The sequence below is a fragment of the Arachis ipaensis genome, chromosome B9 (assembly GCF_059453495.1).
Source record: "Arachis ipaensis isolate K30076 ecotype BB chromosome B9, ASM5945349v1, whole genome shotgun sequence".
Classification (NCBI taxonomy): Eukaryota; Viridiplantae; Streptophyta; class Magnoliopsida; order Fabales; family Fabaceae; genus Arachis; species Arachis ipaensis.
The window spans coordinates 128406394-128550572 of NC_142444.1; the positions used below are offsets into that span (position 1 = coordinate 128406394).

Below are 144179 nucleotides of genomic sequence, written 5' to 3' on the forward strand. Positions count from 1 at the left end.
GATTTGGAGGAGAGAAAGATAAGATAATTTGGCAATTTAGGTTGAGCTGTGCGGCGCACGCGACACGGCCGCGTGGGGCACGCGTTCGCGTGAAAGCGCTTCAAGTAAGGTGACGCGATCGCGTCGGTATCGCGGTCGTGTGACCTATATTATACTTCTGGCGCGAGTGCAGCCTCGCTCCAGCACAATCCTCTGTTCAAATTAATTTATTTGCCAAAATTGGGATGACGCGATCGCGTGGGTCACGCGATTGCGTGGGTGTGCGCTAGAAAATGGATGACGCGGCCGCGTCGGCGACGCGGTCGCGTGATAAGGATTGTGCTTCCAGCACCAATCCAGCATCACTCTCGCACAATATTTCGTGGTGCACCCTTTTACGTCAAAAATTCGGGGCACGCGGCAGCGTGGGGTACGCGGTCGCGTGGGAGGCCATGATTCCCATGCGACGCAAACGCGTCAGCGACGCGGTCGCGTGGGTTGATTTGTGCCACTGGCACGCCTCCAGCCACACTCCAGCGTGACTTTCTATTCATTTTTATTTTTCTTTACTCTACCTGTGACGCGGACGCGTCGCTAATGCGATCGCGTCACGTAGCAAAAATTTTTTTTTTAATGCAATATGCAGATGCAAATGCAGTGCTTAATGTGAATGCTATGCATGATTCCAGGTTCAATGAATAAAAATAAACAACACGAAATAAAATTGAAAAAGAACGATCATACCATGGTGGGTTGTCTCCCACCTAGCACTTTTAGTTATAGTCCTTAAGTTGGACATTTGATGAGATTCCTGCTATGGTGGCTTGTGCTTGTACTGATCCAGGAATCCCCACCAATGTTTGTATTTCCAGTAGCCTCTGGGGTCCCAAACTAAGCATGTAAAGCCCTTAAGAAGCTTCAAACAGATTCTTAGGCTCCCGGGGTGACAAATGTCAGAACAGATTCCAGGATCCCAAACTTTACTTTTACACCCGTTTTTGTCTCGATCTGCATTTTTCCAGCCGGGTGAAAGGTGATCTGAATTCTCACTGCAGCGACCAAACAGCTTCCTAGACCCATTCAGTTGAGCTTTATACCAACCTTTGTGTTTAAACTTAAAGCTTCCAACCATGATGAACCCTGCAGGACAATTCTTACCACTGGCCATCTTCCTCTTACTCTTAATGTTACAAAGAGCTCTAAGTTGACCATCCGTCTCCAGTAGCCCATATTCAAGTGGAATTAGAAAACTAAGGGATATGAATTTTACCCACTTGAATGTTGTGAAGGATGATGGCAACTTAGGGGGAGGTATTTTTAATGAAATTGCAAGCTCCACTCCCTTGTACTCTTCTCTGATAATTACCACCTCTTTGCAAGCTTCTTCAATTTCAACCTCTTCCTCTTGGTAGCTTTCTTCCAATTCAATCTTCTCTTCATTGCTTTCCAAGGGCATGGGAGGTTGTGCTTCTTCTTCTTGAATCTCCATCTCTTGATCAACCTCTTCCAAGTCTTCAACTGTGATATGCCTTGGAGGTTGTACACCCTTCTCAACATCAATTTCAAACGTCTTGGAAGGGGGTTCTATGACTGGACTTTCCCATGGAGGTTCTGCATCTCCTAAGTCTTCAACCAACTCTTCTTCTTGAACGATGACAGCTTCTTCTACTTGTTCTAGTATGAATTCATGCTCTGTCTTGTCCACTGGAGCCTCTAGTATCTCCTTCATGCTACGCCTGATGAGCGGATAATTTATACGCTTTTTGGCATTATTTTTAGTATGTTTCTAGTAGAATCTAGTTACTTTTAGGGATGTTTTTATTAGTTTTTATGTTAAATTCACATTTCTGGACTTTACTATGAGTTTGTGTGTTTTTCTGTGATTTCAGATATTTTCTGGCTGAAATTGAGGGACTTGAGCAAAAATCAAATTCAGAGGTTGAAGAAGGACTGCTGATGCTGTTGGATTCTGACCTCCCTGCACTCAAAATGGATTTTCTGGAGCTACAGAACTCAAAATGGCGCGCTTCTAATTGTGTTGGAAATTAGACATCCAGGGCTTTCCAGCAATATATAATAGTTCATACTTTGGCCGAGTTTAGATGACACAAAAGGGCGTTGAACGCCAGTTCTATGCTGCAGTCTGGAGTTAAACGCCAGAAACACGTCACGAACCAGAGTTGAACGCCAGAAACACGTTACAACCTGGCGTTCAACTTCAGAAAGAGCCTCTGCACGTGTAACATTCAAGCTCAGCCCAAGCACATACCAAGCGGGCCCTGGAAGTGGATTTATGCATCAATTACTTACTTCTGTAAACCCTAGTAACTAGTTTAGTATAAATAGGACTTTTTACTATTGTATTAGACATCTTATGATCTTTTGAACCATCTTCGGATCATATTAATCATGTTTGGGGGCTGGCCTTTCGGCCATGCCTGAACCTTTCACTTATGTATTTTTAACGGTAGAGTTCCTACACTCCATAGATTAAGGTGTGGAGCTCTGCTGTTCCTCATGAATTAATGCAAAGTACTACTGTTTTTCTATTCAATTCAACTTATTCCACTTCTAAGATATTCATTCGCACTTCAACATGAATGTGATGAACGTGACAATCATCATTATTCCCCCACGAACGCGTGCCTGACAACCACTTCCGTTCCACCTTAGATTGAATGATTATCTCTTGGATCTCTTAATCAGAATCTTCGTGGTATAAGCTAGATTGATGGAGGCATTCATGAGAATCCGGAAAGTCTAAACCTTGTCTGTGGTATTCCGAGTAGGATTCTGGGATTGAATGACTGTGACGAACTTTAAACTCACGAGTGCTGGGCGTAGTGACAGACGCAAAAGGAGGGTGAATCCTATTCCAGTATGATCGAGAACCTCAGATGATTAGCCGTGCCATGACAGAGCATTTGGACCATTTTCACAAGAGGATGGGATGCAGCCATTGACCACGGTGATGCCTCCAGATGATTAGCCATGCAGTGACAGCGCATCGGACCATTTTCACAGAGAGGATGAAAAGTAGCCATTGACAATGGTGATGTCCTTACATAAAGCCAGCCATGGAAAGGAGTAGGACTGGTTGGATGAAGACAGCAGGAAAGCAGAAGTTCAGAGGGACGAAAGCATCTCTATACGCTTATCTGAAAATCTCACCAACGATATACATAAGTATTTCTATCTTTATTTTCTGTCTATCTATAATTTATTTTCGAAAACTCTATAACTATTTGATATCTACCTGACTGAGATTTACAAGGTGACCATAGCTTGCTTCAAGCCGACAATCTCCGTGGAATCGACCCTTACTCACGTAAGGTTTATTACTTGGATGACCCAGTGCACTTGCTGGTTAGTTGTATCGAAGTTGTGAATGAAAAACGATTTATTAAGACGTGCGTACAGAGTTTTTGGCGTCGTTGCCTGAGATCACAATTTCGTGCACCAAGTTTTTGGCGCCGTTGCCGGGGATTGTTTGAGTTTGGACAACTGACGGTTCATCTTGTTGCTCAGATTAGGTAATTTTCTTCTCGTTTTATTTTCAAAAATTTTTCAAAAATATTTCAAAATTTTCTCACCTGTTTTCGAAAATTATTCTAAATTTTTAAGAATGGATTCTAGAGTTTCTTGAAGCATGCTAAAGCCTGGCTGGCTAAAAAGCCATGTCTAAATTCTTTTGGACTGAGGTTTTGACCTAAAATTGAATGAATTACTCGCATGTTCTTGCTGAAGCTTGGCTGGCCATTGGCCATGTCTAGTGTTTTGGACCGGAGCTTTCACTGAAAGCTTGGCTGGCTAGTAAGCCATGTCTAATTCCTGGACTGAAACTTTAGACTAACATGGCAAGATTCCTGGAATTCATATTAAAAATTTTGGAATCCTTTTTTTTCTTTTTCAAATTAATTTTTGAAAAAAAAACCAAAAAAATTAGAAAATCATAAAAATAAAAAATATTTTGTGTTTCTTATTTGAGTCTTGAGTCAATTTTTAAGTTTGGTGTCAATTGCATATTCATCTTGCATTTTTCAAAAATTCATGCATTCATAGTGTTCTTCATGATCTTCAAGTTGTTCTTGGTAAGTCTTCTTGTTTGATCTTGATGTTTTCTTGTTTTGCATCTTTTCTTGTTTTACATGTGCATTTTTGCATCCATAGAGTCTAAACATGAAAGATTTCTAAGTTTGTTGTCTTGCATGTTTTCTTTGCATCAAAAAATTTTTCAAAAATAAGTTCTTGATGTTCATCTTGATCTTCAAAGTGTTCTTGGTATTCATCTTGACATTCATAGCATTCTTGCATGCATTCATTGTTTTTATCTAAAATTTCCATGCATTGACCATTTTTAGTGTTTTTCTCTCTCATCATAAAAATTCAAAAGTCAAAAAAATATCTTTTCCTTATTTTACTCAAAATTTTCGAAAATATGATTTGATTTAGTCAAAAAATTTTTAAAATCTAGTGTTTCTTATGAATCAAATCAAATTTTCAATTTAAAAATCTTATCTTTTTCAAAAAAAAATCATATCTTTTTCCTTTTTCTCATTATTTTCTAAAATTTTAAAATATTTTTCAAAAATCTTTTTTTCAATTTTATTACATAATTTTCGAAAATAACATTATCAATTAATGTTTTGATTTAAAAATTTCAAGTTTGTTACTTACTTGTTAAGAAAGATTCAAACTTTAAGTTTTAGAATCATATCTTGTGATTTCTTGTGAATCAAGTCATTGATTGTGATTTTAAAAATCAAATCTTTATCAAAACTAATTTCAATCATATCTTTTCAAAAATATATTTTCTTATCTTATCTTTTTCAAAAATTTGATTTTAAAATATCTTTTCCAACTTCTTATCTTCTTATCTTTTCAAAATTAATTTTCAAACCTTTTTCAACTAACTAATTGACTTTTTGTTTGTTTCTTATCTTTTTCAAAACTACCTAACTAACTCTATCTCTCTAATTTTCGAAAATATCTCCCTCTTTTTCAAAATTCTTTTAATTAACTAATTATTTCAAACTTTAATTTTAATTTAATTCTTCTTTTAATTTTCGAAATTCACTAACCATTTTTCAAAAATAATTTTCGAAAATCCTTCTCTCTCATCTCCTTCTATTTATTTATTCATCTACTAACACTTTCTCTCACCCAAATTCGAACCCCTTCTTCTATCTGTGTTCGAATTCCTTTCTTTTTCCTCTTCTTCTACTCACATAAGGGAACCTCTGTACCTGGGCAAAAAGGATCCCTACTATTATTTTTCTGTTTTCTTCTTTTTCATATGAGCAGGAGCAAGGACAAGAACATTCTTGTTGAAGCAGACCCTGAACCTGAAAGGACACTGAAGAGGAAATTAAGAGAAGCTAAAATACAACAATCCAGAAACAACCTTTCAGAAATTTTCGAACAAGAAGAGGAGATGGCAGCCGAAAATAATAATAATGCAAGGAGGATGCTTGGTGACTTTACTGCACCTAATTCCAATTTACATGGAAGAAGCATCTCCATCCCTACCATTGGAGTAAACAACTTTGAGCTGAAACCTTAATTAGTTTCTCTGATGCAGCAGAACTGCAAGTTCCATGGACTTCCATCTGAAGATCCTTTTCAGTTCTTAACTGAATTTTTGCAGATCTGTGATACTGTTAAGACTAATGGAGCAGATCCTGAAGTCTACAGGCTCATGCTTTTCCCTTTTGCTGTAAGAGATAGAGCTAGAGTGTGGTTGGACTCTCAACCCAAAGATAGCCTAAACTCTTGGGATAAGCTGGTCACGGCTTTCTTAGCCAAGTTCTTTCCTCCTCAAAAGCTGAGCAAGCTTAGAGTGGATGTTCAAACCTTCAGACAGAAAGAAGGTGAATCCCTCTATGAAGCTTGGGAGAGATACAAACAACTAACCAAAAAGTGTCCTTCTGACATGCTTTCAGAATGGACCATCCTGGATATATTCTATGATGGTCTGTCTGAATTAGCTAAGATGTCATTGGATACTTCCGCAGGTGGATCCATTCACCTAAAGAAAACACCTGCAGAAGCTCAAGAACTCATTGACATGGTTGCTAATAACCATTTCATGTACACTTCTGAGAGGAATCCTGTGGGTAATGGAATGCCTCAGAAGAAGGGAGTTCTTGAAATTGATACTCTGAATGCCATATTGGCTCAGAATAAAATATTGACTCAACAAGTCAATATGATTTCTCAGAGTCTGAATGGAATGCAAGCTGCATCCAACAGTACTCAAGAGGCAGCTTCTGAAGAAGAAGCTTATGATCCTGAGAACCCTGCAATAGCAGAGGTGAATTACATGGGTGAACCTTATGGAAACACCTATAACCCCTCATGGAGAAATCACCCAAATCTCTCATGGAAGGATCAACAAAAGCCTCAACAAGGCTTCAATAATGGTGAAAGAAACAGGTTTAGCAATAGCAACCCTTTTCCATCATCCACTCAGCAACAGACAGAGAACTCTGAACAAAATACATCTAATTTAGCAAATTTAGTCTCTGATCTATCTAAGGCCACTGTGAGTTTCATGAATGAAACAAGGTCTTCCATTAGAAATTTGGAAGCACAAGTGGGCCAGCTGAGTAAAAGGATCACTGAAATCCCTCCTAGTACTCTCCCAAGCAATACAGAAGAAAATCCAAAAGGAGAGTGCAAGGCCATTGATATAACCATCATGGCCGAATCCAAAGAGGAAGGGGAGGACGTGAATCCCAAGGAGGAAGACCTCCTGGGACGTTCAGTGATCAATAAGGAGTTTCCCTCTGAGGAATCAAAGGACTCTGAGGCTCATCTTGAGACCATAGAGATTTCATTAAACCTCCTTACGCCCTTCATGAGCTCTGATGAGTATTCTTCTTCTGAAGAGAATGAGGATGTTACTGAAGAGCAAGTTGCCAAGTTCCTTGGTGCAATCATGAAGTTGAATGCCAATTTATTTGGTAATGAGACTTGGGGAGATGAACCTCCCCTGTTCACCAATGAACTGAATGCATTGGATCAACTGAGATTGCCTCAGAAGAAACAGGATCCTGGAAAGTTCCTAATACCTTGTACCATAGGCACCATAACCTTTGAGAAGGCTCTATGTGACCTGGGGTCAGGAATAAACCTCATGCCACTCTCTGTAATGGAGAAATTGGGAATCTTTGAGGTACAAGCTGCTAAAATCTCATTAGAGATGGCAGACAATTCCAGAAAACAGGCTTATAGACAAGTAGAGGACATGTTAGTAAAGGTTGAAGGCCTTTACATCCCTGCTGATTTCATAATCCTAGATACTGGAAGGATGAGGATGAATCCATCATCCTTGGAAGACCCTTCCTAGCCACAGCAAGAGCTGTGATTGATGTTAACAGAGGTGAACTAGTCCTTCAATTGAATGAGGACTCCCTTGAGTTTAAAACTCAAGGACATCCTTCTGTAAACATGGAAAAGAGGCACAGTAAGCTTCTCTCAAAACAGAGTCAACCAGAGCCCTCACAGTCAAACTCTAAGTTTGGTGTTGGGAGGCCACAACCAAATTCTAAGTTTGGTGTTGAACTCCCATATCCAAACTCTAAGTTTGGTGTTGGGGAGTCTCAACAATGCTCTGAACATCTATGAGGCTCCATGAGAGCCCACTGTCAAGCTATTGACATTAAAGAAGCACTTGTTGGGAGGCAACCCAATTTTTATTTAATTATATTTTTATTAGTTATATGTCTTCATAGGTTCATGATCATGTGGAGTCACAAAAACAACTGAAAAAATATAAGAGAAATCAAAAACAGCACACCCTGGAGGAGGAGTTCACTGGCGTTTAAACACGAGTAAGGAGCATCTTGCTGGCGTTCAACGCCAGAACAGAGCATGGAGCTGGCGCTGAACGCCAGAAATAAGCATGAAGCTGGCGTTCAACGCCAGAATTGCATGCAAAGGCATTTTACATGCCTAATTGGTGCAGGAATGTAAATCCTTGACACCTCAAGATCTGTGGACCTCACAGGATCATCTCAGGATCTGTAGACCCCACAGGATCCCCACCTTCCTTCCTAATAATCCTAGTTTTTTTTCCACATCTTCTTCTTCATCTATTCTTTCTTCTTTTGCTCGAGGGCGAGCAACATTCTAAGTTTGGTGTGGTAAAAGCATAGCTATTTTTTGCTTTTCCATAACTATTGATGGCACCTAAGGCCAGAGAAACCTCAAAAAAAAAGAGAGAGAGAAAAAGAAGAGAAAAGGGAAGACAAAAGCTTCCATAGCTCAGTGGTAGAACATTTGACTGTAAATCAAGAGATCCCTGAGATACCTCAGGGGATACATTTTTCTCCACATAATTATTGGGAGCAACTGAGGATAGGAATACCAAAAATCACTAGGGAGGAGCAACAAAGACAAGGAAGAGACATAGAAGAGCTCAAAAACATCATTGGTTCCTCAAGAAGGAAACGCCACCATCACTAAGGTGGACTCATTCCTTGCTCTTAAATTTTCTGTTTTTCATTTTCTTTATGTTAAATGCTTATCTATGTTTGTGTCTTATTACATGATCATTAGTATTTAGTAACTATGTCTTAAAGTTATGAATGTCCTATGAATCCATCACCTCTCTTAAATAAAAATGTTTTAATTCAAAAGAACAAGAAGTACATGAGTTTTGAATTTATCCTTGAACTTAATTTAATTATATTGATGTGGTGACAATGCTTCTTGTTTTCTGAATGAATGCTTGAACAGTGCATATGTCTTTTGAAGTTGTTGTTTTAGAATGTTAAATATGTTGGCTCTTGAAAGAATGATGACAAGGAGACATGTTATTTGATAATCTGAAAAATCATAAAAATGATTCTTGAAGCAAGAAAAAGCAGCAAAGAACAAAGCTTGCAGAAAAAAAAAGAAAAAAATATATAGCAAAAAAAAATTAAAAAAAAGAAAAAGAAAAAGCAAGCAGAAAAAGCCAAAAGCTCTTAAAACCAAAAGGCAAGAGCAAAAAGCCAATAACCCTTAAAACCAAAAGGCAAGGATAAATAAAAAGGATCCCAAGGCTTTGAGCATCAGTGGATAGGAGGGCCTAAAGGAATAAAATCCTGGCCTAAGCGGCTAAACCAAGTTGTCCCTAACCATGTGCTTGTGGCGTGAAGGTGTCAAGTGAAAACTTGAGACTAAGCGGTTAAAGTCAAGGTCCAAAGCAAAAAAAAGAGTGTGCTTAAGAACCCTGGACACCTCTAATTGGGAACTTTAGCAAAGCTGAGTCACAATCTGAGAAGGTTCACCCAATTATGTGTTTGTGGCATTTATGTATCCGGTGGTAATACTGAAAAACAAAGTGCTTAGGGCCACGGCCAAGACTCATAAAGTAGCTGTGTTCAAGAATCAACATACTGAACTAGGAGAATCAATAACACTATCTGAACTCTGAGTTCCTATAGATGCCAATCATTCTAAACTTCAATGGATAAAGTGAGATGCCAAAACTATTCAAGAGGCAAAAAGCTACAAGTCCCGCTCATCTGATTGGAGCTATGTTTCATTGATAGTTTGGAATTTATATTATATTCTCTTCTTTTTATCCTATTTGATTTTCAGTTGCTTGGGGACAAGCAACAATTTAAGTTTGCTGTTGTGATGAGCGAATAATTTATACGCTTTTTGGCATTGTTTTTAGTATGTTTTTAGTAGAATCTAGTTACTTTTAGGGATGTTTTTATTAGTTTTTATGTTAAATTCACATTTCTGGACTTTACTATGAGTTTGTATGTTTTTCTGTGATTTCAGGTATTTTCTGGCTGAAATTGAGGGACTTGAGCAAAAATCAGATTCAGAGGTTGAAGAAGGACTGCTGATGCTGTTGGATTCTGACCTCCCTGCACTCAAAGTAAATTTTCTGGAGCTACAGAACTCAAAATGGCGCGCTTTTAATTGCGTTGAAAAGTAGACATCTAGGGCTTTCCAGCAATATATAATAGTTCATACTTTGGCCGAGTTTAGATGACGCAAAAGGGCATTGAACGCCAGTTCTACGCTGCAGTCTGGAGTTAAACGCCAGAAACACGTCACGAACCAGAGTTGAACGCCAGAAACACGTTACAACCTGGCGTTCAACTCCAAAAAGAGCCTATGCACGTGTAACATTCAAGCTCAGCCCTAGCACACACCAAGTGGGCCCCGGAAGTGGATTTATGCATCAATTACTTACTTCTGTAAATCCTAGTAACTAGTTTAGTATAAATAGGACTTTTTACTATTGTATTAGACATCTTATGATCTTTTGAACCATCTTCAGATCATATTGATCACGTTTGGGGGCTGGCCTTTCGGCCATGCCTGAACCTTTCACTTATATATTTTTAACGGTAGAGTTCCTACACTCCATAGATTAAGGTGTGGAGCTCTGCTGTTCCTCATGAATTAATGCAAAGTACTACTGTTTTTCTATTCAATTCAACTTATTCCACTTCTAAGATATTCATTCGCACTTCAACATGAATGTGATGAACGTGACAATCATCATTATTCCCCCACGAACGCATGCCTGACAACCACTTCCGTTCCACCTTAGATTGAATGATTATCTCTTGGATCTCTTAATCAGAATCTTCGTGGTATAAGCTAGATTGATGGCGGCATTCATGAGAATCTGGAAAGTCTAAACCTTGTCTGTGGTATTCCGAGTAGGATTCTGGGATTGAATGACTGTGACAAACTTCAAACTCGCGAGTGCTGGGCGTAGTGACAGACGCAAAAGGAGGGTGAATCCTATTCCAGTATGATCGAGAACCTCAGATGATTAGCCGTGCCGTGACAGAGCATTTGGACCATTTTCACAAGAGGATGGGATGCAGCCATTGACCACGGTGATGCCTCCAGATGATTAGCCATGCAGTGACAGCGCATCGGACCATTTTCACAGAGAGGATGAAAAGTAGCCATTGACAATGGTGATGTCCTTACATAAAGCCAGCCATGGAAAGGAGTAGGACTGATTGGATGAAGACAGCAGGAAAGCAGAAGTTCAGAAGGACGAAAGCATCTCTATACGCTTGTTTGAAATTCTCACCAATGATATACATAAGTATTTCTATCTTTATTTTTTGTCTATCTATTATTTATTTTCGAAAACTTCATAACTATTTGATATCCGCCTGACTGAGATTTACAAGGTGACCATAGCTTGCTTCAAGCCGACAATCTCCATGGGATCGACCCTTACTCACGTAAGGTTTATTACTTGGACGACCCAGTGCACTTGCTGGTTAGTTGTATCAATGTTGTGAATGAAAAACGATTTATTAAGACGTGCGTACAGAGTTTTTGGCGCCGTTGCCTGAGATCACAATTTCGTGCACCAACGCCCTTCATGAAATTTTCCACATGGGGATGTGGTTGGTCCTTGTATATTTGAGCGTCTAGAAACCCATTGGATTACTGCTTGCTCCAGTTGACGAACAGTTGCCTGAAATCGATCCACTGTTTCCTTGAAACGATCCTTTGTCTCTTGATGCACTCGGCTTTCATAAATAGGATCATAGTTCTCTTGGATTGATGGATATGGAGATGGTGAATATTGAAGTGGTGGTTTTTGTGAGTAATTGGGTTGGAATTGGGGTGGTTCTATATATGGTTCATATGGCTCATAAGGTGGTTGGTATGGTGGTTGAGGGTTAGAATCATATGGAGGTGAATGGCGGAAAGGGGCTTGTGAGTTTGGTGGTCCAAAGTTATGTTGAGGAGGGGTTCATAGGCGTATGGTGGTGGTTGTTGATAATCAAAAGAACGCTCACCATAGCCATTGTCTTGATATGCATCACAGAATGGTTGTTGATAGTCCATTGGAGGCAGTTGTTGCCATGAGGGTTGAGTAAATCCTTATGGCTCCTCCCATCTTTGATTCTTCCAACCTTGATGCCTGTTCTCATTATAGTTTCCATTCCTAACAACAACATTGGAATCAAACTTGAAACCAGAGGGGTGAGAATTCATAGTAATTAATAAAAATTAAAAACAAAAATAAATAAACAGGCAAAAGAAATTTTTATTTTTATTTTGAAAAATATTTACAATAACCAATAATAAGGCACACGTTTGCAATTCCTCGGCAACGGCGCCATTTTGACGTCGGGATTTTTGCCAGTAAAGAATTTCATAAAAACAGTCGCCTTGTAGATATAGTATCTAAACCGACAGAAATCCCTTTGTACAAACGTTTTGGTTGTCACAAGTAACAAACCCCTTTGAAATTGATAACCGAGTATTCAAACATCGGGTCGTCTTCTCAAGGAATTGCAGGGAGGTATGTTCTTATTATTGGTTATGAGTTTGTAAATTGGGGAAATTTGGAGTTTGGGCAATGGGCACAGGTATATTTTCAAAGCAATAAAAATAAATGAATAACTGAAAAATAAACTTTGGCAAGGTATGAGAAATTGGAAGTCCAGTCTAGTTATCCTTATCAATGATTATGAAAACTGAATCTTAATTCCACTTAGTTAACCTTTGCTATAACAAGGGAAGGTCAAGTGACTAATTAGTTAGATCTTTGAATCCTAGTTAGTTCCTAAGAAAATATTGGGATTATTGAAGATAAATTCAATTAGCAAGGATAACAATTGTCAATTATGCTGTTGAATTGGATAACTCTGAGTTACTGATTTCTTAACCAAAGCCAAGAGTGTAGAAAGCTAAATTAAAATCATAAATATCTGGAATAGCAGCTGATCAACATTGAATTAGCAAGAAAATTGAGAAGACGATGTCTACCCAACCACACATGAACACAAAGGAGGCAACTGAATTCCTTAAAGAAGAATTTTCATTGTGTTCCCACCCTAAGATAGTTTACAGAGCAGTAAAGGAGGCGAGAGATAAGATTATGGGCAACGAAAGAGAACAATACAATAGGCTCGGGGATTACTGTTGCACCAGGTCCAAGAAGAACAACAAGGACCACACTTATGATAGCACCACCAAGACCAACAGTTACTCAATCCAAGCCATCGGTTCCCATATCAAGTTGTCCATTTAAACCTCTAGGAAAAGCTCCATCCATGACCAATGACACAACTCGGCAAAAACAATCAAAGTTCAGACCAAAGCAGAAACTTTTCAAGCCATCAGCTCCACTTGCCCAAGGTCCAATCCCATCTAACACACAGCATGCAACACAGAGTCAGGATGCTCCACCACCAACTTTACCAAGTGCATCAACATCCAAGACAAAGGAGTGAAGAGTGGTGCCATTATGTTGTTTTGAGATAAATATGTGCTTTTGTAATAGTTTATGGAAAATTTTGGATACAATTTTCCTTTTTTGTTACTTGTTTTTGTGTTACTAGTTTTTTGTCATAGTAAATTTGTTAATATAACCGTATACATTACTAGCAAATTGGTTTTCTTTTTCTTTGTATCGGTTCTAGACTTGGATGTTTAATTTCACAACTTTAATCTCAGCTCTTGAATGTTTATTTATCTGTTGTTTTGCTAACTTTAATTTCATATATACATTGCAACATACAGGCTATTACAGATACAAGGTATTCAAATCATTTATACAAAGGACATATTTCATTTGTCTTGCAAGAAATCACCACATTTATCTTATTCAATCATTGAATAATTACTACACCTTAAAATAAGTACACTCACGATAATGAAAACAACACACATGCACCATCCTATTGGGTTTTCTTTTTCATCTCTAAAGCTACCATCCTCTTCTCCAAACATGTGATCCTGTTTTTCATGTCTTGCTTCTCGTGATGCTCTTCAACATCCTTAATATCCTTCTCTCCCAGATACCTTGTATCAGTGATCCCATCTTGTAATGTGCTCATCAAGCCACAAAAAAAAATTGCAATATGATTGTCTTACCTACAAATCAGTCCACAGAACTCAGAAAAAATCTAGTAGTTGAGGATAAATCCTAATACAAATACAGTTCCACGTAGTTGCTTTACTTACCTTATAAAATGGACACCCCAGAAATAATCTGTTAGGGTTGCTACTCGTCTTCGATATGAACATGATTATATATTCCACAAAAGCACTTTGGTGAGACGCCATCTTTGTCATCTGTTGCGTTAAGACTCAAGCTCGCAGTGAATTGGTCTTGTTTTTCTCCACCTCCACTTCTTCTTAAGCTTGATAATACTCCATCGGATGCCATGGAATGAAATGCTGCCCCCTCTTCATTCACCCATTTCACCCACTTCACCGTTTCTATGCATTCGAAGGATTAGGGCTAATAAATTTGAAAGATTGGGGGTCTTGGTGAAATGGTGTTATTTTGGTGTGGACAGACTAATATGTCCTGTTTTGAAAAGTCACATGCCACGTGTGCTCCCGTAACGGCCAAGTCAGCGCAACAGGAGCCACATCAGACTTTTCTGTCGAGTCCAACGGAGTCACTTCAATGGAAGGGTAAATTTGTCTAGGTTTTAGAGGAGTCAAGGACATGAATCTATTTTCCAATCCTTGGAGACGAAAATATCCACACAAAAAATATTAAGGACCTATTTATCATTTTCTCAACAAAAAGTATTACTCGTCAGCGTCTTAACTAAAGCTAAAATTGTGGCCCGATTACTATGCCCAAATCCTTAACTTGTTTTTTGTACATACCCAAATCCTTATCGTTGTTAAGATCTTATAATATCTTTTACAAAGAAGGCCTCTACTAATGGGAAAAGAGAGTTTGTGGTTTAGGAATCATGACAAAAAAAAAGGCTTTTAGAAGGCTCGTTGAGTAAGGGTTTGTTTCGGTGAACTTCTAAGAAAATATCTTTTTTTGAGTTATCTTTTTTTTAAAAATCTTATGGAGAAGTAAAAGTAATTTTATGTTTAAATATTTCATGCAAAAAGATCTTTTTATCTATCAATTATGTTTGGGTATAATAATATAAAAGTACTTTTTTTGTTTATTTATTACATGAAAAACATCTTTTTTTAAGGAAAAAGAATCTTTTAAAAAAAGATGTAAATTATAACTTCTCAAAAAATATATTTTTTTTTATTTTTCTAGTGTTTCTACTTTTACTATTAAAAATTTTTCAAACACGCTAAAAAATAAAAAAAAAAAGATCTTTTTTCATTAAAAAATCTTATTTTAACAAAATAATGACGTCCAAACAAGCACTAAACCTTAAAAAAAAGAGTTTGTAAAAGACTCGTAAAAGAAAAAAGAACTATCGTTGTCATTAAGAAAAAAAAAATGGATACCCTAAGCCAGCAAATCTTTCACCCACATCAAATGTATACCTTCTTTTTTTATATATAATAAAGGACTGAAAGTGTCTTATTTTATATTTTATTTTTAAAATATTTTAGAAAAAATAAAAATAAATGAATTTTAATTTTTTTTATTTTCACCTCTAGTTTTTATATTTTTTACAAAAATTTAAAAATTAAAAAAATACTTAATAAAATTATAAATAAAATACAAATTAAACACGCCCTAACTTTTTCTATTTCTAATTCTTGGTTGCATATATAACATTCCAACCAAATAGACTCCTCTTTTTGGGGTCAATAAATAGACTCCTATTTTAGTAATTGATGGTTGAACCAAATCCATGGCTACTCACCATGTGAAGAGTCCCAATCCAGTGGTTCCCATTTATCTTTTTTCCTTGGAAGAAGAATCATAAAGCAACACCTTTGAAAAGCTAAGAGACAATGAATGTGATATAATGATACAGACACAGAATAGAAATTAGAACCCTGCTCCATCACGCTGAAAGAGTCAACCACGTGGAAACGTAGACACAACGCCCATTGTTTTCTTACCAGTCTAGCTTGGCCGGCTTGCATTGGCTCGTTTTCCCAATTTTCACATTGAGACTGAATTCAGATCTTTAACTAATGCTACAATTTGATTCGTGGGTGATAAAGTGAAATGTTCTACTCGATTGAGATTGAGATTGAAAGATTCACATTTCAATAATAGGTAGAATCTCTGGGGTTGTATAAATAAATTATAAATAAAAAAAGTTTTATAATTGTTGTACAAGTACAATACAATCATATATAGTAGCAAAGTCTAAAGTTGTTGAAACTTTATATTAGATAGAGGAATGAGAATTTCTTTATTCCACTATCAGTTTATAGGCCAGCCAAGTGAACCTACTTTAATTATTTTTCAAATTATCTTGTATGTGTGTTATAGTATGATTGAATCAATGGTAATAAATAAGTTCATCAAGCTCTTGTACGCTTTTTTAAGCTTATCATGGTTACTTTGTACTATTCAAAAAGTCCAGTATAGTCGAAGAAAAGAACACTAAAGGAGAAACAAAATAACTACAAAATTTCGAACAGAAAAATATCATCAACCACACACAAAAAATACCCTCAGAATTCATAACACCGAACACTACACATACGACCTCCTCAAAATCAAATCCGCCAACTCAAGAATGAGTTGTGATATTTGTAGAACTCTTTAATAATACATTTTTTTATGGTGAATACTTTAATAAAGATGCCTTTGTATGAAAATTATATTTTGAATAGTTAAATAAATTGATATTTTAAATTTAATATATTTGACTAAATTATCTAATAGTTCACAATGTGATCTCTATGTAAATATATTATTATTGAAGTATTTATCTTTTTTATAGGTAACCAATAAAGGTACAACTAACTGTAACAATTAGTAAATTTTTTTTTTTTTGAATTTTTTCTTTGGTGGTAACATAAATTCAAATTATCTTAAGATGTTGGAGTAAATCTAATAAAAAAATTCAAAATCTATAAAAATTATTGTAAAATCATTTTAAAAATTTTAAAATCATTTTAAAAATTCCTAATAAAAAAAGATTTGAAATGTAACAAAAAATATAAAAAATCTAACAAAAACGAGATATCTAAAATATTTTTAAAAGGAGACTACTCTAATAAAGACATTAAAAATGTCTTTTTTTAAAGACGTTTACACATGTCATATTATTATTAGACATTATTATTAAATCGGTTAATAAAAATAAACTAGAACAAAATCGGTTTATTATAGCAACAATAATAAACCCAATTGTCTGCATTATAATTATTAGACTCGATTTGATCCGATCGAATTATACCATTTAAATCGAATATCTTTAAATTTTTTAATAAAAAGATAATTATATTTCTGACTTTTTATTTTTTGGATATTTAAATCCCTAAAAATTTAAAAATACAATTAAATCCCTAAAAAAATTAAGTTTATTATTATTGTTATAAAAAAATCGGTTTTATTTTAATTTGTTAAGAAATTCAAAAATAACCGGTTCATTAATATGTCCAATAATAATTCGATACGTAAATGTCTTTACAAAAAGACATTTTACGCATATTTATGAGAGCATCCCTTTTTAAAATTTTAAAACCTAACAAAACGAGACATCCAACAAAATATCGAAAAAAGAACATCTAAAAATTAAGAAAATAAATATCTAAAATTATTAAAAAAATTATTCAAAATAAAAAAATATATCCAAAACATAAAAAAATAAAATATTTAAAATTATTAAAAAAATCATCCAAAAAAAAAAGAAAAAAAAATCTTGGTGCGTTTAAATGTGGTGTAGCATCACTTCGTTCGCGAGAAAAGGAGGTGCAAAGTGCAAGGATTATGGGAGAAAGGAACAAGACATGTGGCGATTTTGAGAGAGAGGGGCGTGGGGTGCGGCAGCTCTGGAAGAGGGGGCGCGACGTGCGGCGGCTGTGGAAGAAAAGGATAAGGCGTGCAAATGTGGGAAAAAGGAATATAAATTTGTGGAATTATTTTTTTATTGTAGATAGAGTGAGTGAAATTAGATTAATTTTTTAAGTTTTGTTTTATTAATTAAATTTTTTATTAGTTGGTTGCAGTTGACTGAATTACTAGTTAATTCTGTATCTTATTTCTAAAAGTAAATATAATGAGAAGAATCAATAAATATACATGATTATTTTCGAAAAACAAGATTTAAAGCAAATGTACCAAAAAATAATAATCTAGTAGTAAAAAACAATATATGAAAAGAAAAGAACCTCTGTTTTACATTTAACACAGAGCATTTTAGTCTAGTGAGTGGTCCCAAGATAAAGATGAGAGTGACAATACATAGGTATAACCGTATAAGCCTTTCATTGATGCATGAGGTTCAGTTCTCCCTAATTGAATAAGGAAAAATATTTTTAAACGACTGTAACTAATAATTCTTAATTTTATATTTTTTAAAAAGGTAAAATTTAAATAACTATTAATTAATAATTAATATAAAATATATTTTAAAAATATTTATTAATTTATTATTAGCAAAATATTTAGTGATTACTTAACAGAATTGATTGAATAATAACTACATAGTCAACATTAATATGTAGCCAACCATGTAATAACTACCTTAAATAGAATATATTTTCAAAGTTCAAACATAGGGCAATTTTGTCTATTTCGTTACTCCTCCTCCTCCTCCTTCTTTCTTTTTTTTTTTTTTTTACGAAAGATAGGAGACTCGAATGGGAGACTCGAACCCGCAATCTCTTAATTGAGTATGGAGAGTCTATGCCATTTGAGCTATTACTCATTAGCTATTTCGTTCCTTCTTAATACGAAGACGGTATATTTTAATTATTCTACGTGGATGATAAAAATGAACAATTAAATTAAATTATTTATATAAAATATATGTTAAAAATAAATTAAATAATATATATTTATATATTAACACATAATAAATAATTTAATAATTAATTTTTATTATGTACATAATATTTTTGTATACTTTGTTTTAATCAAATATATTATATTTCGCAGCACCTTTTATGAATGTGACAAAATACACAGATATGGAGTAATCTTTATATAGATATATTGACGAACCGTATGCTAACTTTGTTCAGGAAATAAGACAAAATTACACAATTCCCACGTATAGGTAACCAAGAAGACGCAAGTATCAGCAAAAAGAAGACACCGGCGAACAGGAACAGACTTTAGATAAGGGACGATTTCTCATTTTATTAGTTGCTTATTGCTTCAAGAGGATGAAAACAACACAAAACCTACATGACCTCAAGAATTTGATATATATTTACCTATATTATGATAAAGTATAAGGTTATCCTACACGCACTGCAATGACAGCTAGCTGCAGATTAACTTATTACCATTCTTTTTTCTAGCTATTTACAGCCTTATGAAAGAAGAAAAATAAAAGATAAAATATTTGATTCTATATATTTAATAAAGTGCTGGACAATATGATTAGGCTTCTTAATGGTGACAGGTTTGACAGAACAAGAAATTGAAAGTGTATATATATACTTTTTCAAGTCTATATACAAGGTTGAAGGGACCGTAGCATATATATCTATATATATAATTCTGTGAGAGAAATAATAAAAAATTTTGGTAATATATATAATGGGTTGATTTATTGATCTATCGATAGATTAAAAAATAAAAAACACTTCTTAAATTTTCATAACAACAAATTTTTATTCTTATTTTTAAATTTTAATTATTTTTTACTTATTATCAAATTTTTTAAAATATATGATAAAATAACAATTAAATTTTAAATTTCAAATTTTAAATTCTCAATTTTAAATTTTAACAATGTGATACTCCCTAGTTTTAGGGTTGTACTTATAGTTTTTCCACCCATGCTTTTTCTTCATATGTTCATTGATGGATGTCAGTTCAATAGGTTGACAGATGGTTATTATAATTAGATGGAGCATTGTCGGGAGTACCCTGAAAGTTATTGATTTTCGGGTGCTGCACGCCATAGCACGAACAGAATGGCCTCATGTAGTAAAGGTGTGCGAATTAGGAGTCTACAAGGCATTGCTGATTTTTTATACTAATCAGTCAGCAGACGAGGCTCTCACATTTGGCATGAACGGCCTTTTGAAGTTCTTCTATCGAGTTGGGAGATGGAATGAGCATGATCGGAGTGATAAGCGATGATTATGGCTCAAGTGTATCGGTGTTCCTGTACACGTATGGTCTGAGGCTACGTTTCGCTTGATCGGTGAACAATGGGGGGAGGTGGTGGCTTGTGATCCTGCGACTACTTCCTGCTCCTCGTTTAGCGTAGGCCGGGTGTTGATTGATACGTGCATTTATGAGGTTATTCGGGAAAAAGTGTGCATCTCTGTCGGCACGGCTAATTTTGATGTGTTTGTAACTGAGACGGGGAATGGGGAGTGTTCTTCGCCGAATTATGTGATGAATGCTGAAGAGGGAGGTAACCCGGGCCGTTCTGTAGGCGAAGGCTGCGTTCATGGGGGCAATGCAAGGCCTGATGATGGTAGGTGTAGTCATGGGCAGCTGAAGAGGGGGGACGCAGTGGCGGAGCTGATGACGTTGCCGGTGAGGGAGAAAGAACAGATAAAGGGTAAAGGTGTCATTACCCCGGAAGAATTAAATGAGTGGAGTAACAAACATTTGAATTTGAAATTGGGAAGGACTATGTTTCAGGAATCTGCTCCCGATATGACGAAGGTTGTACCTACGGGATCTCTGGAGCAAGAAGTGGCGGAGGATTCGGAGAGAACTGTGTCCTGCGATCTAGTTAGTGGTGCAGGTGTTATGGCTGATATCACTAGTGTAAGGAGGTGTGTGGGTCCGGGTGATAACGCTATTGTTATACATGGATTCATGGCCCAAACTTTATTGACTAAGGCTAAGGATATTGCTTTGGGCCTTAAAAACTGTAGCCCACATGGACAGGAAGGCAAGGGACATGAGATGGACCATGGTTTTGTTTCTTTGGAGCGGGATCTGGGCCGGGTTGGGTCTGGCGAAGGTCATAACCCTGGAAATAGGCTTGATGTTACCACAATTCCTCACGACGGCGCGGACACCACCAACTGCATGAAGAGATCGGCGGTTCGGTCAGGACTCGGGTGGGAGCCAGTCGCTGAGTCCGCTGGCACAGAGGACGGAGGCCGGTCTGGTACCGGGGCGTTGTCCGCTGACGGGGCTGGGATCCCTTCTGGCCGTGTTGCCGACGGGAGGCCGGTTCGAGCGAGGGCGGGGGGCTTGGGTTCTCATGGAATTCCGGTGACAAGGGTAGCTATGGCTGACGAGGATGGTCGGGTAGGTGGCGTTTGTGGGTCGGGGTTAGGCATGGTTGAAGGAAGGCAGTGGAATGTAGGGTCGGGGGTGTGTGGTGCACGAATTGTGAATCACACTTTTCACAACTCGTACCACTAACCAGCAAGTGCACTGGGTCGTCCAAGTAATACCTTACGTGAGTAAGGGTCGAATCCCACAGAGATTGTTGGTTTGAAGCAATCTATTGTTACCTTGCAATTCTTAGTCAGGAAGTCAATTATATTTATCAGTTGAATTTCGAATGAACAAGAGAGCATGGGTTAAAAGTTACTTGTTATGCAGTAGTGGAGAATATGTTGGAGTTTTGGAGATGCTTTGTCTTATGAATCTCTGCTTTCCTCTGTTCTCTGATTCACGCACGCACGTCCTTCTATGGCAAGCTGTGTGTTGGGGCATCACCGTTGTCAATGGTTACATCCCCTCCTCTTGTGAAAATGGTCCAAATGCTCTGTAATAGCACGGCTAATCATCTGAGGTTCCCGATCATGCTGGAATAGGATTCACCCTCCTTTTGCGTCTGTCACTACGCCCAGCACTCGCGAGTTTGAAGCTCGTCACATTCATTCAATCCCTGAATCCTACTCGGAATACCACAGACAAGGTTTAGACTTTTCGGATTCTCATGAATGCCGCCATCAATCTAGCTTATACCGCGGAGATTCTGATTAAGGAATCTAAGAGATATTCATTCAATCTGATGTAGAACGGAGGTGGTTTTCAGACACACGTTCATGGATTGAGGAAGGTGATGAATGTCACTGATCATCACCTTCTCCATAGTTAGGCGCGAATGGATATCTTAGATAGGAACACGCATGTTTGAATAGAAAACAGAAATACTTGCATTAATTCATTGAGACACAGCAGAAATCCTCACCCCCAACAATGGAGTTTAGAGACTCATGCCGTCAAAGACTACAAAGTTTAGATTCAAAATGTCATGAGATACAAAATAAGTCTCTAAAGGTTGTTTAAATACTAAACTAGTAGCCTAGGTTTACAAAAAGTGAGTGGACTATGACAGATGGTGCAGAGATCCACTTCTGGGGCCCACTTGGTGAGCGCTGGGGCTGAGATTTAAACATTTCACATGCATAAGGCTGTTTTTGGCGTTCAACGCCAGGTTTGGATCCATTTCTGGCGTTGAACTCCAACTTTTAATCCTTTTCTGGCGCTGAACGCCAGAATTGAGCAGAGAACTGGCGTTGAATGCCAGTTTACGTCGTCTATCCTTGAGCAAAGTATGGACTATTATATATTTCTGGAAAGCCCTAGATGTCTACTTTCCAACGCAATTGGAAGCGCGCCATTTCGAGTTCTGTAGCTCCAGAAAATCCACCTTGAGTGCAGGGAGGTCAGAATCCAACAGCATCAGCAGTCCTTTTTCAGCCTGAATCAGATTTTTGCTCAGCTACCTCAATTTCAGCCAGAAAAATACCTGAAATTACAGAAAAACACACAACTCATAGTAAAGTCCAGAAATATAAATTTTTCCTAAAAACTAATGAAAATAAACTAAAAACTAACTAAAACATACTGAAAACTATATGAAATTAACCCCAAAAAGCGTATAAAATATCCGCTCATCACAACACCAAACTTAAACTGTTGCTTGTCCTCAAGCAACTAGACAAATAAAATAGAAGACTAATAGGTTGAGAAGCAATAATATCTCAGAGTTTTTGAGTGAAGCTCAGATTCTAATCATATGAGCGGGACTAGTAGCTTTTTGCTTCCGAATAGTTTTGGCATCTCACTTTATCCATTGAAGCTCAGAGTGATTGGCATCTATAAGAACTTAGAATTCAGATAGTGTTATTGATTCTCCTATTTTAGTATGATGATTCTTGAACACAGCTATTTCATGAGTCTTGGCCGTGGCCCTAAGCACTTTGTTTTTCAGTATTACCACCGGATACATAAATGCCACAGACACATAATTGGGTGAACCCTTTGGATTGTGACTCAGCTTTGCTAAAGTCCCCAATTAGAGGTGTCCAGAGTTCTTAAGCACACTCTTCTTTCTGCCTTGGACCTTGACTTTAACCGCTCAGTCTCAAGTTTTCACTTGACACCTTCACGCCACAAGCACATGGTTAGGGACAGCTTGATTTAGCCGCTTAGGCCAGGATTTTATTCCCTTAGGCCCTCCTATCCACTGATGCTCAAAGCCTTGGGATCCTTTTTATTACCCTTGCCTTTTGATTTTAAGGGCTATTGGCTTTTTCTGCTTTTCTTTTTTTTTTTTTTTTGCTGCTTTTTCTTGCTTCAAGAATCATTTTTATGATTTTTCAGATTATCAATAACATGTCTCATGTTCACCATTCTTTCAAGAGCCAACATATTTAACAGTCTTAAACAACAAATTCAAAAGACATATGCACTGTTCAAGCTTTCATTCAGAAGACAGAAAGTATTGTCACCACATGTAACTAATTAGAATTTCTCTTATTAAAACTCGAAATTTTATTGCCTCTTATTCAAAAGATCTACTATTTTATTCATGTTTGTTGACGATGAGAAAAATAAACTATGGCTTAATTGGAGATAAAATCAAAATAGATACTAATTACTACTATATGACTCCTAAGGTGAACTTCTCTAATGACACTATCACAGAGTTAAAGCAGAAATTGGAATTTAACAACCTTTGTTATGGGAAATGGGTGTTCCTCTGATCCGTGGGGTGCTTGATTCTTCAAGAGATAACTTCTGGCGCTTCAATTCCCTTAAGTCACGCCCTTGCTCCTCTTGTTCTTTAAACATATAGGTCAGCATTTGACTGTGTTCCTTCTGTTCTTTTATTATTTGCTCCATAGCTTCCCGTATCTTGGTGACAGATGTCTCAAGATACTCCCAGTATTCAGATTGAGGGATTTCTGGGAGAAATTCCTGTATTTTCTTCTTGGTGGGATCATCCTGGGCTTGTTGTTTTTCCATTGATGCTTTGGTGATTGGTTTCTCAACTGAGATATACTCAGTTATTCCCATCCTTACCATGGCGTCCTTACAGAGCAGAGAAATCACGCTTGGATAAGCCAACCTAGCCTCTTTAGAATTTTTGTTAGCAATTTTGTAGAATTCAGCTGAGATCAGCTGATGAACTTCCACTTCTTTTCCCATCATGATGCAATGGATCATCACTGCTCTTTTAACTGTGACTTCAGAACGGTTGCTAGTAGGCAACAGAGAATGCCCAATGAAGTCCAGCCATCCTCTGGCGACTGGTTTGAGATTCTCTCTCTTGAGTTGATTTGGGACACCCTTTGTGTTGGTGGTCCACCTGGCTCCAGGGATACATATGTCCTCTAGAATCTTATCCAGGCCCTTGTCTGTTCTCATCATTCTCCTGTTGAAGGAGTCTGGATCATCTTTCAGCTGAGGTAGCTTTAAGATCTCTCTGATCTTGTCAGGGATGGTATGAACAATCTTTCCTCTGACCATGGTCCGATATTCATAGAAAGCAGTTCCAGAGAGTTTCTGCTTGTCAGTCTGCCACATATTAGCATAGAACTCCTGGACCATATTCCTTCCCACTTTCGTTTCAGGATTAGCTAGGACTTCCCAGTTCCTGATTCGAATTTGCTCCTGGATCTCCGGATATTCATCTTCTTTCAGATCGAATCTAACTTCCGGGATCACTGATCTCAGACCCATTATTTTGTTATAATGGTCTGAATGTTCTTTAGATAAGAACTTCCCTTGATTCCAAAGTGGTTTTGGAACGCTCTCTTTCTTGCCTCTTGGAGTGGGTTGTTTTCCTTTAGGAGCCATGATCTTAGTGATCGCGGATAAACACACCAAACTTAGAGGTTTGCTTGTCCTCAAGCAAAAGAAAAGAAAGGAGAGGGAAAGAAGGAGAGCTAGGTGCAATTGTTGATGGAAGGAGAGGGAGGCCGAACCCAAATTTAAAGGGAGGGAGGGTGGGTTTTCGAAAAAAGAGATAAAGATATGATAAAAAGATTGATTTGTAAAAGATAAGATAGAAGATATGATAAGAGAGGATATAGTTTAAAATTGAAAAGATATGAAAGATTTTTGAAAAAGATAAATCTAGATTTTGAAAAAGATAATGTGGAGATTTGAAAAAGATATTAGTTGGAGAAAAATTCGATTTGTTTTGAAAATAGGATTTGAAAAGAGTTGGATTGAATTTGCAAAGAGGCTTGGTGCTTATGGATTAAGATACATTTGATATTTTTAAAGTAGGATTTTTAAAAATTAGGGATTTTAAAAATCAGGGTTCTTAACATGTTTATGCAAGAAATCATGAATTGAGGTATGAAAATCAAGATTAGAATGAAAAAATATGAAGAAAAATGAGTTTGCCTCCTCCCTGCCATCCTAGCGTTTGAACGCCCAAACACTGCTTGTTTTGGGCGTTCAACGCCCAAATGTTGATCTCCTGGGCGTTTAACACCCAGTTGTTGCCCTTTTCTGGCGTTGAACGCCAGATTGCTACCCTTACTGACGTTCAGCGCCCATTGGCTGCCCTTTTTGGGCGCTGAACGCCCAAAATAGGCTCTTACTGGCGTTTTCTTGCCAGTGAGCTCTTTTTCTCTGTTTTGTGTGCAGATTCCTTCTGTAACCCTGTGAACTTATGCAATTGATTCTTTACCTTGTCATCAATGAACTCTATATAAACAAATAAAAATAAAAATAGAAATAGGGCAAAATTCTTAGAGGATTGATACCCCATGGCTGGGTTGCCTCCCAGCAAGCGCTTCTTTATTGTCTTTAGCTGGACCTTGCTGAGCTTTTAGTCTAGCTTCAGCATTGAGCACTCTTGCTCAATGTTGCCTTCAAGATAGTGTTTGATTCTCTGTCCATTGACAATGAACCTCTTATCAGAATCAATATCTTGAAGCTCCACATAACCATATGGTGATACACTTGTAATCACGTATGGTCCCCTCCACCGGGATTTCAATTTTCTGGGGAATAGCCTGAGTCTAGAGTTGAACAGAAGAACCTTCTGTCCTGGCTCAAAGATTCTAGATGACAGCTTTCTGTCATGCCACTTTTTTTATTTCTCTTTATAAAGCTTGGCATTTTCGAAAGCTGTGAATCTGAATTCCTCTAGCTCATTTAGCTGGAGCAATCTTTTTTCTCCTGCTAATTTGGCATCAAAGTTTAGGAATCTGGTTGCCCAGTAGGCTTTATGTTCCAGTTCTACGGGCAGGTGACATGCCTTACCATACACAAGTTGGTATGGAGAGGTCCCTATAAGGGTCTTGAATGCTGTTCTGTAAGCCCACAGAGCATCATCCAAGCTCCGTGTCCAATCCTTTCTACGGGTACTTACTGTCCGTTCTAGGATTCTCTTTAATTCTCTGTTAGAGACTTCAGCTTGCCCATTAGTTTGTGGATGATATGGAGTAGCCACCTTATGGCGAATTCCATACCGAACCATGGCAGAGTAAAGCTGTTTATTGCAGAAGTGAGTGCCCCCATCACTGATGAGTACTCTAGGGACACCAAACCTGCTAAAGATATGTTTCTGGAGGAACTTCAGCACTGTTTTAGTATCATTGGTGGGTGTGGCAATGGCCTCAACCCATTTTGATACATAGTCAACTGCCACCAGAATATAAGTGTTTGAGTATGATGGTGGGAAAGGTCCCATGAAGTCAATTCCCCATACGTCAAACAACTCAATTTCCAAGATTCCTTGTTGAGGCATGGCGTAACCATGAGGCAGATTACCAGCTCTTTGGCAACTGTCACAGTTACGTACAAACTCTCGGGAATCTTTATAGAGTGTGGGCCAATAGAAGCCAAATTGGAGGACCTTGGTGGCTGTTCGCTCACCTCCGAAATGGCCTCCATATTGAGATCCATGGCAATGCCACAAGATCCTCTGTGCTTCTTCTCTAGGTACACACCTACGGATTATTCCGTCTGCACATCTCTTAAAGAGATAAGGTTCATCCCACAAGTAGTACTTTGCATCAGTAATTAATTTCTTCTTTTGTATCCTGTTGTACTCCTTAGGTATGAACCTTGCAGCTTTATAGTTTGCAATATCGGCAAACCATGGTGTTTCCTGAATGGCGAATAAATGCTCATCCGGAAAAGTCTCAGAGATCTCAAGAGAGGGGAGGGGCGTCCCTTCTACTGGCTCTATTCGGGACAGATGATCAGCCACTTGGTTCTCTGTCCCTTTTCTGTCTCTTATTTCTATATCAAACTCTTTCAGAAGCAACACCCATCTGATGAGCCTGGGTTTTGAATCCTGCTTTGTGAGTAGATATTTAAGAGCAGCATGATCAGTATACACAATCACTTTTGATCCTACTAAGTATGATCTGAACTTGTCAATGGCGTAAACCACTGCAAGTAATTCTTTTTCTGTGGTTGTGTAATTTTTCTGGGCATCATTTAGAACGCGACTAGCGTAATAAATGACGTGCAGAAGCTTGTCATGCCTCTGTCCCAACACTGCACCAATGGCGTGATCATTGGCATCACACATTAGCTCAAATGGTAATGTCCAGTCTGGTGCAGAAATAACTGGTGTTGTGACCAGCTTAGCTTTCAGCGTTTCAAACGCCTGCAGGCACTCTGTGTCAAACACAAATGGCGTGTCAGCAGCTAGCAGATTGCTTAGAGGTTTTGCGATTTTTGAAAAATTCTTTATAAACCTCCTATAGAATCCTGCATGCCCCAGAAAGCTTCTGATTGCCTTAACATTGGCAGGTGGTGGTAATTTTTCAATTACCTCTATTTTTGCTTGATCTACCTCTATTCCCTTGTTTGAGATTTTATGCCCAAGAACAATCCCTTCAGTCACCATGAAGTGACATTTTTCCCAGTTTAAAACTAGGTTGGTCTCTTGGCATCTTTTCAGAACAAGTTTCAGGTGATCAAGACAGGAGCTGAATGAGTCTCCATATACTGAGAAGTCATCCATGAGGACTTCCAGAAATTTTTCCACCATATCAGAGAAAATAAAGAGCATGCATCTCTGGAAGGTTGCAGGCGCATTACACAGCCCAAATGGCATCCTTCTATAAGCAAACACTCCAGATGGACATGTGAATGCTGTTTTCTCTTGATCCTGAGGATCTACTGCAATCTGGTTATAGCCTGAGTAGCCATCCAAAAAGCAATAATAATCATGACCTGCTAGTCTTTCTAGCATCTGGTCTATGAATGGTAAAGGAAAATGATCCTTTCTGGTGGCTGTATTGAGCCTTCTGTAGTCAATACACATGCGCCACCCTGTAACTGTTCTTGTAGGAACCAGTTCATTTTTTTCATTATGAATCACTGTCATGCCTCCCTTTTTTGGGACGACTTGGACAGGGCTCACGCAGGGGCTATCAGAAATAGGATAAATAATCCCAGCCTCTAGTAATTTGGTGACCTCTTTCTGCACCACTTCCTTCATGGCTGGATTTAGCCGCCTCTGTGGTTGAACCACTGGTTTGGCATTATCCTCCAATAAGATTTTGTGCATGCATCTAGCTGGGCTTATGCCCTTAAGGTCACCTATGGACCACCCAAGAACTGTCTTGTGTGTCCTTAGCACTTGAATAAGTGCTTCCTCTTCCTGTGAATTTAAAGCAGAGCTTATGATCACTGGAAAAGTGTCACCTTCTCCTAGAAATGCATATTTCAAGGATGGTGGTAATGGCTTGAGCTCAGGTTTAGGAGGTTTTTCCTCTTCCAGAAGAGATTTCAGAGGCTCTTTCATGTCCTCTGAATCCTCCAAGTTAGGCTGAACATCTTTAAAGATGTTTTCCAACTCTGATTAGAGACTCTCAGCCATGTTGATCTCTTCTACTAAAGAGTCAATAAGATCAACTTTCATGCAGTCTTTTGATGTGTCAGGATGCTGCATGGCTTTGACAGCGTTCAACTTAAACTCATCATCATTGACTCTCAGGGTTATTTCCCCCTGTTGGACGTCAATGAGGGATCGTCCAGTTGTTAGGAAGGGTCTTCCTAGAATGAGAGTAGCACTCTTGCGCTCCTCCATTTCCAGCACAACAAAGTCAGTGGGAAAGGCGAATGGCCCAACTCTGACAATCATGTCTTCAATCACGCCTGACGGGTATTTAGTGGAGCCATCAGCAAGTTGGAGACATATCTGGGTTGGTTTAACTTCTTCAGTTAAGCCAAGCTTTCTGATAGTGGATGCAGGTATTAGGTTGATGCTTACCCCAAGATCGCATAAAGCTGTCTTGGTGCATTGACCTTCTAATATGCATGGTATCAGAAAACTCCCAGGATCTTTAAGCTTCTCAGGAAAGCTTTTCAGAATGACTGCACTGCATTCTTCAGTAAGGAGAACTCTTTCTGTTTCTCTCCAATCCTTTTTATGACTCAAGATCTCTTTCATGAACTTGGCATAAGAAGGTATTTGCTCAAGTGCTTCTACAAATGGAATCTTTATTTCAAGAGTCCTTAGGTAATCTGCAAAGCGAGCAAATTGCTTATCCTGCTCCTCTTTCCGGAGTTTTTGAGGATAAGGTATCTTGGCTTTATATTCCTCAACCTTAGTTACTGCAGGTTTATTGTCTACAGAAGTGGTTGAAGAAGCCTTCTTAGAGGGGTTGTTATAAGCATTTGTGTGTGTCTGATCCCTCACTGGCAATTGAGTGCCAGAGTTAGAAGCTGGAGTAAAATTGGGCGCCAGCTCCTTGTCTGTTCCTGGCGTCTGAACACCAGAACTGTGCCCATTTTGGGCGTTCAGTGCCAGATCTTGCCCATTTTGGGCGTTGAACGCCAGATCCTTGCCTATTTTTGGCGTTGAACGCCAGTCCTGCCTTGTTTCTGGCGTTGAACGCCAGTCCTGAGCATGGTCTGGGCGTTCAGCGCCAGCCTTCCACCAAATTTCTGGCGTTTTAGTTCCAGAATTACTTTTCCCTGGGCTCTTACTGTCCTCAGGTGAATTTTGGGCGGTTTGCTCATTTCTTAGCTTTTTGCTGCCTTGAGGTGGGGTATTTAATGTTTTTCCACTTCTTAGTTGAACTGCTTGGCATTCTTCTGTTATTTGCCTTGACAGCTGCTGCTTTGTTTGCTTAAACTGTTTGTCCATATGTATATTAGCCATCCTTGTCTCTTGTAGTCTATCTTTGAATTCGGCTAATTGCTTTGTTAGAAAGTCCAATTGTTGATTGAATTCAGCAGCTTGTTTTACAGGACTGAGTTCAGCAGTTGCTGTTTTAACCTCTTCTTTCATGGAAGGGTCACTGCTTAGGTACAGATGCTGATTCCTGGCAACTGTATCAATGAGCTCTTGAGCTTCTTCAATTGTCTTTCTCATGTGGATAGATCCACCAGCTGAGTAATCCAAAGACATCTGAGCTCCTTCTGCAAGCCCATAATAGAAGATGTCTAACTGAACCCACTCTGAAAACATTTCAGAGGGGCATTTTCGTAGCATCTCTCTGTATCTCTCCCAGGCATCATAAAGAGATTCATTATCTCCTTGTTTGAAGCCTTGGATGTCCAGCCTTAGCTGTGTCATCCGTTTTGGGGGAAAGTATTGATTCAGGAATTTTTCTGTTAGCTGTTTCCATGTCCTTATGCTGGCCTTAGGTTGGTTATTCAACCACCTCTTAGCTTGATCTTTTACAGCAAATGGAAATAGTAATAGTCTGTAGACATCCTGATCTATTTCTTTATCATGTACTGTGTCAGCAATCTGTAGAAACTGTGCCAGAAACTCTGTAGGTTCTTCCTGTGGAAGACCAGAATACTGGCAACTTTGCTGCACCATGATAATGAGCTGAGGATTCAACTCAAAGCTACTGACTCCAATGGAGGGTATGCAGATGCTACTCCCATATGAAGCAGTAGAGGGGTTAGAATATGACCCCAAAGTCCTCCTGGACTGTTCATTTCCACTTAGATCCATGATGGAGAAAGGGAAATGATATCAAGTAAAAATTTTATTTTTATTTATTTATTTATTTATTTATTTCGAAAATAAATTAAAATAAAATAAATAAAAATAGGTGAAGATTTTCAAAAAAATGAGGAGAGAGAAAGTGGTAAGGAAGTTTTGAAAAAGATATGATTTGGAAAAGATTTTAAATTTTGAAAAAAAAACTGGATTTTTAAAAATAATTTTCGAAAATTGTTTTAAAATTAGAGAGAAAAGATATTTTTGAATTTAGTGAGGAAAGAGAAAAACAATAAAATAGCACAAGATTTAAAATTTTTAGATCTAATGCTCCTTGTTTTCGAAAATTTTGGAGGGAAAAACACCAAGGAACACCAAACTTAAAAATTTTAAGATCAAGACACAAGGAAAACTCAAGAACACTTTGAAGACTCACAAGAACACAAGAACATGAAGAAGGAACACCAAACTTAAAATTTTTAGAAAACCAAACCAAAATTTTTGAAAATCAAGGGAAATCACAAGAAAACACCAAACTTAAAGTTTGGCACAAAATTCAATAGAGAAAATATTATTTTTGAAAAAGGTTTTAAAAGGAGTGTACCAAACTGCCACGGACTTAGACCAACGCTCTAGCCAATTGGGCAGTAAATGTAACACTTGTTTTGAAGAAGGATATTTTTAACCAAGAACAATAATAAGAGACTCTAAACCAAAAAGAAAAAGTTTCCTAATCTAAGCAAAAAAATAAACCGTCAGTTGTTCAAACACGAACAATCCCCGGCAACGGCGCCAAAAACTTGGTGCACGAATTGTGAATCACACTTTTCACAACTCGTACCACTAACCAGCAAGTGCACTGGGTCGTCCACGTAATACCTTACGTGAGTAAGGGTCGAATCCCACAGAGATTGTTGGTTTGAAGCAATCTATGGTTACCTTGCAATTCTTAGTCAGGAAGTCAATTATATTTATCAGTTGAATTTCGAATGAACAAGAGAGCATGGGTTAAAAGTTACTTGTTATGCAGTAGTGGAGAATATGTTGGAGTTTTGGAGATGCTTTGTCTTCTGAATCTCTGCTTTCCTCTGTTCTCTGATTCACGCACGCACGTCCTTCTATGGCAAGCTGTGTGTTGGGGCATCACCGTTGTCAATGGTTACATCCCCTCCTCTTGTGAAAATGGTCCAAATGCTCTGTCACAGCACGGCTAATCATCTGAGGTTCCCGATCATGCTGGAATAGGATTCACCCTCCTTTTGCGTCTGTCACTACGCCCAGCACTCGCGAGTTTGAAGCTCGTCACAGTCATTCAATCCCTGAATCCTACTCGGAATACCACAGATAAGTTTTAGACTTTCCGGATTCTCATGAATGCCGCCATCAATCTAGCTTATACCGCGGAGATTCTGATTAAGGAATCTAAGAGATATTCATTCAATCTGACGTAGAACGAAGGTGGTTGTCAGACACACGTTCATGGATTGAGGAAGGTGATGAATGTCACTGATCATCACCTTCTCCATAGTTAGGCGTGAATGGATATCTTAGATAGGAACACGCATGTTTGAATAGAAAACAGAAATACTTGCATTAATTCATTGAGACACAGCAGAGCTCCTCACCCCCAACAATGGAGTTTAGAGACTCATGCCATCAAAGAGTACAAAGTTTAGATTCAAAATGTCATGAGATACAAAATAAGTCTCTAAAAGTTGTTTAAATACTAAACTAGTAGCCTAGGTTTACAAAAAGTGAGTGGACTATGACAGATGGTGCAGAGATCCACTTCTGGGGCCCACTTGGTGTGTGCTGGGGCTGAGATTTAAACATTTCACGTGCATAAGGCTGTTTTGGGCGTTCAACGCCAGGTTTGGATCCATTTCTGGCGTTGAATGCCAGTTTATGTCGTCTATCCTTGAACAAAGTATGAACTGTTATATATTGCTGGAAAGCCCTGGATGTCTACTTTCCAACGCAATTAGAAGCGCGCCATTTCGAGTTCTATAGCTCCAGAAAATCCACCTTGAGTACAGGGAGGTCAGAATCCAACAGCATCAGCAGTCATTTTTCAGCCTGAATCAGATTTTTGCTCAGCTCCCTCAATTTCAGCCAGAAAAATACCTAAAATTACAGAAAAATACACAACTCATAGTAAAGTCCAGAAATATGAATTTTTCCTAAAAACTAATGAAAATAAACTAAAAACTAACCAAAACATACTGAAAACTATATAAAATTAACCCCAAAAAGCGTATAAAATATCCGCTCATCAGTGTGGCAGGTTTACATGGGATCGATGGGGGGTTGGAGATAGGGAGCCAGGGACGGGGAGATTGGTTGAGGATTGCTGAATGTGAGAGGGCTGATGAAACGCGACAAACGGGTTGGGTAGGTGGGGATGACCGGGTGGAAGGAGGAAGTGGCAGTGGAACGAAGCTGGGGTTCTTTGCGGAACCAATATGCGATGATTATTGTTTCCAGGACCAAAGTCGTGTACCAACTGCCACAGCTGGCAGTAATCCCATGGCAGGGGAACCTGCCGGTACAATGCAGCAAGCGGTGGAGGGGAATGGTGGGTGTGGGGAAGTGTTAGATGGTACAGGGGAGGAACAAACTGAGGTTGGAAGTGACGCTGGTCTGAAACGTCTGAAATTGAAAGGATGGAAATAGTGCAAGAAAACAGGAAAACATGGGATTTAGCTGTGGAATCTGGAGTCGAGTTATACGATGAGGAAGAGGATATTATGGAAATCCTTAAAGCTCAGAATGAGGAAATAGCAAGGAAGAATAAGCAGGCTAAACAGAAAGAGAAAGCTAGAAGAAGTCGTCCGAAAAATAAGAAAAAGGTGTGTACATCAAGCTTCAAATGAGTTTTGCTTCATGGAATGTTAGGGGGTTGGCGGGGATTGGCAAGTTAAGTATGGTTAAAACCTTTAGAAAGAAGTTCAATTTGCATATGCTTGGGTTGGTAGAGACAAAAAAAGATATGGTAACTAGGTTTGATGTTATGCAGTTGTGGGGTAATGATGGGGCCGGGTGGGAGTTTGTGGAAGTGAAAGGGGCGTCTGGAGGACTGTTGTTGATGTGGGATATGACGATGTTTAAATTAAGTAACTGTTATAAGGGTGGTAGGTGGTTATGTGTAGATGGAGTGATGATAAAGAATAATTTTCGGTGTGCGTTCTGCTTAGTGTATGGTGAGCATGATCGAGAGAGTAAGCTTGTTGTGTGGGAAGAGTTGAGTTTCTTGTCAGGCTTATGTCAAGTCCCTCTCTGTTTTATGGGGGACTTTAATGAGATTGTTCAAGTGGAAGAACGGCGAGGATCTACTTCGTTGCCAAGATCTGCAGTAGAGTTTAAATCTTGGATTAACGATATGGAGCTCATGGACCTAGCTTTACCTGATCGTCAGTTTACTTGGTACAGAGGCCAGTCATGTAGTCGGATCGATAGAGTCCTGGTTAGTCTGGAGTGGTTAGAAGAGTTTCCTAAAACAAGATTACGAGAAGGCCCAAGAGGTTTGTCAGACCATTGTCCAATGATTATGAATGTCACAAGGTTGGGATAGGGGCCGAGACCTTTTCGGAGCCTGGATGCGTGGTTTACTCATGAGAGATTTTTGAGGATGGTAAAGGAGGAGTTGAGGTGCCTAGGGGAGATGCAGTTGATGGACAAGTTGAAGGCTTTGACGCTACCACTGGGCAGGTGGCATAGAAAGCACTTTGGTAATTTGGATAGGAGAATAAATAATTTTGAAGAGGAGATCAGGAAAGTTGATGATTTGGTGAGCAATGGAGTTTATGATGGAACAACGGAGGCTAGAAGAAAGGCACTTGTGAGCGCGTGCAAAGTATGGTATGTCAGGAAGGAAATACATTGGAAGCAGATGTCACGATCCAGGCATGCTAAGGAGATGGATAAAAACACTAGATACTTCCACAACTTAGCCTCGGCTCGGAGAAGGACCAATCGGATTGATGCCTTAAGGATCCATGGACGCTTAGTGTGGAACCCATCTCGAATCAAGATTGCTATACGAGAATTCTATAAGGAGTTATACCATCAGGAGAAATCACCAAATATTGGATTTCGGGAAAGGCTAGTAAGATGAATAAATGGGGACGAGGCAATAGAACTGGAACAGATGCCGAGTGCTAAAGAAATAAAGTCTGCAGTGTGGGACTGTGAGACAACAAAAGCTCCAGGATGCGATGGGTATAACATGAATTTTATCAAGAGGTGTTGGCCAGAAGTTGGGAGGGAATTCACGGATGCAGTGTTGGGGTTCTTCCATTCAGCAGTGCTACCTGCGGGTTCAAATGTCACATGGGTGGCGCTGGCACCAAAATTTGTTGGAGCTACAGAAATAAAGGATCTCCGGCCGATCAGTATGGTGGGTTGTGTCTATAAGGTCATCTCTAAGGTGCTGGTTCGAAGGATGCGGAAAGTGATGCCGGACCTGGTAGGCGAGACTCAGATTGCTTTTGTACAGGGTAGGAAAATTCATGATGGGGCTTTAATTGCTTGTGAAACAGTGCACTGGCTAACGTCAAGGAAAAGAAGCTCAGCGATAATTAAACTGGATTTTCAGAAGGCTTATGATAGGGTCAAATGGAGCTTTGTGGATATAGTGCTGCAAAAGATGGGCTTTGGACACAGGTGGCGGGGGTGGATTAAGGAATGTCTGTGTTCGGCATCTATGTCAGTGCTCATTAATAGGTCTCCCTCTAAGCCGTTCAAAATGGAACGGGGCCTACGACAAGGGGACCCTTTATCTCCCTTTCTGTTCGTACTTGTCGTTGACGTGCTTCATAGAATGATAGGGGAGGCGGTTAGGAATGGGCGCATAGCCTCGCTCTTGGTTGGCAGGGATAACATTGCATTATCACACTTACAGTTTGCAGATGACACGATACTTTTCTGCCCACCAGAGGAAGAAACCATACGGAATTACAAGCGACTACTGCGTTGCTTCGAGCTGATGTCGGGATTGAGTATTAATTTTGACAAGTCCAGCTTCATTCCGATTAATTGTGAACAAAGGTGGGTGCGAAAGATGTGTATCTTGCTGGGGTGTAAGGAGGCCTCACTCCCTATCCGGTACCTTGGCATCTCTATGGGAGCAAACCCGAGGCTAGTTAAGACGTGGAAACCAGTGATTGATAAGGTGGAAGAGAAACTGAGTCTGTGGCAAGCAAAAACACTTAATAAATCGGGTAAGCTGGTACTCATTAAATCGGTTCTTAATAGCCTGCCTGTTTACTATCTCAGTTTGTACAAGATGCCAAAGGCAGTAGCAGAGAAACTGATCTCCCTACAAAGATGATTCTTGTGGAGTAATGGGATGTAGTGATGGCCCCTAAAAAGGCAGGTGGATTGGGAGTGGGAGATGCTGTGGTTCGTAATACAGCTCTTTTATTCAAATGGTGGTGGAGGTTCTCGAAAGAGGACTGTCCCTTATGGAAGAAAGTAGTGTGCTCTTGTAATAACATGAATCCGGCTGAGATGCTACATGGTCAACCTATGCCTTCAAGAGGGGGTCCGTGGAGAGACATTTGTCAGCTACAAATTCGAGAGCCACAAATCAGAGAGCAGATGATTAGAGGCTTGTCAATGGAAGTGGGAAACGGTAGGACGATCAGGTTCTGGGAAGATGACTGGCTAAATGGTGGTGTCTTGAAAGATGTGTTCCCTAGACTCTTCTCGGTTTCAAACCTTAAAGGATCTGTTATAGGTGACTGCGGGTTTTGGGATGGGTTAGAGTGGTTATGGAGCTTTCAGTGGAGGCGATAGTTGTTCCAATGGGAGCTGGAACTTTTGAACCAACTGCATGAGAGACTACGTTCAGTTAAGCTAGTAACAGAGAGAGAGGATAGAGTGGTTTGGAAATTTGATAGAACTGGTATTTTCTCTACTAAATCCTTTGTCCAGGTAATGCAGGAGGCAGTCCTTCCGGAGGAAGTAACAAGCTATAGCTTCACTAGTGCTATTTGGAGGGGTTTCATCCCACCAAGGGTCGAATTATTTTCTTGGTTTGTTCTGATTGAGAGGGTGAATACCAAAGAACGACTATGCAGATTAGGGGTCATTAACCCGCTTGATAATTTATGTGCTTTATGCTGTAAGTCTAATGAGTCTGCTTTTCATCTGTTTCTTGGGTGTGAGGTCACATGGCAGGTGTGGGGTGCTTGGCTTTATGCTCTTGGACGACAATGGTCTGTACCCGGTACACTAAAGCAACATTTTGAGAGCTGGACGACTGTTGCACCACGAAAGGATGGAAGGAAGAGGTGGTTGATTGGATTCTTTGCTGTAATCTGGGCGATTTGGCTGGAAAGAAATAATCGGGTGTTCCAGAATAAAGGATCAGGAATACAGGAAATCACTAACAGGTCTTTTGTGCTCTCCGACGAGTGGATTGGTGGTGCATCCTTTGGTTGTTGATGGCAATGCCGAAGATGACTAGGGGTTGCGTTACCTGTTTCAGTTGTTAGTAATCTTTATTTTTAGTTGTACTTATTGCAGTTTGAATTTTGTATGCTCCGCCTTGTGTGTTGAGCTATTTATTTCAAAAAAAAGAGTTATGCTACATATACAAGCCTTTTTGGCTTAATTACAAGTCTAACAAGTTAAGTCAAGTCTAATAAAAAACTACATTCACCTACTGAAGCGTGATAACACGCGCGTCACTCAACCGTTTTCAAAGCGCGCTCTCACTCACCACTATGGAAGACACTTCTTTTTCTCCGCATTTCTCCTTCTCCTCTTCTTCTTCCTTCTTCTTCTTTGCGTTTCTCTTCTTTTTTCTTTATGTGTTTCATCTTCATCGTTATTTTTTATTACTGTTGTTGTTGCTGCATTTTTTTCCTCCTCCTCTTTTTATTAATTTTGAAACATTATGTGTTTTTTTTCTTCTTTGTTTAAATTTTCTCCCAAAAAAGATTATAAGAAAACAAAATAAAAAGATAAAGAAGAAGCAGTAGAAGATGAGGAGGAAGAAGAGAAAGAGTTTTGAATTATGCAGAACTTATCAGAATAAAAATTACACTTAAAAATCTTTAAAATACACCCAAATATCTTCGTCATATACCCAAATATCTTTGTGTTACACCAAAATTTATTGCAATACAGAAAAATATTTTCTCTAATGCTGCATTTTTTCTTCTTCTTTTTTTCCTTATTTCTTTCTTTCTTTTAGGTAAATGAATGTAAGTTCATCTTCTTCCAAGTAATTTTACAGTATTATGTGTTTCTTTTTCTTCTTTTTTTGATTTTTTTATTTATTTTTTTTGTTAAAAGAGTAAAACAAGAAAAAACTTGAGAAGGTAAAATAAAAAAGAAAAGATGAATAAGAAAAAAAGAAGAAGAAGAAGATGGTGATGATGATAAGAAAAAAAAAAAGAAGAAACAATAGAAGTCGAAGAGGAGGAAGAGGAAGAATTTTGAATTATGCAAAACTTATTAGAATAAAAATGTACCCAAATATTTTCGTGCTACACTCAAATTTGCTGCAAATACAGAAAAATATTTCCTTTAATGCTATATTTTTTTTCTGAATTGAATCACACCTCAGCCACTTGATTGGATTCAAAACAATAATTAATTTCGTTCTAGTTCAATTGACAATCTGAATCTGAATTATTTATTATCTTCAACAACGAGATAACTGATGATAGAAGAGAAAGAGAAAAAGAAAAGAGCAGAAGAAATTCCAATGAAAAAAGGAAGAGGTGGTGTTAACGACGACAATAACGAAAGAGAAATTAAAAAGAAGAAGAAAAAAAGGCAAGAAGAAAAACATAAAAGCACGTGAATATAAATGACTTATATAAAAAAATGCTTTTATGTGAAGAATAATTCTTGTAATTATTACGAAAATAGTTAGTATAAGTATATATAATTAACAAATGTTAGATGTTTATTTCATTAAATAGTCGAATTTTTATTTTAATTATTAAAAATTATGAAAAAGATTAAGCTTATTTGGAGTTGTAGAGTCCGAAAAAGATTTAAAGTTATGGAAATTCTAATAGTGGAGGGAGACCGAGGTGAATGTAACTGCAAATCTTTATTTACTTTAAATTTTAAATTTAAAATTATTAGTAATTAATTAATTTAATTGTTAATTTCAATTTTATTTCTATTTTATATATTGTACAACTCCCCATATTTTTACACACTATATATATACTCTTTTTCTACCCTCTTTTTCAAGTCTATAATAATTAATAATTAAAATAAGACTCCATGATGTGCTATACTATCGTCTTAAATTAAAATCACATAGTAAATGCTATTCAGCCATGCATGTACATAAAGATTCATAATTATTTATAAGCTTAAACAACATTATTATCCACAGCTTGTTGTTCCTCAGCCTCACCAGACATTTCTTCCAGGGATTTTCCTTTGGATTCAGGAACCAAGAATGTGAAGAAGAAGCCACAGACATTAACCACACCCAAGATTATAAGGGTGTTCCTAACACCAATTCCTTTCTCAGCGTAAATAAATCCAAAAGCACCAACCATAGCTCCAGCTTTGCCTGCAGCCGCTGAAATGCCATGACATGTTGATCTAAGTCTAGCAGGGAAGATCTCGGCAGGGACCACAAAAGTGGTTGCATTGGGTCCAAAATTGGCGAAAAAGAACGTCAGTGAGTACATCACAACAAAGCCAATCTGGTTTCCCTTCAAGGTCCAATGATGATAAGGTATTGCCAATGCAAACATGAAAACCGTCATGAAAAAGAATCCCATCAACTGGATGGCAAACCTCCCCATCCTATCAATGAGTGCCACGGTGAACCAGTAGCCCGGTACAGTGCTGCACAGTGCAATCAAAGTTTGTGCTCTCGCAATCTTGTAAACCTCTTCAATTGCGTTCATTGTCTTAGCCGGTGGGATCCAACCGATGGCACTAAAGATATCTTTCTGGAACAGATTCTGGCTGTAGTAAGCAATATCCAAAAGGAACCAAGTTGTGGCGGTTCCAACAAGGTGCAGTCCATGCCGCTTAACAAACTCTCTCGAGAACAATCCAAAATCGTTGCCTCCCCCTGTTTCTTGCTGCTCAATCTTCTCTTGCTCTGCTTCAATCTCAACCTCAAGAACCTTGGACATGTCCGAAGCTGCTTGCTTTGCGTTCTTCGCCACCAAGGCCGTGTACCTTGCTGTCTCCGGCATCTTCATCCTCCAGTAGTACGTCGCAAGAGCGGGAAGCGCGCCAAACATCAAGATTATCCTCCAAACGTAATCGGCTTCCGGAACGGTGGACCCCACGTGGTCGAACTCAAACGCCGGAACAGGGTGCAGTCCCTTGAAAATGGACGAAACAATGATTGCAACCATGCCACCGGCAAGGATTCCAAATCCCTGCATGGCAAAGACCGCCGCGATGAATGCTCCACGTGTCTTCTTGTTGGCATACTCAGACATAATGGTTGCAGAGAGAGGATAGTCGCCCCCAATCCCAAACCCAAGCCAAAACCTATAACGAGGACAAATAAATCAACTAATAATAATAAGTTATGGTTGGAAACTTGCATGCACATTTTCTTTGTACCAAGTTGATAGTCGAAATTGATACTTAAAAATTATTAAGTGAAATGTATTAAATTATCTAATTTTGATAACTGCACGAAAATCTATACTTACATATTTATACTCTAAGAACAAGAAATAAGGTATAAGAATAATAAGTTATTGATACTAACCTAAAGAAGCAAAGAGTGACCATAACAGATTTAGGCTCTTTTCCAAAGGAGAGTCCGGAGGCAAGGGAACAAATAACCATGAGCATGAGTGTCATTCCGTAGACACGCTTCCTTCCCATCTTGTCGCCCAACCAACCGAAGAATAGTTGGCCGGCGAGGGTGCCGCAGAATGCGACACCATTGATGGCAGAGGAGACGTTGGACGGAAGAGCTCCAGGGTTGTTGGAGCCATCGTAATAGTACAAGCGGCCAAGAAGCTTGGTGACTAGGGAGATGCAAAAGAGGTCATAAGCATCCGTAAAGAAGCCCATCCCGGCTATCACAATAGCAGTGAAGTGGTACCATTGTGTCTTTGCAACATCAAGTGCATTCAGCACCTGCAATTGTTCCTTGGCCATCTTCTGATAATATCAAATATTGGCTTAATGTATAACTGTAAAATTAAATAACACTTCTCATCTCAATGATAAATATACAAGGTGTGGGTGGTGACAAGTAACGAACATGTGCATGTGACACGCATTAGCAGCCAATATATAAATGACCGGTGATTGAGTATTCAAATAAAAAATAACATACATGGTAAACTGTAGAGATAGGGTAATAATAATAACAATAGGACAAAACAGGGTGATACAATTTCCACAACATGCAGTCAATATGAAAGAAACAGGTTTCAACTTTCAAGGCTGTGGGGGCCATAAGTTCCCAAAGTGATAAAAACAGGTTTCAACAGAGTCATTGGCACTGGTCAGCCGAATGATGCAACCTTTGCCATGAGTATTAATCTTGTATCACCATGATGATTGGTAATGCCACTAGTTATGATATGCTTGTCTAAAAATATTTTTAGACAATTCCGTATATGTTTTTCAATAGGGAGATATATCAAGATAAATATTTAATTATTTAACACATAGACTTCAATCACGGAACCATTTTTTAATTAATATAAACTTATTTTTTAAAATTTTAAATTTTAAATTTAATATCTTAAATCTTAACCTTAAATTCAAATTTTTAAAATTAAAAAATAATTTTATAATAAAAGACTAACTAATATTTATAGTTAAGAATTAATATAATTTCTTATATTTTTTATTGTATATAATAGAAGATTAAAACATTAGTATACAATTTCTTATCATTTTTAATCTATTCACATCTATTCCACAACTAAATATAATAGAATAAATCAGAAGATCCACCATGAAAGGAGAAAAAGGAGAAACAGAAAAAATCTCCAAAGTTGTAGCTAAACAAAAATCATGTGACAAAGAGAAGTTTTTTTTTTTTTTTTAAATAATCGGAATTGCAACTTGCACGAGTTTGGAAGGTGGTAGCATCGTAAGCAAACAAAGAATGCGACGAGGGCAATACGGATACGGGAACGGGATCAAAATTCACAAGCTTCATGTGAATATATACCAAATTAAGTTAGACCATAAAAAAAGCAAATTTTTTATTAAACTTTTGCTCTTAAATAAAATAAGACTTGTGAAGAACAATTAGCTAATTCATGTCTAATGAAAGAAAAAAATAATAATAACAAAGTATAATAAGAAATTAACAAAGTAAGAAGAGATATCTAAAAATTGATGAGATAGATGGTACCTGATGAGTAAAGAGTGAATGAGGGGAAGGAAAAACAAGTGATGAAGAAAGATGAGAATGGTGTTCGTGTTCTTATAAGAGTGAGGAGAGAGACACGTAAGGAATAGAAACAGAGAAAGGATAACACAATAAAAGACAATGTGAAGTGTGGTGTTGTGTTGTGTTATGTGATGGGGTTCAGTATTTAACTCTCATAGACTCTGATCTGTCATATGATCAGAGTTAAAGTTAGATTAACAACTATCAAGAATCTATCTTTACTGTAGAATATTCTACTTCACCCCACCACATCTTTAACTCTCTCAGATTCTCTCTTTTATTTCTGTTTATTTTAAATTTTAATTCTTTTTCAAGAAGTGTTATCTTTTTCGATAGATAATTATATTATGGTATAACAGAAAAATAAAAAAAAAAGAGCTATTATATTATAATATATATTTAGTATTTATAAAAAATGAATTATAATTTTATTTAAAAATTATAAAATATATACAAATAAATATAATATATATTTAGTAATTAATTAATAATATTCATAAAATATTTTATTAGTTCTAAATGTTGATAGGAGTGAAAGTGATAGTAATTTGATGGCTTAACCATTTTTGTGGGGTGCTTTAGTAATGAAATTCTCTTAATTGAATAAATAGTATCAATGATTTGAACTTTAAAAATTTGTTTAAAATAATAAGGAAAGATTTGGATATTCGAGAGTGTATTCTCCTTAGTTAGTAGGCTAATAGCGTTTTTTTTTTTCCTGATATTACAAGAGCCTACTAATTGAAAAAGTTTAATTTTCAGTTTTATTCTCTTAGCTTTCGCTCGATATATATGATTTAGGACAAAAAATTATGATGAGGTATGTTAATGTGTATGTTTAGAATCACGTTATTTTGTGCAACTAGTAAAAATAGTTATTGAAATAGATAAAAATATATTTTGAAGATGTCTCTTAATTTTTTAGTATCTCTCACAATATTGAAGAAGGATTTTGTTTGATTTAAAACAAATAGTAGTTAGTGGTATATATTTAATTTTCTAGTACAGTGTTTCTTTGTTAATGTTTTAAAATTGTGTAATCTTGTGATTTTCTAGAATATATTTATAAAAGTTAGATGATAAGGTTGATGAAAATTTGTCATATAAATTACATTGGTTTTATAGAATTTGAATGTATGATTTTGTTGATTTTGAGTGCTTCTTTTGCTGTATGTTACTTTGGTCACTTTTTCATGGGGGCATAGGTATTTTTCTTTTGGATAGAATATTTTATGATTGTTTTAGGGTTAACTACGATTTTAGTCCCTAACGTAGTGGTCGAAAATTTATTTCATCTCTGATAGATCTTTTTCTCGCTACAAAATGGTTCCTAAAACTTCAGTTTGCTTAAAAATTGTCCTTCGAACGAAAATATTCTTCTCCCATCTTTCCCAAAATGCAGAAACAGAAGCAAAATACAGAAACAGCATGCAGAAGCAGCATGCAGAAGCAGAATGTAGATCAGAAGCAGAACCAGTAAAACAACGACAACAATTAGAAGAACAACACTAACAACAACAATGGATAATGAAATCAAAGCAAAACAAGAAGCAGAAGTAAAAACAGAAAAATTAAAAAAAAAAAAGCTGCGGCGATGATAAAAGAAGAGGGGCTACGGCGGTGAACTGCGAATCGCGAGGAGAGGAGAGATGCAGTGGTGGTGACGGATCGCGTGGTGGCGACGGTGCAAATTGCAACGAGAACGACGAGGAAGCAGCGGTGAGAAAACAGCGGTGGCGGCGGCGACCTGCTCTCCATCACAGGCAACGGCGTCATGACCACCTTTTCCACCCCCACCCCCACTGTCTTTCCCCTCTCTTTCTCCCTACCCCTTCGTTCCCTCCCCCGTTCTCTTTTCCCACCCCACTTCGTTCCTTTTTTTTTATTTTATAATTTTTTTATTTAGGGGTAAAATAGTAATAAAAATAAAAAATTGGTGAAAATGACGATTTTAAAATAAACTGAAACTTTTAAGGTCATTTTGTAGTGAAAAAAAGTCAAAGACTAAATAAATTTTTGGCCTCTACATTAGAGATCAAAATCGTACTTAACCCATTGTTTTACTTATAAAAGATAATACATAATAGGAACTAACTCAGAATAATATGATATTGGATTTAGTTAATATATGTTTTTAAGGCACAAAATATATAATAAAGTTATTAATTAATTTTTTTTTTGTAAAAAACGATGCAAATTTTAAAATTTTAATATATTTGTTGTGTATTTATTAAAATAAATTATTTAAATTTTTTTATTACTAATAATTTTAATTTGTGTTTTTAGAATACAGATTAACTAAATTTTATATTATAATAATCATCTTAATAAATTATTAGGATTAATTTTATTTCTTTGAATATTAATAACATTATATATATATATATATATATATATATATATATATATATATATATATATATATATATTGAATTTGTTATGCTATTTTAGTTTTAATTATTTCAAAATTATTTATATAGTCATAACATTCAAATTTTGCATTCAATTTATTTTAATTTCTCCATGGTTTTAGTTGCATAGTCAAAGTCATTAGTATGTCTTCTGTCCCCACACTACTCCACCCACTGTGAAGTCATTATCCAATATTATCATGTGGAGATTTGGAAAACAACTCTAAAAGTGTGTTTATTAGAAAGATTAAAAATATTAAAACTATTTCTTAATTAGTGTATATATTTATTTATTTCTGTTTCGCTACTCCATCTATCTTTTATTCTTATATCAAACACTTTTAAAAACAAAATATATAAAATTCTACAAAATAACCAACGAATTAATATTACTACATGAAAATCAGTACCCACATCAAATTAATTAAACCCATTGAACCTCCTTTGATGCACCCCAAAACCCAAAGGCTGAATTAATTAAGCCCTCTTGAATCATCTCTCCTTATGCTTGAACTAATCATAACTAAATTATAAAAAAAAAAAAAAAAAAACTAAGCATATATACTTAATTATGTTATCCAAATCTTGTATTAATTAGAGGATCAATCAAAATTGGCAATTATGTACTATTAGTTATAAAATTCAATGAGCAAACTAAGTATCAAATAAAAATTTATAATTCAAATTGGGTTTTATTATCTTCATAACCATTTTAATATAAAATCATAAAAAAAATATTTTTCCAAAAAATTCAATTTCTTAAATAGAAACTCGTGAATAAAAATACAAAGTCATTTTGGTTATTATTAATTATTGCCTTGGTATACTCTGTAGTTTGTACAGCTTCAAAGTAGTTTAGCCAACTTGATTTGCATTAGATTCGGTTTAATATATATAGCTAGCAAAACTATATGATTTTCCTTTTGGGTCTTTATCTACGTCAGTGTACGTTTGCATATAGCAGGAAATGCCATTCTTAACTAGATTATGTAGAATAAATTTTATTAGAACCATTTAGTTTCTCGTAGCATGATACGAATTGGTTATACGGCATATCCTTATTATTATTTAGGATTAATAGCAAAAATAATTCATAATCAATAGTGTGAAAAAATTTAATTATTTAAATGTTAGACTTTTAAAATTAATTGCTAAAAAAATATAAATTATGTGTGAAATTAATTTTTTAAACTAGACATGTGACATAAATTATTTTATTTATGATATATTATTATGAAACAGAAAAGGAATAAATTTAATTATTAGTATTTTTTTAAGGATCTTCCAAAAATAACCATTTTAACCATTTATCCTATTTATTTTTCGGCGACCTCACATTTCTGATTTCTCCACGCTTTATGAAACCATTTTATCTAAGCAATGACGACCAAAGAACCGTGGCGTATAGTATTTAGATAATCAAGCTTGTGAGTTACTACTCCATAAAAAAAAAAAGAATCTTTCGCTTCATTCCAAAGTTCATGTGAAGATATGCATGAATTGTAAATTTGCTTATTTTTTGTTTAACCATATCATCAATAACCCTTTTTTAATCATAAAGTAATTTTTATTATAAACTAAAGAAACCATGTATTCTTCTTGCATCTCTACTTCCTGACTAATATAAATTTATTATCTTCTTTTTTCTTAAAAAGAAATTACCTCTAATTAAGAGTAAAGTATCGTTTTTATCCCCAACATTTGGGGTAAGTCTTATTTGTGTCCCTAACGTTTAAATCGTCCTATTTGTATTCCTAACGTTTATAAAAGTGATTCAATGTTATCCTACTATCAATTATACTAACAAATCAGATTATATTTTTCAATTATTCTCACTTGGATGTATTCATTCCCAATTAGGTCTCACTTGGATGTGTTCGATTTTAATATTAGGATAAAAAACAAGAATAAGCCATGGGGAGAAAGAATTTACGTGAATCAGCCAAAACAAAATCCTTTTCACGAATCAACCAATGCACAAATATATGTAGTTCGAATCACACTGTTTCGAACCTTGATTGAATGTAATTCGAATTGAGGCAATTCGAATTACTATAAAGCCTGAACTAAGCATAAATCGAATTGGACCAATTCGAATTACTCCATTCATAATTCGAATCAAGCTGATTCGAACTCCTCTCATGCATGCCATGCAACGTAATTCGAATTGGCCTAATTCGAATTACTCAATTTCTAATTCGAACCAAGCTGGTTCGAACTATGAAGGAGCAGAGTTGTATATATATGTTGTGGACAAATCATGATATTCTACTTTGAAAATGGTTGTTCAAAGTTTACGAAATTTTAGTTACTAGCATATTTTCCGAATCATGTATTAGTTTAATCTGTAGATTTATTTATTGCGTTGTGAATTCAACAAATATTTCGTACAAAACTCCGAAAACGGAACATATTCATTAAGTAAGATCCGAATAAAAGTACATCGCATTAACATTAACAAACTCTATCAGTTAACAACAACAAGTAAGAAAACCTATAACAGTGGAATGTAAACACTAAAGTGAAATAAACAAAGTACCAAAGCTAACAATACACCTACTCATGTCCCCCTGCATGCTCTGGCCCTCCGACCTGCGGGCAACTCCAACGTGTGTGTCCGGGTTGCTGACAGAGGCCATATCTCTTTGGCCGGTTCGGATCTGCCTCGTCCATGTTAGTCCATATCCTAGTAGACCTCGGACGACCCTCTCTCGCATGCCTTTTGTTAGGGTTCGGGATTACAGTCGGCCCGTCATATGGTGGCCAGAAACCCTTCGGAATGGGAGATGTGAATCCCATCCGATACACACTAAACACGGAACTAAGACGATACACCTGGTGGACATAAGGCTGCCATGTAAGCCGTGAGTAGGCACCACATGCCAGTGCGTGCGGACGCGGGAAATGAAGTGCCTGGAAGTATCCGCAGTCACATGTCTGAGATGCAAGCGAGACTCTGTAGCTACCCAGTGAGAACGAACCAGTCGGAGTTGTCTCTGCGACGGTGAACTCCGAGTTATCCCAATCGTACAAAGTCACCGTGAAGCACCTCGCCGTCTTCAAGTTGGCCTCGATACAAGTCACCAAGTGCTGACTGAATTGTTGTCCGGTTCCCAGCTGGGCCTCAGCCTCTCTCCCCTTGCGAACAAATAGTTCGGCCAGCCTTCCGTATGTTGCCTTCACTAGCGAGCACACAGGGAGGTTTCTGACACCCTTCAGGATTGAGTTCACACACTCAGAGATATTCGTCGTCATGTGTCCGAATCTCCGCCCTTCATCACGATGCTGTGTCCACAAGGAATACTCAATCCGGTTCGCCCAGTCACATATCGCCGGGTCTTCATACCGCAGAATATCAAACTAGTAATCGAACTCCACCTCGGTCTTTGCGTACGCCGCGTTGACAAGAAACCTCCTTGCGTCTTTGCCCTTGAAGGTTAGGGCGAAATTTGCCGCTACATGTCGAATACAGAATGCCTAGTATGCAGCTGGAGGTAACCAGCCTCCGTCGGGAGCCTCAAGCACGGCCTTGATGCCGTTATGCCTGTCCGATATAACTAGCAGACCCGGCTGCGATGTCACGTGCTGACGCAGGTGGGAGAGAAAGAAGGACCAGGACTCAGCATTCTCACCCTCCACTAGTGTGAATGCAACAGGGAGTATATTGGAGTTCCCGTCCTGTGCAATTGTCACAAGCAACGTTCCTCCATACTTGCCACACAGATGGGTGTCGTCGATACTAACCAGTGGCTTGCAATGACGGAATGCCTCGATACACGGTGGAAACGTCCAAAATAGTCTGTGAAAATAAGCTCGAGACTCGTCCAGCTGTCCACCAACTCGAACAGGGCTCGTCCTAAGGACTGCAACAGTATCAGGCATCGTCAGCTGGACTCCTAACACCCACCTAGGGAGCTCGTTGTACGACTCATCCCAGTCACCATAGATGAGGGCAACAGCCTTCTGCTTCGCCAGCCAGACCCTTCTGTACGTCGGCCTAAACCCAAAGTGTGCGGCAGTGGCATTTAAGAGCACCTTGATGCTGACGGATGCATCAGCCCTAACCATTGGCATAATGAATGTCGATATCACATGATAATCCAAACTCCTGTGGTCACTGGAGATGGAGGTGGCCAGACATGTATGAGGTCCATTGTACCGTTTGACCTCCCAAATGCCCTTGCGTTGCCGAAGACTCAGCCGAATCAACCATGTGCACCCATTCCCAAACTCAGAATACTTGCCCACATACCGGCGATAGTCAGACTCCACTACCTTGTACTGTACCCCTCGGTGGATGCTGTAAGTCTTCACACTTAACAGGACACCATCTTTGTCCTGAAATTGCTGACCAACCTGGAGCTCTGTTAGACTTGGAGACCCTTCCGCATCTCTGGCGCCAAACCCAACAGCCTCCCCCGGAACCCCCTCCTGCCTCATGGCATCCAAGTCCAAGGATGAAAAGTGTGGAGGATACTGCTGTGTGCCAGAGCTAGAACCACCTCCCGCCCCAGCAGGCTCACTCGCTCCGATATCATCGCCACTGTCATCAGCAATCATATCCGGCTCGACATCATCGTCCTCTGGATCATCCAAAAATTGCTCTCCAACCCCAGCCGGTGCAGCACACTCTAAAGAGGTCGGCTGAAATTCCCCTGTTCCAACCTCGTCGCCTACACTTCTGTTGAGATCAGCAGCGAAGGAAGGGGAGGCAACAGGCTGGACGGGTGGCTCGTACGCAGGGACGGAGGTAGAAGCAACGACAGGTCTGGAGCTAGAACAGGCTACCATGGCTAAAGTGGTGGTATTCCGGTTCGAACCCCCCGAGCTCGATACCACATCAACCAACTTTGCCAAAAGCTCTGGTGTCTTCACTTCTGGAAACTGACGGCGACATTGAAACATGACCTGCAAGTCCTCCTCACTCCCGATCGTGAAACAATCATACTTCACGGTGTCTTGGGGCACCGTGATCAGAATGCGATAGAAGAACTTCTTAACCCGTTTCACACCATCTAGACCCAGTTTCATCAGCACAGTGCTAACAAGGTCATCGTACCTTGTCGTAGGCCTCACGATAATACAGAGAGGATCCTTATCAGTGAACTTCACACCGGAACGTGTCTTCCTCTTAATCGATCTTCTATGGTGAACCAACACCACAAAACTCTCCTTACTAGCCATTCTACCCCTCTAATGAGAGCAACTCACGTCCACAACATATATATACAACTCTGCTCCTTCATAATTCGAATTAGGCCAATTCAAATTACGTTGCATGGCGTGCATGAGAGGAGTTCGAATCAACTTGATTCGAATTATGAATGGAGTAATTCGAATTAGCCCAATTCGATTTATGCTTAGTTCAGGCTTCATAGTAATTCGAATTGCCTCAATTCAAATTACATTCAATCAAGGTTCGAAACAGTGTGATTCGAACTACATATATTTGTGCATTGGTTGATTCGTGAAAAGGATTTTGTTTTGGCTGATTCACGTAAATTCTTTCTCCCATGGCTTATTCTTGTTTTTTACCCTTAATATTATACCCACTATTTGTGTTTAGATTCAATTATGTCCCTATAAAGATGAATTATGTAAATGTTGTAGGAATTAGTTTCAACTTTTGATGAGCTATTTTTCGGAATGGATCATCGATTCTATTCCAGATATTTGTATTTTAACTTCATGAAGAGATTTTTAAAACTCTAACATCGAATCACTTTTACAAACGTTAGGGATACAAATAGAACGATTTAGACGTTAGGGACACAAATAGGATTTATCCCAAACGTTGGGGACAAAAATGATACTTTACTCTAATTAATATATATAACATATGCATAAACATAACAAGATGGCAATAAAAATTTGTGAATTATATCATTAATGGAAAGGGTGAGCTAGTCAAAGTCTTCTACTGTGGTCCTCGAATATTATATATGGCCCCTAAAATTGGTTAACTTTTGACTATTTGTAGCAAAATATGTCCTCCATGGCTAGTCGTTAGTAAACCATATATCATATATGAGATGCCTTCCTCCATTATTGAGTCTCACACCGTTCATGAAAGTGTGTGCGTTTGTTCTTTAAACAATTTATTTATTCTATATTTAATATTTATTATTTAATGTAATGGATCGGTTGGTGTATTACGTACTAACATAATATGAGAAATGAAAATCAACTTAGTTGGCCGAATAATTTTGTTTAAATAAATTTATTTTAAAAGAATATATAATTTATAAATAAATAGAAAAATTATTTAAACATTTTATAATTCTATTAAAAATATAATTATTATATGTTTTTTAATTAGATTAGAACTATATATAATTAAAAAAATAACCGTTGAAGTTGGGAGACGTGGTTGTCGTTTTCCGTTTGCAATATGATGATTTATTATATATATCTTTGTAGTTTATACATGAACAGAATATTTAATTCCTTGTTATATGAATACAGTTTGCATGCCGAAATTTCAACTCAATTATTTTTATTAAAAACTAAATGTCAAAGTAGTTCGGATCACTCACACGTATACACGCTAGTGTATGCAATATGTCATTGATGATGATTACTCTTTTAAGAGCAAGACTATGCGAAGTATTAGGGATCAACAAATTTTATGGTTTATAGTCATCGATTAATAAATGTGATTTATAATCATCGATTAATTATTATTAATATTTGTAAAGGTGTGATATTGGTCCGCTAGATTTTCTCAATATATAAATGAAACCATCTTGATGATCACTATATAGCAAGGCTGTTAATTTTGAATATCGATGACTGATATTAAGGTGCATAATTAGTCTGTACTATATAAAATGGGCTCAGAAAATCTTGCTACAAAAAGATAAGTAAAACAGTAATAATACAGGGTCAACATAATTTATTTTTTTGCCAATATTTAATTATTAGTATATTTTTGTGAGATGATGTTAAAAAAAATTAAATATACTAATAGAATATATGTATTAGCAAAAATTATTGATCAATATAAATAAAAATTGATTTTGAAAATTTTTCTAAAACAAAATACATTGTACATGGGATTACAAGTTTTTGAGTGGTGTTATATATATTTGTGAAGTCCCTAATATATTTGGACTTTTTGTTTCGGCCAAATAATTAATATATTGTTAAAAAGTAGACATACACGTGGTAGAAGCTTTATTCCCTAACTTAACTGGAGAAAAAGCTATGGTAAGGTGATTTGACAAATGCAAATTATAAGTTAGTTTAGGTTCAATTGCTTTAGGCTTAGGTAACACGACTTTGACAACGTGAAAAATCCAGGTATACAATGTGACCCTTGTGCGATAAACCAATCTCCACCCAAAAACAGATTTGACATGCCATTTTGAAGTTGGAGTAGGTAGTGATCCCTTAAGTGTGTCTACAACATTCATATCATCATTGATCAAATGAATAACAATCCACATTGTAAGGCACATATTTGCACGATGCATAATGTTATAAATGTCCAACTACTAGCATAGGGGTATTTAATTTGATAATAAAACGAATCATAAAACATGTATACTTTGATCTGTGATCTTAGAATTTTCTTTTATATATTTTCTTTTCTTTTTTAATAAAAAAAGTAAAACGTTTTTTTTAGTGCGTGCATAAACAGAATGCACAAATGTAACAATAATTTTCCAGAAAGATAGATTAGAAATATCTTTAAAAGAGTCCAACAGCAAAAACAACACAAATATTTAACATGAGAATAATATAAAAGCACTCATAAAATAATATGGTAGCAATAATGAGCAAGTAAATATATCAAGTAAAGCAATAATAAAAACATACTGATATTTTAATATAAAAAACTCATTCAATGTGAGAGATAAAAATCACGAGTCATCCATACTAATCAAATAGCTCTACTGTAACACCTTATCACACTAAACTTCATCCTGTAACCGTGAAACAAAAGCGATAAAACATCACGACAGTTCTAAAACACCATATAATAGTATATAGTCAAAAGATAGTATAACTAGAAACCCGATAAAAGGAATAAAGGATCAAAGACTCATAGATTAGAGATACAAAGCGCGAAGCATACACACACGATAACTAAACGCGTTGGGATGAAAAGGACAAAGCAGAATATATATATATATATATATATATATATATATAAACGTCCGATTTTGAAAGGGGGAGATCCCATTGATCCATTGGTTGGATCCTATCCAAATTTTTCGTTTGCTAGACCCGTCGTTAAAAAGCCTACTTTCTTACGATTATGAGGTTTATTCGAATATGAAATCCAATCCTGGAAATATAGCATACCACTTTTTTTTACTATACAGGGTTTCGATACATTTCGAAATAGAGAAATTTCTAGTGGAGCGGGTGCTATTCGAGAACAACTAGGCGATCTGGATTTGACAATTCTTATAAATTCTTCATTAGTAGAGTGGAAAGAATTAGGAGAAGGGGGATCCACGGGCAATGAAAATGAATGGGAGGCTCGAAAAGTTGGAAGAAGAAAAAATTTTTTGGTTCGACGTATAGAATTAGCTAAACATTTTATCCGAACAAATATAAATCCGGAATGGATGGTTTTATGTCTCTTACCAGTTCTTCCCCCCGAATTGAGACCCATTATTCAAATCGATGGGGGAAAACTAATGAGCTCAGATATTAATGAACTCTATCGAAGAGTTATCTATCGGAACAATACTCTTATCGATCTATTAACAACAAGTAGATCTACGCCAAGCGAATTAGTAATGTGCCAGGAGAAATTGGTACAAGAAGCCGTGGATACGCTTCTGGATAATGGAATCCGCAGGCAACCGATGAGGGATGGTCATAATAAGGTTTACAAATCATTTTCAGATATAATTGAAGGTAAAGAGGGAAGATTTCGCGAAACCCTGCTTGGAAAAAGGGTTGATTATTCGGGGCGTTCTGTTATTGTAGTAGGACCATCACTTTCATTACATCGATGTGGATTACCTCGCGAAATAGCAATAGAACTTTTCCAGACATTTGTAATTCGTGGTCTAATTCGAAAGCATTTTGCTTCGAACATGGGAATTGCTAAGAGTAAAATTCGGGAAAAAGAACCGATTGTATGGGAAATCCTTCAAGAAATTATGCAGGGGCATCCCGTCTTGCTAAATAGAGCGCCTACTCTGCATAGATTAGGCATACAGGCATTCCAACCTATTTTAGTGGAAGGGCGCGCTATTTGTTTACACCCATTAGTTTGTAAGGGATTCAATGCAGACTTTGATGGAGACCAAATGGCTGTTCATGTGCCTTTATCTTTGGAAGCCCAAACGGAAGCTCGTTTACTTATGTTTTCTCATATGAACCTATTGTCTCCGTCGATGGGAGATCCTATTTCCGTACTGACTCAAGATATGCTTATTGGGCTTTATATATTAACGAGCGGGAATCGTCGAGGTATTAGTGCAAACAGGTATAGTCCGTGTAATCGCAGAAATTCGAAAACTGAAAGAATTTACAATAATAACAATAGATATACGAAAAAAGAAAAAGAACCCTTTTTTTGTAATTCCTATGATGCAATTGGAGCTTATCGACAAAAAAAAATAAATTTCGATAGTCCTTTGTGGTTCCGCTGGCGGCTAGATCAGCGCGTTATTTCCTCAAGAGAAGCTCCTATCGAAGTTCATTATGAACCGTTGGGTATCTATCATGAGATTTATGGTCATTATATAGTAGTAAGAAGTATAAAAAAACAAATTCGTTGTATATACATTCGAACTACTGTTGGTCATATTTCTTTTTATCGAGAAATCGAAGAAGCTATACAAGGTTTTTGTCGAGCCCATTTATATAGTATCTAGTTAAGTCAATTTTTGATGCGGATTTGAATTCAAGGATCAATTAGGATCGGGTAGCATCTTAGTTTTTTAAATAAACTTCTACACGAATCAACATAAGCAAAGAAGGGAAGTTTTCAAACCATTGACTAAAACCCATTGTTGAACTTAATCCCACTGAGTAGAATATGGAGGTACTTATGGGAGAACGGGCTGATCTGGTCTTTCACAATAAAGTAATCGGTGGAACTGCCATTAAGCGACTTATTAGTAGATTAATAGATCACTTCGGAATGGCATATACATCACATATACTGGATCAAGTAAAAACTTTGGGGTTCCGGCAAGCTACTGTTACATCCATTTCCTTAGGGGTCGACGATCTTTTAACCATACCGTCTAAGGGGTGGCTTGTTCAAGATGCTGAACAACAAAGTTTTATTTTGGAAAAACACCATCATTATGGAAATGTACATGCAGTAGAAAAATTACGCCAATCCATTGAGATATGGTATGCTACAAGTGAATATTTACGACAAGAAATGAGTCCCAATTTTAGGATGACCGACCCCCTAAATCCAGTTCATATAATGTCTTTCTCAGGCGCTAGAGGAAATGCATCTCAAGTACACCAATTAGTGGGTATGAGAGGATTAATGTCAGATCCACAAGGAAAAATGATTGATTTACCCATTCAAAGCAATTTACGCGAGGGACTCTCTTTAACAGAATATATAATTTCTTGTTACGGAGCCCGTAAAGGGGTTGTGGATACTGCTGTACGAACATCAGATGCTGTATATCTTACTCGCAGACTTGTTGAAGTAGTTCAGCACATTGTTGTACGATGGGTGGATTGTGGTACCATTCGAGGAATTTCTATAAATACCCAGAATGAAATAATGCCAGAAAGAATTTTGATACAAAAATTAATTGGTCGTGTATTAGCAGACAATATATATATAGGTTCGCGATGTATTGCCATTCGAAATCAAGATATTGGGATTGGACTAATGAATCGTTTAATAAATTTTCAAACACAATCAATATCTATTCGAACCCCTTTTACTTGTAGGAATACATCTTGGATCTGTCGATTGTGTTATGGGCGGAGTCCTACTCATGGAAACTTGGTGGAATTAGGCGAAGCTGTAGGTATTATTGCGGGCCAATCGATTGGAGAACCTGGTACTCAACTAACATTAAGAACTTTTCATACAGGTGGAGTATTCACAGGAGGTACTGCAGAACACGTGCGAGCTCCGTCTAATGGAAAAATAAGATTCAATCAAGATTTGGTTTATCCCACGCGTACACGTCACGGTCATCCTGCTTTTTTATCTTATATAGACTTATATGTAACTATTGAAAGTGATGACATTCTACATAATGTTAGAATTCCACCGAAAAGCTTTTTATTAGTTCAAAATAATCAATACGTAGAATCAGAGCAAGTGATTGCCGAGATTCGCGCGGGAACATACACTTTCAATTTGAAGGAAAAAGTTCGAAAATATATTTATTCTAACTCACAGGGAGAAATGCATTGGAGTACTGATGTATATCATGCATCTGAATTTAATGGGGATAACATACATATCTTACCAAAGACAAGTCATTTATGGATATTATCGGGAAAGTCGTGTAAGTGGAGTATATATATACCCTGCAAATAGCTCCAATATATACAAGGTAATAGATAATAAGTACAAGTTATATATACAGTATACAAAAGGGAACTAGTCGCAGTCTGCGGAGTTTAGGCCGACTAGTTTAAACCTAATACAATAGAGTTTTGATAATAAAATAACTTACATCCTATCTCTCAAGGTTTTCCGAAATAAAGCCTCTCTGGCATCGAAATACAATAATTCAAAATTGAGAGAACTACTAGCAAAATAAAATATAAAACAAAATTGAATCATCCTCCGCTCTGTCACCACGTCCACAAACTCACCGAGGTGGGTTGCGACCTGCATCTGAAAAACAACAACAATATATGGTATGAGAACCGGAGGTTCTCAATATGGTAACAGTACCCAATAGATAAGATATAAGGTTCTGGGACACCAAAGACAATCCTAGTACTTCACATCGATAACAGGATATTCAAGCTTAATGAAATATAAATAAAGTAAACCATAAACAAGGTAATCTAACTTAAGGGATTTCTAACTAATACTAGTCACCGCTGTTCCACAGCTTTCACCAGCCTATCCTCCATGCGATCCCATCGCCACCACTTACCGAGCCTCCTCAATCCCAGCAGAAAACACAGGTAATGCAAACTAGTAAAGCACAAGTAATATACGTATATAGCAAGTAGAACAAATAGCAAGTAGACAAGTGATTCATTTAGGCATAATGAAGTTAAGCAAAGCAAACAAGCATATAGAAGGTGCATATGATGAATGCCTATCCTATTTGGCTCGTGATATCACTTGTCGGTTCAACTACCAACCTGACACATCCTTTCGAATGTAGCCTTTCTGCCACGCCAGGGATATAGTGCCTTGCACACTATTTCTTGGTGCTTCCTGGTGTATAATGTCCAGCACTTTTTCTTGTGCTCCCGGATATAATGCATGGCACACTCTTTTGGGTTATAGTGCTCGAGTACACTCTTGCGGTAGAGAATGTTATGTGAGCGGGAGACTGCCACAGTCCTCAAATATGAACGTAGGTGGGAGACTACCACGGCCCCTACGCCGGCACTGCTACCTCGACAAGCGAGATTAACCACCGTCCTTGCTAGGTGCATAGCAACTTACCAGATCTTAGCACATTAATAATAAAATATCCGTTTCAATGATCACTGATCATAGCATAAGTTCACTTACCTCTTTCCAAGTTCCAAGTTCATCTTAACCATCATCAAACTCTCAAATTCTCAAATTCATCACCAATACAGTACCTCGCCAATTTACCCAACTAGTCTATCCACAGTACTTCAGAAACCTAAGTCTCCATATTCTAAACTCATAACAGAAATATCTAATTCTTAAGTCATTTAACTCATCCTCAATAGCCTCAAAGTCTAATTACTAGTTAGGAGTCTTAAACAACAATTAAAGAAGTTTAGAAAGCTAGATAATCAGTTGAAATTGCAAGAAAATAAGTTTTTAGCAAAACAAGAGTCTCGCGTACGCAAGCCCCCTATTTGCGTACGCATGTGTGTCATTTGGCCAAGGTTGCGTACGCAAGCTACGTCCACGTACTCGAGTACTAGAAACAGTAAAGGAGACCTGCGTCGTGTCCAACATGATGCAACGCATGCCTGTATAATGGCACGCTCGCGTATGCATGCATTGCCCGCGTACACGAGATCACTTGCTAGTAACCAATGTCCGCGTCGCGTGCACTGTTCCGTGTATGCATGCCCTGACAGACTTAGAAAAATTTCAAAAGCTGTAGAAATCAAATTTTTATAACAAACTTCAAATGCGCATAACTTTTCTGTTTTAAAATATTTTTCATCCGTTCTTTAAACGTCTTAAAGCCCTCGGACCCAACTTTCATTTAAAATAACTTTCATCAAAATTGAGGATCCGAAGTCGAAGTTATGCCTCCTCAAAGTTCATCAAAAATAAGGTTTTTACCAAAGTGACAAGATTCCCTAGTTTTCCAAAACTTCAACCCAAACCCATTCAAACATATTCAAAATCATCATCAAAATACTACCACACACTATAATTTACTACTCAATTGCACTTCAAGCATTTTCACACCTATTTCACTTAGTTTTCCCTCTTCTCCTTATAGTTCAACAAAATCCACGATTCCTAAACCAAGATTCCAATCTCAACAATTTTGCACTAACTCAACTCTTCATATACATCATTTATCACACATCATTATAAGCATACTCCAACACATATAATTTTATTCAATCTCCATCAAGATACATATATCACAAACACAATTCAATAAACATTCATTCAATTCAATCATATTCTAAGGTCCACTAGCCTAAGTTTCACGAAACATTACATATTACCTAAAGGAAATCGAAACCACACCTTGGCTGATTCCCACCACGGTCAAAACACCAAAACAAGGCCACCAAGCTTAATCCAAAAGCTCCAAACTCAATCTCAAAGCTCCAAGTAGCCAAAACAACTCCAATAACCACCAAACCTCAATCTAACATCATATAATATACCAAAATCAACACTAGAGCTAACCAAAACATCAAACCACAAGGGTTTTGAAGAAACTTATATTGTCCGATGGTATTAGGGACAAAATTCAATAATAACCCAAAGCTAGATCACCCATAAATAACCAAAATCACAAAATCTACCAAAAAACAAAACCCAAAAATGCGAAATTGTTAGGGCAGGAAATTAGAGTATAGATTTCAAGATTCTTATCACTTTATTTAGATCAAAATAATGGGCTTGGCGAGAGCTACGCGTGGTCACAAACGGCATGTGAATCGGGGCTCCGTAGCTCAAGTTACAAGCAAATGAAAAAGGAAGTGAATAGTGCCACATCTTCTTCCTCTCCTCTCACTTGGCAGCTACTAGGTTAGTGTATTGTGATGTTATGAGGCTGAGTGGCCTCTAAATGGTGCTTATATATGTTGGGCTTAGACCCGGTCCAATCCGTTTAGTATTTTTGGTCTATTTGGCCTAACTTTGGGTCAAAACCTTTACAATTAGTGCCCTGTTTTCAATTCTAAATATTTTTCTAAGTTTTTCTACTGTTTTATTTTCTCTCACGCAATACCGAACAGATTTAAGCTGGTACCTCCGGCTAATTTACTGGTACGCATTTTTACACAATTTTTCATAGAAAATTACATTTTTTCCACTCGAAAAAATCTAATGGATCCAAATCTCACCTTTAAATTTTCTAATTAATATTTCTAATTTTTAGAACCTATTTTGAGTAATTAAATGATTCTTTTTATTTTATCTAAGAATTTAGTTCGATTCCAGTTCTTACATCTACTATAATCAAATATGAGGTATAAGAGAGTCTCAAACAAAGTACAAATCGTGCATACAATCAGCCAAAACACCAAAGCTTACAAATGAGTAACAAAAAGATGAAAAAATCCAAAATCAAAGCTGTTGTTTGAAGCTATTTTCTCTCACTATAGACTTCCAATCAATATCTCTACCGTCCTGAATAAAGAACAAGATGCGGTGAACTTGCAATCCAAATTTCAGGCTGATCCAACGGTAAACGAATGAGAAACTTCTATTTGAAATCTGCTACTTTATATAAAAATGGAAAATTTGTTTTCCCTCTTCTCTCTTTATTTTGTGACTGTCCTCTCTCACTCTCAATTAACCCAAAAAAGTTTGATTAGGATAGTGACATAAGGGTGCAAAGAGACACCCCAAAAAATTGGGCTTGAGCCTCACAAAGGAGAGAAAAAACCCAACAAAACTCCCCCTTCTCGACTAGGTGGAGGCCCTTGCCATCTCGGCGATCAAATAACATGTTTCAAACTTATCTCTTGGCAATACTTTTGTCATCATATCAGTACCATTATCATCAGTGTGAACTTTCTCATGTTCCAACAACTTGAAATTCAAGACATCCCGTATCTAGTGATACCTAACATCGATATGTTTAGATCTTACATGAAAAGTAGAATTCTTAGCAAGATGAATAATACTTTGACTATCACACAAGAACACATAACGGTCTTGCTTGAAACCAATCTCTCCAAGAAATTTCTTCATCCACAATAACTCTTTACATGCTTCAATTGCTGCAATAAACTTTGTCTTTGTGGTAGAAAGTGCAACAGACTTCTGTAGCTTTGACTGCCATGGAATAGCTCCCCTTGCAAACTTGACCAAATAACCTAAAGTAGACTTTCGAGAATCAACATCTCTTTCCATGCGTGCATCAGTAAATCCAACTAGCAAAGGTTTCTCACCACCAAAACTCAAACTCAAGTTAGTTGTACCTTTTAGATATCTCATAATCTATTTAACAGTATTCCAATGTTCTTTACCTGGATTAGAGAGGAAACGACTCACAGTACCAACTGCATGAGCAATGTCTGGTCTAGTGCACGCCATAATATACATCAAGCTTCCAACAGCTGAGGCATAAGAAATTTCATCCATTACTTGTTTTTTCTTATCAGTAGTTGGACACTGCTTGGTACTCAACTTAAAATGAGGAGCAAAAGAACTAGCAACACATTTGGCATCATTCATGCCAAACCTTTGAAGACACCTTCTTTATGTACATTTTCTGTGACAAATAAAGCTTTTTGAAATCTCTATAATAAGTAATAGTCATACCCAAAATCTGTTTGAGAGGACTCAAGTCCTTCATAGCAAAGAACTTGCTTAACTGTTTCTTTAACTCATTAATCCTCAAAACATTCTTGCCTACAATCAAAATATCATCCACATAAAACAAAAGAATGATGAAATCACCATCAAAAAACTTTCTCACAAATACACAATAATTTGAAATTGTCTTATGGTAACCATGCTCCTCATAACAGATTCAAAGTTCTTGTACTATTGTCTTGGAGCTTGCTTCAACTCATAAAGACTCTTCTTAAACTTACACACAAGGCCTTCCTTTTCTCTAACAACAAAGTCTTCTGGCTGCCCTATGTAGAGTTTTTTTTGTCTAAATCACCATAAAAAAAAGTTGTCTTCACATCCATTTGCTTAATCTCCGGATCAAGTTAAGTTGCTAATCCAAGTACAGCACGAATGGATGACACTCTCATAATAGGAGAAAAAATCTCTTCAAAATCAATCTAATCCTAGAGGCATTCCAAAATCCCAACACTTATATCAAAATCCTAGAGTTTTCACTAAACCAGGGTAGGGTAACTATATCTAAGGAATCTAATCTGAGTCTTCACTTCTCATTCTCTGCAAACCTCCAATTTACCATGTGAAACAACCCTTAGCATCTCCTCCACCAGCATGAAGGATCTCTCAGCAAACAAACACAAATATAGTAACAGATACGGCAAATAGATCAAATAGTAGTTAGTTACAAATAAGCAATTAGGCAAGCCAAACAAATGATTACCCAAACAAAACATACAATTGCATATGATGTATGTCTGTCCTATGGCCGATGATATCACCTGTCAATTATACAGCCAAATCTGACATGTTCGGTAGCGAACCCTGGATAGAAACACCATATCGCAGAGTAAGTGGGACTAAGCCACAGCCCTTTTATCTTACCCGCTTAACCCAAAGCAAGTAGAATGAACCACTACTACTGCGTACTACCCAAGTGGGTGTTTACAAACTCAACCCGGAGCAAGTGGGATAAACCACAACCTTTGCTATTGCCAGGTATCTCAATGACTAACCTGGAGCAAGTGGGACGAATCACAACCCTTGCTACGGCCTAAGTATCTCAAACATTAATCCGGAGCAAGTGGGACGAACCACCACCATTGCTACTGTCCAGATGTTTTAATTACTAACCTGGAGCAAGTGGGACGAGGCCCAACCCTTGCATACTATCCAGGAAGGCACATCTCAATCAGACTCAGTTCCATTTTCATAATCATTCTCTTCATATCTCAATCATAAAATCATAATCACTCCCAACATATCTTAATCAAATTCATTTATCATCATCTCTCAATATCATAACCATACTCATCATAGTTAGTCATCATCAATCATTCTCATTTTTCATTATCGTAATCATCCCCATCACAACTCTCATGTCATTAAATCTATTTTTTTCTCAATATCAATTCAACACCCTCAATATGTTCGCTCTGATTCCGAAACCTAAAGACTAGCTATCGGACCTTAAATAGGGATTACGAAAGTTTACAGGTCTGCTGAAAAGGTCAAATAATTAAAAACAGAGTTTTGTGTGAAAAATAGGGTTCATGCATACACATCATTGTTGTGCGTACGCACGCACCGAAATGAATTCCCAGCCTATGCATATGGACCATTGTTGTACGTACGCACAAAATTATATAAAATTAGGTTGAATATATGTGAAGTTGATGTCAAATTGGGGAAGTGGAGTGGTTGAATTGGAACTCTAGTGGTTGGAAGCTTGTCAAGTGGACTTTGGAGGCTAGGAAACTCATGGAAATAAGGTCTTGAGGTGTTTTGTGACTTAGGGAAAAATCGGCCAAGGTATGATTTTGGTTTCTTGTAGATAATATATAATGTTGCATAGAAAAATAGGCTAGTTGCCTTAGGATAGGTTTGAATAATGTGAATTGGTTGATTTAATTTATTGGACATGATATGTGCATGTAATGTGAAATTGTTGAATTTCAAATGTTGAAAGTGGTGGAAGCATTGTGAATTTGAGTTGATAATATGTTGGATATTGAATATTGATAATTGAATATGTAATTGTGAAGTTGGTGGTTTTGTGAGTGAACTTGTTGAATGAGTGATGATTAAATTAGTGAAACTAGTAGAATTATGCATAAAAAATGTTTGAATTGATTGATGAATTTAGGTGTTAGAGTGATTGAGAAATGGATGAAGAGTGTGTGATAGTGTGTAGAATATTGGTATTAATTTGATTGTGGTTGGTTTGGTTTTGGATTGGAAATTTTGAAAACTAGAGAAGTTGGCAAAATTTGGTAAAAGTAGATTTTTAACCAACTTCGGCGGGTCATAACTTGGCCCTCGAAGTTTAGATTTGAGTGAACTTTATTCTAAATCGAAGATGTTTGTGAGAGCTTTAAAATGGTGTAAAGATGAGAGAAATTAAAGTTTTGTAGAGAAAGTTATGAATACCGAAATTTAGGTATAAAAAACTGAACTTTGTGAAGTTGAGAAAACCAGAATTTCTGGTTTGAGTGCCCATGCACACTACTGTGCGCACGCACGGTCTAGAGCGTGTGACAATACTCGTGCATACGCACGAGAGATGTACGTATGCACACCCTGGAATTTTATAAGTTATGCATACACACAGCAATGGTGCATACGCACAGGCTGGCAATACATTCTGGTGCATGCGTACGCACAGTAATGATGCGTACGCACAAACCTTTTTTTTATACAAAAATTTATTTTTAACTGTTTGAGATACCTAGGCAGTAGCAAGGGTTGTGGTTTGTCTACTTGCTCCGGGTTGAGTTTGTAAACACCCTCTTGGGTAGTACGCAGTAGTAGTGGTTCGTTCCACTTGCTATGGATTAAGCGGGTAGTATGCAATGATTGTGACTTAGTCCCATTTGTTCCGCGATGTGGTGTTTCTGTCCAAAGTTTGCTACCGGACATGTCGAGTTTGGCTGTATAACCGACATATGATATCATTAGCGATAAGACAGACATCCATCATATACACTTGTATGTTTTGTTTGGGTATGCATTTGTTTGGCTTGCCTGATTGCTTATCTGTAACTAACTGCTATTTGATCTATTTGCCGTATCTATTACTATATTTGTGTTTTTCTTATTTGTGTTTTTTTTTTCTAAGAGATCCCTCATGTTGGTGGAGGAAACACTGAAGGTTGTTCCACATGGTGAATTGGAGGTTTGCAGAGAACGGGAAGTGAAGAATCAAATTAGATTCCTTAGATATAGTTACCCTATTCTGGTTTAGTGAAACCTCTCGAATTTTGTTATAAGTGTTGGGGTTTTGGTCTTTGGAATGCCTCTGGCTTTCTGGGACATTATTTATTATCTATGCGGACACCTTTACTATACTAAAAACTCTCGATTCTCATTCCATACATATTCTGTTATTTTTCAGATGTAGGATGTGAGGCACCTCACTGAACATGCTGGAGGCTCTACTGAAGCAAAAATCTACTTTAGGATTTTATGCTTGTGTGTGTGTGTGGTACTCTCCACTTTGTATGTAGTTGTATTTTGTCCCACCTAGAGGTTGACTTTGGAGAACCAGGATATATATCTATGTTTTGGGTTTATTTTTGGTTTTATATATATATATATATATATTCTGGCCAGCCTTTCTTTGCAGGTCAAGTCTAGAGCTTGATTATGTATTTTCTGTTTTGGAATTTTTCATATATATATATATATATATATATATATATATATATATATATAATATATATCTTTGGGTTTTTGTATAAGCTTTTATCTTAATGTTTTTCGAGAGTGACACGTTTTCGGTTTTACTTTGTTCATCTTTTCTTTCAAGACTCCTAATTAAACTATTCTTCGTATATATCTACGTACGTATTTTTGTTTTTAGAAGTCGTGGGGCCTCACCACCTTTAATTTACGACCTAGGCGTAAAGCTCTAAGTGGTAGGATATTACACATTTGTTCTTCAAAATTCTCATACCCTTAGCTAGCTTCACCAATTTATAGGTATCATTCTTGAGCAAGAACTTCATTTCTTCTTGTATAGCTTTAAGCCATTGAACTTTGCTTCCATCTTCAATAGCCTCTCTAAAGCATTCAGGTTCTCTCCCACCAGTCATCAAGACAAACTCATGTGGAGACCTTGTGAAGGCTTCCTTTCTCGTGTAGACCTTTTGAGTGCATTTGCATCATGCTCATTATCACCAAACTTCATCAAGCGTCGAATCAACTATTTCATCTTCACTTGCACCTATATCATGCTCATTATTATGAGCTTCAACTCTACCATCTTCTACCACAGACATGGAGGGAGTAATATCCAAGTCAGAAAAATCATCACTAGGTTGAACCATTGGCTTATCTGTATTATCAATAACCTTAAATGTTTAGTCTTCAAAAAAGATAACATCTCTATTTTAAATCATCTTCTTGTTAATAGGATCATAAAACCTGTAACCAAACTCATCCATGCCATAGCCAATAAAAATACATTACCTAGTCTTTTAAATCAAATTTAGATATCTCATCTTTGGGAATATAAAAAAAATCTTTGCATCCAAAGACATCTTCAATGATCATGAGAAACATCTTTATCTGACTATACCTTTTCTGGCACTTCAAATTACAAGGAAACACATGGTGTCTGGTTCAAGACATGAACAACAGTGCTCAAAACTTCATCCCCAAGAGAATTTTGTCAATTCAGACTGTGACAATAAATACCTAACTCTTTCAACCAATATTCTGTTCATTCTTTTATACAGGCCATTCAACTAAGGAGTCTTCGGAGAAGTCTTCTAATGTCTTATACTATGCTCTTTACATAAGCATCAGATAGACCTGAGTACTCACCATCATTGTTAATACGAATGCATTTCAACTTCTTTCCAATTTCTCTTTTAACAAAAGCTTGAAATTTCTTGAACACATCCAAAACTTGATCTTTGTTCTTCAAAGTGAAACCCATAATTTTCTAGAATGATCATCAATAAAGGTTACAAAATAGATAGACCCTTTAAGTGTTCTTGTCTTCATCGGCCCACATACCTAAGAATGCACCAAGTCAAGTATTTTTGACTTCTTTGAAGGTGGATGGCTCTCGAAAGAAATCTTGTTTTGTTTCCCAGCAAAGCAATGATTGCACTTTTGCAAAGCAACCTTGCAACCAGATAAAAAATTTCTCTTGGATAACATATTCATGCCTTTCTCACTCATATAACATAATTTTTTATGCCATAAGTCAGTTTCATCAATAAACTTAGTAGCATTAACAACATCTTTCACAATCTTTGCTTGAGTTAAATAAAGAGTAGAATGTCATGTACCTCTAGCAACAACCATGGAACCCTTGGTGAGCTTCCAGTTATCACGAGAGAATGAGTTATCCAAGTCTTTATCACATAACTTACCAACAGAAAGTAAGTTCAACCGAATGTCTGGAATATGCTTCACATGCTTCAACATTAATTTGGTACCTTTGTAGGTTTTTAGGCAAATCTGTCCAACACTAGCACATTTTGTAATACCTTGATGAGCCATTTTTACATCACCAAAATTACCAGGAGTATAAAACGTAAATAAATTCTTTCTAAATGTAACATGAATAGAAGCACCACTGTCAATCACCCAACGGATGCTATTATCAACAAGATTAACAGATTTAAACTTCTCAACAGGAAGAAAATTATCATGAGTTACATTGACATTATCTTCATTGCTATCATCATCTTTATTTGTGCTCTTGTCTTTACTTGCCTTGGATTTCTCCTTCTTTAACTGCCAACACAATTTTTTCACATGCTCCTTTTGACCACAATGATGACACTCAATATTTTTATACATTCCTCGAGATTTGCTTCTACTTTGATCTCTAATTTTAACACCTTGATTTTTGTTTCTTTCTCTAAACTCGAGAACCAGAACATCTGAATGTGCAGATGATGTACCTTGTGACTTTCTTCTCATTTTTTCATTCAAAATACTGCTCTTGACAAGATCCATAGAGATTACACCATTAGGAGTAGAATTGGACAATAAAATTCTGAAAATATCTCATGATTCTAGTAAAGAGCCAAGAAGTATCAATTCTTGAACCTCTTCATCAAACTTGATATCATGGAAGATAACTGATTCATTATTCCTTGAAAGTTATTCAAGTGATCTGTCATTGATATCCCGTCTGTATATTTTAAAGCCAATAACTGATTAATAAAAAACATCTTGTTATTCCCAGTTTTCTAAGCGTACAACTGTTCTAGTTTAATCCTAAGGATCCGAGTATGTGTCTCTCCAATAATATGGTTCAATACATTATCGTCAACCCATTGCCTAATATATCCACAAATTTGCCTTTGCAATAAGTCCAATCATTATCAGATTTATCATTAGACTTTTCTGTACCAAAAACTGGTTGATGAAAATTCGTAAGGTAAAGCAAATCTTCCATCTTTGACTTTTACAAATTTTAATTAGGACCATTAAGAGTGATCATCCTACTAGTATTAGTATTTGCTTCCATTGTTCACAGAATCACAAGCCCAAAAAGATACTAACAAGCTCTGATGCTAGTATGAAAGAGTCCAGCAACAAAAACTACACAAATACCTAATACAAGAACAATATGAAAGCACTCACAAAATAATATGACAGCAACAATGAGCAAGCAAATATATCAAGTAAAGCAACAACAAGAACATACCGATATTTTAACGTGAAAAACTCCCTCAATGTAAGAGGTAAAAATCACGAGTCGTCCAGACCAATGACATAGCTCAACTATAATTAAATATGAGCTACTAGAGAGTCTCAAACAAAGCATAAATCGTGCATACAATCAGCCAAAACACTAAAACACCAAAGCTTACAAATGAGTAACAAGAAAATAAAAAATATCAAAAATTAGAATTGTTGTTCGAAGCTATTTTCTTCTACTATAGAATTCTAATCAACATCTCTACTGTCCAGAATGAAGAGTAAGATGAAGTAACTTACAGTCTAAATTTCAGGCCGATCCAACGTAAACGAATGAAAAATTTTTATTTAAAATATGCTATTTTGTATAAAAAATTAGAATTCTATTTTTTTCTCTTCTCTTTCAATTTGTGACTGTTTTCTCTCACTTCAATTAATCCAAAAAAATCTGATTAAAATAATAATACGAAAATACAAGGAAACACTCAAAAAATTGGAATTGGATCTTACAAAAGAGAAAAGAAAAACCAACAATCTTTCCCAACTGTTAGGCAATCAAAAACTTCAATTGGATCATGATTACGGGAGAAAGTTTCTAAAAAGTGATGAAATAGTTTATATCGAATGAAGAGTTTGGTGCATGACTCATGTTGCAACGAACCTCATGAACGATGACTACTACAACACCATTAATATTATACCATGACCCACATGAAGAACAACACTAACGGAAGAGTAATGATTATTATTATTATTATTATTATTATTATTATTATTATTATTTGTAAAATAAAAAGTGATATTATTATTTTTTTTCTATTTCTATCTGCTTTTTTTTTTTATTTCTTATTGCTAGTTAATTTAATATATAATTATATTAGATGTATATTAAAATTAACTATTAAAATCAGTTATTAATATAAAATATATAAAAAATAAATTAAATTATACATATATTTATATAAAATTACATAATAACTAATTTTAATATATAAATAGTATTTTTGTTTAACATATGACTAACGTTAGATGAGAAACTATATAGTTGTCAAATACACGCAAAACTGAGAACAAGACAAAATGAGGGTTATATAGAGATTGTACAATAAAATTTATGAATACCAGGACAAAATAACATTGGTAGTTTTGTTTTTTAAATGTTCACATTCTGATGAATTATAAAATGTTAGTTTCTTTTCAAGAAATTATAGCATGCGCAAGTGAGGTTGTGTATCAAGTATTAACTAGTGTAACGGGAGAAGAATGAAAGACTCACCAATTTAGAGGAAATGCTATTTGGCTTGACTTGGAGAGCTCTGACACCAAGAGAGTGGATAATGATCAAGAAACCAATGCAATACTTAAAAAGTTTGAATTAAGGGACTTACACCAAGGTTTTGCACTACTACCCATGTTTTCCTCTACGCTATTGGTGTGCTCCAAATTCTCCATCAGTGCCTTTTAATTTGGCATAGTGTAATAAGTCCTACTTGGGAATTCTACGATTTTCATTAGTGTAATTTAACAGCAATTTTCTCTTTTTCATCAGAGTGGATATCACTTTCTCTTTATCACATGCAACTCTTTTTCTTCTCCTTTGTTAGAATGACTATGTTTTGATTTATCAAATATAAAAAGAGGAGCATGTGTTTTTCAAAATTACATATATTTTGTCAAAAAAATTTATTAAATCAAGTCTTAATTACTGTGTGATTTCTTTCAATCAGTAGCCTTTTTTCTATATTTGCCTCACACACATAAATAAATTCTTAAAAATTTATATTTAGAATAGATTAGTCTTTAAAAAAAAAAAGTACAAATAAAATTTTTTAGAATAACAAACGTGAAGATTAGTTTAAATTAAGACTTTCTACTCTAATTATATAGGAGCTAATTTAAAGGTAGTGTGTCCACATCTACTATATTAGATGACTTTATTAATACTTTTTTTTTCTTTAAAGATTAATCTATCCGAAGTATAAATCCTTAAGGATTTATTTGTCATTTTCTTTTAACTAAGACTACATACCACTGTGACTATCATGATATATTTCATGTTTTAAGAGTGGAATATGGCAGCTAACAGGTTATATAATTATAAACCCAAAAATATTACTTAAAAAGAAAAGAAAAATACTACCAATAAAAAAAAGTTGGTTAAGGCTAAATACCTATATGCTTATTTTGTCATGGAAATGGAATGTGTATTATTCCTAATTCCCTAGCTATTGCCTAATTGTTTTTCTTTTTATTTCTCCATTGAGGTTAAATATTTTGTTATATTTTTTGCTTCTAATAGCCAAACCAAAGATGCCTTACTCTTTTATTCAGATTTTGAGTCTTATTTAGTTTTTGTAGTTCATAATGTATTTGTCTTGCTTCTTTGATTTTGAGCTTGACAATTTATCTACCGTATTAAAAAAAAAAAAAAACGAAAACGAAAACGAAAAGGGACAAAAGAAAATTTGGTTTACCAATATGTTGTGCCGAACTAAACCACACCATGTTGAAGCACTGATCATGTAATTGGACATTGCAACTTTAACTACTCGCTGGTGACTTTGGCCTTCTGAAAATGAAAGCAATGTAGTTGTGAGAGTGGCTTTCTGAGAAATTGTGGCTTTGAAAAGGATAACAGATTCTATATATTTTAGTACTTTAATTTTTGCAGCTTCTTATCTTGTTGTAGAATTGTGTCTTCTGCTAGCTCCTTATTAGATGCAATAATCTTCTTGAAGTTCATACACACAACAATACACAAGCCTTTCCAAGGTCAAGTATATTGCATCTATCAAAGTCATCATATATTATGTTTCTTGTCATATTGTCACTCATTATACATAATTTAATTACTGATTTTTTCTTGTTCTAGTAAACAACTCTAGTCTGTTATTTGTGGAATGATATATGGTTTTAGGAATTATGATATTTGCCTGTATCATACGTCCCACTGCACAAAATGGAGTGAAGGAAATGAAAATGAAAGGAGTGCATACATAATATATGAAAAATCGCTGAAATTTTCTTAACAGCACCTATGAAATCAGAGGAATTTGTGAAAAATAATTTCTTCCAATATATTCAATTACAGATATGATTATGAAGATTTCAAAGACCAATTAAAAAGATTGAAACACATGATGAACCCTCTTCAATGACATTGAATTTGAAATGTTCACACACAAAAGCAAATATCTACATAATTATTATGCATCTTACAGTGGAGAATATCAGAAATTAAAATTTTCACATTACAACAAAAAGCATATACTTTTTAAACACTTTGATTAAACTGGAACTGTCCTAGCAGATCCTTGCATCTCAATAGCCTCAGCACCTTCATCTTCATTCTCCCCACTCAACTCTTCCAGTGATTTTCCCTTTGATTCTGGCACCAACAAGGTGAATATAATTCCCAAAAAGTTGATGACACCAAGCATAATGAGGGAGTTCTTGACACCGATACCAGTTGGGTATCCCTTGTCAGTCTTCTTCGGGTCCTTGCTTTGCGAAGCATACAAGAATCCGAATGCACCTACAATGGCTCCGGCTTTACCTGCAGCTGCTGAGATTCCATGACAAGTAGACCTCAATCTCGCTGGGAAAATCTCCGCTGGGACAACAAATGTGGTTGCGTTGGGACCAAAGTTTGAGAAGAAGAAGGTCAGTGAGTACATCACTACAAACCCAATTCTGTTCTCTTTCTTAGTCCAGTGATCATATGGTATGGCGAGTGCGAACATGAAGATTGTCATGAAGATGAAACCCATCAATTGGATGGCAAATCGTCCCATGTAATCGATGAAGGCCACTGTAAACCAGTACCCTGGTACAGTACTGCATAGTGCAATGAGTGTTTGTGCTCTTGCAATTCTATAAACCTCATGGATTGCGTTCATATTTTGGGAAGGTGGGATCCATCCAATGGCACTGAAAATGTCCTTCTGGAATAGATTCTGACTGTAGAAAGCAATGTCCAACAAGAACCAAGTGGTTGTGGTTCCCAACAAGTGCAAGCCGTGGCGCTTGGCAAATTCCTTGCTGAACAAGCCAAACTTTTGGGTTTGACTCTCTGTAATTTCTTTCACCTTCTCCTCCTCAGCTTCAAGATCAACTTGTAGCACCTTGGACATGTCCGAGGCGGCTTGTTTAGCATTCTTGGCAACAAGAGCTGTGTAACGAGCCGTCTCAGGCATCTTCATACGCCAGTAGTAAGTCAGAGCAGCCGGCACAGCACCAAACATCAAGATGATGCGCCAAACATAATCAAATGCAGGCAGCACCAATGATGCTTGTGGATTTTCTTTATAAGTAGGGACCTTGTAGTGATGGTCAAATGAAGATGAGACAATCAAGGCCACAATTCCACCAGCAAGGATCCCAAATCCTTGCATAGCAAACACCGCAGCAATGAAGGCTCCTCTTGTCTTCTTATTGGCATACTCAGACATGATTGTAGCCGAAAGAGGGTAGTCGCCACCAATCCCAAAGCCAAGCCAGAACCTGAAGAAACAAAGGGTTGCTATAACACCCTTCGCGCTAGATCCGAAAGAGAGGCCAGAGGCAATGGAACAAACCACCATGAGCATGAGGGTTAGTCCATAGACCCTCTTCCTTCCCATCTTGTCACCAAGCCAACCAAAGAAAAGCTGGCCTGCTAGAGTGCCACATAGCGCGACACCTGTCACAGCAGCTTGAACATTTGGAGGCAGAACACCAGGCTTTGGATCTTTTATATCTGTGTAGTATATCCTCCCAAGCAACTTGGTGACAAGGGAGATGCAGAAAAGATCATAGGCATCTGTGAAAAATCCCATGCCAGCAATCACAATTGCTGTGAAATGGTACCACTGTGTCTTTGCAACATCGAGTGCATTCAGCACTCCTAATTGTTGCCCTGCCATCTCTAATTCTGATTCTGGATACTCCCCAAAATGTAATTACAAAGTTTCCTGCAGAAGAGAGAAAAATGATGCAAGTTCAATTTTCTTTTAGACACTTTATCAAACAGGTTATATGCAAGAATCACATGTTATAGTGTTGGTTAAAAAAATGAAGCTGATGTAGATCATTCATCACTCTTATGCTGATGCAATGAATTGGTAAACTACCCTTCACTTTGGTATTAAAAAACAAAATATCATAAATTGGGAGAGAAAAGCGTATATTATATTATTCATAGTCAACAGCAGCACAAAGTTGAAAAGTCTAAAATGATATTTTGCAAAGCCGGTCCTATACATGTTCACAAAAAGGTTCTAAGTTTCCAACCACTTTTAGAAAAACAGGTGGCATTCAAGTCAACTTGAGTATACACCATGAAAACGAAAACTTCGTAGAAGACAGTTAAGAGAGTAATAACATTTTCCTCAATTCTATGACCTCACAAAAAAGAAAAAAATTCCTGTCTTCTTGTCCCTACCAAATCCATAACAAAACAAAAACAATAAAGAGAGGAAAACAGAGAGAGGGCCAATTTTGCAGATAAGGAATATGAATCTAATGAGTGACCTATATTGAACAAAGACTAACAAGATCAGAAGCATGAGGAAGCTGAAAAAATTATCCAGAAATTGAATATTGTAAAGGACACATGAAGGTATAGGAAATCATCCTATATAGAAAAGCAAGAACATTGTTTCCCTCTATTTTGTTATGGAAAGTTATATTCTGGCCTCAAATATGAAAACAGTTTGTGTTAAACACAATAATCAAGTGCAGAAATTAGAGTCGCTTGGAGCATAATAAAAAAACAGTTGGTTGATTTTGAATGGTGGAAAAAGGTGAAATGATATATTATAATAAAATCTAGAAACAAGTGCTTCACTTTTAGTGCTAAAAAAAGTGGGCCTCCCACTAATACTACTCACCAGTCAGAAAAAGGCCACACCTTTACACATATAGAGAGAGATAGAGAGAGAAGAGAAGGTTAGAAAGATTACCTTCAATTCTTGTCTAAAATTGTGCTGAAGGAGTAGAGAGTAGAGAGAAGCATAAGCTGATAAGCTAAGCCTAGCTATGTTGGGGATGGAAGAGGTTTTGAAGGAAACTAATAATATATATAGAGATAAGATAAGAGGAGAGTCATACACTCCCAGCAAGAGTCCAGAATCAACGCTGGTATCTCAAGTATATGCTTCATTTTCTCACACGACTTTTTATTTTGAGTTCACATTATTTGTGTTGAAGTCAACGCTCTCACAAATTGCTTCCTTGCTTCCTTCATGTGTTTCTTTCTTCCCCCCTCTTTACAACCCTTTGTTTTTGTTTTTGTTCTATCAAGTAATCAAGTTGCATAAACTACCAACACTTTTTTAGTTTTGTCATACGGTATATCCACGTCATTTAATTGCTCATCATTGTTAATTATTGATTATAATTAAGCATTAAGCATAGGAACATCACACATGCAACGGAATGGCTCTATTCCTATCTGTAAGGTGTTGATCTTGGCATCTCATTGGTTTTAGCAAATGCCTCAGACAGCTATGGATCTTGTTCATTTAATGTTGCAAACAATTTCTTTTCTTTTCTTTAATAGGTAACGCGGTAACGTATTTACGAGCAGTAATGGGTGACCATATTGAGTATTGACCAACGGGCAACGGTATCCATTCATAAGTTTTTACTTAAGTTATAAATAACTAATTATTTTAATTAATTTTATTTTTATTATTATTTTTATATTTGATACATAAAAAATAAATTAATAAGCGCATTAGTACTTATTAATATACCAATATATTTAAAGAGTTACTATTTAGGTTATGAAAAATTTTAAAGATTTTTTATTAAATAACACACTATATATGCTTAAATAATCTTGATACATGCATTGTTTAATGCTTATTGAGAATCAAATTGAATCCTAAAATAATATTTTAGAAGCAAGTTAGATCCTCTAAAATAAATAAATTAATAATGTGATAAAGTAAAAATTTAATTATTATTAATTTTATAATTTTTATAAAATATATATTTTATTATTTTAATTTAAGAATAATTACTTTTTTATTTTACTATGTGATTTAATATTTTAATACTATATATAGAGGATGAGTATGTGCATATGTATATATACCGTAAGCCCGTAACGGCGCTACTGCGGGTATCGAAAGCCCATTGGTCAGCCAGCTGGCATTCATTCTCCAAGTCAACCCTTTCATTTAAATATTCAACCCTTTGCACTGTCCTCAACGCCATCTTTCTCAGTTTTGTGTGTCTTCGATTCTTCCTCCATTTTCTTAATCAAATTGCCGCTCATCATTAAGCTTGAAAATTATGTTCACTCTTTTTATTCTAACAGCTTTTCTAGGTAACTTATTCGGATATAATAAGTCTCGACTATAATTTGAAAATTTTTTAAGGAGTATACGATAATAATATTTATTTGTCTTTATTAAATTATTAAATTTGACTTTACAATAATTTTTTACTCAACTTTTAGTACTTAATAGTCAGTTTAAGAATTTTATATTAGATGTTTATTAGAATGATCAATTCTCAATTTAAATAAAATTAGTGTTCTTTCTTAAAAATAAACTCAAATGATATTATTTATCTTTTTTTAAAATTAATTTTAATTTTTTCTGTAGCAACTACATTAATTAAAAAAATTTTTTTAACTATAAATATTAATAAGAGTTGACTTTTAATTGTATGAGAAGTGAATTTTTAATAACTGTTTGGTGATATATATATATATATATATATATATATATATATATATATATATATATATATATATATAAGAGACAGTTCGATTGTATTGTTTAAAAAAAATTATTCAGTTTTTTTAAAAATATGAAACCTAAAAAATAGAATTATAAATTATATATTATTATTTAAATTATTATTTTAATATTTTAATTTATAAATTATATATTTTGAAGACTAATAATATTTTATAATAATAAAATTTAATTATAACAATAATTATGCTATATGTACATAAAAAGTAACTATCTGTATAAAATACATATTGAAATATAAAATATATATTGAAAATAAATTAAACAATAAATATATTTATACACAAATACATAATGGTTAATGAATAATTTTATAGTTGATTTTTATGCAATATAATATTTTTATTATAAAAATTGTTAGAGTTTATTTATCTTGTGTCCTAAAGGCACATATTATAAGATTACAAATTAAAAATATTTTTGTTAGAAATATATAAAATTTAAGTTTTTAATGTATTTATTTTACAGTTATCAAATAAAAAAATTTAAAATATTCTACTAATAATAAGTTTGTTATGTCTCTTTAAGATACATATTAGCTAAACTTAAATTATTATTATTATGTTATATATATATTTTGTTCCCACTGTCAAAATTTTTTGGATCCATCACTGGTCTCGAGCAACAATAATGATCAAGCTAATAATTTTAGAATGCTAAATTTCACTCGCTAGCTAGGATATATTAAACATTTGTTAAACATTATTATGTAAGTTTAGACAATTGGAAAGTGAGAATAAGAGGAGGATGACAATATCGTATTTTCAATTCATTTTTTTTATAAATTTTGTTTAGACAATTTTTAAATTTAAAAGAGCAAAACTACTTTTGAATAAAGTTATAATTCGATCATATTGTTTGATTAAAATTTTCACAAACACGGCTTTTAAGTTGACCATAACAATATTATTTACATAATAATTATCAAAACGATTTGAATCTAATGTAACAAGAATGAAAATAAAAATAATCATATTAAATATATATTAAAAATAATCATTAAAATTATTTACCGAGATAACATACATATTAATATTAAAATACAAAATATATCTTAAAATAAATTAAATTACATATATTTATACATAAATATATAATTTATTTTAGTATGTAGATAGTATTTTTGAAATAAAAAATAATACAGAATAAAATGAAACCGAAAAAAAAAAAACTTAGTCTACACTATGATTTTTAAGTTATTTTCTTTTGTTGAAAAAACATGAGAAGCTAAGTAATAAAATATCATGAGAAAAAAACTTAAGCATTGAAAATGATGTGAAATAAACAAAGTAGTAATCGACTTATATTTTTTCTAAAGTACCATTTCCAGGATAAATTATTTTTATCTAAAAAACCCTTTTAATTCAAATAAGTAATATGTTATCCTTTTACGAAAACAAAATTTTAAGAAATTATTTTTAAGAATTAATCCTTATATTTTTATATATATAATTATAAAATTAATTATTGTTTTTATTAAAAAACTTTATAAAAAGGATTAAAAAAACTTTTTTTCAAAATTCAATCCAACTCACTTTTATTCAATTATTCTGGCTAGTTATATTCTACAATTTCTTCCCCGGAATTGTAACCATTGTATTATTGAAGTTGGTTTACTTTTTTTATGTTTTTATGAGCAATTTTGTTTAAGATTATTTATAAACTCCTTCTTCTAAAAAGAGAAAAGTTTTATTTAATAGAGTTGTAAAATTATTGTCATTTTTATCATATTGTTCGTCAGTGTATTTACATATCTTATAATTAAATTTGTCAATTTTAATATATAATATTTTTTATTTTGAACACCTACAAATCAATAAAACTAATCCAAAACGATCTTGATAATTAGTAACAAGATTAAACGTCTCTCTACACAATTTGTCTCATAAATAATATTTTGTTGACCCACATCCTAAACTAAGAGATAATCTCTCCAAATAGCAAATAATTCCTCTTTAAGAATACTATTACTCTCGATCATTTTCAAACATCCCCTTTGTCAACACTCATTACAATCTCTAACAATACAAACAAAACGAACACTATCATCAGAAGCAGGATAACTGGCATCACAATTAATTTTAAAAATACCTATAAATAATAGAGTATATTCTAAGAACCACTTAAAATAGAGAAAAAGACATACGTTGTAATTCAAAAATACTCATAAATTCTTTGTTTAAAGTTAAAGTCAGACAAAATTAATATTATTATAAAAAAAATTCAAAGACTAACAAAATTTATTTTTTTATCAGCATTTTTAATTATTAGATTAATTCTTTTAGTATAATAATCTAATAACATAATTTTAACTCATATATTTAAATATTACTAATTAATTATTAATCAAAAATAATAAATTCTAATATCCATCTAATATTTTTTTTGTTATTATTATTATTTTCATTTTTGACCAAGTGGTTTGTTGGGTGAAAAAACTAGAAATCGCTTCGTACAATTCATTGTACTGATTGTTATATACTTATATGCATTTACAAGTGGATCGCAATGATGAACGAAGTATAATATGAACAGAACATTTTGACCTACCGTTCATACGTCATATATATGCATCAATAATTCAATATGAAGTAAAGTATGCTAACACGCTCTATATTTTACATGAAACACTAAATTAATGTTGAAGGTCAATGAGAAAACTTGTCCAACATAATGTTGCAGCTGCATGCGCTGCGTATTTGAAGGTTTGAAAAAACCAAATTGGATGTGATATATTATATACTTGCCTTGCTCCAAATGGTTATCTAAATTGTCCTACTTAGCTACCGCAGTTTTTTTTTTAAATTTTAGGGATAAGTATTGTTTTGGTCCTTAACGTTGAACGTCAGAATCGAAATCGTCCCTAACATAATTTTTTATTTAGAATCATCTTTAAAAAAATTTTTCGTGTTAAAATTGTCTTTTTTGATAAAATTTTTTATTTTATTACTAAACTACTTCTAATCTAATAAAAAAATTATAAAATTAAAAAAAAGGACACGAGAGAAAGGGGAGGGGAAAGGACGCGAGGGGTGGGGGGTGGAGGAAAAGGGGAGAAGGGGAAGGGGAGAGCCCTGGCATTCCAGTGCCGTCGTCGCCTTCACCGCGGGTCTCCACCGCCGCTTCTTGCCATCACTGCCACCTTTGGGTCCTTCGCCACCGAGCACGAGCAGCGAGAGAGGAGATCTGAGAAAGAGAGAGGGAGTGCCCGTGGAGGGGGGGGGGGAAGCCGCTGCCATAGCCGCCGCCACCATCGCGACACCCACATCGTTGCTAGTCCGCCCACGAACCGCTGCCAGAACCGCAAACAGAGGAAGACGTCGCCGCCGTTCATGCATGCTTCTGCTGCCGTCGTGGAGTGCGTCGCCGGGAAGGGGAGCCCGACGCGAGGAGGGCGGCGCGTGACGGAGAGATAGGAATCTGAGGCTGAGCTGGGTTCCTACTACCGCCGATCTGCCCAGCCGCCGTCACTCCGTCGCCCACGAGTTGCCGGTGGTTCTGCTTCGGCTTCTGCATCTGCTTCTTCTTCTTGCTTCAGCTTCTACTCGTTGCTTTGGCCTTTGCTTTCTACTTTTGCTTGAGCTTCTGCTTGAGTTTCTGCTTCTTGTTGAATTTGTGCTTCTGCTTGTGTTGATTTGGCTTTGTGCTTAAGCTTCTGCATCTGTTTCTACTTCGGTTTCTACTTTATGCTTTCTGCTTCTGCTTGTGTTGATTTGGCTTTGTGTTTGAGCTTCTGCATCTGTTACTGCTTCGATTTCTGCTTTCTGCTTCTGTTTGTGTTGATTTAGTTGTTGAATTTGTGTTGATTTCATTGATGTTATTCTTGGTGGTGGAGGTGCTGGTAGTGGTGATGGTAGTGGTGCCGGTAGTGGTGGAGGGTATTTTTGTCTAAAAAAAATTAAAAAGACGATTTTAATACGAAAAAACGTTAAGGATGATTCTAAATAAAAAATTATATTGGGGACGATTTCAATTCTGACTCTCAATGTTATGGACTAAAACAATCCTTATCCCTAAATTTTACTTTAGTTTATTAAAGCATGCTTCCACTTATTAATTATTATTAGAATTTATACATCATCATGTTCCAGGTATATAGTCAGGTTTTAGGGGAGAAACAAAACAAAGGAATTTGAACATTTAACTAAATCTAAAAGACTAAAATGTCATCGTTATATTTTATTCGTCGAGATAATACTCAATTTGGTCCCTAAATTTGCATACGAGTCTCAATTTAGTCTCTAAAATTTTAATTACCTTTATTTAGTCTCCAAACTTTGTGAATATGACTCATATTAGTCCTTAAAATAATTTTCAAAGTATAAACGTAATAGAACGTTGTCATGGACAGGTGAATGCCACGCTAGATTCTGTAAAATGATGTCATTTTGATTTTGATATTCAAATAATCCAAAAACAACATCATAAGTGGTATTTATTAAAACTTTACCTAACAAAATAAGTGATGCAATATCATTTTTTAGCTATTTGAATGCCAAAACCAAAACTGCATCATTTTATAGGTTTTAATGTGGCATTTGATTGTCCATTTTAATGCCCCATTAACGTTTTTGAACTAAAAATCGTCCCAAAGACTCATGTGAGGCATGTTTATAAAATTTGGGTACTACATAGAAGTAATTAAAATTTCAAAAACTAAATTAAAATTCGTGTGCAAATTCAAGAACCAAATTGAATATTACCTCTTATTCTTTACTACCAGAAATTGGAAATAAGTTAGTCTTTCCCTTCTTTTGGCAGGCAAGAAGTTCATTATTATTTATGAGGCTTCGAATAATTTGTCACGACCAAAAATGAGTCATGACCGGTGCTCAAAAAATAGTCTTTTAGCAAGCCTAACCAACTCAAATATAAGTTGAATAAAAAAGTTACAAATATTTTACAAGTTCTAAAATAAATAATTATACATTTTTAACAAAATTAAAATAATTAAGAATGATTGGATCCTACTTGTGACATATAGAGCATATACATCTAGAAACTCAACAAAAAATAGGTACTCGTTGCAGATCGTGACTCTTGAATAGAAAGTCTCACATAGTCAAGTATTTGTTCCTGAAAAATATTTTTAGAAGAATAGGGTGAGTTTTACAACATATAAACATTATTATCAAAGTAATTTTAATTAGAAAATAGTAGTTGATAATAATAAGTGAATTAATAAGGGAGTTCTCATACAGAAATCAAATCAAAAGTCCACACTTGAGCGGCTCCACCTCTAAGGGCAGCCCTTTTCTCTCGTGTCTCCGTACGGAATAACAGATTTTTGACCCCAACTTCTAACGTTCATAACTTTCTCTACAAAATTTCAATTTCTACAAAATCTATTTCATTTTAAAGCTCTTTAAGTTATATTTAATTTGAAACTAATTTCATTCAAATCCAAAACCCGAGACTCAAGTTATGGTCTACCGAAGTTGGCCAAAAATTCGTTTTTACCAAAAACCTTTAAACCTCAAATTCACCAAAATTCTCAATTCAAAACCAATTGTTCTTCATCCAAAATAGTTTCAATGTATCTAAATTATATTTGTATACTTTTCAATCATCCCACAACCTACTAACATACAATTTCATCAATTCTATCCAATAATTTTCACTTATAAATCTCACATCTCAATAATCCACAATCCCTAACATCAATTCATCATCCTCAACATTCATCAACATCAACAAGCCTCCTAATTCATTATCAATCATCAATAATCATCATATCACAATTATCATCCAACCACATACAACTCATACAACCTCATCACAATTCACATATCACATACATAGTCCAATCAATCATTTAATTAATTCAATCCTATCCTAAAGTCAACTAGTCTAAAATTCACAAAACATTACATATTACATAGAAGAAACCAAAATCATAGCTTGATCGATTTCTAATATGCTCAAAACACCAAATTTGATTTTCAACAAGCTTTACAATCACTAACACCACTCCCAAATCACCAAATATCAAGCTATACATACCAATATCGCTAATATCAATACCTAGAATTCACAATATACTATGCCACAAGGGTTTCAAATATGCTCATCTTATCCAATGTTAATTGGGATAAAATCTAATAGAAATCAATATTAGAGTGTACCTAAACACCCAAAATCACAAAAATCACTCAACAACTACAGCCAAAATTTTAGAAATTCATAGGGCTAAAAAATGGAGAAAAAAAATTCAAAATCTTACCAGCAAAAGTTAGTTAGAACTAACGGGCTCGACGAGAGATTCGCGTGGTCACAAATGACATACGAATCAAAGCACCGTAGCTCGAGATATGGTCAAATGAATGTGATTGTGAATAGTATTTTCTTCCTCTCTTCTCTAACCCTAGCAGCTACTGTGTGTGTTAAGTTATGAAGTATGGAGTGGCTGAAATGACCTTTAATGAGAGTATTTATATGTTAGGCTTGGGCCCAACTTGGGCCCGATCCAACCCGTTAACATTTTTAGCTCATTTGACCTGATTTTGGGCCAAACCTTTAGTATTAGCGTCCGATTTTCAACTTTAATTATTTTCTTAATCTTTTCTATTGTTTTTATTATTCTCGCACAGTACTGGACAGACTTAAGCTGATACTACCGGCTAATTTACTGATATGCATTTTTACGCAATTTTCTACAGAAAGTTACACTTTCCAACTCGAAAAATTCTATTGAATCCAAATCTCACTTTCAAAGTTTAAAATTAAGATTTCTAAATTTTTGACCTATTTTTGGGCAATTAATTTATTATTATTTTATGTTAATTAATCGGTTAATTATTTTTTATTCTTACATAAAAAATAAAACTTGGAATCAAAGCATTGATGAATGGCTCAGATCCTTGAAGAAGATTGAAAAAGAATGAAAGAGAAGCAGCAAGGTTTGTTTGCATCTTAGCTTTAATCAATGCTTCTATCTTCTGCACTGCTACTGCTTCTGTGATATTTGGGAAAGAAAAAAGTCAACTGTTCAAGCCAAGCTTCAAGCTTTAGAAGTTTTACTCTTCTATTAAAGGGGTAAATAGCTAGATATTGATTGAAGGAGTGAGCACACAATTGGGTTATCATAGTTTACAAATTATTTCCTCCTCCTCCTCCTCCTTCTTCTTCTTCTTCTTCTTCTTCTTCTTCTTCTTCTTCTTCTTCAGTGTTCTTCTTTTTTTTTGTTTTTTTTCAATAAAAAAGACATTAAGTGAGGAATCAGCCATTTGAGAGAAAAGGTAAAGAGAGATATATGAAAAAGCTATAAAATCATGTCAAAACTTTTTTGTATATTTTTTTTTTGTTTTGTATACATGATCTTGAGGGGATTCCCTTGTTAAGTTGGTTGCGCACTTAGTGGTTGAAAATCTAGGGAGTAAAACTAGTCAAATCTATCTTGGGTAAAAACTGTGTTTGTCCCAGATAGGATTGGGTTGAATCTTAAAAAAATTGATATTTGTAATCTTTGTGAAAGATAGTGAAAATTCATCCATAGTTGTGGGGGATGTAGGTCACATTGTACATGGTGGCTGAACCAGCATACATGGCTATATGATTTTCTCTTCTCTACTCTTCTTTTATTTCATTTTGTTAAAAGACAAAATAAAAGTGTCTCCTGCATTGTATGTTTTTCATTTTGTTAAGAGACAAAATAAAAGTGCTTCTCTACTCTTCTTCTGTTTCTGAATGCTTCGTGAAAAGACAAAATAAAATTGTCTCCTGAATTTCATCTTAACAGATGCACCAGCAACAAAATTTCAATTCCAGTCAAAAGCAAAAAGCAAAAAGGGTTCAAAAAGAAGACTATAGATTCAACTCTCCTTCTCTAGGCCATTCACAAATCTTCACTCCTAAATTTTTCTTCAACGCTTAATCTACTAAGAGACCATTGCTTTCTACTTGACCAAGCAAAAATGTTAGAGCCCAAGAAGACACACGAACCAGATGTGGAACGCCTGTCATCAATATCGCCACCCAAATCAGAGTTTGCAAAGGCAAAGATTCTCAAGTCTATACAAGGTCTAAACACAATTATATGATCAACAATGCCAACAAGATATTGTAGGATTCTTTTAACTCCTTGCCAATGAGGTAATTGAGGTTGATGCATGAACTATGACACTTTGTTCACAGCAAATGTAATTTCTGATTTAATGAGGGTGACATATTACATTGCACCTACCACTGACCTATAAAGAGTTGGTTCATCAAAAAATTCACCATCATTGATAGCGAGCTTAGCAATAGTGATCATAGGTAGGGACATAGGATTAAAAAAATTCATGCCGATCCTCTTTAATAAATCTTTAATATATTTAGATTGAGTAAGAATGTATGAGTCAAAATCTAATTTAGTTGTTACGATTCCAAGAAAGAAATTAAATCCACCCAACTCTTTTAAAGAAAAAATTGAGTGTAGTTGATACATAAGCAATTGAATATTCTCAATATTAAAATCTGTTACTAAGATGTCATTAACATAAACAAGGATGTAAAACCTCTGTTTTGAAAAAAAAAGTCTGCCTGACGCGTGAGCATGGGCGACTCGCACGCGTCATATTTAATGCTGGCACTCTCTGGTACAAAAATCAGAGAGTTGGGCTAAAACCATGCGGGTGCGGTGCTGGGTGCACAACCCACCCCACGCGTACGCCTCGCTGACGCATACACGTCACCCGCAAATTTTCCTTTTTCCACGCGTGGTCGTGACCGACGCGCGCGTCATACCTGAATGTTGCCTCTGGTACAAAAACCAGAGAGTTGTGATGGAATTGTGCAGCTTTCATGCGTCTGGCACAAAAAGTAGTCACGTGCACGCTTGACCGACACTCACACGTCACTTTTATTTTGGGCCATCCACGCGTACACGTGGACGACGCTCACGCATCACCTGCCTGTTTCTGTTTTCATGCATACGCGTGACCCATGCGCACGCATCGCGTTCGCACCCTGTTTCTTTTCCTTTCTTCTTCTTTCTTCTCTGCTTTCTTCTTCTTTCTTCTTCCTTTCTTACTTTCTTCTTCTCCTTCTTTGTACATTTTCACTTCTCATTTTTATCCTTTTTCTTTTCTTTTGTTTATTACATTTGCATTCTTGCATGCATTGTATTTTAGCTTTGTTGTTTATTCCTCTTTTCTTTTTTATATTTGTTGTTTTAACATTGGTGTTGAACTTTTCTTACTCAACTATTGACTATTTCTTGCATTGTTTTTGTCATGGCCCGAACCAAACCATGACTGGCGCTCAAGGATTTGTTGAAGTTTTCCTTTGATTGATTCTTTTGATTGTGAGGCTGCGAGGGCTGCCTGGATTTGAGCTTTTTGATTGAGAAACAAAGCTGTTTCTGGATCTGAGATCTTCTGACTATTGGAATTGGTGTTGAACCATTCTCTGACTTTTTATGGATATGCCATTGATGAATCAAATTGTGACCACCATTTCACATAACTATGCCTTTGTAGGATTGGAAATGACTTAGGGTGGTCTGGTTTTGTATATTTGTACTGCCATGAGAATACCCATGCTAGTGAAAAAATTGAGAAAAATTTTAACATTACAGGAACACAACTTTCCTGAATGTCAAATTTTGATTGAAAAAGTTTATACCCTTCATCGATGGGTGAGGGTAGGATTTCTGAGATTGGCCCAAAGAAGTCCCACCATTGGTAGAACCAATTTAGAAAAACATAATTTGATTTTCTTTTAAAATAGATTAACCATGAATGTCTGTACTGAGTATTTTGGAACCAAAATACTTTAGTCCAGATTTCCATGTAGTCCCAATAATTAAAATCTATTGGATCATAGTTTTGAGAAAACTTTTGAGTTTTGTTCAGATTGTTCCCAAATTACTTTGGGGTCAAAACTTTGAGAATTTGTATTGTTGAATGTGTTATGAAGTCAGGATTGGTTTTATCCTTGTAATGTTTAATAGATACTGAGTCAGTATCTATTAAAATGAATTCATAAAATTGGCGGGTCTTTTTGGGTGCAAGTGGCTTGAAATGGAATCCAGTAGGAAAGATTTTTGGGATGACTTTGTGGTGCACGAATTGTAAATCACACTTTTCACAACTCGTACCACTAACCAGCAAGTGCACTGGGTCGTCCAAGTAATACCTTACGTGAGTAAGGGTCGAATCCCACGGAGATTGTTGGCTTGAAGCAATCTATGGTTATCTTGTAACTCTTAGTCAGGATATCAATTATAGTTATCAGTTTGAATTGTGAAGAATAAAAGAGCATGAAATAAATACTTGTTCTGCAGTAATGGAAAATATGTTGGAGTTTTGGAGATGCTTTGTCTTCTGAATATCTGCTTTCTCCCTGTCTTCTTCTTCACGCACGCAAGGTTTCTCCTATGGCAAGCTGTGTGTTGGTGGATCACCGTTGTCAATGGCTACCATCCGTCCTCTCAGTGGAAAAGGTCCAGGTGCGCTGTCACCGCCCGGCTAATCATCTGTCGGTTCTCGATCAAGTCAGAATAGGATCCATTGATCCTTTTGCATCTGTCACTACGCGCAACACTTGCGAGTTTGAAGCTCGTCACAGTCATTCAATCCCTGAATCCTACTCAGAATACCACAGACAAGGTTTAGACTTTCTGGATTCTCAAGAATGCTGCCAATGGATTCTAGCTTATACCACGAAGATTCTGATTAAGGAATCCAAGAGATATTCATTCAATCGAAGGTCGAACGGAGGTGGTTGTCAGGAATGCATTCATGGGTTGAGAATGGTGATGACTGTCACGGATCATCACATCCATCATATTGAAGTGCGAATGAACATCTTAGATAGAAACAAGCGTGTTTGAATAGAAAACAGAAATAGTTGCATTAATTCATCGAAACACAGCAGAGCTCCTCACCCCCAACAATAGAGTTTAGAGACTCATGCTGTCAAAGAGTACAAAGTTTAGATCTAAAATTTCATGAGGTACAAAATAAATTTCTAAAAGTTGTTTAAATACTAAACTAGTAACCTAGGTTTACAAAAAATGAGTAAACTAAGATGGATAGTGCAAAAATCCACTTCTGGGGCCCACTTGGTGTGTGCTGGGACTGAGACTTAAGCTTCTCACGTGCCTGGGATGTTTCTGGAGTTGAACGCCAGGTTGTAACTTGTTTCTGGCGTTGAACTCCAACTTGTAATCTGTTTTTGGCGCTGAACGCCAGACTACAACATGGAACTGGCGTTGAACGCCAGTTTACGTCGTCTATCCTTGAGCAAAGTATGGACTATTATATATTTCTGGAAAGCCCTGGATGTCTACTTTCCAACACAATTGAGAGCGCGCCAATTGGACTTCTGTAGCTCCAGAAAATCCATTCCGAGTGCAGGGAGGTCAGAATCCAACAGCATCAGCAGTCCTTTTTCAGCCTGAATCGGATTTTTGCTCAGCTCCTTTAATTTCAGCAAGAAAATACCTGAAATTACAGAAAAACATACAAACTCATAGTACAGTCCAGAATTGTGATTTTTATTTAAAAACTAATAGAAATATGATTAAAACTAACTAAATTACACTGAAAACATACTAAAAACAATGCCAAAAAGCGTATAAATTATCCGCTCATCACAACACCAAACTTAAATTGTTGCTTGTCCCCAAGCAACTAAAAACAAAGTAGGATAAAAAGAAGAGAATATACAATGAATTCCAAAAACATCTATGAAGATTAGTCTTAGTTAGATGAGCGGGACTTGTAGCTTTTTGCCTCTTGAATAGTTTTGGCATCTCACTTTATCCGTTGAAGTTCAGAATGATTGGCATCTATAGGAACTCAGAGTTTAGATAGTGTTATTGATTCTCCTAGTTCAGTATGTTGATTCTTGAACACAGCTGCTTTATGAGTCTTGGCCGTGGCCCTAAGCACTTTGTTTTCCAGTATTACCACCGGATACATAAATGCCACAGACACATAACTGGGTGAACCTTTTTAGATTGTGACTCAGCTTTGCTAAAGTCCCCAATTAGAGGTGTCCAGGGTTCTTAAGCACACTCTTTTTTTTTTTGCTTTGGACCTTGACTTTAACCGCTCAGTCTCAAGTTTTCACTTGACACCTTCACGCCACAAGCACATGGTTAGGGACAGCTTGGTTTAGCCGCTTAGGTCAGGATTTTATTCCTTTAGGCCCTCCTATCCACTGATGCTCAAAGCCTTGGATCCTTTTTATTTACCCTTGCCTTTTGGTTTTAAGGGCTATTGGCTTTTTGCTCTTGCCTTTTGGTTTAAAGAGCTTTTGGCTTTTTCTGCTTGCTTTTTCTTTTTCTTGCTCTCTTTTTTTCGCATTTCTTTTGCAAGCTTTGTTCTTCACTGCTTTTTCTTGCTTCAAGAATCATTTTTATGATTTTTCAGATTATCAAATAACATTTGTCCTTTTTCATCATTCTTTCAAGAGCCAACAATTTTAACATTCATAAACAACAAATTCAAAAGACATATGCACTGTTCAAGCATTCATTCAGAAAACAAAAAGTATTGCCACCACATCAAAATAATTAAACTATTTTAAAATTTGAAATTCATGTACTTCTTTTTCTTTTTCAGAAAACAATTTTCATTTAAGAAAGGTGATGGATTCATAGGACATTCATATCTTTAAGACATAGACACTTAGATACTAGTGATCATATAGTAAAGACACAAACATAATTAAAAATGAAGCATATTAAACGAAAAATAGGAAAATAAGAACAAGGAGATTAAGGAATGGGTCCACCTTAATGAGGGTGTCGTCTTCCTCTTCTTGAAGAACTAATGGTGCTCTTGAGCTCCTCTATGTCTCTTCCTTGCCTTTGTTGCTCCTCCCTCATAGCTCTTTGATCTGCAGTCAATTGCTCTAGCACTGAATTATGGAAAAATAAAAAACAATGCTTTTACCACACCAAACTGAAAAGGTTTGCTCGTCCTTGAGCAAAAGAAGAAAGAAGTGGAGAAGATGGAGGAGATGGAGGTGTGTGAATGGGTGAGTTTAGGAGGGGAAAGGTTTGAATTTAAATGGTGAGGTAGGTGGAGATCCTGTGGGGTCCACAGATCAAGTGGGGTCAAGGACTTAACATCCCTACTCCAATTAGGCGTGTAAAATGCCCTTGCTGTGCAATCCTGGCGTTTAACGCCAGACTGCTGCTTGTTCTAGCGTTAAACGCCCAAATATAGCCTGTTTCTGGCATTAAATGCCAGCTTTGTGCTTGTTTCTGGCGTTAAACACCAGCTTGGTGCTTGTTTCTCGCGTTAAATGCCAGACAGATGGTTGTTTCTGGCGTTTAAACGCCAGACTACTCTCCTCCAGGGTGTGATATTTTCAATGCTATTTTTCATTCTGTTTTTGATTTTTCAGTAGTTTTTGTGACCTCACATGATCATCAAGCTAATAAATCACGAAATACCAAAAATAAAATAAAATAAATATGATTAAATAACATTGGGTTGCCTCCCAACAAGCGCTTCTTTAATGTCAATAGCTTGACAGTGAGCTCTCATGGAGCCTCACAGATAATTAGAGCAAAGTTGGGACCTCCCAACACCAACATAGAGTTTGAATGTGGGGGTTCAACACCAAACTTAGAGTTTAATTGTGGCCTCCCAACACCAAATTCAGAGTTTGACTGTGGGGGCTTTGGTTGACTCTGCAGTGAGAGAAGCTTTTCATGCTTCCTCTCCATGGTTACAGAAGGAGAACCTTGAGTCTTACAGTTTGCAATGTCTGCAAACCATGGAGCTTCCTGAATAGCAAACAATTGCTCATCCGGAAAGGTTTCAGAGATCTCAGTAGGAGGGAGAGATGCTCCTGCTACTGGTTCTATCTGGGACAGGTGATCAGCTACTTGATTCTCTGTTCCTTTTCTGTCTCTTATTTCTATATCAAACTCTTGCAGAAGCAACACCCATCTTATGAGCCTGGGCTTTGAGTCCTGCTTTGTGAGTAGATATTTAAGAGCAGCATGGTCAGTGTACACAATCACTTTTGATCCTACTAAGTATGATCTAAACTTGTCAATGGCATAAACCACTGCAAGTAATTCTTTTTCTGTGGTTGTGTAATTTTTCTGGGCATTATTTAAAACACTGCTAGAATAATAAATAACATGCAGAAGCTTGTTATGCCTCTGTCCCAATACTGCACCAATGGTATGGTCACTGGCATCACACATTAGTTCGAATGGTAATGTCCAGTCTGGTGCAGAAATAACTGGTGCTGTGACCAGCTTAGCTTTCAGGGTCTCAAACGCCTGCAGACACTCTGTGTCAAATACAAATGGCATGTTAGCACCTAGCAGATTGCTCAGAGGTTTTGCAATTTTTGAAAAATCCTTTATAAACCTCCTATAGAATCCTGCATGCCCCAAAAAGCTTCTGATTGCCTTAACATTGGCAGGTGGTGGTAATTTTTCAATTACTTCAACTTTAGCTTGATCCACCTCTATTCCTTTGTTTGAAATTTTATGCCCAAGGACAATCCCTTCAGTCACCATAAAGTGACATTTTTCGCAGTTTAAAACTAAGTTGGTCTCTTGGCATCTTTTCAGAACAAGTGCTAAATGGTTAAGGCAGGAGCTGAATGAGTCTCCAAATACTGAAAAGTCATCCATGAAGACTTCCAGAAACTTCTCTACCATATCAGAAAAGATAGAGAGCAGGCACCTCTGAAAGGTTGTAGGTGCATTACACAGACCAAAAGGCATCCTTCTGTAGGCAAACACTCCAGAAGGACATGTGAATGTTGTTTTCTCTTGGTCCTGTGGATCTACTGCAATTTAGTTGTAACCTGAATAGCCATCCAAAAAGTAGTAATATTCATGACCGGCTAGTCTCTCTAGCATCTGGTCTATGAATGGTAAAGGAAAATGATCCTTCCTAGTGGCTGTATTGAGCCTTCTGTAGTCAATACACATATGCCACCCTGTAACTGTTCTTGTGGGAACCAGTTCATTCTTTTCATTATGAACCACTGTCATTCCTCCCTTCTTAGGGAAAACATGGACAGGGCTCACCCAGGGGCTATCAGAAATTGGATAGATAATCCCAACCTCTAGTAACTTAGTGACCTCTTTCTGCACCACCTCCTTCATGGCGCGATTTAGCCGCCTCTGTGGTTGAACCATTGGCTTAGCATCATCCTCCAATTGGATCTTGTGCATGCATCTGGCTGGGCTGATGCTCTTAAGGTCACTTATGGACCACCCAAGAGCTGTCTTGTGTGTCCTTAGCACTTGAAGTAGTGCTTCCTCTTCCAGGGGATTTAAAGCAGAGCTTATGATCACCGGAAAAGTGTCACCTTCTCCCAGAAATGCATATTTCAGGGATGGTGGTAATAGTTTGAGCTCGGTTTTAGGAGGTTTTTCCTCTTTCTGAGGAAGTTTCAGAGGCTCATTCAATTCCTTTGAATCCTCCAGATCAGGCTGAACATCTTTAAAAATGTCCTCTAGCTCTGATTCGAGACTCTCAGTCATATTGACCTCTTCCACTAGGGAGTCAATAATATCAACGCTCAGGCAGTCGTCTGATGTGTCTGGATGTTGCATAGCTTTGACAACATTCAACTTAAACTCATCCTCGTTAACTCTCAGGGTTATCTCCCCTTTTTGGACGTCAATGAGGATTCGTCCAGTTGCTAGGAATGGTCTTCCTAGAATGAGAGTTGCACTCTTGTGCTCCTCCATTTCCAGCACTACAAAGTCAGTAGGGAAGACAAATGGCCCAACCTTGACAATCATGTCCTCAATTATGCCTGATGGGTATTTAATGGAGCCATCAACAAGTTGAAGACAGATCCGGGTTGGTTTGACCTCTTCAGTCAAGCCAAGCTTTCTGATAGTGGATGCAGGGATTAGGTTGATGCTTGCCCCAAGATCACATAAAGCTGTCTTAGTGAAATTACCCTCTAATATGCATGGTATCATAAAGCTTCCGGGATCTTTAAGCTTTTCTGGGAAGCTTTTCAGAATGACTGCACTGCATTCTTCAATGAGGAGAACTCTTTCAGTTTCTCTCCAATCCTTCTTATGACTCAAGATATCTTTCATGAACTTGGCATAAGAGGGTATTTGCTCAAGTGCCTCTGCAAACGGAATTTTTATTTCAAGAGTCCTAAGATAGTCTGCAAAGCGAGCAAATTGCTTATCCTGCTCCTCTTGGCGGAGTTTTTGAGGATAAGGTATCTTGGCTTTGTACTCCTCAACCTTGGTTGCTGCAGGTTTATTTCCTACAGAAGTGGTTGGGAAAGCCTTTTTAGAGGGGTTGTTATCAGCACTTGTGTGTGTCTGATCCCTCACTGGCGTTTGAATGCCAGGGTTGGAAGCTTGATTGGCGTTGGACGCCAACTTCCTACCTGTTTCTGGCGTTTGAACGCCAGAACTGAGCTTCCATTGGGCGTTTGACGCCAGCTCCTTGCCTGTTCCTGGCGTTTGAACTCCAGAGTTATTCATCTCTGGGCTCTTACTATCCTCAGAGGGATTTTGGATAGTATTTTGCTCATCCTCTGTCAGTTGTTCTTTTGTTGGCTTTCTGCTGCTCTGAAGTGAGGTATTTAATGTTTTCCCACTTCTTAATTGAACTGCTTGGTACTCTTCTATTATTTGTTTTGATAACTGCTGTTTTGTTTGCTTCAACTGTACTTCCATATTCATATTAGCCATTCTTGTGTCTTGTAGTATCTCCTTGAATTCGGCTAGTTGTTTTGTTAGAAAATCTAATTGCTGGTTGAATTCAGTAACTTGTTCTGCAGGACTGAGTTCAGCAGTTACTGTTTTAGCCTTTTCTTTCATGGAAGATTCACTACTTAGGTACAGATGCTGATTTCTGGCAACTGTATCAATGAGCTCTTGAGCTTCTTCAATTGTCTTTCTCATATGTATAGATCCACCAGCTGAGTGGTCTAGAGAAATCTGAGCTTTCTCTGTAAGCCCATAATAGAAGATGTCTAACTGCACCCATTCTGAAAATATTTCAGAGGGGCATTTTCTTAGCATCTCTCTGTATCTCTCCCAGGTATCATAAAGAGATTCATTATCTCCTTGTTTAAAGCCTTGGATGTCCAGCCTTAGCTGTGTCATCTGTTTTGGAGGGAAGTATTGATTCAGGAATTTTTTTGACAGCTGTTTCCACGTCCTTATGCTAGCCTTAGGTTGGTTATTTAACCACCTCTTAGCTTGGTCTTTTACAGCAAATGGAAATAGTAATAATCTGTAGACATCCTGATCTACTTCCTTATCATGTACTATGTCAGCAATTTGTAAAAATTGTGCCAGAAACTCTGTAGGTTTTCCTGTGGAAGATCGGAATACTGGCAACTTTGCTGCACTACGATAATGAGCTGAGGATTCAACTCAAAGCTGCTGACTCTAATGGAGGGTATACAGATACTGCTCCCATATGAAGCAGTAGTGGGGTTAGCATATGACCCCAGAGTCCTTTTGAACTATTCATTTCCACTTAGGTCCATGATGGAGAAAGGGAGATGATGCGGATTGCAAATAAAATATATTTTTTTGAAAACCGAAAATAAAATAAAATAAAATAAAATAAGTGAAAATTCGAATATAAGTTCAAAAATTAAAAGAAAATTGAAAACTGAAATAATTAATTAATTAAAAAGATTTGAAAAATAAGGGGTAAGGATTTTCGAAAAATGAAGAAAGAGAAAGTGGTTAGGAAGTTTTGAAATTTGAAAATTTGAATTTTGAATTTTGAAAAAGTCAACAATATAAGATAAGGATTTGAAAGAGATTTAAAATTTGAAAAGATTTGATTTTTAAGTTTGAAAATTAAATTTTAAAATCTGAAATTTGAAATTTGAAATTTTGAAATTTGAATTTTGAATTTTGAGTTTTGAATTTTGGAAGTTGAAAATTGAAATTTGAATTTGAAATAAGATAAGATTTTGAAAAAGATATGATTTTTTTTTAAAAAGATTTGAATTTTGAAATTTTAAAACTAAGATAAGATAAAATTTTGAAATTAAAATCTGAATTTTTATAAAAAATTTCGAAATATTTGCTTAAAAATAGTTAGAAAAGATTTTTTTTATTTTTGAATTTTATGATGAAAGAGAAAAACACACAAAAGACACACAACTTAAAATTTTTAGATCTAATGCTCCTTGTTTTCGAAAATTTTGGAGGAAAAACACCAAGGAACACCAAACTTAAAAATTTTAAGATCAAAACACAAGGAAGACTCAAAAACACTTTGAAGACTCACAAGAACACAAGAACATGAAGAAAGAACACCAAACTTAAAATTTTTAGAAAACCAAAATAAAATTTTTGAAAACTAAAGAAAAGTTAGCAGGAGAACACCAAACTTAAAGTTTGGCACAAGATTTATTCAAAGAAAAATTATTTTTGAAAAAATTTTAAAAAGAAGATAGCCAATTACCAAGAACATAAGCACCACGCTCTAGCCAATTGAGCTATAAATTTAACGTGTTTTAATAAGGTATATAAGAAATAATATAATTTTTTTTGAAAACTGATATTTTGAAAAAGCACAAGAAAAACAAGAAAAGACACAGAACAAGAAAACTAAAGATCAAACAAGAAAAATTGATAAGAACAACTTGAAGATCAAGGAAGAATAAAGAACATGCAATTCGAAAATTTAAAGGAAAATAAAAACATGCAGTTGACACCAAACTTAAAACATGAAACTAAACTCAAACAGAAGACTAAATCATGAAGTTATTGGTTTTAAAAATTTTCGAAAATAATTAAGAAAAAGGAAATAAGGATTCTAAAATTTTAACAAGAACAATAATAAAAGACTCTGACCCAAAAGACAAAATTTTCCTAATCTAAGCAACAAGATGAACCGTTAGTTGTTCAAACTCGAACAATCCCTGGCAACGGCGCCAAAAACTTGGTGCACGAATTGTAAATCACACTTTTCACAACTCGTACCACTAACCAGCAAGTGCACTGGGTCATCCAAGTAATACCTTACGTGAGTAAGGGTCGAATCCCACAGAGATTGTTGGCTTGAAGCAATCTATGGTTAGCTTATAACTCTTAGTCAGGATATCAATTATAGTTATCAGTTTGAATTGCGAAGAATAAAAGAGCATGAAATAAATACTTGTTCTGCAGTAATGGAGAATATGTTGGAGTTTTGGAGATGCTTTGTCTTCTGAATATCTGCTTTCTCCCTGTCTTCTTCTTCACGCACACAAGGTTTCTCCTATGGCAAGCTGTGTGTTGGTGGATCACCGTTGTCAATGGCTACCATCCGTCCTCTCAGTGAAAAAGGTCCAGGTGCACTGTCACTGCACGGCTAATCATCTGTCGGGTCTCATCATGTAGAATAGGATCCATTGATCCTTTTGCGTCTGTCACTACGCCCAACACTCGCGAGTTTGAAGCTCGTCACAGTCATTCAATCCCTGAATCCTACTCGGAATACCACAGACAAGGTTTAGACTTTCCGGATTCTCAAGAATGCTGCCAATGGATTCTAGCTTATACCACGAAGATTCTGATTAAGGAATCCAAGAGATATTCATTCAATCGAAGGTAGAACGGAGGTGGTTCTCAGGCACACGTTCATAGGTTGAGAATGGTGATGACTGTCACGGATCATCACATCCATCATATTGAAGTGCGAATGAACATCTTAGATAGAAACAAGCGTGTTTGAATAGAAAACAGAAATAGTTGCATTAATTCATCGAAACACAGCAGAGCTCCTCACCCCCAACAATGGAGTTTAGAGACTCATGCCGTCAAAGAGTACAAAGTTTAGATCTAAAATGTCATGAGGTACAAAATAAATTTCTAAAAGTTGTTTAAATACTAAACTAGTAACCTAGGTTTACAGAAAATGAGTAAACTAAGATGGATAGTGCAAAAATCCACTTCTGGGGCCCACTTGGTGTGTGCTGGGGCTGAGACTTAAGCTTCTCACGTGCCTGGGCTGTTTCTGGAGTTGAATGCCAGGTTGTAACCTATTTCTGGCATTGAACTCCAACTTGTAACCTGTTTCTGGCGTTGAACGCCAGACTGCAACATGGAACTGGCGTTGAATGCCAGTTTACATCGTCTATCCTTGAGCAAAGTATGGACTATTATATATTGCTGGAAAGCCCTGGATGTCTACTTTCCAACACAATTAAGAGCGTGCCAATTGGACTTCTGTAGCTCCAGAAAATCCATTCCGAGTGCAGGGAGGTCAGAATCCAACAGCATCAGCAGTCCTTTTTCAGCCTGAATCGGATTTTTGCTCAGCTCCCTTAATTTCAGCCAGAAAATTTTTGCTCAGCTCCCTTAATTTCAGCTAGAAAACTTCTTTAGCCTATTTGCAATCAACTCGGACTAAAAATTTTTGATTGAGTAAGTCAGATTAAAACTTTGTGATGCATAAAACAATGGCTAAAATTTCCTTTTTAATAGTGGAATAGCTTTGTTGAGTACTGTTCCAATGTTTGGATGTAAATGCAATGATGCATTCTTTATCATGCAATTTTTGTTTTAAGATACCACCATATCCTAAATCAGATGCATCTGTTTCAACAATTTTGAATGCATGAGGAACAGGTAGGTAAAGACAAAAAAGATTGCGAACCTTGGTTTTAAGAAATCTGATGATATCAGAATGTTTGTCTGTCCAAGGCGGAGGATTTTTCTTAAGCCTATCATGAAGAGGCTTAATGAGATTGTTAAGATTTGGGATGAAATCCGAGACATAATTAAAGCATCCTAGGAACCTCTGGAGTTGAGGTTTGTCAAGGATATAGTCTGAGAACTTTTCTACAAACAAAATTGATCGTTCGATTGGGGTTATTGTTCCTTGGGAAATCATGTGGCCAAGAAAATAAATTTTTGTTTGGAAAAGGACAATTTTTTATTTTGAAACTGCAAGACCATTTTTCTGGATGATGTACATAAAAGTTTTAACATGTTTGAAATGTTCTTCTAAAGTTTGATAGAAGATTAGACATCATCTATGTAAACGATTGCAAAGTTTGAATATGGGTTAAAAATATCGTTCATTATTTTTTGAAATTCATATGGGACATTTTTCAGACCAAATGGCATCACATTCCATTCGTATTGACCGAATGGGACTGTAAATATAATTTTATATCTATCAGATTCTTTAATCTAGATTTGCCAAAAACCAGATTTCATATCAAATTTTGAAATGATATTTGCTGAGTTTAACCTATTGAGTAAATCCTTTTTGTTTGGGATAGGATAATGAATCCACTATAAAGCTTGATTCAATGGTTTGTAATTGATGACAAGCCTGGGAGTTCCTCGTTCTATCTCAGCTTGCTTATTGACATAAAAGGCTGAGCAAGACCAAGGACTCTTGCTAGGGCGAATTCATCCCTTACCCAAAAGATCATTAATATCTTTTTGACAATGCTGCAAAAGCTGCTCATTCATTTGAATGGGGCGGGCTTTTGTAGGGATTTTTGATTCTTTGAAATCTTTTTCATAGGGAAGATCAACAATGTGTTCTTTTCTTTTCCAGAAGCCATGAGGCAAATCAGAACAGATAGACTTTTCAATTTGATTTGAAAGAATTTTGATTTTATCTCGAATCTTTGGTTGAGAAAGTTGTGATCAAGGGTTTTAAAAGAGATTTCTTCTTTCAAAAAATAAATTTGTTTGGTTTTGAATTCGATTAAGTTGATAGATTTCTGGGTTGGTGAATCTAGGAATTCAAAGAAAGTTATATATCCTCACACAAAAGAGATAAGTCCTAGAAAATCTGCTAGGTAGGGAAACAAAAGGATTATAAAAGGTGTCCCCAAGACTACATCATTTTTAATATCCTTTGCTATGATGAAATTGGTTGGAATCCTAAGATTACCCTTTTCAACAAAAGCATCGATTAATTTGAATTTGATATTTAGTCTTTCACCCATTATCGAGCTAAGATGTTCAGTAGTCTTTTCAAAATATTTTGTGGGGATCAGGCCTTTTTTAATACAATTTGAATCTGCACCTGAGTCAAAAAGGGCGATGGTTTCAAGAACAAAATCTTTAACAACAAGTCGGATATTAACACGATGTCTCATAAAAGAGAATACATTTATTATTCTCAAGATTTTTTTCCCTCGTTGACGTTAGAAATCTCATTTTCTTGTTTTGTAGAGAACTCAGTTTGGTTTAAAAGAGGATCAAGATCAAGTTCTTCGTCATCATACCCTTCTTGTTGCATTAATTGCGAGAGAATGAGTTGATGATTGTTCTGATTTCTTTTGATCTCTTGGATTTCCCTTTTGAGGTTGTTGACCTCTGTATGGAGATCCTGAATAGTTATAGGATGAATAACTTGTTTTCTAATTTTTTTGAAAACGGGTTTGACATCAAATTTATTACTAAGGACAAGGTTCTTGGGTTTCTTTCCCTTTTGTAAAGATTTTTTTAATTTCAAAAGAAAGTCTTTCTTTTGTTCTGGATTCTCAATAGCCTCTATAGCATCAAATAAGAGATCTTGATCTTTGGATAAAATACTAATTTGCTTGACATCAGAATCTAAGGATGATTCAATATCATCAACTTGGATATTATTGATATCATCAGAGGATTCTGGTCCAGATTCGTCATTTGAACTTTCAATTAAAAGATTGTTAATCTGTTCCTCAATCTGAGGATCAAGGTTCAGATTATTAATCTTTCCTTTTAACCTATAGTATTTGCTAACATGTCCTAGTTTTTTACATGTATAGCAAATAATGGGGGTTTTCTGGGGATACTTTTGAAAAGTCTTTTGGAAACCTTTTTCATTCTTGGTTCTTTAAAAACTTTTTCTTGGTCTTCTGAAATTTTTTTCAGGATAAGGTTTAAAAACTTTTTGATTGGATGATCTTTTATTTTTCTTTGGATGACAAGCAGGAAGACCAAATTGTTCACAGAAAGTTCCCAAATCAATACGATTTTGTTTTTTCTCACGGGCAAGTTGCCATTGGATCTTATCATCTGGACAGTTTTTTAGAGCAACTTTTTGAATGAAGGAGATAATTTGACCGTAACTTAACGCATCATAGGGAATTATCCCATCTGGAGTTAAGCTACGAATTTTGTCCTTTACTTTATCTCCCAGGGATTTGGGTAGTCCGGCTAAGAATTTCTCCTTCCAGAAGGACTGTTGACTGTCTTCTCTGGTATAGACCCTAGTAAGAAAGGTGTATTTGTACCATCTAAAGTCAGACAAGGTTTTACATCTGAGATTGGAAAGTAATTCAGCAGAATGATCTTTCCAAAGATATGGATCACCTATGAAGTGGCTTGCTATAGTAAAGATTAAGGTGTTAATCGCATCAGGGATAGGTTCCCCGTCATCTCCAATGATGGGTTCATTTTGATCGTTAACTTTTATGGCAGAGAAGATAACTTATTTTTGGTCATCAGAAAGGTAGTCATCCCACCATCCTTTGAGTTGACCGGAGAATCCGGAAACAATAACATTGGCTATTGCTTCCTCAGAGATGTCGTGAGCAGCTTGAAAGGCTGTGCCAACCATGGTCATATGCTGAAGCATATTTATGATATTGTATTCAGTTTTGCCATCTATGTTCCATTCATATACATTATTGGCATTGAAGCTAACAAAACCTAGTTCCCGTTCTTCAAGAGCTAGATCAGGAGCAGACATCCGATTATAACTAATCGTAGAGGGTTTGGTTAAACCCTTCCACTTAGTCATGGAATTGGTCATGATTGGGCTAACTTTGAGAGATGATTTACCTGAGTCATCACTTTGATCAGAAGAAGACTCATTAGAATCTTGGTTAAGGGCATTAATGGCTTTGGATGCACGGGTTTGTATCCGAGATGTAGATTTACCAGAGTTTGTAGGAGTTTCAGGGACAGTATTAAGGCGATTTAAAAGTTGGTCGATCTTTTGAATGACTTCTGAATCACCAGATTCTTGTTTTAAAATAGAAGTTTTAAGACTTTGTTTAGCCTTGCTACTCATTTTGAAAGGTTTAAAAAGTGGTTTTTCAATAGTTTTGGAAGTAGAGGCTTCAGGAGCATTTTTCAAAGATAAAAGAGATCCTGAAGATGAAAGGTTGTCACCTAGACATTGTAAAAATCTATTAGTATAATTTGATTGCTCAATGAGATTTTTAATATCTTTTGGGGCAACAGCTTCATCTACATTCTTCGTTTTAAATGGAGAGGCCATAACTGGGTTATGTCCTTCCGTATTTGAAATAATAAAAGATCCTTTTGGAGGAAATTCAGATCTGACTAAATTTCCATCTTAACTTTCCAGGTTGAAATAACATTTGCTGATGATGAAAGTTTTTTATTTTTAAAAGGATAATTGATATTTTTTTTGATGGAATAAGCATGAAACCATTCGAGGAAAGGAATATGCATTTTCACTTCATTGAGAAAACTATAATATTTTTCTTTGAATGATGAAATTTGGGAAGCTGTATATGTACGTAAATACCATTCTCTATAGAGATCATACTCCTTAAAGTAAAGATTATTACGTAGAGCTTCTCTATTTATGACAAATTTTGTCCTATTCATGGGTACCATCATTCATAGAAGAACATGTTGGAGATTGAATAGATTTAGAAGATTGTAATTCAACATCATCATCGATAGTTTGATAAAATGGTTGAGAAATGTTTGAATTATTTTGTATTCCTGAAATGTTAATTCCAGTATTAACAGATCTTGGAATTTTACTTGAAAACTGAGATTGTGAAGTCATAGAAAAAGATCTTCTTGCTGAAGCAAAATCATTAGATGTTCCTACTTCAGATCTTGAAGAAAAAGAGTTTCGTCTGTCGAAGAAAATCTCTACTTTCCCTGATTCATCTTGTTTTATTTCTCGCAAGAGAGGTGCTTGTCTAGGTTGTGTTGGAATGGCTCGATCAATTGACCATGACTGGGAAAGATCAATTTTATCCCACTTAATGAGCCTTGGGACCGTGACGTTGGCCTTTGTCATGTCTGTGACAAACAAAGTGGTTTCACGATCTTGGGATTTAAGAAGGACTTTGGAATTACAAGTGTTCATGACCTTGTATTGAATCCTGTAGATTAAAGCAGCTGGGATGGATCCTTCTTTCATGTTAAGACCATGAATTTGGATGTTTAGGAAAAGAGAGTCAAGGATGTTGAGATCTAACAAACTGACCGTTTTGTTTGGAAATAGTTGAAGTAAACCGGATCGTGTCCAAGGCTTGTTTCAACCGTTCTGATCAAGGAATCTTAGAAATCATTGTGCCTAATGTCTCTAAGACACATAAGGATTGAAGCATTCAAACCTTCTCTGATGAGAGGCTTGACAACAACTTGGACACACCCTATGTGAAGATATTTGTAGTGACGGGCATGTTCTCTGACAGATTGTTTGGTTAAAGATAGAATTTCTCACCAGAGTCTGGTCCTAGAGGAATATTATTTTCAGCAGTTTTGATAATGTAATCAAATTTTCTTTTGTTGTCCTCAGGGACATATAACTCATCTTGAGGGATATTGGGTATTTCCCAATTGTCTATGGCTTGATTGATATCTTCGAAGCAAACTTCTTCTTCGAAGATGTTATGTTTGGGAGAAAGTTCCTCAATCCGAGTTACTTTCTCAGTAAGAGGATTGGAAGATGAATGGGATAAAGAAGAAAATGATGAAGATCCTCCAATGGAGAGATGTCTAAAAAGAGAACGGAAGAGTTTAGACATATTTTTCAAAAATCTGATATCATTGCCCTCCTTTGGTTCAGAAAGAACATATATATTATCACTAAACTATCACTCAAATTTTGAATATGGGAATTATAACTCTTTTTTTTTGCAATCTTTAAATCCATAGCCACCAGGAGTTCTTACGTTCGGATCTTATCACTTTCAAGAACATCGTCAAATTAGTCTTACTGCCCAACAACAAGGGTCTTACTGCTACAGTTCCTTTAAGTGTTAAGATTACATCTATAACCCACACGAGACAATACAAATTTTATCTTGAAAATTATATTTCCTTTCAGAGATGAGAAATCCTTATTATTTACTTATGCAAACAAATAGATAAGTAGTTAAGCGGATGAACTGAAATGGGAGCTCCCATTTCAGAAGTCAAATCAAATCAAATATTACACACCTAGGGCGGCTCCACCTCTAAGGGTAGCTCTTTCCTCTAGTGTGCTCATACGGTATAACAGATCTAACGTGTGGCCTACACGTTAGGCTAGCAATGCCCCTGCTAGCTGAGGTCTGAGCCAGATGCATCTAGGTTAACGTCATAACCGGCGTTAACTACGGTTTTCTAGTCAGAGTCTCCCAAACCAATCCATATAAAAATCTCTAATGCTTATAACATACTACTAAATTCCATATCAAATCAAATATATATAAGATTGCATACTAAACTTTAATTAAAATTCAATAAAGTCAAATAAAAAAACATGTATGCTTTACAAAATATATAAATATCGTCTCGTGTGTATTTTTATAAAATTATAAGTTTCACAAATCAATATTTATTTCAAAAATTCAAAAATCACACTAATCAAACATTCTTAAACTACAAAAATAATGATTCAACATAAATATTGATAATAATATATTTAAAAACAATTATAGACATAATATCCACTCACAACTTGATTCCAAAGAACCAGAAGCAACTCTGAGCGCGTTAACGAGCTACCAAATGATGTCCAATAACTCTACAACCTATGATGTACGGACACTGAGACGGACACGGGACACGACACGACACGGGACACGCCGACACGCGAATTTTAAAATCTTACATGACACGGGGACACGCATATATATAAAATATAAAGTATTTTTTAGATAAATTGTAATGATATTTTGATATTTTATTGATATTAAAATATAAATTAAAATTTTTAATTATTTTAATGTCTTATTTTAATTATATCAAGTATTTAAAATATTTTTTGTTTTAATAAATAATAATATATACTATATCTAAATTTATTTTAAGAATATATGTTAAGAATAAGACTGGACACGTGGACACGTGATGGTATTTAGGTGTGTCCAAACGTGTCCGGAAAAGAATTTTTTATTTTTTATTAAGACACGGTTGGACACAGCAGACACGCGTGTCGGACGAGTGTCGGTGAGTGTCGTGTCCGGAATGTGTCCGACACGCGGACACGATAACTCAGTGAAGTGTCCGTGCTTCATAGTCTACAACTCTAAAAATATGACAATAATGATATTTGTGAGCTACTAATATTGTCAATTAACATAACCTTACTCACTTTCACAAAAGCCCCAAATTTTCTAACCTAATAACCCTAATTTTGGATTTTGTTATACCCACAAGTATAGGAATGCTAAAAATTTGAGATATAGCTAATTATTGAGTCAAAGTGTTACCTTGAATCCTCAATAATAACCGGAACTCAAAAGTTGAATACTTCCCTCACTAATTAAGTTTAAACTCCATGATTTAGGGTTGTGATAAATAAAATTTGAATGAATAAAATAGAGAAGAGAAGGAGAAGGAAGTAAAATGAAAGACGTGGGTTTAATGATAGTGTGTGATTGCAAGAAGAAGAGATGAGAAGATGGAAGAGATGAATAAGAAAGAAGGGAAGAGGAAGAGAGGGTTTTAGGTTTTGTTGCTGGAAAGAAATAAAAAAGTGAAAGAAGGAAGGCGGAAGAGGGGGTCTTCGACGGATGGGGGAGAGGGAAAGAAAATTTAAGTGGGGGCATGCGCCCCCCACGTGCATTCCTTCCTTTTTTTTGGTCATTACATTCTCTCCCCCTTAAGAAATTCAGTCCCTGAATTTTAAACTTATATGATAATTACCTTTAGTTTCAAACAAATACGGATACTTGTCACGCATGACATCCTCAATCTCACAAGTTACTTCTTCTTTGGAATGGTTTTTCCAAACAACTTTCACAGATGCTATCTCTTTAGAGCGTAGTTTCTTTACTTGCCGATCAATTATAGCCTCTGGTTCCTCTTCAAAAGATAAATCCTTCTTTATCTCTATGGCTTGTGGTGCGAGCACATGAGATGGGTCAGGAAGGTATTTGTGCAACATTGATACGTGAAAGACTGGATGAATCTTAGACAATTCAGGCGGCAATGCCATGCAGTAAGCGATTGTACCTATTCTATCCAGTATTTCAAATGGACTAATGTGGCGAGGATTAAGCTTGCCTCTTTCTCCAAACCTTATCACTCCCTTCATAGACGACACTGACGTGGCAGAAATTGGCGAGTTAAGAAATTATTGTAAGAGATACGTTGCAAGTACAGCTCTTAACTAACCAAAAATCTGCTTATCAATTTAGAAGGGTTGTCACAAATTAAAATTAAAATACTGGGAGTATGAATCTCAGGTCGTCTCCCAACGAGTTGCAGAAAGATGTGTTGTTTTATTAATCAGATGTTTTCTAAAAAAATGGTTGAGTTGATAAACAGGAAATTAAATCAGAGAATTTATGTAATTTAAATAAAAACCTTGACCGGGAGTAGATTAGTTGGAAGCCCTATCCTTGATGGAGTTCTCCCAAGATAAAGTGATAATTAAAGGTTGCATGCTCAGTTATCCTTTACTAGATAAAGGAAAGTTAAGCAAGTTGGAAGTCAGTTTCTATTCACCAGTTCTAATCCTCTCCCTTGGGAAGGACTAGTGTCAGTGTTTAGAAGGCGACCCAACACGAAACCCAACTATAATTTTACTCTTGAGCATCCAACTCAAGGTCCTCCTTTCAATCAACTCCCAATCAAGTTATGGAACTACTCGCTCATTATGATTGTAAAGTCCACGAAATAAGAAAAGGAAATATTGAAAGACATGATAAATAATAATCAAAAGGATCAATTAAAAATTAAAAATAGTCTTGTATTAATAAATTTTAAAAATAATCCAATAATAATTCTGAGTAAATGAAAGATATGGAAGAGTAAGTGACAAGTAAGGAAACAAACTAGAATGACGAAGTCTTGATGGAAGTAATAACTCTTCTCAATATCCCAGTCCAAAAAGCAATAAAATCAAAATCCTAAGAACTATGAATGTGTAGAGAGAAAACCTAGAGGAGGAGTAAAGTTAGATCTAAAACTAAAATTATGCAGAATGAATGTTGTTCTCTAGTCTTTGCATGTTCCCTGGCTCTAATATGCTTTTCTGGGTCAAAAACTGGGTCAAAACAGAGCCCAAAATCGCCCCCAGCAAATTCTGCAGATTCTACAGATCGCGCATGTCACGCGATCGCGTCATCCAGCGTTTTGCCTTGCCACGCGTGCGTGTCGTCTACGCCTTCGCGTCACTTGTGCAGTTTCCAATCCATGCGTTCGCGTCAGGCACGCGAGTGCGTCACTGCAATTTCCTCTATTTTGCGCGGTCGCGTGAGCCATGCGTCCGCGTCACTTCTTGCTGGTAATCTCCTCAATTTCTTGTGTTCCTTCCATTTTTGCAAGCTTCCTTTCCAATCTCCAAGTCATTCATGCCCTATAAAGCCTGAAACACTTGACACACAGATCACGACATCGAATGGAATAAAGGAGAATTAAAGTATATAATTAAAAGTCTCTAGGAAGCAAGTTTTCAACCATGAAGTAATTTCGGAAAGGAATTGTAATTACATGCTAATTTAATGAATAAGTGGGTAGAGATTTGATAAAACCACACAATTAAGCACAATATAAACCATAAAATAATGGTTTATCAACCTCCCCACACTTAGACTCATGCTTAACTGAAGGAGGTAAAATAAATGAGTAGGAACATGTAAAACTCATGCAATGCAATGCAACCTATACATGTGAATGCAACTATATGATTCTTGTCCACTTGGTCAAAATAAATAAGCTCTTCAAGATAATCGCAAATCAAATTCCACTAATTCAATTCTTCATATAGTAACAACGGAAAAAAAATGCAAGAAGGTAGCTCATGAAAGCAGGGAACATAGAATTTAAGCATTGAACCCTCACTGAAGATGTATGTATGCTCTAGTCTCTCTAGTGTATAGGGTAATCACTCTATCCTTCTCTAATCATGCTTTCTAATTTTTGTTCTTCACCTAACCAATCAACAACATTTAATATACCAATGCAAATATCATGAGGTCTTTTCAAGGTTGTAATGGGGCCAAGGTAAGGGTAAGGGTACATATATGACTAAGTAAGCTTATAAATTGAATCTTTAATTAACCCAAGCTTTCACCTAACACATATATATATTCTTTATAACTTAAATTCCACACCTAGCTACCCAAAATTTTCTTTTTCACATTCCTTACTCATGTATCAACTTTTATTTTAATTTTATCATATATGCATTGATCCTTAAAATTTAACTTAGCATTGGGGTAATTTTGTTCCCTTATTTAATTATTGAATATTTTTGGAATAAATTTTTTTTATAATAAAAAATAAACATAGTTTATCAGTGCACATAGATTTTTAATTTTTTTATAGTTTCACATGAGTAGGCACCCAAATTCCCATTATATTATCATGACACATTCCCTTATTATCTTTTGTTCCCACAATTTTCCCATACTTAATTAACACACAATTCTATCTTAAGCTAACTAAAGATTCAATTGGGATATATAATTGTTTTTCCGCTTAAGGCTAGTGATGTGGTAAAATAAAGAACAAATGGGATTTAAAGGCTCAAAGTGGCTAACAAAGGTAACTTAAAGGGTAGGCTTATTTGGGATAAGTGAGCTAAACAAATAATGGCCTCAATCATATGCAAGCATATAAATATATTAAACATTGGACATATAGGATGAAACAAAATATAGATTACAATCATAGAGAAGTAAACACACAAGAATAAAATAATTATGGTTAAATAATGTAACCATGTATTTAGGCTCAAAGTCTCACAGGTTGTGTGTTCTTTAGCTCAGAAACCATGTTCCAAATATAACTTCAAGCAAATTTAACATAAAAGTTTTGATTAAAATTAGTGAAATTTTGTTCTAAAAATAGGGTCTTAGAAGAAACTTATTATCTTTTCAATCAAGTAGAACATGCATGCAACTAACCTATTACTATGCAATTTATCCTATTCTACAAAAGAAAAACCAACTAAATGTCCTATTTTATTGGTGTTAGGAAAGAGAAATTACCTCCGGAAGTTAGGTACTGACCGACCTCCCCACACTTAAGGCTTTGCACCGTCCTCGGTGCAATCTGTCAGGAATAAAGGTGGGCTGGTAGCAGTATCTCCATAGTCGGGACTGTCATGGCTCCCTGTGCTGGTAAAGGAAGTGGAGTCCGGGGTGTCTGAGTCTCTGTATTTTTCCTTAAGTAGCTCCTTGAGGTATGTGAAGCGGCGCTTGTTACGGTGCTCTCTTAGCTTTGCTTTCTGATCCTGCCGACCCAACCTCTCAAGTATCAGATAGAGAAGTTGGTTTGTTGTAGGTGCTTGTGGTGTTAAAGGAGGAATATCTTCAGCTGGTTCAATAGGCTGGCTTGTAGTGGCTGCTGGAGGTCTGATATATTTCCCATTAGGGACATACTGATCATCCCGTGGGAGCATGACTTTGGTGTCCCCAGCTCTGTAGGAGACTCCGGCTGCTGAGACAAGATCCGAGACCAGGGCGGGAAAAGGTAAGTTGCCCGCAATTTGTACGTGTCCCATGACATTCCGGATGTGTCTTGGGAGGTTCAGAGGCTGGTCTGTAAGGATGCACCATAGCAGAACGGCCATGTCTACAGTGAAGGAGGACTCGTGAGTGCTTGGACAGACGTAATGGGACATAATCTGTGCCCATACGCGAGCCTCCAAGGTAAGTGCGGAAGCCGATATTCCCTTAGGACGGGAACGATGGTATCCGTAGATCCATCTTCTGCCAGGTAGTGCGATAACTCTGAGAACAGTGTCCCAGTCGAATTGGTACATCTGGCGCTTGAGTGAGGCTTCTTGAAATGGGTCCAGTCCTTCTGGAGTAGGGGGAAGAGCTAAAGCTCGCTGAATGGCCTCTTCTGTAATGGGGACTTGCTTCTGACAGACATAGACAGACTGCAGGGTTGGCAGGTGAAAATTAGAGTAGAACTCGACTACCCAAGAAAGATTAACCTGCTGTGGCTGTCTCTGTAGGAAACCCCAATGTCTTCGTTCAATTTGTGGCTCAACAAATTCAGCAATACGGGTCGGGAGGATAAGAAGGTATTCGTTGTTGTAACTCCTTGCTGCTAGGATAGGGAACATCTGCTCACAGTAGCGATTGGTAAATCACGCAGTGTCCTTTGCTGGAAAGGCTTTCTCCTTTTCATCCACCTTTATAATCCTCTTAATTCTTTTTGTTGAGGGCTTAACTGTAGTTGAAGATGGCTCTGTCACTAATGCTTCTTTTGTTCCTCTTCTTGTTGGTGGTTTGGGAGTAGCTTTCTCCTTGCCTTTCTTGGTGGCCATCCTAAAAGAAAGAAAAGAGAAAGTATGTTAAAATGTCAAGGGATAGAGCAAGGAAGAGAACGGGAAAGGTGGTAATTAATGCACATTAAAAGATGAATGAGGTTAACACATGGTCATGACTACATGTGAAAAATCATCAACGGAAAAGAGCAAGTGCATATAATGACAATTAAATGCAAGGTGTTTATTGGCATGCAGGCAAAGACATGAGTAGCATAGATCAAGCATTCAATGTCCATGTTAGATTACCAATCCGTTCAAATTAATAACCTGTATGTAATAACAATTATATTAAATTAATAATACATAAAAAGGGTTTTGTGAAAAGCAAGCATTTAGAGTAGTAGAATAAAAGAAATCTAAAAATAGTGCACAATGCCATACGGGCGTTTTCACAAACACATAGCATGCATGGTAAATAAGCTATTGAAAGTATTAAATTGAACATGCAAGCAACCGTTTTAAAAAGTAATATATATTTGTCAAACAATTCCTGAATAATTCACAAGCAAATCATAGGAAAGAATAGTGACCCTAATAAATTTCCAACACCAATTAAAAGAAAAAAAAAAGAAAAAGAAAACATGGATAATGCAAGTAAAAAGAAAAAGAGAAAGATAACATAAAAAGAAGAAGAATAAAAAAGTAAGGAGGGAAGAAAAAAAGAAAAAACCTTGATAATGGTGGTGAGAGAGAAAAAGTAGAAGGTGAGAAAGAAGGAAGAAGGAAGATAGAAGAAAGAAAGAAAGAAGAAGGGAAAAGAAAAAGTAGGATTTGGGGAAGAGAAAGATAAGATATTTTGGCAGATTAGGGTAAGCTGTGCGGCACAAGCGACGCGGACGCGCGGGGTACGCGTTCACGCAAATTGCGCTTATATGAATTGACGCGGTCGCGTCGGTCATGCGGACGTGATGAGCGGATAATTTATACGCTTTTTGGCACTGTTTTTAGTATGTTTCTAGTAGGATCTAGTTACTTTTAGGGATGTTTTCATTAGTTTTTATGTTAAATTCACATTTCTGGACTTTACTATGAGTTTGTGTGTTTTCTGTGATTTCAGATATTTTCTGGCTGAAATTGAGGGACTTGAGCAAAAATCAGATTCAGAGGTTGAAGAAGGACTGCTGATGCTGTTGGATTCTGACCTCCCTGCACTCAAAGTGGATTTTCTGGAGCTACAGAACTCTAAATGGCGCGCTTCCAATTGCGTTGGAAAGTAGACTTCCAGGGCTTTCCAGAAATGTATAATAATCCATATTTTGGCCAATAATAGATGACGTAAACTGGCGTTCAACGCTAGCTTTCTACCCAAATCTGGCGTCCAGCGCCAGAAAAGGAGCCAAAACCAGAGTTGAACGCCCAAACTGGCACAAAAGCTGGCGTTCAACTCCAAGAAAGACTTCTACACGTGCAACACTCAGGCTCAGCCCAAACACACACCAAGTGGGCCCCGGAAGTGGATTTATGCATCAATTACTTTCTCATGTAAACCCTAGTAGCTAGTTTATTATAAATAGGACCTTTCACTATTGTATTAGACGTCTTTTTGACCATCTTGGAACGCATAGTTCTTAGACCATGGGGGCTGGCCATCTCGGCTATGCCTGGACCTTTCACTTATGTATTTTCATACGGTAGAGTTTCTGCACTCCATAGATTAAGGTGTGGAGCTCTGCTGTTCCTCAAAGATTAATGCAAATTACTACTGTTTTCTATTCAATTCATCTTATTTCGCTTCTAAGATATCCATTCGTACCCAAGAACATGATGAAGGTGATGATTATGTGACGCTCATTATCTTTATCCCTTATGAACGCGTGCCTGACAAACACTTCCGTTCTACGTGCAACAAGCTAGAATGAATATCTCTTAGATCTCTTAATCGGAATCTTTGTGGCGTAAGCTAGAATGATGGCGGCATTCAAGAGAATCCGGAAAGTCTAAACCTTGTCTGTGGTATTTCGAGTAGGATTCAATGATTGAATGACTGTGACGAGCTTCAAACTCGCGATTGTTGGGCGTTAGTGACAGACGCAAAAGGAGGGTGAATCCTATTCCAACATGATCGAGAACCGACAGATGATTAGCCGTGCTGTGACAGAGCATGTGAGCATATTTTTCACTGAGAGGAGGGGATGTAGCCACTGACAACGGTGATGCCCTTGCATAAAGCCACCCATGGAAAGGAGTAAGACTGATTGGATGAAGATAGCAGGAAAGCAGAGGTTCAGAGGAACGAAAGCATCTCCATTCGCTTATCTGAAATTCCTACCAATGATTTACATAAGTACCTCTATCCCTATTCTATTATTTAGTATTCAAAAACACCATTATCAATTTATAACTACCTAACTGAGATTTGCAAGGTGACCATAGCTTGCTTCATACCAACAATCTCCGTGGGATTCGACCCTTACTCACGTAAGGTATTACTTGGACGACCCAGTGCACTTGCTGGTTAGTTGTATCGAAGTTGTGAACCATGGTATTGGCACCAAGTTTTTGGCGCCGTTGCCGGGGACTTAATTGTTCCTGTTTGGCGCCAAGAATCGTCTGAGATCCAAATCCCGGCAACAACACCAAGTTTTTGGCGCCGTTGTGGGGATTGTTCGAGTTTGGACAACTGACGGTTCATCTTGTTGCTCAGATTAGGTAACTTTCTTTTCGTTTTCTTTTCAAAAATTTTTCAAAAATATTTCAAAATTTTCTCATCTGTTTTCGGAAAAAATAATATAAAAAATGTTTTCAAAAATTTTATTCAAAATTTTTAAGAATGAATTCTAGTGTTTCATGAAGCATGTGAAGCCTGGCTGGCTATAAAGCCATGTCTAAATTTATTTGGACTGAGGCTTCCACCTGTCAAAGAAGAAAACTTATATGCCTGATTTGAATCCTGCTGAAGCTTGGCTGGCCATTGGCCATGTCTAGTGTTTTGGACTGAAGCTTTCATTGAAAGCTTGGCTAGCTAGTGAGCCATGTCTAATTCCTGGACTGAAGCTTTAGACTAACATGGCAAGATTCCTGGAATTCATATTAAAAATTTTAGAATCCTTATTTTTCTTTTTCAATTAATTTTTCGAAAAATCCAAAAAAATTAGAAAATCATAAAAATAAAAAATATCTTGTGTTTCTTGTTTGAGTCAATGGTCATGTCATAAGTTTGGTATCATTTGCATGTGCATCTTGCATTTTTCGAAAATTTCATGCATTCATAGTGTTCTTCATGATCTTCAAGTTGTTCTTGGTAAGTCTTCTTGTTTGATCTTGATGATTTTTTGTTTTGTGTCTTTTCATGTTTATCATATGCATTCTTGAATTCTTAGTGTCTAAGCATTAAAGAATTCTAAGTTTGGTGTCTTGCATGTTTTCTTTGCATTAAAAATTTTTCAAAATTGTGTCTATGATGTTCATCTTGACATTCATAGTGTTCTTGGTGTTCATCTTGACATTCATAGCATTCTTGCATGCATCACATGTTTTGATCTAAAAATTTCATGCATTGCATCATTTTAGTGTTTTTCTCTTGCATCATAAAAATTCAAAAATAAAAAAATATCTTTCCCTTTTTCTCTCATCAAATTCGAAAATTTGGATTGACTTTTTCAAAAATTTTTAAAATCAAATTGTTTCTCATGAGTCAAATCAAATTTTCAATTTGAAAATCTTATCTTTTTCAAAATCTTTTTCAAAAATCAAATCTTTTTTCAAAATTCTTAGTTATTTTCGAAAATTCTAAAAATATTTTTCAAAAATCTTTTTCTTATTTTTATATCAAATTTTCGAAAATAACAATAACAATTAATGTTTTGATTAAAAAATTTGAAGTTTGTTACTTGCTTGTTAAGAAAGATTCAAACTTTAAGTTCTAGAATCATATCTTGTAATTTCTTGTGAATCAAGTCATTAATTGTGATTTTAAAAATCAAATCTTTTTCAAAAACTAATTTCAATCATATCTTTTCAAAAATATCTTCTTATCTTATCTTTTTCAAAAATATCTTTTCAAAATATCTTTTCTAACTTCCTAACTTCTTATCTTTTCAAAATTTGTTTCAACTAACTAACTAACTTTTTGTTTGTTTCTTAACTTTTTCAAAACTATCTAATCAACTCTCTCTCTCTAATTTTCGAAAATATCTTCCCTCTTTTTCAAAAATTTCTTTTTTATTAACTAATTATTTTTATTTTTTATTGTAAAATTTTTCGAAAAAAAAAAATACTAACATTTTTCAAAAACTATTTTCAAAAATCACTAACTCTTTTTCAAAAATTATTTTCGAAAATTCCCTCTCCCAGCTTATTCTATTTATTTATTCATTTACTAACATCTCATCTCACATCTCTGCCATCCTCACAGTTGTGTTTCTTTCTTTACATCACATTCTTTGTCTCCCTCTTTTCTTCCACTCACAAAGGGATCCCTATACTGTGGTATAAAGGATCCATATTATTAGTATTATTTTTTGTGTGCCCTCTTCTTTGTCATATGAGCAGGAGCAAGGATAAGAACATTCTTGTGGAAGCAGATCCAGAACCTGAAAGGACTCTGAAAAGGAAACTAAGAGAAGCTAAAATACAACAATCCAGAGATAACCTTTCAGAAATTTTCGAACAAGAAGAGGAGATGGCAGCCGAAAATAATAATAATGTAAGGAAGATGCTTGGTGACTTTACTGCACCTAATTCCAATTTACATGGAAGAAGCATCTCTATTCCTGCCATTGGAGCAAACAATTTTGAGCTGAAACCTCAATTAGTTTCTCTGATGCAGCAGAACTGCAAGTTTCATGGACTTCCATCTGAAGATCCTTTTCAGTTCTTAACTGAATTCTTGCAGATATGTGATACTGTTAAGACTAATGGAGTAGATCCTGAAGTCTACAGGCTCATGCTTTTCCCCTTTGCTGTAAGAGACAGAGCTAGATTATGGTTGGATTCTCAACCCAAAGACAGCCTGAACTCTTGGGATAAGCTGGTCACGGCTTTCTTAGCCAAGTACTTTCCTCCTCAAAAGCTGAGCAAGCTTAGAGCTGATGTTCAAACCTTCAGACAGAAAGAAGGTGAATCCCTCTATGAAGCTTGGGAAAGATACAAACAGTTGACCAAAAAGTGTCTTTCTGACATGCTTTCAGAATGGACCATCCTGGATATATTCTATGATGGTTTATCTGAGCTATCAAAGATGTCACTGGACACTTCTGTAGGTGGATCCATTCACCTAAAGAAAACTTCTGCAGAAGCTCAAGAACTCATTGACATGGTTGCTAATAACCAGTTCATGTACACTTCTGAAAGGAATCCTGTGTATAATGGGACGCCTATGAAGAAGGAAGTTCTTGAAATTGATACTCTGAATGCCATATTGGCTCAGAATAAAATATTGACTCAGCAAGTCAATATGATCTCTCAGAGTCTGAATAGAATGCAAGCTGCATCCAACAGTACTCAAGAGGCTTCTTATGAAGAAGAAGCTTATGATCCTGAGAACCCTGCAATAGCAGAGGTGAATTACTTAGGTGAACCTTATGGAAACACCTATAACTCATCATGGAGAAATCATCCAAATTTCTCATGGAAGGATCAAAAGCCTCAACAAGGCTTTAATAATGGTGGAAGAAACAGGTTTAGCAATAGCAAGCCTTTTCCATCATCCACTCAGCAACAGACAGAGAACTCTGAACAAAATACTTCTAATTTAGCAAATCTAGTCTCTGATCTATCTAAGGCCACTGTAAGTTTCATGAATGAAACAAGGTCTTCCATTAGAAATCTGGAAGCACAAGTGGGCCAGCTGAGTAAAAGGATCACTGAAATCCCTCCTAGTACTCTCCCAAGAAATACAGAAGAGAATCCAAAAGGAGAGTGCAAGGCCATTGACATAAGCACCATGGCCGAACCTGTGAGGAGAGGAGAGGACGTGAATCCCAAGGAGGAAGACCTCCTGGGATGTCCAGTGATCAATAAGGAGCTTCCCTCTGAGGAACAAAAGGACTCTGAGGCTCATCTAGAGACCATAGAGATTCCATTGAACCTCCTTATGCCCTTCATGAGCTCTGATGAGTATTCCTCTTCTGAAGAGAATGAGGATGTTACTGAAGAGCAAACTGCCAAGTTTCTTGGTGCAATCATGAAGCTGAATGCCAAATTATTTGGCATTGACACTTGGGAAGTTGAACCTCCCTTGTTCATCAATGAACTAAGTGATCTGGATCAACTGACATTGCCTCAGAAGAGACAGGATCCTAGAAAGTTCATAATACCCTGTACCATAGGCACCATGATCTTTAAGGCTCTGTGTAACCTTGGTTTAGGAATAAACCTCATGCCCCTCTCTGTAATAGAGAAACTGGGAATCTATGGGGTGCAAGCTGCTAAAATCTCATTAGAGATGGCAGATAGTTCAAGAAAACAGGCTTATGGACAAGTAGAGGACGTGTTAGTAAAGGTTGAGGGCCTTTACATCCCTGCTGATTTCATAGTCCTGGATACTGGAAAGGAAGAGGATGAATCCATCATCCTAGGAAGACCTTTCCTGGCCACAGCAAGAGCTGTGATTGATGTTGACAGAGGTGAAATAGTCCTTCAATGGAATGAGGACTCCCTTGTGTTTAAAACTCAAGGATCTCCCTCTGCAACCATGGAGAGGAAGCAGAAAAAGCTTCTCTCAAAGCAGAGTCAACCAGAGCCTCCACAGTCAAACTCTAAGTTTGGTGTTGGGAGGCCACAACCAAACTCTAAGTTTGGTGTTGAACTCCCATATCCAAACTCTAAGTTTGGTGTTGGAGAGTCTCAACAAAGCTCTGCACATCTGTGAGGCTCCATGAGAGCCCACTGTCAAGCTATTGACATTAAAGAAGCGCTTGTTGGGAGGCAACCCAATTTTTATTTATCTAACTATATTTTTCTTAGTTATATGTCTTTATAGGTTCATGATCATGTGGAGTCACAAAATAAATATAAAAATTGAAAACGGAATAAAAAACAGCAGAAGAAAAATCACACCCTGGAGGAGCATCTTTCTGGTGTTCAGCGCCAGAACAGAGCATGGTGCTGGCGCTGAACGCCCAAAATGGGCAGCTTCTGGGCGCTGAACGCCAAGACAGGCATGGTTCTGGCGTTCAACGCCAGAAATGGCACACAAATGGGCGTTGAACGCCCAAAATGGCCACCAACCTGGCGCTGAACGCCCAGAGTTATGTGCAAAGGCATTTTTACATGCCTAATGGGTGCAGGGATGTAAATCCTTGAACACCTCAGGATCCCCACCTACCTCCACTCACTTCTTCTCACCACTCTCTTTCACACAACCCCATAAACACTCTTCCCCAAAAACTCTTCACCAATCACCTCAAACTCTCTTCCCCATCACCTCTTCACCACTCACATCCATCCACTCTTCCCCATAAACCTACCTCATAAAATCCATCTACCTTCAAAAATTCAAAACCAATTTCCCACCCAAACCCACCCATATGGCCGAAACCTTCCCCCCTTCCTTCCCTATATAAAGCCCTCCATTCTTCATCAAATTCACACTACACACCCCTCTACACTCCTCTTGGCCGAAACCACATCTCCTTCTCCCTCTCCATATTTCTTCTTCTTCTTCTTCTATTCTTTTGTTTATTGCTCGAGGGCGAGCAATATTCTAAGTTTGGTGTGGTAAAAGCATAAGCTTTTTGTTTTTCCATTACCATTGATGGCACCTAAGACCGGAGAATCCTCTAGAAAGGGGAAGGGGAAGACAAAAGCTTCCACCTCCGAGTCATGGGAGATGGAAAGGTTCATCTCCAAAGCCCATCAAGACCACTTCTATGATGTTGTGGCCAAGAAGAAGGTGATCCCCGAGGTCCCTTTCAAACTCAAAAGAAATGAGTATCCGGAGATCCGACATGAAATTCAAAGAAGAGGTTGGGAAGTTCTAACAAATCCCATCCAACAAGTCGGCATCCTAATGGTTCAAGAGTTCTATGCCAATGCATGGATCACCAAGAACCATGATCAAAGTAAGAACCCGGATCCAAAGAACTATATTACAATGGTTCGGGGGAAATACTTGGATTTTAGTCCGGAAAATGTGAGGTTGGCGTTCAACTTGCCAAACATGGAAGAGAACGCACGCCCCTACACAAGGAGAGTCAACTTTGATCAAAGGTTGGACCAAGTCCTTATGGACATATGTGTAGAAGGAGCTCAATGGAAGATTGACTCCAAAGGCAAGCCGGTTCAACTAAGAAGATTGGACCTCAACCCTGTAGCTAGAGGATGGTTGGAGTTCATTCAATGCTCAATCATTCCCACTAGCAACCGGTCAGAAGTTACTATAGACCGGGCCATCATGATCCATAGCATCATGATTGGAGAAGAGGTGGAAGTTCATGAGATTATACCTCAAGAACTCTACAAGGTGGCTGACAAGTCCTCCACCATGGCAAGGTTAGCCTTTCCTCACCTCATTTGCCACCTCTGCAATTCGGCTAGGATTGACATAGAGGGAGATATCCTCATTAAAGAGGACAAGCCCATCACTAAGAAGAAGATGGAGCAAGCAAGAGAGCCCATTCATGGAGCTCAAGAGGCGTGTGAAGATCATCACCATGAGATCCCAGAGATGCCTCAAATGCACTTTCCTCCACAAAACTATTGGGAGCAAATCAACACCTCCCTAGGAGAATTGAGTTCCAATATGGGACAACTAAGGGTGAAACATCAAGAGCACTCCATCATGCTTCATGAAATCAGAGAAGATCTAAAAGCAATGAAGGAGGAGCAACAAAGACAAGGAAGAGACATAGAAGAGCTCAAGGACATCATTGGTTTCTCAAGAAGGAAACGCCACCATCACTAAGGTGGATTCATTCCTTGTTTTTATTTCTTCTGTTTTTTGTTTTCTATGTTATGTGATTATCTGTGTTTGTGTTTTCATTACATGATCATTAGTAGTTAGTAACTATGTCTTAAAGTTATGAATGTCCTATGAATCCATCACCTCTCTTAAATGAAAAATGTTTTAATTCAAAAGAACAAGAAGTACATGAGTTTCAAATTTATCCTTGAACTTAGCTTAATTATATTGATGTGGTAACAATGCTTCTTGTTTTCTGAATGTATGCTTGAACAGTGCATATGTCTTTTGAAGTTGTTGTTTAAGAATGCTACATATGTTGGCTCTTGAAAGAATGATGACAAGGAGACATGTTATTTGATAATCTAAAAAATCATAAAAATGATTCTTGAAGCAAGAAAAAGCAGCAAAGAACAAAGCTTGCAGAAAAAAAAAACAAAAAAATAGGCGAAAAAAATAGAAAGAAAAAGAAAAAGCAAGCAGAAAAAGCCAAGGCTCTTAAAACTAAGAGGCAAGAGCAAAAAGCCAATAACCCTTAAAACCAAAAGGCAAGGGCAAATAAAAAGGATCCCAAGGCTTTGAGCATCAGTGGATAGGAGGGCCTAAAGGAATAAAATCCTAGCCTAAGCGGCTAAACCAAGCTGTCCCTAACCATGTGCTTGTGGCGTGTAGGTGTCAAGTGAAAACTTGAGACTGAGCGGTTAAAGTCAAGGTCCAAAGCAAAAAAAAGAGTGTGCTTAAGAACCCTGGACACCTCTAATTGGGGACTTTAGCAAAGCTGAGTCACAATCTGAAAAGGTTCACCCAATTATGTGTCTGTGGCATTTATGTATCCGGTGGTAATACTGGAAAACAAAGTGCTTAGGGCCACGGCCAAGACTCATAAAGAAGCTGTGTTCAAGAATCATCATACTGAACTACGAGAATCAATAACACTATCTGAACTCTGAGTTCCTATAGATGCCAATCATTCTGAACCTCAATGGATAAAGTGAGATGCCAAAACTATTCAAGAGGCAAAAAGCTATAAGTCCTGCTCATTTGATTGGAGCTATGTTTCATTGATAGTTTAGAATTTATAGTATATTCTCTTCTTTTTATCCTATTTGATTTTCAGTTGCTTGGGGACAAGCAACAATTTAAGTTTGGTGTTGTGATGAGCGGATAATTTATACGCTTTTTGGCACTGTTTTTAGTATGTTTCTAGTAGGATCTAGTTACTTTTAGGGATGTTTTCATTAGTTTTTATGTTAAATTCACATTTCTGGACTTTACTATGAGTTTGTGTGTTTTTCTGTGATTTCAGATATTTTCTGGCTGAAATTGAGGGACTTGAGCAAAAATCAGATTCAGAGGTTGAAGAAGGACTGCTGATGCTGTTGGATTCTGACCTCCCTGCACTCAAAGTGGATTTTCTGAAGCTACAGAACTCGAAATGGCGCGCTTCCAATTGCGTTGGAAAGTAGACTTCCAGGGCTTTCCAGAAATGTATAATAGTCCATACTTTGGCCAAGAATAAACGACGTAAACTGGCGTTCAACACCAGCTTTCTACCCAAATATGGCGTCCAGCGCCAGAAAAGGAGCCAAAACCAGAGTTGAACGCCCAAACTGGCACAAAAGCTGGCGTTCAACTCCAAGAAAGACCTCTACACGTGCAACACTCAGGCTCAGCCCAAACACACACCAAGTGGGCCCCGGAAGTGGATTTATGCATCAATTACTTACTCATGTAAACCCTAGTAGCTAGTTTATTATAAATAGGACCTTTCACTATTGTATTAGACATCTTTTTGACCATCTTGGAACGCATAGTTCTTAGACCATGGGGTCTGGCCATCTCGGCCATGCCTGGACCTTTCACTTATGTATTTTCATACGGTAGAGTTTCTGCACTCCATAGATTAAGGTGTGGAGCTCTGCTGTTCCTTAAAGATTAATGCAAAGTACTACTGTTTTCTATTCAATTCATCTTATTTCGCTTCTAAGATATCCATTCGTACCCAAGAACATGATGAAGGTGATGATTATGTGACGCTCATCATCTTTATCCCTTATGAACGCGTGCCTGATAAACACTTCCGTTCTACGTGCAACAAGCTAGAATGAATATCTCTTAGATCTCTTAATCGGAATCTTCGTGGCGTAAGCTAGAATGATGGCGGCATTCAAGAGAATCCAGAAAGTCTAAACCTTGTCTGTGGTATTCCGAGTAGGATTCAATGATTGAATGACTGTGACGAGCTTCAAACTCGCGATTGTTGGGCGTTAGTGACAGACGCAAAAGGAGGGTAATCCTATTCCAACATGATCGAGAACCGACAGATGATTAGCCGTGCTGTGACAGAGCATGTGAGCATATTTTTCACTGAGAGGAGGGGATGTAGCCACTGACAACGGTGATGCCCTTGCATAAAGCCACCCATGGAAAGGAGTAAGACTGATTGGATGAAGATAACAGGAAAGCAGAGGTTCAGAGGAACGAAAGCATCTCCATTCGCTTATCTGAAATTCCTACCAATGATTTACATAAGTACCTCTATCCCTATTCTATTATTTAGTATTCGAAAACACCATTATCAATTTATAACTGCCTAACTGAGATTTGCAAGGTGACCATAGCTTGCTTCATACCAACAATCTTCGTGGGATTCGACCCTTACTCACGTAAGGTATTACTTGGACGACCCAGTGCACTTGCTGGTTAGTTGTATCGAAGTTGTGAACCATGGTATTGGCACCATGTTCTTGGCGCCATTGCCAGGGAAAGAAAGAGCCATGAATTTTACATAATTAAAGTGTAATCACGATTACGGGTACCAAGTTGCTCACGTTGCCAGGGATTGTTCGAGCCTGGACATCACAATTTCGTGCACCAGGACGCGTGACTCATTTCGTGCTACTGGCGCGAGGGCAGCCTCGCGCTTGCACAACTCTCTGTTCAAAACTCATTATTGCCAAATTCCAGGGTGACGCGTTCGCGTGGTGGACGCGATCGCGTGGGTGGCCAATATCGGAATACGACGCGGACGCGTGGGGCACGCGTTCGCATAGGAAGGCTTGTGTGCCTGGCACCAGTCCAGCCTCACTCCAGCACAATTTTCGGCCATGCACCCTTTCTTACGTCGATTTTCAGGTCACGCGTCCGCGTGGGTGACGTGGACGCGTCAGCGATGTGGTCACGTGGGGTGATTTGTGCCAAAGGCATGCCTCCAGCCACACTCTCGCGTGACTTTCTGTTTGATTTCTTTTTCTTCCTTACTCACATGCGACGCAGACGCGTCAGCAACGCTGTCGCGTTGCGGGACACCTTTTTTTTATGCAAATGTGCAAATGAAGATGCAAACTAAATGTGCTAATAATAAGAAAAGTTATTGAAAAATAAAACTAAGAAGAAATAAAGGAACGATCATACGATGGTGGGTTGTCTCCCACCCAGCACTTTGCTTTAACGTCCTTAAGTTGGATGCTCCACTAGCTTAGTCTTCTGCTGTGGGTGGATCCTCCAAGAGGAAGATTTCTAGCTCCCTGGTTTTCGTCGCCTTCGCACCATGATATAGCTTTAGGCGATGTCCATTAACTTTGATGAATTCAGAGCTTGAAGGATGACTCAGGTGGAAAACTCCGTATGGCTCAGCCTTCTCTACTCTATATGGACCTTCCCATCTTGATCTCAACTTACCTGGCATGAGTCTCAGTCTAGAGTTATAAAGGAGGACAAAGTCCCCAGGTTGGAACTCTCTCCTCTTGATGTGCTTATCATGCACAGCCTTCATCTTTTCCTTGTACAGTCTTGAGTTCTCATAAGCTTCTAGGCGAAGGCTCTCTAATTCTTGCAGCTGCAACTTCCTCTTAGTTCTGGCCTTCTCAAATTCCATATTGCACCCCTTTACTGCCCAAAAGGCTTTGTGCTCTACCTCTACTGGGAGGTGACAGGCCTTTCCATAAACTAAGCGGAAGGGACTCATCCTAATGGGTGTCTTGTATGCAGTTCTGTATGCCCAGAGTGCATCTTGTAGCCTGGTGCTCCAGTCTCTTCTATTAGATTTGACTATCTTCTGCAATATACTCTTTATCTCTCTGTTGGACACCTCAGCTTGCCCATTAGTCTGGGGATGGTAGGCTGTTGCCACTTTATGAACTATCCCATACTTTTTTAGTAATCCTGTTAGTCTCCTGTTACAGAAATGGGTGCCTTGATCGCTCACGATTGCTCGTGGTGATCCAAAGCAACAAATAATATGGTTTCTAACAAAGGAAACAACAGTGTTAGCATCATCAGTGTGGGTAGGAATTGCTTCCACCCATTTAGAAACGTAATCTACAACTAACAATATATAAAAATAACCATTAGAATTTGGAAATAGACCCATGAAGTCAATGCCCTAAACATAAAAAATTTCACAGAAAAGCATAGTCTGTTGAGGCATCTCATCCTTCTTGGATATATTACCAAACCTTTGACATGGGGAACAAGATTTACAAAATTCAGCAGCGTCTTTAAAAAGGGCAGGCCACCAAAATCCACAGTCTAAAATTTTTCTAGCTGTTCTTTGAGGGCCAAAATGTCCTCCACTCTCAGATGAGTGACAGGCCTCTAAAATGGACTGGAATTCTGATTGAGGCACACACCGCCTAATTACCTGGTCAGCGCCACATCTCCATAAATATGGGTCATCCCATATATAATATTTGGACTCATTTTTCAGCTTGTCTCTTTGATGCTTAGTAAAGTTTGGAGAAAAGGTGCGGCTAACTAGATAATTAGCTACAGGTGCATACCAAGGGATTACTTCAGATACTGCTTGTAAGTCATCAAACGGGAAATTATCATTTATAGGAGTAGCGGTATCCTTAATGTGCTCAAGGCGACTCAAGTGGTCTGCCACTAGATTCTGGTTACCACTCCTATCCTTAATTTCTAAATCAAATTCTTGTAGTAGCAGTATCCAACGTATAAGCCTTGGTTTGGACTCCTTTTTAGCTAATAAATACTTTAGAGCTGCATGGTCTGAGTACACTACTACTTTAGTACCAAGTAAATAGGCTTAAAATTTATCCAGAGCAAAAACAATAGCAAGAAGTTCTTTCTCAATAGTAGTGTAATTAGACTGAGCTGTGTCTAAAGTCTTAGGCGCATAAGCAATTACAAAAGGATCCTTACCTTCACGCTGAGCCAGTGCTGCTCCTACTGCATGGTTGGAAGCATCGCACATGATTTCAAATGGCTGGCTCCAGTCAGGTCCTCTCACAATTGGAGCTTGAGTCAGGGCAGTCTTCAACTTATCAAACGCTTGTTTGCAATCCCCACTGAACTCGAACTCAATATCTTTCTGCAGTAGTCTGGATAAGGAAAGTGCTACCTTACTAAAGTCCTTAATGAATCTCCGGTAAAAACCTGCATGGCCAAGGAATGAACGGACTTCCCTCACAGAGGAGGGGTAAGGCAAACTAGAAATAACATCTACCTTTGCTGGATCTACAGAAATGCCAGTATTAGACACAACATGTCTTAGTACAATCCCTTGTTTAACCATAAAGTGACATTTTTCAAAATTCAATACAAGGTTTGTACGGACACATCTATCTAATACTCTAGATAAACTATCCAAGCAAAGGCTAAAAGGAATCACCATAAACGCTAAAATCATCCATAAAAACCTCCATACAATTCTCAATAAGGTCAGAGAAAAGACTCATCATGGACCTTTGGAAAGTAGCTGGTGCATTGCACAAGCCAAAGGGCATTCTCTTATAAGCATAAGTTCCAAAAGGACATGTAAAAGTAGTCTTTTCCTGATCTTCAGGAGCTATATGGATTTGAAAATAGCATGTATAACCATCTAAAAAACAATAATGAGATTTACTTGACAGGTGTTCAAGCATCTGATCAATGAATGGCAAGGGGTAATGATCCTTGCGAGTGGCTTGGTTAAGATGCCTATAGTCAATGCAAACTCTCCATGAATTCTGCACTCTAGTTGTCAGAAGCTCTCCATGCTCATTTCTTACTATTGTAATTCTAGACTTCTTGGGCACCACTTGTATTGGACTGACTCATTCGCTATCTGAGATGGGGTAAATGATATCTGCTTCAAGTAGCCTAGTCACTTCTTTCTTGACAACTTCTAAGATGGTGGGATTCAGTCTTCTCTAAGGTTGATGGACAGGCTTTTCTCCCTCTTCTAGGAATATTCTGTGCTCACAAACTTGAGGGCTGATGCCTACTATGTCCTCTAGGCTCCATCCAATTGCTTTCTTGTGTTTCCTCAGCACATTGAGTAGCTATTCTTCTTGTTGGGAAGTAAGTTTCCTTGCAATGATAACTGGAAACTTCTGCTTGTCCTCAAGGTAAGCATACTTGAGGTGTGGAGGGAGGGGCTTTAATTCCAATTTCTGCTCATTGTCAGGCTCTGGATTATCTGGGGCTGGTGATAATGGCAAAGTGCCCTCATTGTCCTCTGAAAATGTCCCCACACTTGGACCTTGTCCTGTGTATTTCTCTTCTAATTCCTCCTGGTGAACTTCAGCCACGGTTTCATCTATGATGTCACACTGGGAGATAGAAAGGTCATCGGAGGGTGCTTCATAGCTCCATTTAAACTGAATTTCACTATTCTGCCATCTATTTCAAAAGAATAAGTTTCGGAAAATGCGTCCAGCTTGAATTTTGAAGTCTTCAGGAATGGTCTTCCAAGCAGGATTGATGATGGCCTTCCTGAGTCATTAGGGGGCATTTCCAGAATGTAGAAGTCAATGGGAAATGTGAGTCCCTTAATGCTCATTAATACATCTTCAGCAACTCCAATCACTGTAATAATGCTTTTATCTGCTAACACAAAACGAGCTGCCGACCTTTTTAAGGGAGGGAGCCTCAGAGTATCATATATGGACAAAGGCATTATACTAACACATGCTCCTAGATCACACATGCAGTCAGAAAATATCACACCACCAATAGTACAATTAACCATACATGGACCTGGATCACTACACTTTTCAGGTATACCTCCCATTAAAGCAGATATAGAACTACCTAAAGGAATAGTTTCTAATTCATTAATTTTGTCTTTATGTATACATAAATCTTTTAGAAACTTTGCGTATTTAGGTACCTGCTGAATAACATCAAAAAGGGGAACAGTTACCTCAATCTTTTTGAATATTTCTACCATTTTGGGATCAAGTTCCATCTGCTTCCTGGGCTTCCTTGTAATTTGTGGAAATGGAATAGGGAGGGCGTTTTTTGCAGCGTCTGCATCCTTTGGTGCTACTTTCTGTGGTTGAGCTTCTACTTCTTCACCCATGTCTTGTATCTCCTCTTCCTCTTCAGCATCCTCTACTTCTACCACCTCTTCAGCTGAGGCGTGTTCTGATGGGATTGGCTCCTCCTGATTCCTCTCTTGCAGTGTGGTTCCAAACCTTAGGGTGATGGCATTGATGCCACCCTTTGGATTGGGTAAGAGTTGAGAAGGAATTCCACTAGAGCTTGCATGTTGAGTAATTGAAGTATTGGGTGATGCCAGCTGAGAGATGAGAGCTTGTATAGCGGATGCTAGGTCGTTAACTGAATTTTCCACGTTCTTTTGTCCTTGCGCAATGGATTGAAGCGCCTCTTCGCTTGGAGAGGAGTTAGATTGAGTGATCTGCGGAACTTGTTGTTGGTTGTGCTGTGGTCCTTGGGACTGCCTCAGGTGAGATACTCTGTAAGGCTGGTTCTGGTTCTGCTACCTGTTGTTGTTATTATTCCACCTCTGATATCTTTGATTGTCTCTGCCTCTTCTGTTATTGTTGTCCCTCCAATTCTGGTTAGAATTATCTCTCCAACCTTGGTTAGAATTGTCCTGCCATCCATGGTTGTAACTGCCACCTTGATTGTACCCTTGGCTGGGGCGGTCATAGAAGTTATGAGTGGCTGCCACAATGTTGTCTTTCTGCTAGAGCTGCAAACATTCATTAGTATAATAGCTGTAATCAGCACAGATCCTACACACTCTCTGTGGGACTAGCTGTTGGCTTTGCTGCGCTTGTTGTTGACTCAACTGCATTTGCTTCAGTAAGTTGGTCATTTCACATATACTCTAAGTCAGAGCAGTAGTTTTCTTGCTAGAAGATACCTCCGCAACAGCTTTTGACCGGCCTTGTTTCTGCCTGTGATTCCTAGTAGATTCAGCCAAGTCGCTGATCAATTGTCACGCCTCCTCAGTGGTCTTGTACTTTTTCATAGACCTATTGCTAGCACTTTCCAATGTGGTCTTATCTTGGGGCCTCAAGCCCTGTGTGACGTAGCCGAGCAACACTATCTTGTCAATTATATGGTGCGGACATGCTTCCAGAAGGTTGTTGAAGCACTCCCAGTATTCGTAGAGAGTCTCGGATTCGTCCTGAACAATCATGGTAATGTCTTTCCTCAGTTTGTCAGTAACTTCAGCCGGAAAGAATTTTTCCAAAAATTCTCTTCTAAGCGTATCCCAGTCAGAAACAGTTGCTGCGGGTTGAGTGTAGTACCACTCTCGTGCCTTTCCTTCAAGAGAGAATGGGAAAACTTTTAACAAAATAGAAGTTTCATCCGCACCATCGCGCCTGACAGTAGAACAGGCTGCTTGGAAATCCCTCAGGTGCTTGATAGGCTCTTGAGCAGGTAAGCCATGAAACTTAGGCATCAAGTTGAGTAATGCAGTCTTTATTTCAAAATCTGTAGCCACTGCTGGGTGATGCGCTTGAAACGGTTGCATTGTGAAATCAGGGGCTCCAGCCTCCTGGATAGTAACTCTCCTAGGTGTTGCCATGTCACCTGCGCGTGAATCAACCGAATCAGTAGAATGGGGGCTTGTTTCTTCCTCAAGTGATGTTTCAGATCCGCCCTCAGAGAGGACTAACCGACGCGGAGCTTGCCTTATACGTGAAATAGTTCTTTCAATCTCAGGATCAAATACTGGCAAGCTTGGATTAGGAAGTGAATGCGTCATTTAATGAAAGAAATATGCAGCTCATAGTAGAAAAATAAAATAAAATGCAAATAAATAAATTCCAATCAATAACTTAGCACTCTATTGCAACTCCCCGGCAACGGCGCCAAAAATTGACGTGGCGGAAATTGGCGATTTAAGAAATTATTGTAAGAGATACGTTGCAAGTACAGCTCTTAACCAACCAAAAATCCGCTTATCAATTTAGATGGGTTATCACAAAATTAAAATTAAAATACTGGGAGTATGAATCCCAGGTCGTCTCCCAACGAGTTGCAGAAAGATGTGCTGTTTTATTAATCAGATGTTTTCTAAAAAAAATGGTTGAGTTGATAAACAGGAAATTAAATCAGAGAATTTATGTAATTTAAATAAAAACCTTGACCGGGAGTAGATTAGTTGGAAGCCCTATCCTTGATGGAGTTCTCCCAAGATAAAAGTGATAATTAAAGGTTGTCTGCCCAGTTATCCTTTACCAGATAAAGGAAAGTTAAGCAAGTTGGAAGTCAGTTTCTATTCACAAGTTCTAATCCTCTCCCTTGGGAAGGACTAGTGTCAGTGATTAGAGGGCGATCCAACGCGAAACCCAATTATAATTTTACTCTTGAGCATCTAACTCAAGGTCCTCCTTTCAATCAACTCCCAATCAAGTTATGGAACTACTCGCTCATTATGATTGTAAAGTCCACGAAATAAGAAAAGGAAATATTGAAAGACATGATAAATAATAATAAAAAAGTTCAATTAAAATTAAAAATAGTCTTGTATTAATAAATTCTAAAAATAATCCAATAATAATTCTGAGTAAATGAAGGATATGGAAGAGTAAGTGACAAGTAAGGAAACAAACTAGAATGACGAAGTCTTGACGGAGGTAATAACTCTTCTCAATATCCCAGTCCAAAAAGCAATAAAATCAATATCCTAAGAACTAAGAATGTGTAGAGATAAAACCTAGAGGAGGAGTAAAGTTAGATCTAAAACTAAAACTATGCGGAATGAATGTTGTTCTCTGGTCCCTGCATGTTCCCTGGCTCTAATATGCTTTTCTGGGCCAAAAACTGGGTCAAAATAGAGCCCAAAATCGCCCCCAGCGAATTCTGCAGATTCTGCAGATCGCGCATGTCACGCGATCGCTTCATCCAGGCGTTCGCGTCATCCAGCGTTTTGCCTTGCCATGCATGCGTGTCGTCCACGCCTTCGCATCACTTGTGCAGTTTCCAATCCATGCGTTCGCATCAGGCACGCGAGCGCGTCACTGTAATTTCCTCTATTTCGCGCGGTCGCATGAGCCATGTGTTCGCCTCACTTCTCGCTGGTCATCTCCTCAATTTCTTGTGTTCCTTCCATTTTTGCAAGCTTCCTTTCCAATCTCCAAGTCATTCATGCCCTATAAATCCTAAAACACTTGACACACAGATCACGGCATCGAATGGAATAAAGGAGAATTAAAATACATAATTAAAAGTCTCTAGGAAGCAAGTTTTCAACCATGAAGTAATTTCGGGAAGGAATTGTAATTACATGCTAATTTAATGAATAAGTGGGTAGAGATTTGATAGAACCACACAATTAAGCACAATATAAACCATAAAATAATGGTTTATTAGACACTCTAAGAAATACTTGATCACCCACTGAAAACTCTAAGTTACGCCTTCTGTTATCAACATAAGCCTTCTGCCTACTCTGAGTTGCAAACAAACGTTCTCTTATTAAACGAACCTTCTCAACTGCATCTTGTACCAAATTTGGCCCCAAAATCTTAACCTTACCAACTTCAAACCACCCAATAGGTGACCTGCATCTTCTCCCATAAAGAACCTCAAATGGTGCCATTTGAATGCTGGCATGATAACTATTATTATAAGAGAACTCGATCAAAGGTAGATAGATATCCCAATTTCCACCAAAATCTAGAACACAACACCTTAACATGTCTTCCAATGTCTTTCTTCATGCCTTCCCACCAAAAAAATTGTTTCAAATCTTGATACATCTTATTGGAGCTTGGATGAACTGTGTACTTAGAATTGTGAGCCTCCTCCAAAATAGCTTTCTTCAAGTCGGGGTTATCTGGCACACATAAGTGTTGACCATAATGCAAAACATCTTGATCAAGAGAAAAGTCTGACTTCCTCCCATTGCGAATATCTTCCATAAGCTTTCTTAGTTTTGGATCATCACTTTGTGCAACCTTGATCTGTTCTATCAGGGAAGATTGGGCTCGAACATGTGTTAAGAAAACTCCTGATTCTCCAAGGTCAAATTGAATTCCACCGGCCTCCAATTGATGGACTTCTTCAATAATTGATCTCCTTCCAAGAGTGATATAGGCCAAGCTACCCATAGATTTTCTACTGAGGGCATCTACTACAACATTTGCCTTTCCAGGATGATACAAAATGGTACAATCGTAATCTTTTAGCAACTCCATCCATCTCCGTTGCCTCAAATTTAAATCCTTCTGTTGAAATATATACTTTAAACTCTTGTGATCTGTATAGATCTCACAGGTCTCACCATAAAGATAGTGTCTCCAAATCTTCAAAGCAAAATTGACTGCTGATATTTCCAGGTCATGAGTTGGATAATTCTGCTCATGTTTCTTGAGTTGTCGCGAGGCATAGGCAATAACGCGGCCATGCTGCATCAATACACAACCCAACCCTATCCGAGATGCATCACAAAAGACTGAGAATCCCCCAGACCCAGAAGGTAAAACAAGAACAGGTGCTGAGGTTAGACAAGCTTTAAGCGTCTGGAAACTTTCCTCACAAGCTTCTGACCATTGAAACTTTATATTCTTCTAAGTTAACTTGGTTAATGGTGCAAAAATTCTTGAGAAGTCCTTGATAAATCGCCGATAATAGCCGGCCAACCCTAGAAAGCTATGAATTTCCGTCACTGTAGTAGGCCTTTGCCACTTCTGAACGGCTTCAACCTTCTTTGGATCCACCATGATTCCATCTTTTGATACCATATGCCCCAAAAATGTCACTTGATCAAGCCAAAACTCACATTTAGAAAACTTAGCATAAAGCTTGTGATCCTTTAAGGTTTGTAACACAATCCTCAAATGATACTCATGCTCTGTAGCACTTTTCGAATACACCAAGATATCATCGATGAAGACGATAACAAAGCAATCTAAGAAAGGTTTGAAGACTCGTTTTATTAAGTCCATGAAAGCTGCAGGCGCATTCGTCAGACCAAATGACATTACTAAGAACTCATAGTGCCCATAGCGAGTACGAAAAGCAGTTTTTGGAATGTCTTCCTCTTTTATCTTCAATTGATGGTACCCTGAATGCAGGTAGATTTTTGAGAAACAGGTAGCTCTTTGAAGTTGATCAAACAAATCATCATTCCTTGGCAATGGATACTTGTTGCGAACAGTTATCTTATTGAGCTGACGATAATCCACACATAGTCGCATCGTTCCATCTTTCTTCTTTACGAATAGAACAGGAGCTCCCCACGGAGAAGTGCTAGGACGAATGAATCCTTTTTCTAGCATATCTTCCAATTGAACTTTTAATTTTCGTAACTCAGTTGGAGCCATATGATAGGGAGGAATGGACACAGGTTGGACTCTCAGAGCTAATTTTATGGAAAATTCAACTTCGCGGTCAGGTGGCATCCCCGGTAGCTCATCAAGGAACATGTCAGGGAATTCTCTAACAATAGGAACCTGATCAGGACTAGGCACTTCAGCATCTACATCTCTAACAACTGCCAGAAATTCTTGGTTTCTCTTATCCATCAATTGCATAGCACTCATAGATGAGATGATTCTAGCTAAGCTGGGACAATCATCACCCCTTAAAAATAAAAGGTGAGATACCCGGTATGTCAAACTTCACAGTTTTGGTGTAACAGCCCACATCAACATGACAAGCTGCTAACCAATCCATGCCTAAGATGACATCAATATCTTCCATTGGTTCTAAAAGGATCAAATCAACTAAGGTTTCAACCGTATTAATTCTAACAATACAAGACCGAAACACGACTCGAACCACCATGGAGACTCCAAGTGGAGTGCCAACATGAAATGGGTGGGATAATAGTTCAGGTTGTTTATCGAAACAAGATGCAAGATGTGGAGATACATATGAATAATGAGAATCCGTATCAAATAACACTCGAGCATCTAAAGAACAAACTTGTAAAGTACCTGCCACCACAACATTAGAAGCTTGAGCATCTTTACACGTTAAAGCGTACACACGTGCCTGACCTCTTCCTCTTTTGCTCCCTCCTCTGTTATAAGTCTGACCCCTGCCACCTGCTCCTCTACCACTAGGACCAGAAGAATTTCCAATAGACATAGATGAAGATGATGGCATTGGTATTGTAAGACGTGCAATACCTGGAGCAAAGCCTCCTCTAGCATTTGGACAATCTCTCCTAAGATGACCAGATTGACCACAACCAAAACATGCTCCAGTAGCCTTAAAACTTATACCAGAATGGTAACTCCCACACTGATGGCAGTAGGGCTGAGCTGGTCTTGTCTGATTTGAACCCTATGCACTAGATTGAGGGGTGGCCTTAACAAAAGGTCTGGGACTCGAAACACTCATGGGAGCAGATCCAGAAGAAGCAACCCCACCAAAAGATGTTTGAGGACGAGCTCGATAACCCAAATAACCTTGCTGATTAGTCTGACCATGATGAAACTGAAATCCTCCTGAACTAGATCCACCAGAAAATTGTCCCTTCATCTTAGGCTTCTTACCAACATCCTTAAAAGCATTTCTCTCCGCTATCCCAGCTTCAATTCCATAAGTAGAGTTTAGGACATCCTTAAAAGACATGCGTCCGACTTCAGACATAAGAGTAGTGAACATAGGTTTTGCCAACCCACGAACGAACCGACGTACTTTCATCTCTTCTGAATTTACCAGGTATGGAGCACTCTTAGAAAGTCTATTAAACTCCTTAGCATACTCGGTCACAGTCATATTCTCTTGCCTTAATCTTTCAAAGGTAATTGCATCCTCTGCTTGCTTGTTAGCCAGATAAAACTAAGCGAGAAACTCTTCAATGAACTCTTCCTAGGAAGGAGGAGGTAATTCAGCTGCTTCTTGGCTCTCAAGAAGAGATTCACACTAATATCTTGCCGAACCACGCAAGTTGTAGGATACTAACTCAACAGCCCATTCCTTGGTACACTTGAGAGCTCAAATAGCTTTCTTTGCATCCTCTAGATATTGTTGTGGATCTTCATCCAATGAATCTCCATTGAAAGTGGACGAATCCAACTTCAAGTACTTCTCAATTGGCGGCTCTTGATTCCCAAAGAATTGATGAACCCTATGAGGCTGAGGATTTGGCGCATTAGGAAGTCTCGCTTCACCCCTATTTTGATTTGTTAGGACCTATAACACCGCATTAAGAGTTTGATTCATTCCCCTCAATTCAGCTGTCAAGTCTGCTTGAGCCACTCCTACTGCGGGGTTTTCTTGAACTCCCTCACGGAGTATCCTTTCTCCGCGTCTATCAGCTATTCTTTGGCTCCTTGGTCTTTGTCGAAGGGCTCCAAGTGGCAGAGAAACTGCCCTATTGGATTCAGCAGTATCAGGAGCATTAACAGCTCCACCACGTCTTTTCTTAGGTGGCATCTTTCACCTATTGAGTAAATAAAGTGATTGGATCATCAACGACATATGTATATGGAGTTCAAACACAATAGGATAGATAGAAAGAATTATGAGACAAAAAGATTGAGGAAAACTTCCTATAGGCCTCTAGTAACATCACACTTTTTGAAAATGGGCCGGCTTCTATTTGCACAATTGTGATCTTACTAAAGGAAACTTGCTCCATATTACACAGGAAAACCTAAGGCTCTGATACCACTTTGTCATGGTCCGAACCAAGCCATGACTGACGCTCAAGGGACAAGTCCCTCAGCAAGCCAAATGACCAAATTTTCAGAAAAACGGACAGAATCTCCTCTGTTTCTAGGACCTTACCCATATAAAAATTATCTTCCTGTATCAATAATAAACATCCATTCCAGAGACAACAACAACAACATATACCAATCATATCCACAACCAAATAGATCCAAAATACGCATAATATATATATATATATATACACTACAACATTTTTGGTCTAAGGTAACCCTTATTCGAAGCAACATTTAATAAAAGTTTCCTTAGATAGAAAAATACAACATTTTTTAAGAGTTGCATTTGAGTAAGGTGTCTTTAATATCTACAGCAACACTTAAAAAATATTACAATATAAAATATTTAAGGCAATATTTTTAAATAAAAATACAACATTTTATAAGGGTTATCAAAAAAATTAAATAAATAACTTTTATAAAATGTTGCCTAAAATCATTCATAGTTAAAAATTTTAGAGGGAAACTTTTCATCCATTCCCCCCCAATAATTACTTTCCAATTAAATAATAACTTAGAAAAAAAAAGAAAGACCTTTAGTTTTCCGTAAATCATTTCTCTACTATTGCTTGGTTCAGTAAGTTCATCACTATGCCCAGCACCCACCATAAGTCCTAACTTCCCTAATCAACACAAAAGGCGACACAAACGGCAGTAGGAGGACCCGTTCGTGTACAACGGCCGGTCTCGTTCGCGGTGCTCCCTTTGCGGGTTTGCGGCCGGACCCGTTTGTGTACAACGACACAAAAGGCGTCGGCGCGTTGCGGTGCTCTCCTTCAGGGGTGTCGGCGCGGTGCTCTCCTTTGCGGTCATCGTCTCCACGGACGCTGCTCCACGGCTTCTCCCCCACCTGTCTCGGCTCCATGTACGCGGTCACCTTCGAGAAACCCCTCTCGTTCTTCCTCTTCTTCCCCTATCTCGCCTCCTCCTCTTCGCAACTGGCATCGGCACCGGAGCAGGCAACTCACATCATCACTCTCTCCGATCAATGCTTCTGCCGTCGTAGCTCACCAAGTAATTCGTTTTCTTCTTGCGCTCTCAGTTTTACCTATTTGATTTTCTATTGCGTTTAATTCAATCAATCGATTCCAAGTAGTGTCTCTGTAGTGGTGCCCATTGGAAAAAAAAACTAATATGAATTAGATCTTTGTACTCGCAAATCAGGAGAAGCTGTATTTGATGATAGATATGATGCAGAAGCATGGTTATTTTAATTAATAGATAGAAAACTGCAGAAGCATGGTTCCAATGGATTCAATTGATTATTGCTATCTTTATATGTTGTTAATTCTTGTTTCTTTTTAATTACATGTCACACAAAAATATCAGTTATTAATTATTAAAGTGAAATTTGGGTTCTAATTTAATTCTTTGTTGTGGACTACTGATGATAATTATTCTTAGAAAATATTCTTCTTTAATTTGTAGCTATGCAAGGTTTGTTTCTTTTGATGTTTATATAGAGACTATATTAATTAGAAGCAATTAAGATGCATGCTAATTAAGCTACTGCTCCCTACAGAAATGCTAAAATATATGTATTCAGTTCATCATTTGTTTTGGTTTTAATCATGACATGGATTGGTATTTTACATTTGTATTTGTGTTTGTATGTGGAGTAATGGAGGCAGCAATTAACTGTAATTATAGTGTGTTTTAGAACCATTTATAGTGTCTGATTTGAAACACTTTCTCTCCTTCTCTGTGTCTCATGTCTTAAAAGTGGTTTTAAAAGTGAATTTTTTGTTAAAAAATAGAAAAACAGAGGATAAGAATTGCTAGCATCAAGACTTGTTCAAAAATTATGCTGTGTGTATGTGTATATTCAAGACCTATTATTGGATTATGGGCTCGAAATCGTAGCAGAAACTATTGTTGAAGGACTTTCACGGGTGAAGAGATGTAGTGACGAAGGAAGAGCTCTAATGTCATTGGATCTGCAGGTTGTTTCTGAGCTGTAATAAAAATTTTACAGTGCTTTAAATAGATTGGATTTGGAGCTTGTTTAGTAGAGTATTACTCTTTTCATTTCATTTCAATCATCATCATCCCCGTCCACTAGTAAGTCTCTTAAGATTTCAGCATCTACAGTAGGTAATTAGACCCACAGATATTGCTTACCCTGTTGAAATTATGAGATTATACATTGAACTTGGTAATTGGATTTTTAAAAACTAGTTTTAAAACTGGATTTTTGGTTGAAAAAATTGGTTTTAAAATTAGATTTTCAAAAACTGGTTTTAAATTTGAATTTTTGGTTAAAAAATCAGGTTTTAAAACTGATTTTTCAAAAAAAAATAGAAATTAAATACTCATATAGTTTTTTTTTGTTGAAACACATGGGTACTTCTATTAGTCGATAGAACGACTTATGTCACTCTTTTTTCGGTGATCAAAGCCCTGTAAGTACTTACTTTTGCTTAAAAATTTATGTCTTCATAAAAACATGGTCAGGGATTTAATATCTTTAGAATATACACACCTAAAAGGCATTAGAATTCAGGTGTATAACTTTTAAAGTTAAAGTGATTAATTTATTTTTAATGTAAAGTAAAAAATTATTTGTTGACTTTGTTATGACTAATATCTTATCCAAATAAATGTCTTAATTGAAAGTTATGCCATGCTGCAGGTGCCAGAGGCTCAGCTAGCACAGTAGAACTACATCTTGGTTGTTGGAGAGCAGGAAGCAGAAACTGGACAAGTGCTTCTTATTTTTGCTTTGGATGCTGCATTAACAGTTCTCACTTTCAGGTACAGTTATTTAGTTGAGTTATACTGAATCCATTTGATGATATTTTGGTTGTTGTTATCTGCTTAATCCATGCTAGCATTTTCAGTAAGAATTGAATTCATGCACTTTAGCTTGTTTATACTTTATAGCAGCATTTAGTGATGCATTATTAAGCAAAGTTGCTCCTATAGTCTCTATAAATTTGATTGTTTTCCTCCACCTTAAATTGAGAAAGGCGAAAATACTGAATAATAATATTTTTTTATCTTGTTGAAAGTTAAAATATATTGCAAATATTGTTTGGAGATTATTTTTTGCAGGTCCTTCTTTGTTAGATTATGTTACTTTTCGGTTGCAGGATTTTAAAGTAGTTCATATATTAGAGCTCTCGATATTTATTGAAGCATATGTCCTTGTTCTTTGAAGTTATCATTTGAAATCACAGGCATCTTGCCTTTTTGAACTAATATTTTTGCGAGCATGTAATTTTTTTCTATCTATATTCATGGTATTTCTTTTGAAGTAAACTTTTTTATAGTTAAAATATAAATCTAGCTGTTATATATATCATCAATATTGAAATTAGTCCTTGTACAATAAGAAGGCCTTTATTTTAGTCTCTACTCATGTAACTGTTTTAAAAAAGCCCCTACCATCAAGTGAAATTAGTGATTATGTTTCACTACTTGATTTGCTCCTCGTTTTGCTGTTTTATGTGATATAGAATTTGGCAATTTTTGTTATGTTTCACTACTTGATTTGCTCCTCATTGTGCTATTTTATGTCTGTTTAATATTTTTATACAGCAACAACATAAAAAATGGAGCAACTTCAAAGAGGAAAAGGCTAGTAAAAAAGTATCAAGCTCATTTGAAAAGAGAAGAGGAGCATATTGAAGTTTCAATTACTGAAGATGACAGATCTAGGCCATTCTCAAATGATGGAGGAAATTTTCATATCCCCATGAGGAAGATTATATTGGTGAACATGAAAATGACAATTTTGATGTGGAAGTAGACCAAGTTATGGAAGATGTTCATGTAGAAGGTGATGTTCTTTTGTTTATTACTATTTGTTTTACATTTTCTGATTATCATTATTTGTTTTACCAATCCATATTTTATTCACGGCTTCCCTTTCTATATAAATGGTAACATGTGCATATACTTGTTTAATTTGGAAAGACTTCTATATGATTCACGGCTATCCCTTTCTATATGAATAGTGGCTATTTTTTTGTTTTAATTTGTACTATTTTTCAATTTTTTAATTTAGAAACTCCAAAGGTTAAAAAGACTCGTGAAAAAATAAGATGCCTAAAGATTTATGCAAGAACTTGGAAAGAAAGGGAGGAAGTGACTTTTGATCGTAGAGTAGCCATGGGGCCAACTCCTCAGAGAGTGAAGGAATTAACCAATTTTATTGGAACAATGGGAAGGAATAGTGATTTTATTACCTTGATGTACACTAATTGGAAAGTTGTGCCTAAGCAAATCAAAAAATGCATATGGAAGTATATTAATGTAAGCTCCATTTATTTTTATGTTTATGCCATATGTTTATAATCTTTTTATTCATATGATATGATGAAATCGATGCGTTTGTAGTCAAAGTTCATTCTTCCAAAATTCTCAAAGCTATGGGTGATGACGGGTGTTCAAGGAGCATGGAAGCGATACAAGACAAGAATCAAGAAGAAACACTTTGAACCATAATTTATTGTAAGTTATTCTATAATTTTCTTATTTTAGTTACTGTTTTATGGTTGTTTTGGTTGTTGTTTTAGTTGTTATTTTATGGCTGTCATGGTTGCTAGTTTATTTGCTACTTTATGGTTGTATTGTGGCTGTCATGGTTGCTATTTTATGGCTGTTTAATGGCTGTCATGGTGGCTGTCTTATGGCTGTCGTGGTTACTGTTTTAGTTGTTATTATTGTTGTAACACTTGAATACACATGTTATTGCTAAGCTAATATTTTGACTATATTTTTTTTATCCATTTAGATTTGACTGTGACTTTCTTATGGTTGGATGAAGTTTTCTGAAGAGATAAAGGCGACTCTTGGCACGATGGTGAAGCATAAAGTCTTTTTGGTTTCAAATGGAAAAACTAGTTTCTTTTTTGTTCAATTTCATTATGAGAAAATCATGTATTTTGTTTACTTATGTTTATCATTTATTTGACTTGGTAACTTAGCAAGTATATTAATTGGTACTTGGAAGACCTTTCTATATATATGCAATATATTTTTATTAGCTCATTCTCTTCTTATATTGATTAAATTGAATTTAAATATTTAAATATTATTCCGTTAAATGTCATATAAATATAATAAAGATAAGAAATATATTGCTTTAGATATAAAAAAAAGAACCTAAGAAAAACTCAATAAGGTGTTGCTTTAGGTATTAGAAAAAGACAACTATAAATAAACTTAGATAAGTGTTTCTTTAGATCTATAAAAAGGTAACTTAAAAAAAAATCTGGACAAGTGTTGCTTTAAGTATATGAAAAAGACAACTTAAAAAATCTGGATAAGTGTTGCTTTATGTATTAGAAAATACAACTCGTAAAAAGTATTGACATAAAGACTTATCTAAAGCGTTGTCTTTGGGTGCTCTAAGGCAACCCTTTTGTAGAGTTGCCTTTTTTGTAGAAAAGGCAACGTTTTTTGAAGGTTTCCATAAAAAAGGTTCCCTTTGATACATAAAAGCATTGCCTTAGACCAAAGGTAACGGCCGTATAGCCAACCCCCCAAAAAGCGTTGCATTTTGTCGAAAAGTGTTGCCTTTGATCAAAGGCAACACTTTTTCGTATTATAGGCAACATTTTCAAAGGGTTGCCTCAACCCGAATTTGTTGTAGTGATATATATATATCAAGTTGATAACTAGAGTATACAGTTAAATCCATAAGTCTTACATAACCAAATTATAATTACTATCTAAACAGTTCGAGGTTCAAAATAACATAATCCACATGAGGATCCTGCCTGTGGCATATGGAGCATCGACATAATCTAAATTGTGAGCAAAGGTTCCATCACATAATTACTTAGCCCTTGGAAAGAAGAAGGGCTCATCGAAATGACTAAGATCTACTGAGGGGCAGGTGGAATGGAACCTAAAATGACTCGTGTATTTCAAAAACATGAGAATATATTAGGGTAAGTTTTGCAACTCAGTGAGCAAACATTACATCTATAACCCACACGAGACAATACAGAGCTTACCTTGAAAATTATATTTCCTTTCAGATATGAGAAATTCATATTATTTACTTATGCAAACAAATAGATAAGTAGTTAAGCAGATGAACTGAAATGGGAGTTCTCATTCCAGAAGTCAAATCAAATCAAATATTACACACCTAGGGCGGCTCCACCTCTAAGGGTAGTCCTTTCCTCTAGTGTGCCCGTACGGTATAACAGATCCAACGTGTGGCCTACACGTTAGGCTAGCAACGCCCCTCTAGTTGAAGTCTGAGCTAGATGTATCTAGGTTAACGTTATAACCGTCGTTAACTACGGTTTTCTAGTCAGAGTCTCCCAAACCAATCCAAACCAAATCACTTATAAAAATCTCTAATGCTTATAACATACTACTAAATTCCATATCAAATCAAATATATATAAGATTGCATACTAAAATTTAATTAAAATTCAATAAAGTTAAATAAGAAAACATGTATGCTTTACAAAATATATAAATATCGTCTCATGTGTATTTTTATAAAATTATAAGTTTCACAAATCAATATTTATTTCAAAAATTCAAAAATCACACTAATCAAACATTTTCAAACTACAAAAATAATGATTCAACATAAATATTGATAATAATATATTTAAAAATAATTATAGACATAATATCTGCTCACAACTTGATTCCAAAGAACCCGAATAAACTCTGAGCGCGTCAACGAGCTACCAAATAATGTCCAATAACTCTACAACCCTAAAAATATGACAATAATGATATTTGTGAGCTACTAATATTGTCAATTAATATAACCTTACTCACGTTCAAAAAAGCTCCAAATTTTCTAACCTAATAACCCTAATTTCGAATTTTGCTATACCCACAAGTATAGGGATACTAAAAATTTGAGATATAGCTAATTATTGAGTCAAAGAGTTACCTTGAAGTCTCAATAATAACCGAAACTCAAAAGTTGAATGCTTCCCTCACTAATTAAGTTAAAACTCCATGATTTTGGGTTGTGATAAATAAAATTTGAATGAATAAAATAGAGAAGAGAATGAGAAGGAAGTAAAATGAAAGAAGTGGGTTTAATGATAGTGTGTGATTGCAAGAAGAAGAGATGAGAAGATGGAAGAGATGAATAAGAAAGAAGGGAAGAGGAAGAGAGGATTTTAGGTTTTGTTGTTGGAAAGAAATAAAAGAAAATGAAAGAAGGAAGGGGGAGGAGGGGGTCTTCGACGGATGGGGGAGAGGGAAAAAAAATTTAAGTTGGGACATGTGCCCCCCACGTGCTTTCCTTTTTTTTTTTGGTCATTACAGTTTTGGTGCTTTGTGACTTGTTTGATATTGTTGGGTGTTGAAACTTTTAAATCAATACTTAATATTTTGTGATACTTGCATTCTTTGTGCATTGATATGGACTCACATTGTCTTTCATAACCCACTTTTTTCTTACTTATTATTTGCAAATTCTGCCCCACACATAAGATTAGCGCTTTAGTCCTTCATAACTCATTATTCTTTATTTTTGTGCTTCATTATCATTGAGTTAGGATGGAACCAAATGCTCTCATGCTTATACTAATTTTGCCTTTGTAAATTCTTGTTTGAACTTGATGCTTCCGAGTGTTCTCTTCATGTCGTTTACTTATGATTTGACTTTGGTCTTGCATCAAGTGTTAGTTGATATGCCTTTGCTTATTATGCTTTCTCCCTTACATGTTGTAGCTACCATGTAATTGAGAGTCCCACTCTTATTTGGCATTAGCCAACCTATATTTTATTTGTTCTGATATCTTTGTTTGTAGGCTATTCTTCTTCCTTTTTCTCTCCTTTCAGGCTGGCCACCTAGAAGGGAAAGGAAAAGCTTCTAAACAGGGTGAACGAAGAGTCCATCCACACAATTCTTTGAAGAAGCTCATCAGTTGTGAAAACCCAACAAGGAGGAGTCTGGCTTTCAGTACCCTAATCCACTCTGCCCATCTTTGCATGCACCGAGGACGGTGCAATCTTTAAGTCTGGGGAGGTCAAGGACCGACTTCCGTGGGTAACTACTTCCTTTTCCAACACAAATGTTTAATTTTCTTTGTTAGCTAGTTGTTGCATTGCATGATAGATTGCATGTGTAGTCAGTTGCTCGCATTTAGGTACTACTTGGTTGAAGTAATAATTTCCTTTTCAAGAAACTATTTTAGGGTATTTCACTAATTTGAATTAAAATTTTTGAACTTGCTTGAAGAAATTTATTTTGGAACATGGTTTTAGAGCTCGAACGCACAAACCTAGTGAGCTTTTTGAACCTATTCGATTGGTTGCATTTTATTAACCAATGTTTTATTATGGTGTGTGTTGTTCTCTCTAAAATTGTGATCTTTGTCTTGCTTAACTCTATATTTCCATTATTTGATGAATGAATGCATTTATATGATTGAAGCCCTTGTTTCGCTAAGCTTACATACCCATATGGCCTTACCCTTTCATTATCCTTTGCAAACCCATGTTGAGCCTATTTTACCCCATTTGTTCTTTATTTTAGCACATCACTAACACTAAGCAGAAAATAATAATGTCCTTAAATTTGAATCCTTGGTTAGCTTAGACAAGTAAGAGTGTTCATGATTTAAGTGTGGAAAAGTTGGGTTTGGAAATATTTGGTTTGGGAATTGGGTATTGTATATTTTTGTGAAAATATGAAAAAGATAGTTGAGCACATATTCTACATTTAATACCTTAATCATATGCATGGATCTCTCATATATATGTTATATCCACCACATATGAAAAACAAACAAAAAGAAAAAAAGAAAAAAAAAGGAAAAAAATAATAATAAAAAGGGAACAAAATGTCCCAAAGTAAATGGTGGTAGCAATGCATATGTATTGTACTAAATTTGGGATGCATGAATATGTGAAAAAGACAGTTAATGGGTAGTTAGATTTCATATTTTGATTACATGAATTGTCTTAGGTTAGGTGGGAAGTGTAGGTTAATCAAGGATTCGAATTTTAGTCTATTTAACCAAATACATTCCTACCTTGATCCTAACCTCATTACAACCCTTAAAAGACCTCTTGATATGTGTATTCGTACATTAAATTTTTGTTGATTGGTAGAAGAAGAGCAAGCCTTAGAAAACAAGATTAGTAGAGAATTGAGAGAATCAACCCTTAAACACTTGAGTGATTAGAGTGTATACACTTTCAGTGAGGGTTCGATGCTCAATCCGTGTTCCCGGCTTTCATGAGCCTTCTTTTTGCAAGTTTACTTGTACTTCATTTTGAGATTTGAATTAGTGAAATTCAGTTCATATTTGTTCTTGGAAGATTGATCTACTTTTAACTAAGTAGGTAGAAGCATTTAGCATTTAGTTGCATTTATATAGATATGTTGCATTTCATAAATCCTACCATTCCTCTTCACCTTCTTTATAGCTTCTCTTGAGCTTAGAATGAGGATATGCTAATGTTTAAGTGTGGGGAGATTGATAAACCACTCTTTTACGGTTTATTTTGTATTGAATTGAGTGGATTTTATCAACTATTCTTACACTTATTCATGCAAATTGCATGTTTTTAAGTTTTCTTCCTAATTTTGTGCTATGATTGAAAACATGCTTACTAAGCCTTAAAATCGCTAATTTTTAATCCTCTTTTATTATCATTCGATGCTGTGATTCGTGTATTAAGTGTTTTCAGGGTTTATAGGGCAGGAATGGCTGAGAGGATGAAAAGAAAACATGCAAAAGTGGAAGGAACACAAGAAATTAAAGTTTTGAGGAGCTGCTATCTACGCGCATGCATGGCTGCCGCGTACGCGTGACCGAGCCATAACCAAATGCCGCGCACGCGTGGCTGACGCCTACACGTGGCTAGTGCAAAGTCCAGCGTCGTGTACGCGTGCTGAGCGTCACGTGCTGCAATTAACAGAAAACGTTGGTGGCGATTTTTGGGCTGCTTTTGGCCCAATTTCAAGCCCGAAAATGAAGATTAGAGGCTGCAGAGTGGGACGAATCAACAATTCACAATTCAATTTTCATTCATTCACACTTTAGTTTTTAGATGTAGGTTTCTAGAGAGAGAGGCTCTCTCCTCTCTCTAGGTTTTAGGGTTTTTAGTCTTATTTCTTCTTAGCTTCAGAATTTTATCTTGCTTTAATTTAGTTTTCTTCTACCTTTTATTGTTCTAGTATCTTAGTTTATCTTCTTTTGTTGATTTCTTTATTTTCCCAATTTAGTTTATGAATTCTTCTTGTTAGATTCAATTTCCTTTTAATGCAATTTGAAGTATTTCATGTTTATTGCTTCTTTCTTTAATTGTTGGTTATTGATTCCTTGCATGTGTTAGTCTTATATTTTACCATCTCTTATTAATTTTCTATGCTTTTATTTTGTTCCTTCCAAATGTTTGATAAAATGCTTGGTTGGATTTTAAAATAGATTTTTATGTTCTTGACTTGGATTGATTAATTAGAGACTCTTGAGTTATCAAAATTCTTTTGTTAATTGGTGATTGAAAGTTGCTAGTTGGCTTGAGCCTCACTAAATCTAGTCTTTGATTAGAACTTGTGAACTTAAGTCGATTTTACTCGATTGACTTTCCTTCATTTGTTAGAGGATAACTAAGTGAAAGCAATTTACATTAACCATCACAATTGACGATGATAATGAGGATAGGACTTCTAATTCTCTTTCTTTGCTAAGAGCTTTCTTAGTTATTAGTTTATTTTCTTGCCATTTTATTTTCTTGTTTCTTATTACAAAACCCAAAAGTATACTTTTTCATAGCCAATAATAAACTACACTTTCCTGCAATTCCTTTGAGAGACGACCCAATGTTTAAATACTTCGATTAATTTTATTGGGTTTGCTTAAGTGACAAATAATTTAAACGTTGACCGAGTATAATTTGTTGGTATAGAACTATACTTGCAATGCGATATTTTTATGAAATTCTTTACCGACAATTTTCTTCCGTCATTTATAGCTTTCTGATAAGTTTAGTTTCAATTTTAAATGGTTTGTAACAATTTAGCTTGTTGTAATTTTTTTAATTTGAAAATTCAGTTTTGTGGGGATTTTAAATCGCTACAAAAATTTCAAAAAAATTATCAAAAAAATTCAACTCAGTCTCCACAAAGCAGATAAAGAACTGCCATAAAATTATGTCCTGGGAGTTCTACCAAACTGCCACAAATAAGCTTGTGGTACGTTAAATATTGGAGGTTTGGAAACTCCCACTAACCTTTTGGTGGACGTTTCAAACCCCCATAAACAAAAAAAAAAAAACGTCACAAATCAAATTGAACCTTGTAGTGAGTCATTGTTAGCTGTGCATGAGTAAATCGAATAAACAAGAATACCATCTAATTAAGAATAATCAACATATATAATTATCTACATACCTATTAAATTAAACATCTAATATATTTATTATTCACATTGTTTAATATTCTCGTTGTTTCCTATACTTTTTCAAAAAAAAACTAATAATAACAACCTTTTTCAAAGCTAAGGTAGCATTTTCTCTTTTTTATTGAAACGAATCTTGTTATATAATGCTCTTAATTAGTATACAGTGGTTACAACTTTTAATATAATTCTTTTTATACAAAATTAAATAATTAAACCTTTTAATATTTTTGTAATTTATTTCTTAAAAAATTAAATTCAATTATTTTAGTATCTCAAATTTAATTATTCTAATAACTAATTACTTTGTTAAAAAAATTATGAAATAACATATATAAAATATAAATAAATACATAATAATTGATAAAATATTAATTTTTGTATTCATTGTGCATTTTTTGCGTATTTTATCACAAAATATAAAAAATATTGAGTACTTCGTATTCATATACAGTGACAAACACTTATCCTAAAATTAAAATATAATTTAATGTTATAGTGTAACTATTCGGAAGAGATTTTTTTGTGGGAAGGGGGTTTCTAGAAGTCTTGAGTGTATATAATTCCAAAACATGAGTCACATTAGTAGGAAGTTGCTTTGTAATTGCCCCATACATACCGTATAATTCACTCGCCCCATATACTGAAAATCACATCCTTAATTTCAAATATATAAATTAAAGGATAGCGATTGGCATAAGAGGTGATGATGATTCGTGAATGCCTATTGTCTAAATTCAAGCGACCACAAACTTCAAATAGGCATAATCCAATTCCATCAAGGTTTAGTTAATATATGTTTTAATTAAAGATATATGATAAATTTATTATTAATAAAAAATTTTAAATATTTTATTTAATAAATATAAATAAATATATTAAAAATTTAATTTTTTTTATAATTTTTTTTATTTTATAATTTTAATATATACTCTAAAATCACATAATAAATAAATTCTTCCATCACAATCACCAATGCATGTCCTTTAGTAAAAGGTCTTTATTGGTAAACCGCGTATTTAGTATTCATGAGTCATGACATTTGGTTTTAAATTGGAATTTGCGTTGCAATAATTAACAACATTAACATCATTGTCCACGCGGTTTTACTTTGTGTACCTATCCATCAACATAATTCAATAGGTTAGGTCCCCATATGTAGAATTATAGAAAGATGCACATATATAAATGTTCCATACGCATACAGTACGGATAGGACACGGTTATTTAACCTCTTTCCCTTTGTCGTTACCATAAACAGAATGCAAGATACAACTAAGAGTAGTATTCACGTATCATACATCTCAAATTATGGTTGTAGAAATACTAATTGTTAAATAGGAGTATTTTTATTTTAAGAAATAAATAAATTGTTAATGATATTTATTCATTTAATAATTATATAAGATATTCTTTTAATCGTAATAATTGTTATATATAAGGCTGACTTTGAACTTAATTATTTATTTAAATATTTTATTAAATAGATTAATGAAAAGAAAGAA

General features: G+C 36.5%; 8 protein-coding genes and 2 non-coding genes across 13 annotated transcripts; 2 read left to right on the forward strand and 8 right to left on the reverse strand.

The window, feature by feature from the left end:
* Nucleotides 1-5809: 5809 nt before the first annotated feature.
* LOC148546281 (small nucleolar RNA R71) lies at nucleotides 5810-5917 on the reverse strand. The gene has a single exon (XR_015901089.1). It is a non-coding gene; the product is annotated as a small nucleolar RNA R71 (small nucleolar RNA).
* Nucleotides 5918-33918: 28001 nt separating this feature from the next.
* On the forward strand, nucleotides 33919-35043 carry LOC107615829 (uncharacterized). The gene is made up of 2 exons (XM_016317854.1): nucleotides 33919-34392; nucleotides 34501-35043. The coding sequence occupies exons 1-2, from the start codon at nucleotides 33919-33921 to the stop codon at nucleotides 35041-35043; spliced, it is 1017 nt and encodes a 338-aa protein (XP_016173340.1).
* A 1823-nt stretch (nucleotides 35044-36866) lies between these two features.
* On the forward strand, nucleotides 36867-37376 carry LOC107615828 (uncharacterized). Its single transcript, XM_016317852.1, has one exon. The coding sequence runs from the start codon at nucleotides 36867-36869 to the stop codon at nucleotides 37374-37376; it is 510 nt and encodes a 169-aa protein (XP_016173338.1).
* A 1809-nt stretch (nucleotides 37377-39185) lies between these two features.
* On the reverse strand, nucleotides 39186-42525 carry LOC107619226 (low affinity inorganic phosphate transporter 1-like). Of its 3 annotated transcripts, none has more exons than XM_016321476.3 (3): nucleotides 42262-42525; nucleotides 40648-41080; nucleotides 39186-40421 (listed from the first exon to the last, which is right to left on the reverse strand). In XM_016321476.3, the coding sequence occupies exons 2-3, from the start codon at nucleotides 41043-41045 to the stop codon at nucleotides 39272-39274; spliced, it is 1548 nt and encodes a 515-aa protein (XP_016176962.1). In that variant the 5' UTR covers nucleotides 41046-41080; nucleotides 42262-42525; the 3' UTR covers nucleotides 39186-39271. The 3 variants fall into 3 exon arrangements, with proteins under 3 accessions (XP_016176962.1, XP_016176964.1, XP_016176963.1); XM_016321478.3 differs by having other exon boundaries at nucleotides 40648-41045; nucleotides 42262-42464; XM_016321477.3 differs by having other exon boundaries at nucleotides 40648-41048; nucleotides 42262-42463.
* A 4653-nt stretch (nucleotides 42526-47178) lies between these two features.
* Nucleotides 47179-47966, reverse strand: LOC148546282 (uncharacterized). Its single transcript, XM_088499171.1, has 2 exons — nucleotides 47454-47966; nucleotides 47179-47205 (listed from the first exon to the last, which is right to left on the reverse strand). Exons 1-2 carry the CDS (start codon nucleotides 47964-47966, stop codon nucleotides 47179-47181), a joined length of 540 nt encoding a protein of 179 aa, XP_088355297.1.
* A 222-nt stretch (nucleotides 47967-48188) lies between these two features.
* On the reverse strand, nucleotides 48189-49895 carry LOC148546283 (uncharacterized). The gene is made up of 3 exons (XM_088499172.1): nucleotides 49660-49895; nucleotides 49117-49479; nucleotides 48189-48618 (listed from the first exon to the last, which is right to left on the reverse strand). The coding sequence occupies exons 1-3, from the start codon at nucleotides 49893-49895 to the stop codon at nucleotides 48189-48191; spliced, it is 1029 nt and encodes a 342-aa protein (XP_088355298.1).
* A 20654-nt stretch (nucleotides 49896-70549) lies between these two features.
* On the reverse strand, nucleotides 70550-74002 carry LOC107617866 (low affinity inorganic phosphate transporter 1). 2 transcript variants are annotated; one of them, XM_016319739.3, is made up of 2 exons: nucleotides 73440-74002; nucleotides 70550-72449 (listed from the first exon to the last, which is right to left on the reverse strand). In XM_016319739.3, the coding sequence occupies exon 2, from the start codon at nucleotides 72399-72401 to the stop codon at nucleotides 70785-70787; it is 1617 nt and encodes a 538-aa protein (XP_016175225.1). In that variant the 5' UTR covers nucleotides 72402-72449; nucleotides 73440-74002; the 3' UTR covers nucleotides 70550-70784. The 2 variants fall into 2 exon arrangements, with proteins under 2 accessions (XP_016175225.1, XP_088355621.1); XM_088499495.1 differs by having other exon boundaries at nucleotides 70550-73050; nucleotides 73091-73977.
* Nucleotides 74003-100580: 26578 nt separating this feature from the next.
* LOC148546284 (uncharacterized) lies at nucleotides 100581-128059 on the reverse strand. The gene is made up of 6 exons (XM_088499173.1): nucleotides 127404-128059; nucleotides 127019-127264; nucleotides 117869-117881; nucleotides 103012-103396; nucleotides 101068-101150; nucleotides 100581-100970 (listed from the first exon to the last, which is right to left on the reverse strand). The coding sequence occupies exons 1-6, from the start codon at nucleotides 128057-128059 to the stop codon at nucleotides 100581-100583; spliced, it is 1773 nt and encodes a 590-aa protein (XP_088355299.1).
* LOC148546285 (small nucleolar RNA R71) lies at nucleotides 112614-112721 on the reverse strand. Its single transcript, XR_015901713.1, has one exon. It is a non-coding gene; the product is annotated as a small nucleolar RNA R71 (small nucleolar RNA).
* A 1165-nt stretch (nucleotides 128060-129224) lies between the features above and the next one.
* LOC148546286 (uncharacterized) lies at nucleotides 129225-129758 on the reverse strand. The gene has a single exon (XM_088499174.1). The coding sequence runs from the start codon at nucleotides 129756-129758 to the stop codon at nucleotides 129225-129227; it is 534 nt and encodes a 177-aa protein (XP_088355300.1).
* Nucleotides 129759-144179: the final 14421 nt, after the last annotated feature.

What these genes read in the sequence shown, in the direction of transcription:
- LOC107615829 (XM_016317854.1), top strand. Translation starts at nt 33,919, where the DNA reads ATGGTAACTAGGTTTGATGTTATGCAGTTGTGGGGTAATGATGGGGCC. An exon ending in GTCGGATCGATAGAGTCCTG is followed by an intron (nt 34,393 to 34,500) that starts GTTAGTCTGGAG and finishes AGGTTGGGATAG; the next exon opens with GGGCCGAGACCTTTTCGGAG.
- LOC107615828 (XM_016317852.1), top strand. Translation starts at nt 36,867, where the DNA reads ATGCAGGAGGCAGTCCTTCCGGAGGAAGTAACAAGCTATAGCTTCACT.
- LOC107619226 (XM_016321476.3), bottom strand. Translation starts at nt 41,045, where the DNA reads ATGGCCAAGGAACAATTGCAGGTGCTGAATGCACTTGATGTTGCAAAG. An exon ending in GTCACTCTTTGCTTCTTTAG is followed by an intron (nt 40,422 to 40,647) that starts GTTAGTATCAAT and finishes TCCTCGTTATAG; the next exon opens with GTTTTGGCTTGGGTTTGGGA.
- LOC148546282 (XM_088499171.1), bottom strand. Translation starts at nt 47,966, where the DNA reads ATGACGACGAATATCTCTGAGTGTGTGAACTCAATCCTGAAGGGTGTC. An exon ending in CACCATATGACGGGCCGACT is followed by an intron (nt 47,206 to 47,453) that starts GTAATCCCGAAC and finishes CCACTGTTATAG; the next exon opens with GTTTTCTTACTTGTTGTTGT.
- LOC148546283 (XM_088499172.1), bottom strand. Translation starts at nt 49,895, where the DNA reads ATGGCTAGTAAGGAGAGTTTTGTGGTGTTGGTTCACCATAGAAGATCG. An exon ending in GTGCCCCAAGACACCGTGAA is followed by an intron (nt 49,480 to 49,659) that starts GTATGATTGTTT and finishes TTCTAGCTCCAG; the next exon opens with ACCTGTCGTTGCTTCTACCT. An exon ending in GTTCCGGGGGAGGCTGTTGG is followed by an intron (nt 48,619 to 49,116) that starts GTTTGGCGCCAG and finishes CGAGCTCCCTAG; the next exon opens with GTGGGTGTTAGGAGTCCAGC.
- LOC107617866 (XM_016319739.3), bottom strand. Translation starts at nt 72,401, where the DNA reads ATGGCAGGGCAACAATTAGGAGTGCTGAATGCACTCGATGTTGCAAAG.
- LOC148546284 (XM_088499173.1), bottom strand. Translation starts at nt 128,059, where the DNA reads ATGCAGCATGGCCGCGTTATTGCCTATGCCTCGCGACAACTCAAGAAA. An exon ending in CATCCAAGCTCCAATAAGAT is followed by an intron (nt 127,265 to 127,403) that starts GTATCAAGATTT and finishes TTATAATAATAG; the next exon opens with TTATCATGCCAGCATTCAAA. An exon ending in ATTTGACGATGTTCTTGAAA is followed by an intron (nt 100,971 to 101,067) that starts GTGATAAGATCC and finishes TTTGAGTGATAG; the next exon opens with TTTAGTGATAATATATATGT.
- LOC148546286 (XM_088499174.1), bottom strand. Translation starts at nt 129,758, where the DNA reads ATGCCATCATCTTCATCTATGTCTATTGGAAATTCTTCTGGTCCTAGT.